Source organism: Acomys minous (genome assembly GCF_964271855.1).
Source record: "Acomys minous genome assembly, chromosome: 13".
In the NCBI taxonomy this organism is placed as follows: domain Eukaryota; kingdom Metazoa; phylum Chordata; class Mammalia; order Rodentia; family Muridae; genus Acomys; species Acomys minous.
This window is the reverse complement of record NC_140495.1, coordinates 53,656,817-53,800,995: the sequence shown is the minus strand read 5'-3', so window position 1 is coordinate 53,800,995 and position 144,179 is coordinate 53,656,817. Positions and strand designations below refer to the sequence as shown.

The following is a 144,179-nucleotide window of genomic DNA, read 5'->3' as shown; positions in this document are numbered from 1 at the left end:
TATCATCTCAAAAGGAGAATATCCTTAGAAGGGGCGAAAGGTGTTGACCCTAGGCTACACCATAGAGGAGCCACAGAGAGAGGCAAAGCAGCCCGGCATGCCTGAAAGCACGAGGTTTGATAAACAAATGCGTACATACCCCACCCACACCCCTGGAGCTGAAGTTCAAGCCCTAGCGTAGACAATGCAGCTAATATTGCAGTAGTTTTCTCCATGGCATGTGGTGTTTCAGGTAGGGCTCAGGCAAACACTGTTTCCAAAAGGAAATTGAAAACTGGAGAAGAAACTGTATCTATGGCGACTACAGGTAATTAAATTCTCCCAGGGAGAAGGGACACACAATGAGATATTGAGTGCTGCCTAGAGGGGGGTTAGTTTCATGAGGACTTAGGGAGAAGGGGGAGGAGTTGAGGGAGAAAGGGCGCTATTGTGATGTGGTTACAATGTTAGGGGAGTAGGCACTGGGGACTCAGAATGGGAGGGTGGCTTTCTGAGAACTCGTTGGCGCACCTCACAGTGCAGCCTGGTGTTCTGGTTTGGCACCACAGGGTGAGTTCTACAAGCTTCTGAATGAGAAGGCAGTTTGCCTTGCAGCAGGTAACTTCCTGTTCTGAGCCACCTGTCCTGAGCCATTTAAAGTTGATGCTACAGATGCTGTACCTCCTTTTCTCCTCACCCCCTCCCCAACATAGCTACATAGAGTAAAACAGAAGCAGAAGGTGTGAGTCCAGGCACTGGGCTGATCGCTGTGTGATACTGACAGATCCCACTAGCTTCTCAAGTCAGTCCCATATCACTAAATTGGGGTACTGCTGTCTGTTTCACTGACTTCTTGAAGGGGATCAGAGATTCCAGTGAGATCTGGAGTTTAGTAAACTCTGGAATATAGATTCCTTTGTGTGGCCATGAGAAGAAACACAAGAGTCCATGAAGGAAGAATGGGAGTAAGATATGTCTGAACTATGTCTGAGTCCTGTTCTGTGGCACCACAAAACCTCACATAGGCAAGGACAGTGCTTGTCAAGCAGATGTGTGTGAGGTAAACATCCTTTGGGATTTCTACTGCTGTGATAAAACACCATGACCCAAAAGCAACGTGAGGAGGAAAGGATTTATTTCATTTCCACTTCCACATCACAGACCATCACCACAGGAAGGAAGGCTAAGAACTCAAACAAGGCAAGATCCTGGAGCCAGTGCTGATGCAGAGGCCATGGAGGGTGCTGCTTACTGGCTTGCTTCCATGGCTTGCACAGGCTGCTTTTGGATAGAACCCTGGACCACAAGCCCAGGGACAGCATCACCCACAGTTCTCTAGGCCTTTCCATATCAATCATCAATCAAGAAAATGTCCCACAGGATAATCTAGGGGAGACATTTCCTCAACTAAGGTTCCCTCTTCCAAAATAATGTTAGCTTGTGATTGATCTAGATTAAACGGGCCACTGTGTTAAAGGGGGGGGAGGGGTATTCAGTGACCCTGGCTGAAGCCTGGCAAATAAGACATTTAAGAACAATTAAGGCAGGGATAGATGCTGCCGAGGAAGCTGTGAGGGGAAGCTGTGCTATTCTCTGAATGTGGCATGGATTAGTGAGCATTCATAGGGCTGGACAAATGGGTAGGAACTCAAGTGGATGGACAATGGCAGTCTGGCGTATTCTGACTGAACTGACCTAGTAGGCTTCTTGCTAAAGGGTCAGGTGACCAAGTGTTTTGTGGAGGAAGAGGGACATGGAGCCCAGTGAGATGGGAAAGTTGATCAGATATCAGAGTTGTGGGTTTTTGCTAAAGTCACTAAGCAGGGCTCTTTTCCAGAGCAGATACCATATCAAAGTACACAGATAGGTCTAGGAGAAGGTTCATGTTTGACCAAGGAAAGAATCTTTGTCATGTGTGGGCTGCGGAGTCAATGTATCTAGATCTCATCAGAAAATAGGAGAACATGGAAGTCAAGAGCATCAATCTCAACTAGAGATGGACATTTGTCAAAGGATAAGCAACTAACTCATCAACTAATGAGTGAATTAACACTATGTCTCAATTATTTTGGAGGAGAATTTAAAATTTCACATTTAGGCATTTGGGATTATAGATATAAATTTAGAAGTAGATGGAAAAGGTGCTTAGATTGGGGGTCAAAGAAACAAACTTCTCTTTGCCTGAAATTAACCATTGCTTATCATTAGACAAAAGTGATTGGTAATTCTGTCAGTTTTGTACAATTTACGGAGCTGTTATTAGCTGAAAGATAACAATGTTTTTTTAAGGTAAAATGCTAAAGCAACAATGATTGAAGATGTTTAGAACTAATCTAGGAAACTGGTACGTGAAGAGCTTTTCAGTGTCCTGTGAATGAAAGCTTTACATCTGTGGAAACTCACGGAAATGGCTTCTGTCCCAGAAACCTGCCTTCTCTGGCCACGTACAGATCAATGAATGCCTGCTGCTCCATTCAAATGCCTCTCATTCAAACTTTTCTTTTATCTTACGTTTTTCAATAGGCTTGACTTCAAAGAATCTCCCTACTGTACTGACACAGCCAGTTTTTAGGAGTGGCATCATTCAGTCACTGGTAACTTGGCCAGTGTTTGGAATACAACCCAGTTTCTTTCCCCATGAATTTTTGTTATGTTTATTTGTAAGCTACCATCAATGTTTAAAAGACCGCCCTAAAAGTCAACTTACAAAGCCTTTCTTTTTCATTGTGTCAGATGTTCATTTTGATGCATGATAAATAATGCTTCGAGGAAGAAATTGTCATGGTATCAGATTTCAATTTTGTAACATAAAGTCGGTGAAATAGTTGACAAATTGCTGTAGCCTTTTGTTGGGTATCAATTTTGTCAGAATTGAGATGAATTTAAACACTCTCTCTTGGGGGTAGGGGAGCTCACTAGGAGTCAGGAAGTTCTAAAGAGTGTCTCTTAAGACTCAGCACGGTGGCACTCGCCTTTAATCCCAGCACTTGGGAGGCAGAGGCAGGGGGATCTTGTGAGTTTGAGGCCAGCTTGTCTTCCCAGATTCACAAGGTCCCTCATTCGCCAAAGCTGTATAAGCCACAAGGGCAGATGAGAAAAGGAAGCTATTGACTTGCTTGTAAGACATGCACAGTGTTCCGGGTTCTGGTCTCACCCATCCTGAGTTAGATTCTCCAGTGATCCTTCTGCCTTTGAGTCATTTCTGCTCCTATTATAAACCCAATAAGTTCATTAGTCCACCAACCTGGACTTAGATGGCCTTTGCTTTGATCTGTTACTGGTTTTCTACGTGCAGTGAATAGATATTTGTTCACCCAACACAAATGGTGCCTGAACAAAGACAAACAGGACCAAAGATGAGTTATGGGGGAGTGGCTGAATGGCCTTTGAAGTGGGTGCTGTGGAAGGACCAGTGGCTGATCTGTGTGGCAATGGGAACGTCCACAGGGAGAACACAATGTGGCTACCTTTCCCTGTGTGGTGTGAGATGGTGTGCCTTCTCGCTGTGGTAGTGATTGTTCCTTGGGATGGGTGACTGGATATGCAACCACCCTTGAGCATCTACTTGGCATGCTTCCTTGGGTCACATGTTCCCTTGGTGAGTGGGATCCACTTCATAAGTGTAACAATGCTCCCTACAACAGCTGATGGACTAAAGAATGTACTATAATCCATGAAAGTAACATGTATGAAGCATGATCATAACCAGGTTATAGTGTCAGTTGCGTAGCTGCTTCTGTGTGTGGTAACTCATTCATCCAAAGCTCTACTGGCTGCTCAGAAAGAACTTGCATTCTTTTGAAAAGCCTGAGAAACAAGGCTAAGCTCGGGGCTATTTGACCTCTGCCCTAGTTCTACCTCAGTTGGCAAAACAAAACACCACCTGCAGCTCCAGGAAACCACCCTGCAAAGCCCCCCAGCCCAAGCCAATCATCCTGCTCACATACCTTAGATACAGCAGCCCAACCAATCAGTTTAAAGGTCAGGTACTCCCCCTGGCTTGTGGTTTTAGCCTTTATAAGTGGTCTGTAACAGCTACTCAGGGTCCTTTGCCTCCCGAGTGCTGAGAGACCCTGACACATCAACAACTGGGACTTCTGGTGTATCAGTAATAAATTTTACCTATACCTCTCAGCTGCTGTGACTTGAGTGGTTTCTCGCGGCAACCCCCTTACCGAATTGGACTCCCAGGGTCCAACATTTTGGGCCAGGGTCCAAAGCTTTCTCTTTCCCTCCCCCTCCTTCTCTCTCCCTCTGTGCCCCACCTTTCTCTCTGGAGACTACATTGCATTTAATTTCCATTTCTTCTTCTCCTCCCTCCAATGCCTTCTATGTCTTACATCCCTTCTTTCTTACAATTAGTGTCTCTCTCTCTCTCTCTCTCTCTCTCTCTCTCTCTCTCTCTATCTGTCTCTCCCTCCCTCCCTCCACTTTTTGGGGTCAATTAGTGTTGTATGTGTGTATGTGTTTAGAGCTGACCACTTAGCCTCTTTGTCTTAGTTCCTTTACTATTTCTGTGATAAAACACCATAACCAAAAGCAACTTATGGAAGAATGAGTGTATTAAGTCTTACAGTTTACAGTCCACTGTGAAGGAAGGTTAAATCAGGAGCTTAAGGCAGACACCTGGAGGCAGGAACTAAAGCAAAGGCCACAAGAAATAATGTTTACTAGTTTGCTTCCCGTGGCTTGCTTGGTTTGCTTTTCTGTATACCCTAGGACAACCTGCATGGATAACACAGTGCACTGTGAGCTAGGCCCTGCCACATTATCATCAACCAAGAAAATGCACTACAGACTTACCTGCAGGCAATCTGATGGAGACATTTTCTCAAGTGAGATTCACTCTTTCCAGACATGTCTAAATTTTTGTCAAGTTGACAAAATAAACAAAAACAAACAAGCAAACAAACCAGGAGACATTATTTGGAAAGGGAAGTAGAAGAAAGAAAAGATGGGATTGAGCCACTTTTAATGGCTGGAATGGGGCTCAAGGTAAAGAAAACACAATACAACTCCAGTCTAGTTAAGGAGCACTCCCATTTCAAGGTCCAAAAAGTCGGCACCACAGGAAGAGCAGATAACAGAGCAAGTTAAAGCTGATAAAAGAGAACCTCAGGTCTGACCTTTAACAAAGAGGAACAATCTATGGTTCAACTTGCACACGGGGACCTTAAAATGCCTTCATGTTAGAGACCATGGTAGTCAGGGAGTGTTCTCTCAAATGCTTAAGATAGAAAAAAGCTTTTAAGGAAGCAATAAAAGTTCCCACGGCAGCCTTGCTCACAGGGCTGTGGGGCTCGGGGCAGATGATGTCAGTCTGAGGAAGTGGGGAAACTGAGTAAGAGAACCCCTCATCCTTCCTTCAGATGAAATCTGCGTCATCTGAGGTATCAACATGAAGGAGATAAGTGCATTGCACACTGGCTCACAGGAGCGATCAGGGACACTCGGCTACTACCAGCATGGTCACCTGACTATGAGGGACTGGAAGACTAGTGAGGAAGGACAGGTGTCACAACTCAACAGGGCCCTGAGATGGTAGGGTTTTAGTGGCTTTGCTGATCCCCTTCTTAGGGCACAATCTGTAGACATAAGAGGAGCTGCTTGGTGAGTCTAAGTAACATAGACTAATGTGTACATTGAGTTTGTAAAATACAAACGAATTCAGGAAGTGGTATTTTTTTTCTTTGACTCTGACAACAATAAAAGAAACATAAATGGAGCTAAATTCTGTTTGGAGAACTAAAACAATTCTGGTATCAACTAGTTCATCTTAGTCCCATCTCCTGGCTCCCCGCTCTTCCCTGTGGGGCTCAGCATCTTAAACCCCACCTCATCCTTCTGCCTGCACAGTTTTTCTCTAAAGATGCTCATAACCATATGGTATGGTGCCCATTTGTTTTCTTTCAGATACTGTGAGAATTACACTCTGCCATGTAACCAAATATAAAATGCAGAAAACAGATCTTAGTACATTGCCGGTCTTTCTAGACACTCTGTCAACCAGTTGGTTTCTGAAGCAGATACTTGTTGATTTAGCAGAAGACAACCCCTATACACTCTTTGCTATGCTCACCCTGTGGAATGTTCTGCCTATCATGTCCTAGCTGAGCTGTTCACAGTCAGATACAACCAGTTATTGGAGACTAGGTCATAGCCAAAACCACTTTGGTATGGTTTGGAGATATAACATGCACAAGAATTCTCCTTTGCTGTCCCAGACCCTTCAAGAGCACATTTGCCGAGAGACTCATGTATCCATGAAGTCTACTGGGAGAGCATATCTGAGGATAGATGCTCTGTCTGTGGGATAGCAGGGAGAGAAATCAGACCACACTGCAGGATTTATACCTATAAAACGGCATAGGGAAGAGAGAAGTGGGTAGAAAGAACCCCAGACTGTGCCTCAATCCTGAGGAAGTCTTCATCAAGCATAATCTAACAGTAAGAGGGACTAACTTCTTCAATTAGCTTCTTTGGCTTAGAGTAGCCCTCAGGAAGCATAATCCAGTGTGTTACCACAGGACGGCCATGATGCTTATCAGCAGGTGCACTGAGTGAGCTGTTTCCCTGAACCACAGCCCCTCCATAATAGCCAACGGCAACATCCAAGGGACACTATGCTGTCATCAGTTTTGGAGAATAAAAAATGCACATTGTTACCTTCTGAGGTACTCAACATTTATACAATTCTTGTTCCAAAGCAGCTAGCAGCCATAGTTCAGTATTCCTCCACTGGAACATCATTGAATCTTATGTAACTCAAGTTTGTTCTTAACCTGAACACTGACTGACAGGTAGGGATAGTCAGTGTCATTACAACAGAAAGAAAAATATTTGAAAGTAAAATAATGGCAGGTGCAAAATATTTGCATTGGGTGTAGTAGAAACAAGAGCCAATGGCTTGTCTGTCCTTGGCTCTTGGATTTGTTTATTTAGGCTACAACAAACAGGATCACAAGTGACTGGTTCAGCCTATACACTACATCTTCTTAGTATATGAGATAAGCAAAAAAGTCTATGTCTCTAAGGAGGCCCTATAACAGAGCTGATGACCGCTCTTTCTTCTAGATGTAAGGTAAATAAGTCTGTTAGCTCCAGCATATGCTATTATCTCGCTACAAAATGCAATATTTAAAAAATTGTATCTCTCAATGACATAAAGGATATGGCTTCCAGAAGGATGTGAAGGAAGAGGTGTCAATCCCCATCCAGAAGCAGTACCAAAGGCATGACAGAGATGGGGCCTCCCAGCTTTCAGGAGAGCAGTGAGAACACAGACATAGGCCTCAATATCAGCTTCTGTCCTCTGGGAAATAGGCTTAGAAAAAAAAACCTGAAGATAGCTTAATAGAAAAAGTCACTGAGTTGGATAGAGCAGGATTTGTAATATTTAATGCGACCTACTCTCAGTTCACCAAGCTTCATTTCTGGAGGATTCTGTGGCTTGATCTGTCTTCGTGGAAGACTCCTGTTCACAGAATGATTTTCTTTTCTCCTGTGTTGCAGAGATGATGCTGAGGAAAGTCCATTCATAGTGTGCTGGTCAGGAACAGTCTGCAGGTACTGCTTAGTATCACAGCCTCCTGGGGTGTTTGCTTGGTTGAAACAAACAAGAGCTGGTCCAAAATTTAAGAGATCTGAGAAACGAGATACTAATAAAGTTTTTTAGAAGCAATTTCTGGAGCTTTAGGAGGCTTTGCCCCGGTGACAGAGAGGGCCACAGCCATCTTTGGCTATCTTTAAAACCCCTTACTATCAGAAAGTAGCAGTCACGATAGGCTTATAAAGGGACCACTGGATGCATACGCTATTAGACAACAGCGGTCACGATAGGCTTATACATGGACCACTGGAAGTGTCTGCTATTGGACGCAGATCACCATGGGAAGGTGTGCTGACTGAAAGCATTTAAGACAATGGTTCTCCATCTGTGGAAGTTCACACATCAGATATCCTGCATATTGCATATCACATATTTACATTATGGTTTATAGCAACAGCAAAATTACAGTTATACAGTAGCAATAGAAATAATTTTTATAGGCGGGGGTCATTACAACATTGAAGGACTATATTAAAGGGTCACAGCATAGGAAGGTTGGGAACCACTGATTTAAGGAAATCTTTTGTCACTCATTACCTGGCCCCAGATTCGTCAGTGTCTACACAGGACAGCAAACAGAGACAATATCAGATAAGTCCCAGTAAGCCATTTAGGCTAACCAATATTTTTTATAAGCAAAAATGAAGATGGCACCAAAAAATGTCTTTGGAAGTGTTAGGCTGATTTTTATAATCATCATGTGGGCTTTCATTAAAATAGTTATTATGCTTGCAAAGAATACAGAAATACAGCTCTTTTGAGGGGGAGAAATCTACCTCTGAAGGGGCCCTCATGATTGGCTTACTAGGTAAGGACTTTAAATATGCTTCATATGCCTAAACCTGATAGTTATAGCTATATGATAATGGAGAAGAGATAACCTCTAAAGGATTAAGGAAATCAGATAAAAATTCTGGGATTAAAATTGTAATAACTGAAATGAAAAAAAAACCATCAGATCAACTCAACAACAATTTCAGTTTTAGAAGAAATAATTAACAGATAAAATTCTAGATTCTACACAATCTGGGTCACATAAAATAATGAGTGAAGGAAAATGAGAACCCACAGAAAGCAAGGAAGCTTTCAAGGATACAAATCAATAACCATATAAACAAACAAACAAAGCAAAAAGTAAAGAAACAGGCTGACTAGATGATTGCTCAGAATTTCCACATTTCATTGGCAGACATTAATCTTTGAACACATCAAATGAGATCGAAGAATGCATGCAGGGACATATCTCTAAAAATCTGCATTTGATGGCATCACAACAAAGTCTATTTTAAAAAAAGAGGGAATTTCAAAGGTAGCAAGAAAAAAGTGATTCATTTTGTATATTGGTATCCCAATAAAATCAACAATTTTTTTTTCTGCAGAAACCACAGAGTAAGATTTGGATGATATACAGAATATTCTAAAAGAAAACTGTGCACAGAAAACTCTATGTCAATCAAACTACCATTCAAAACTGAAGGACCCACCAGGCCCAGCACTGTGTATCAGTAATTCATACACTTGGAAAGTTGAGGCAGAGAGATTTTTAAATTTGAGAATAGACTGGCCAGTGAGAGACTGCTCTTTATTATAGAAAGATAAGTTGAATAATTTCTTCTAGTTTCTCCTTCTATCTTATTTCAATATGATATTTTCATTTTTAAAGTGACCAAATCAAGGACATCAGAGTTCATGTCAGAGGCAGTCCCCTCCCCAAATGGAGAATGAGATGTCCATTGCCTATATCTGAACAGGGGGTCTAAGCTCACTACATGCATTGTCCTTGGTTGGTGCATCAGTTTGGGCAGGCACCCCTGGGTCCAGATCCACCAGCCTTGTGTGGTTCCTGAACCCTCCAGATCCTTCCATGCCCCCACTCTTCCATACAATTCTCAGCTCTCCCCTAGAGTCCCACTGAGTCCCAGCATCTGTCCTGATTCCCCACTGGATGAAGTCTATCAGAGGACATCTATGTTGGCCTAATATCCACTTATAAGAGAGTACATACCATGTGTGTCTGGGTGACCTCACTCAGGATGACCTTTTCTAGTTCCATCCGTTTGCCTGCAAATTTCAAGATTTCCTTGGTTTTTAATAGCTGAGTAGTATTCCATTGTGTAAATGTACCACCGTTTCTCTATCCATTCTTTGGTGGAGGGACATCTAGGTTGTTTCTGGATTCTAGCTATCATGAATAAAGTAGCTATAAACATAGTTGAACAAATGTCCTTGTTTTATGGTGGAGCATCTTTCGGGTATATGCCCATGGATGTAATAGTTTGGTTTCAAAAGGTCATGATGGGGGTGGAAAAGTTTAAAAATAAAGACACTTGAGCTCTGATCCTGACATAGATGTCCTCTGAGAGGCTCCATCCAGTGGGGTTCAGGACAGAAACTAGGACTGACAGCCTGATTCTGGGCAAAGCACTGTGAGGTATATGGAAGACATGGGGGATGCAAGGATGGAGGAGGGGGGTGTCGGATGTCAGAAACCCCAGAAGGAGACTATCAAGGCTGGCGGATCTGGACCCAGGGGACCTGCACAAACTGATGCATCAACCAAGGGCATTGTAGGCAGAGAATCTAGACCCCCCTGCTTAGATGTAGCTGATTGGACAGCTAACTCTCCATGTGGGGAAAGAGGGAGAGCAGGGGACTGCCTCTGACTAGAACTCTGGTGCCCATTTAATCACTGCCCTGTCGGAACACAGAGGAGAAGGATGCAGGCTATCCAGATGAGAACTGACAGGCTGTGGTCAGATGGGGGGGGGGGGTAGGAGGACCACAACTGTCAGAGGTCTAGGGGAGGAGGATAGGGCAGAAGAGGGAGGCAGGGTGAGAGAGGAAGATAAGAGGGAGGAGATTACAATGGGGATGTAATGTCAATAAATTATATTTAACATATTACATATGTTATAATATATATTATGTAAATATATATTAGACTGGCTTATATACCAATACCCTATCTCAAGAAAAAAAATAATCAAGAGAATTTAGGACATTGTCAAGTTGAAAAAGTAACCCAGAAGAAATATCTGCAGGAAAGGATGCCTAAACAGAAATGCAATGCACATGGAGAAACGTATGTCTGCTTACAAGGACAGCAAATTACTGTTTCTTCTATAGTAGCAGTTGGAGAGCAATGAGCTGGCCAGCCCCCAGGAGTGAGTGCTGCAGACTGGTCTCGTTGGAAGCATGTTAGATGCTCAGCTCTCATCAAAGGCCAGTTTCCATGAAGGAAAGTATGATACTTGCACACAATTCAAGCTTCTGTTTCATGACTTTTAATTTCATGTTTATTTAATGGCTGAGTAATGGCATGGGAATGAGGGCTGATGGATAGGTTATATTTCAAGTGATTACCAAGAGCATCCCAGCTGAGGAGTCTTCGTGAGTACTAATATGAAGCTTGTTCTCCCAGCCCTGTGGGCCCATCTATAGTCCTTTGTCTTCTGTCCAGTTGTCAAACACTCTGCCAGACAACTCATTCAGTGTCCTTTAAGACATCATATATATGAACAAAAAATGGGCACTGGACATGTTTGTAGTGCCGTTGACTTGGTAATGACAAAATTGTGACAGTGAGGTCCATGTCCATCAGCAACCACACCGCTGAACTAGTGCATGTAGACACTGACTGAGTGTGCAAGTCTTATGCTTGTGTTCATCACCTTTTGAATAAGGTTCCATCAGAATCCCAATATGCACAGGACATAGAAGACAGAGTCTCTGCTAGGCAGGCTACATGATTATTATCCCAAACTATGCCTATTCCAATATTCCATACCCTGGTCCTAGGAATCTGTGACTACCCTCCATTTAGAACTGAGCATTCTCCTGTCTCTTATTCTCTGATAACTATCCAGTTGTGGGTACCTGGTCTAAGCATCAGTCTACTGCAAATTCAAGCTTCCCAGATGAGGGTTGAGAGGTAGATTGAACCTATGAATATGACAATAAGTCATAAACTTCTAAGTCAGTTTAAATCTACGTCAATTTACCAGTGCAGTAGTAGTAGTAGGTCCTCCCTTAATGTCTATGATCTATCTAGCCATTGATTCTTGGATCAGTTATGGTTTCAAGTATGAGTTTCATCTTACAGTCTTGGATTTAAATCTAATCAGAAAGTGGTTGGTGACCTGTGTGATGGTCATGCCATTATTACTCCAGGGCACATAACCTGTCAGGCCAGTATTTGTTGTAGCTCAGAGTTCACAGCTGGGTATGGCTGAGGAATACTTTTCTCTCCTCCAGTAGCTCCCATAGCACATTCCAACACTGTGTGACCTAGGAAGTAAGGATGAAGCTTCCACCTCAGAACCAGCTCTTGATTTCTCCATGTTCGATGACCAAAGTACATGGTGGTGTCTTCAGCAATGGGTCTTACCATTCAGTTCTGGAGAGCAAACAAAAGGAAAATTCCTGGAGTCAGACGCTTCCAGAAATTAAATATTTTCTGATTTCCAGTATTTGAACAGGTGTTACCAGGTGATCCTTCACACCATGAAAATTAGAAAGCAAAAATGCTCTTAAGACCCCAAAAGTTTTGAGCATGATCTTGGCGCTCAAAAACATTCAGACTTGGAGCATTTCAAACTTTGAATTTGAGTTAGGGCATGTTCAACACATACTTCAACTCAGGGATCAGAGAATAACATGTTTGCCCTCTAGGTGGTTCCCTGGGGCTTTTACTAATGCTTTCCTAACGCGTGTGTGTGTGTGTGTGTGTGTGTGTGTGTGTTTGGTAAGTAAACAGTTGCAACAACTGCAGTCTTGAAAGAGCATACACAGTATTACAGTATTAATTCAGGCTCTCAGGATGTGAGCCTGAGGCATCTCACTAGGAACAATGAGTAAGAGCTATAAGGAGTATCAAACTATTTAGAAGTAGATGAGAGATATTCTTCAGAGTCCCAAACCCAGGCACAGAATGAGGTACACCCGGTTATCTTTCTCCTGTCAATATATGTCCAAATCTCATAGGAGTCGTTTCTAGGTATCATCAGCTTATTATCCAGCAGTGGTGCAAAGATCAGACTCTACTGGGTTCTGTAGAGAACTACACATCTTCAGTTTGTGGAGACTCATCCTTCCAGGAGTATTGCCTGTTGACACATAGCTCTTTCTTCATAGTTTGCCCTCAGGGGGCAGTAAGGGTTTTTACCAACATCCACTCTTCCTCCGTGGTGTAAAATGGATCCAGGAACACAGCCAGACAAAGACCAAAAGAACAGTGTCTCCTACCACAGTTCAGGACATTTGGGAATTTTTCTGCTTCACAACTCTTTGTGGGGGCGGTTGTGTCTCTATGGCAGCCTGTTACAGTTTAACTTTTCAGAGTGGCTAAACTGCTATCCTCAGAACTCATAAGCAACGCTCTTAACAAATTAACACGGTAATTTTCTGCACACAAACTTCCATATTGGAGATTGTACTCTGGGAAACGTAAGCAAAATTTTATAGAATTTATCAATTAACTCAACATATTAAAATTGACTCTAGTGTTTAACAGCTGCCACTGAACTAGAAAATACTTTCCTATATCTATTCCAGCAAGCAGGAAATACTGATGTAATTTGCCTTTTACTTGAAAGGGACAGACTACACTTCTGCTGTTTTGTTTTAGGCTATCTGAACCAGTTATTTTCTGCAGCGCCCGTGCTGCTAGTCTAGGCTATGGTGATGGTCTGAGGATTGAAAAGACAACACAACCACGGGTCATTTGTGCTAAGAGAATACCGTTTATTAGGAGTAACAGAACTGCTTATAAGGGGAGGAACCAGCAATCTAACAGCACTGTGGAAAGTCCCCAAGAAGGAGCAAACCAAGGCCCAAATAATGAGATTCTAAACAAGGAAAATGAAGGCAACCAGTGGAGCACAATGTTTCAACTGCAGAGAAAAACAAGTAACGTTTCAACTGCAGACAAAAACAAATAATGGTCAGTACCAGTACAGCTGCAGTTAGTTCCCCACAATTTTCCATATATTTGCTGCAAAAATATTGGTTTTTCTGCCATTCTGTATGATACATTAGGCCATACCCATTGGTGGTATGTGTTCTAGTTTTCTTTCTATTACTGTGGTAAACACCCAGACTAAGAGCAATGTGAGCAGAAAATGGCTTGTTTCATTCTACACTTTACAGTGCAGTATGAAGAGAACTCAAGGCAGAGGACTGTGGCTCGCTGTTTATGCTCCTGACACGCATTTCTCCTAGCCCTCCTGTACGTCTTGGGACCCTGTGCTCAGAGATGGCACTTCCTTCCCACAGGGGTGTTGGCCCTCCCACACCCACTGACAGTCAAGAAAATCCTCGTGGATTTGCGTCTAGGCCAATCTCATGGAAGCATTTTCTCAATTGAGTTTCCCTTTTCTCAGAGGACCCTGGTTCATATCAAGAGGACAGAAAAATGAGCCAGCACAAACATACTGATAAGGTTCAGTGGCCAGAAAACAGCAAGGAGCATTGAAGCTTTCACCACCCATGTGTTTAATTGTTTCTATCCCACAAAAAAATGTATCCATGACCTACTATACTTACCAAACTCCCATAGTTTTCTGATAACTGAGCCAGACAACATCCTTTCATGTTTCCCTGTACTTCAGAGACTGTGACACAAGACTGAAATTGTAGATAATTCAAATATAAGATGTATTTGCCAGAAAAATGCAGAAAAGTATAGTGTCTGTCTGTGCTTCTGCACGAGTCTTATGAAGCCAGAGGAGTTGTAGGTAGCAGTGGTCTACAGTGAGGATGCTGTAACTGAACCCGCACCCTCTGCAAGAGCTAACTACTCAGACATCTTCCCAGTCCCTAACACCTATTACTTTCCTAGGTATGTGGCAAGTCCCAGGTTGTTTGGGAGGTGGGCCTCACGGCCACTTAACAAATTAACTAATTAGAGGCCAGGGATGGTTATTCCCTGTTGAACTTCACCAAGCAGATGTATTATCACTTACTATTTGTTGCTATAATAAAACACCATGATCAAAGGCATTTTATAGAAGAAAGAGTTTGAGGTACTATAGTTCCAGTGGGAGGGTCCATTGTGGTGTGGAGGCTTGGTGTCCGGCAGCCTGAGTATAAAGCTGAAAGATCACATGTCCAAGTGGAAACAAAAATGCAACTGCAAGTAAGGTCATATGTTTTGAGAAATGAGCTGTACCCCCACTAAACTCAACAATCTGTCAAGGAAAAGAAGTTCTCGAAGCCCACCCTTAGCTGTGCACTTCCTCCATCAAGGCTGCATCACCTCCCCAGACAGCCATGCTTCATCTGTTTCCCAGATGGAGCTGGATATCATCACATTAAGCTAAACAAGCCAGACCCACAGATCTAAGTATCACAGGTTTCCCATAAAGCTTTGCGATTGTCTTTTTTATGCCTGACTGATACTCCTGTGTGTGTGCACATGTTTTATTAAATCGTCTGTTTCGGGGCACTGTGATTAATTACGTTATTTACCTATCATGAATAGTGCAACAAAAAGTATAGTTGTACAGGTGTCCCTGTCATGCACAATGCTCACTTATTCCTTCACGTATGTGCATAGCATGAGTTTGGCTGGATCGTACAGTAATTCTGTGCTTAGTGTTGGTGGAGCTTCAGTAACGAGTTCTGTAGTGACTAGACTGATTTGGTCCAGTACTAAGAATGTAATAGATCTAACTTCCCAGCATTTGCTCGTTTGGTTGCTTGCTTTTCTAAAATGCACTTGTTACTCTTTGCATATTTCATATATGTGTATACTGCGTTTCAGTCATTTTCAGCCCAAATAATCCCTCTCATCCCCTTACACTCCCACCAAGCCTCCTCTTCCTAACAATTCTCCCTCCTGTGCTCATCGTTTTGTTTTGAGTGTTTGTTTTTTACTGTTGTTCTTTTGTGACCACCTGACTTTAGAGTTGCCTGCATGACAGCAGCCAGGGGCTACTTACTGAAGCTGGACAGCTTAACAGTGGCTACACTATTGAGAAGATGGTTCTTCTGCCCTCGGCTACCATTAACTGACAATAGCTCCTCGGAAAATGTTGGGGTCTCGTCAGGCCATCTCCCATGCAGTGTGGGATGCTGGTGAGCCCAAGCAATGGGAATCCTCTGTAGGGCAGTCGGAGTTGCTGAATTTTCCAGTACAAAGGCCATGCCATCATCATGCCAGCCCTTACACATGCTCCTTCATCCTCTTGATCCTAATTCTTTTTTTTCTCCTTTATTAATTTATTCTTGTTACATCTCAATGATTATCCCATCCCTTGTATCCTCCCATTCTTCCCTCCCTCCCATTTTCCCCTTATTCCCCTCCCCTATGACTGTTCCTGAGGGGGATTTCCTCACCCTGTATATGCTCATAGGGTATCAAGTCTCTTCTTGGTAACCTGCTGTCCTTCCTCTGAGTGCCACCAGGTCTCCCCCTCCAGGGGACATGGTCAAAGGTGAGGCACCAGAGTATGTTAGAAAGTCATATCCCACTCTCCACTCTACTGTGCAGAGTGTTCTGTCCATTGTCTAGATCTGGGTAGGGGTTTAAGGTTTACCGTCTGTATTGTCCTTGGCTGGTGCCTTAGTTTGAGCAGGACCCCTGTGCCCAAATCTGCCTATCATAATGTTCTACTTGTAGGCTTCTAGGACCCTCTGGATCCTTCTACTTTGCCATTCTCCCATGATTCTCTCATCTAGAGTCCCACTAGAATGTCCTCCCCTCTGTCTCAGTTTCCTGGTAAGTGAAGGCTTTCGTGGGACATGCCCCTTGGGCTAATATGCAGATATAAGTGAGTATATACCATTTGAGTCTTTCTGCTTCTGGGTTAACTCACTCATTATGATCATTTCTAGCTCAATCCATTTATCCACAAATTTTGGGAATTCCTTGTTTTTAATAGCTGAATAGTATTCCATAGTGTACATGTACCACAGTTTCTTTATCCATTCTTCTATTGATGGACACTTAGGCTGTTTCCATGTTCTGGCTATTATGAATAAGGCTGCTATGAACATGGTTGAGCAAATTTTCTTGTTGTGTGCTGGAGCATCTTCTGGGTATATTCCAAGGAGTGGAATAGCTGGGTCTTGAGGAAGCCCTATTCCCATTTTTCTGAGATAGCACCAGATAGATTTCCAAAGTGGTTGTACTAGTTTGCATTCCCACCAGCAATGAAGGAGTGTTCCTCTCTCCCCACATCCTCGCCAGCATGTGGTGTCACTTGAATTTTTGATCTTAGCCATTCTGATGGGTGTAAGATGGAATCTCAGAGTTGTTTTGATTTGCATTTCCCTGAATATTAAGGAGGTTGAGCATTTCTTTAAGTGTTTCTCAGCCATTTGATATTCCTCTGTTGAGAATTCTCTGTTTAGTTCCATGCCCCATTTCTCAATTGGGTTATTTGGTTTGTTGGTGTTTAATTTCTTGAGTTCTTTATATATTTTGGATATTAGACCTTTGTCAGATGTAGGGTTGGTGAAGCTCTTTTCCCAGTCTGTAGGCTGTCGCTTTGTTCTCTTGACAGTGTCTCCTGCCTTACAGAAGCTTCTCAGCCTCATGAGGTCCCATTTATTAATTGTTGACATTAATGCCTGGGCTGTTGGTGTTCTGTTCAGGAAGTTGTCTCCTGTGCCAATATGTTCCAGGTTCTTTCCCATTTTTTCCTCTAAGTGACTTAGTGTCTCTGGTTTTATATTGAGGTCTTTAATCCACTTGGATTTGAGTTTTGTACAAGGTGACAAATATGGGTCCAGTTGCATTTTTTTACACATAGACATCCAGTTAGACCAGCACCATTTGTTGAAGATGCTATCCCTTTTCCATCGAATGGATTTGGCTTCTTTGTCGAAAATCAAGTGACCATATGTGTGTGGATTCATATCTGGGTCTTCGATTCAATTCCACTGATCAACCAGCCTGTTGCTGTGCCAGTACCATGCTGTTTTAATTACTATTGCTTTATAGTACAGTTTGAGATCAGGTATGGAGACTCCTCCGGAGCACCTTTTATTGTACAAGACTGTTTTAGCTATTCTGGGTTTTTTGTTTTTCCATATGAAGTTCAGAATTGAACTTTCAATGTCTTTAAAAAATTATGTAGGTATTTTGATAGGGATTGCATTGAATCTGTAGATTGCTTTTGGTAGGATGGCCATTTTTATTATGTTAATTCTCCCGATCCATGAGCAAGGAAGATCCTTTCATTTTCTCATGTCATCTTCAATCTCTTTCTTTAGAATTTTGAAATTTTTTTTAAAACAAGTCCTTCACTTGCTTAGTTAGAGTAACTCCTAAGTACTTTATATTGCTTGTGGCTAATGTGAAGGGTGTAGTTTTCCTAATTTCTTCCTCTGCAAGCTTGTCATTTGTGTATAGGAAGGCTACAGACTTTTTTGAGTTAATTTTGTATCCAGCCAATTTGCTGAAGGTGTTTATCAGCTGTAGGAGTTCTCTGGTGGAATTTTGAGAGTCACTTATGTAGACTATCATATCATCTGCAAATAGGGATAATTTGACTTCCTCCTTTCCCATTTGAAAACCCTTGATCTCCTTTTGTTGTCTTATTGCTCTGGCTAGAACTTCGAGTACTATATTGAAGAGATATGGAGAGAGTCAGCAGCCTTGCCTTGTTCCTGATTTTAGAGGAATTTCCTTGAGTATCTCACCATTTACTTTGATTTTGGCTATTGGCTTCCTATATATAGCCTTTATTATATTGAGGAAAGTGCCTTGTATTCCCGATCTCTCTAAAACTTTAAACATGAATGGGTGTTGGATTTTATCAAATGCTTTCTCTGCATCCAAAGAGATGATCATGTGGTTTTTTATTTTCAGTTTGTTTATGTGGTGGATTACATTGATGGATTTCCGCATATTAAACCATCCCTGCATGCCTGGAATGAAGCCTACTTGGTCATGATGAATGATATCTTTGATGTGCTCTTGTATTCGTTTTGCAAGTATTTTATTTAGTATTTTTGCATTGATGTTCATCAGAGAAATTGGTCTGAAATTCTCTTTCTTTCTTGAGTCTTTGTGAGGTTTAGGTATCAGTGAGACTATGGCCTCATAAAATGAATTTGGTAATGTTCCATCCCTTTCTATCTTTTGGAGTAGCTTGAAGAGTATCAGTATTAGCTCGCCCTTGAAGGTCTGGTAGAATTCTGCACTGAAACCATCTGGCCCTGGGCTTTTTTTGGTTGGGAGACTATCAATGATTACTTCAATTTCTGTAGGGGAAATGGGACTATTTAGCTTGTTTATCTGTTCTTCACTCAACTTTGGCAAGTGAAATTGATCAAGAAAGTCGTCCATTTCCCTTAGATTTTCAAATTTTGTGGCATATATGCCTTCAAAGTAGGATCTTATGATTCTTTGTATTTCTTCAGTGTCTGTTGTTGTCTCACTTTTCATTTCTGATTCTGTTGATTTCAATACTGTCTCTCTGCCTTTTAGTTAGTTTGGCTAATGGTCTGTCTATCTTGTTGACGTTCTCAAAGAATCAGCTCTTGGTTTTGTTGATTCTTTGGACTGTTTTCTTAGTTTCTAATTTGTTAATTTCACCCCTGAGTTTGATTATTTCCAGACGTCTACTCCTTTTGGGTGTTTCTGCTTCTTTTTTTTCTAGGGCTTCCAGTTGTGTCGTTAAGGTGTTTATGTGCGATGCTTCCAATTTCTTTTTAAAGGCACTTAGTGCTATGAATTTTCCTCTTAGCACTGCTTTCAATGTATCCCACAAATTTGGGTATGTTGTTCCTTCATTTTCATTGAATTTCAGAAACTCCTTGATTTCTTTCTTTATTTCTTCCCTTACCCAGGTGTCATTTAGCAGAGAGTTGTTTAGTTTCCACACACGTGTAGGCTTTTTGTTATTTTGGTTGTTGTTGAATTGCAGCCTAAGCCCGTGATGATCTGATAGGATACAAGGTATTATTTCAATCCTCTTGTATCTGTTGAGGCTTTCTTTGTGAACTACGATGTGATCAATTTTGGAGAAGGTTCCATGGGGTGCAGAGAAGAAGGTATATTCTTTCTTGTTTGGGTGAAAGGTTCTATAGATATCTGTTAGATCCATTTGACCCATGGCATTGGTTAATGATGTTATTTCTCGGCTTAGTTTCTGTTTCAATGACTTGTCCTTCAGTGAGAGTGGGGTATTGAAGTCTCCCACTATTATTGTGTGGGGATCGATGTGTGGTTTAAGTCTTCTTAGCAGATCTTTTACAAATGTGGGTGCCCTTGTATTGGGAGCATAGATGTTCAGAATTGTGATGTCATCTTGGTTGACTTTACCTTTGATGAGTATAAAGTGTTCATCCTCATCTCTTTTGATTAATCTTGGTTGAAAGTCTATTTTGTTCGATATTAAAATGGCTACGCCTGCTTGCTTCTTGTGACCATTTGCTTGGAATTTTTTTTCCAACCTTTTATCCTGAGGTAATGCCTATCATTATGGGTGAGATGTGTTTCTTGAATGCAGAAGAAGGTTGGATCCTGTTTATGCACCCATTCAGTTAGTCTGTGTCTTTTTATTGGAGAATTGAGACCATTGATGTTGAGAGATATTAATGACCAGTTACTATTAAGAGTCTTCATTTTGATGTTGGTTCCAGTGCAGCATTTGTGTAGTTGTGTTTTTGCCATGGTATAGTTATCTATTTCCTGAGTAGTTTTGGTTGTAGCTTGACCCTTTGGGATGGAGTTTTCCTTCTAGTACCTTCTGTAAAGCTGGATTCGTGGATAGGTACTGTTTGAATTTGGTTTTGTCATGGAATATTTTGTATTCTCCATCAATGGTTATTGATAGTTTTGCTGGGTAAAGTAGTCTGGCCTGGCATCTGTGGTCTCTTAGGGTTTGCAGGATCTCTGTCCAGGCCCTTCTGGCTTTGATGGTCTCTGCTGAGAAATCGGGTGTAATTCTGATAGGTTTGCCATTAAATGTTATTTGGCCTATTTCCCTTGCAGCTTTTAATATTTTTTCTTTGTTCTGTATGTTTTGTGTTTTGATTATTATGTGACGGGCAGTTTTTCTTTTCTGGTCAATTCTATTTGGTGTTCTGTATGCCTCTTGTATGTTTATAGGCATCTCTTTCTTTAGATTGGGGAAATGTTCTTCTATGATTTTGTTGAGAATAGTTTCTGGGCCTTGGAGTCTGATATCTTCTCTTTCTTCAATGCCTATTATCCTCAGATTTCTTCTTTTCATGGTGTCCTTAATTTCTTGGATGTTTTGTGTCAGGAGTTTTCCAGATTTGGCATTTTCTTTATTGGTTGCTTCAAGATCTGTTATTGTATCTTCTAGACTTGAGATTCGTTCTTCCATCTCTTGGATTCTGTTAGAAAAGCTCAGCACTGTGTCATTCGCCTTCTTCTCTGAGGCCTCACATTCTCGTTTTTCTTCTGTCTGTGTGTTTATCATTGAATCCATTTTTATCTTCATATCTTGAACAGATTTTTTTATTTCTTTCATCTGGTTGTTTACATTTTCCTGAAAATTTTCCAGTTCCACTCTATGTGCTTCTTTTATGTCTCATACCTGCTTGGCTGCATCTTCCTGCATCTGATTTCGAATTTTATTTGTTTCCTCCATTATCATCCTCATTACCAAGGATTTGAGGTCATTTTCTTGTGTTTCTGTTGTATTTGAGTTCTCTGGGTTGTTTTCTTTGGGATAGCTGGGAACTGGAGACGCCATGTTGTTTTGGGGGTTTTTGCGTATGCTTTTACGCTGTCCTTTAGACATCTTGCCGTCTCTGTTTTTGTTGGGTAACTTCCAGAGTTGGGTGGAGGGAGTCTGATGATAGATTCACTTGTTTTCTCATGATTTCTGTAGGCTGGAAGCCCTGATACTTCACTGGTGTGGATGGCAGGAGGTTAGCCCTGTAGTTTTGGGCTCTCACAGCCAGTGATCCTCAGCTCCCCTTTGCTGTGGGTCCTGCAATCGTTCTGGGTCTCTGAATGAGCGTTGGATCAGGCCAAGGTATCTACAACCTTTTGGGTCCCCTGCCAAGTCCAGCCAGGGATACTGGGCCCGAACCACCACGCATCGAGCTCAGCTATTTTCTCAGGGCCTGAACCGTCTGCCATAGCAGGAGAACTGCAACTGCACTGAGCAAGCACCTAGGGTGGAAGTGAGCGCTCCACCCATCCTGTGTCACAGCAGGGAAACTGCGACTGTGCTGAGCAAGCACCTAGGGTGGAAGTGAGCGGTCCGCCCAGCTTGCGTCACAGCAGGGAAACTGCGGCTGCGCTGAGCTGAATCCTAGGGTGGAAGTGAGCACTCCGCCCAGCCTGGGTCACAGCAGGGGAGCTGTGCCTCAGGCAGAATTGCTTGCTGAGCTGAGCCAGCTTCTCCACAGCACAGCTCACTGAGCAAACCCAGGACTCTGGGGCTGAACTGTCTGCTGAGTCCAGTTTGGGTCTCAAGGCACCACGCGACCCAAATCCTGTCCAGAGTCCCCTCTCCCGCAGCAACTCCCACTGTCCACCACACCAATCGCCTCCACTAGAAGGCTCTGAGCTGCAAACCTCAGCCACCTCCGCTGGTGCCGCTGGAGCCGCTGGTGCCGCTGGTGCCACTGGTGCCGCTGGTGGCACTGCTGTCTCTGCTGCTGCTGCTCTGATCTGAGAAAGTCCGAGCTCCTCCCGTGTGCCGGGGCAAGCAGGTCTTCCGCACCCTGGTCCCTCCGAACCTTGGAGCACTTCTGCTGCCGTGGTGTGGGGACCTTGGTGTTCCTGGCTCAGAAATCTGTGCAATTCCCTGAATTGTTCACTGGAGCTTTCAAACACGGTCCATACTGCTCACCGCCATCTTGGATCCTCCTTGATCCTAATTCTTACTACAGTGTTTCCTGGGGCTTGTGGAGTGATACGGATGTCTTATTTAGGCTGAGTAATTAATGGTCACTTGTTCTCAGCCCTTTGTCCAGTTGTAAGTCTCAGCTTTAACCACTGTCCAGGACAAGGAGAAGCTTCTTTGAATAAGGCAGAGCACAGCACTGACATAAGGGCATGGATATAAATATTTAGAGACACTTTGATACCATCCATACACCAAAATACAGCTTCTCCCTGGGCCCTATGTCCACCAGAGCCATAGGCTTTTGATCAGGTTTACAGAACCAAGCACTGACTCTGTCCTTTAGAGCAGGCTCAAGTCCAGTTAGAAAGAAATTGCTTGACTCCATAATAATCACGCCAGTATTTCTCAAACGGCACACACTGTCTGGAAGGTTGGTATTATAGCTTGCAATGTTCACAGCATGTACATTTTGTGGAAAGCCATACTGACTTTGATGAAATGAAATTTTACTTTTTTGTTTGTTTGAGACAGGGTTTCTCTGTGTAGCCTTGGCTGTCCTGGATTCACTTTGTAAACCAGGCTGGCCTTGAAATCACAGTGATCTAACTGCCTCTGTTTCTCTGAATGCTGAGCCTAAAGGCTTGTGCCACCACGCCCATCTATGATTTTTTCTTTTTTCTTTTTTCTTTTTTTAAATTTCCCTTATGAATAAACAAGTTGGACACTGGTTACTTTTAAATGTCAACTTGCCCAAATCCAGAGTTACCTGAGAAGAGGGCCTGTACTGAGGAATCGTCTGTATCCGGTTGGCCAATGGCCATGTCTGTGGGATGTTATCTGGATTGTTAATCGGCATGGGATGACCCAGTCTAATGTGGGCAGCACCATCCCATGGGCTGGGCCCTGAGCACTAAAGGACTGAGGAAGCAAGAATCTACACACTTAGTCAATGTCTACTCTAGACTGTGGATGGGATGCTTAGGTGCCTGTCTTGACTTCCCCCAGTGAACCGTCACCTAGAAATATCAGCCAAATTAACACTGTCTCCGAGAGGACCTTGGTCAGGGTATTTTATCACAACAACAGAAATGAAACTTTGAGCAAAGGATGCCTCTGTGAATTGGTCGGACATTTTTACTTCATCTGTGAGAACCATCTATTCATTTCATTCATGCATTTTGTTGGTTAGATTACTTCTTCACTCTCTGTTTGGTTTTTCATTTCTTCATATATTCCGGATGTATCTCCTGTCAGGTAACTAGCTAGTAAAGGCATTCTCCTGTTACCTTAAGTCCCTTCTCACTACGGAAATAGCTTCTGTTTCTGTGCCTTTTAATTTCACCCCATCTGTCAGTTTCCATCTGATTCCCTGAGTTACTGAGTCTGGAGAGCCCTTGACTACACCTGTGTTTTGTTTGTTTGTTTGTTTGTTTGTTTGTTTAGGTAAAAAGGATTTATTTTGGCTCATATCTAAGGACACAATCCTCCATGCTGGAGAATTCTGGCAGTAGGAACTTGAGGCAGTTGTTCACATTAAATGTTATGCTTGTGTTTTGACGTGCATCTGTTTGCCTCTAAAAGTTTCAATGTTTTGCATCCTACATTAAGATCTTTGATTCACTTTGATAAATTTTGTCCAATATGAGAGGCAGAAAGACAAAGATCACTTGCTTATAAAATAAAGAAAATTGATAAAATAGAAAAAGAAGAAAAGGGATAAAAAAGAGGAAACTATGTTATTTAATAAAATGGAGTAGAAAAAAATCTTTAAAAGGTCACAAACTTGAGGAATTTTTTTCACTGATCCATGGCATTGGGACCTCTTCAGCAAGGTGGAAGAGTTGTGATCACAGCTAAAGCTTGCAGCTCTTCTAATTGGTGTTATAGGTGGATTGAGCATTGAGACAGTCAACGCTATGTTGTCACAATGGAGACTAGACTTACTATACAACAGCTGTTCTCAACCTTCTAAAGGCTGCGACCCTTTAATACTGTTCCTTGTGTTGTGACGAACCCCGGCAATACCGTTATTCTTGTTTCTACTACACAACTGTAATTGTGCTCCTGTTGAATATTTCTGGTCTTAGGTGTGAATAGGGGTCGCAGCCCACAGGTTGAGAGCCACTGCTATAGAGGCTTCTTTGCAGGACCACAGCTGGCCTTTGAGCTTTATTTCCTGTGGGCTGAGAAGGTTGCTACTCACTTCAGAAGCACCGAGCCTGTGTACCCAAGAGCAGCAAATGTCAAAGCTAAGAGGTATGCCTTAAACTCATTGGAGGGGCAGCTAAAGCAAATAGAATTCCTAGCTTTGCACTACAAAAAGAGACCTAAATGAGATAGACATACTGCCCAATGGTCTTGGCACCTTTAGATCCAGCCCAACTGGGAACCATCCAGCAGAGGGAGGAAGCTAAGGGTGCAGAGACACCCACTGGTCATGGCCTTGAAACTCTAAGTTCCCACAGAACTCATGGGCAACATAGCACCCTCCACTCAATGGAGAGCGAGGCACTCATCGCCACCTCCTCCCCAGTCTAAGCTTCCCACTGCCAGGACATCTCTGCCGGCGTCCACCTGCCTTTTGCTTTCTCTGTGCTTGCCTCACTTTGCTGTCTCCACACCTAGGAACCACAGCACGTTACCCCTGGGCTGGCTGATCTGCGGCCCTTGTTTTGCCATCCCCAGAGTGTCTCTGTCGGGAACAGTAGGCCCTCTCTCAACATAGCACCTGGCTTTACCATTCTGAGAATGAAAAGTAACAAACGGAATTGTTTGTTCTCTGATACTGGCCTGTACCTAAGGCAGTGGTGGCTTTCTCCTGGTGCCACATCTAGTGTATGCTGTCACCAGGGCTGTCTGGGTGTCCAGGATTGTGGGTTAGAGATGCCCTTCCTCTGAACAGCCTGGACTAGACTGGTCCTTTTTTCTGAGTGAGATTGTACTTTTTCCACGTGTTTTAGCTGCTCTGCTACCTCTTTCTTGCTTTACAATCTTCTTCTCTTCCTTTTCTCATCCTATACTCACTCGCTGACTCTTCTCTCCCCCCCCCCCACCCGATACTCCCTTGAGCACATTTCTTAACTCTTGTCTACACTGGAGATCCCAAAGTTCCTTGATATTAAGAAAATAAGTTTCAAATTTTCTTCCCCCCAAAAGAGAGTCAAGGAAATACAAAGAAAACTAAACCTCTGGTGCAGATATTTTCCATGTAACTAGTCTTACAATAATCACTTGTGAGTCCAAGACTTCCTGGTAACATCCTCTGATTAATACTGCATTGAAAAGTAACCCCACATATATTGAACACCATCATTCACTCAATGAATAGACACCTTTTAGTAGCTGGAAGATTTTAAACAAATATGCAAATATCTGAGAGATCCAAGCAATGGCATGACTATCTTTGAAACAAGCGGTCTGCCCAGGATTGCTCCTTTATGTATCCAAATGATTTGACATTCCCAACAGGCATAAGCAATTGCCCTGAAATCCCAATTCAAGGTAAGTATCCTAGCAAGTGAAATAGCCTTATGATTTTTAAGGATGATTTTTGTTTTATCATTTGCCTGTGCACAAGATGTGTGCATGGTTCCTGTGGGAACCAGAAGAGGGCTGCATATCCCCTGAAGCTGGAGTTATAGATGTGATGAACCACAGTTTGGGTTCTGAGGATCAATTTCTCCATCCAACTCTGGAGTCCTCTGGAAGAGCATAGAGTAGTTGAAGTTGCTGAGCCATCTCTCCAGCTCCAGACCCCTAGTTTTTAAGTCAGTACTTGAGTAGGTTAGTAGCAATGGGAATTTTAGAAAGTGTTACCTTTACTAATGTTTGACAGGTCAAAAATTCAAGAGCATTTTTGAACTGAGAAGATTTCAACATACATATTAATCTATGTAAATCAGTTTGACATGTTAAGAGAAGTTTCTCTCTCCATGAATTATGAATGTTCATCTACTTAGGAAGGTTTACTGTTTCATTTTGCTTTTGTAAGCCAGAGTCACTATGTAGCTCAGGCTGGCCTCAAATTCACAATCCTGCTGATTTTGCCTCTCAAGTCTAGGACACATGTGCTACCATACCCAGTAACTAGTTTGCAACTTTACCATAGATAGTACAAAGTGACTCACATGAAGTAGAAAGAGAATACTCTGGGTATGCACTTGGGACTCTCCTGAGGCTAGCAGTATTTGGCACATGGCTGTGGATCTCAGAAAGACTGGACTACTTCTTTCCCTCCACAGGGCCCTGTGCTGTCAGTGTGTGGCAGATGCAAGCTTTCAGTGCACTGTGTGAGACCTTCAACACCTTGAAAGTGGGCTTTGTGTTGGATGACTTTGCCTAATGCTTGCAGGTGCTCTGGGTATGTTCAATATAAGCGAAGCTGAGCTATGACACTTACATATTCACTTTCCTTTCAATTGCATGATATTTTTATGCACATGAACATGTGTTTATTGAGATGCAACCTCATTATAAGTCAAGAATCATCGATGGACAAAACAATTAAAATGATTCTTAAGAATGACTAATAACCTGTGCTAGAATTATGTGCTTTTTAAAAAGCTGAGCTGAAAACTGTATAGGATGAACAGGGTGTTGGAAGGCGTGTCTTTAGTCAGTGTTTCTGACTTTTTAAAGGTATAGCACACTTCTCTATGCATAGTTTTCTCGTATACTAGCTAGCCCTGTGAGAGACATATATTTAAGGTGAGCCAATCCCATGCTAAGTTTTTTTGTTGATGTGACCTTCTGTTTGACTCCTTCAAATCCTCCTAGACTGTGCCTTCAGGCCTGGTTAGGGTCACACTGGAATTTGGACAGAATATTTCGTGACAGATGTCTGAAGACCAGGAAGAGAACTGGAGCTGGCTGAGTGCTGGCAGCCGCAGGCTCAGAGAGAGCCAGGGCAGCCTTTTGGAACACCAAGCCATTTTCAAAAGGCAAGTGACCCCTGTCTCCAACTTGAAGAACAGCAGCTATAAACCTAAGCACATGCTGCACCCTTCTACCTGAGGGATCCGGGCCAGTGTTTGGCCTTGTTATCATCCGCGATATGGAATTGGGGCTCAGGGCGTGTTTGTCTCGGAAAGCCGGTATGACTAGTGTTTCTGAGATTAACTTTTGCCAGTCCGTGCTCTTGGGTTTTGTCTTTCCCTGAGGGCAAATTCCCTGGCACCGCGCTCCACTCCTGTTCCACGTGGTGCTTTAGCTGGCACAAGTACTGAGGTTGAAATAGGAGATTGGCTTTATGGGTGAGGTTCCTGTTTGTTCAAAGCCACCTCCTATCTTTCCCCTCTGAAGCCACCAAAGAAAACTCTGGAAATCCCGAAGTGACCCTTAATTAGCTCAGAGAAGGAGGAGGTACAGAGCAGCAAAAAATAGAATGCCTTGTTTGGATTTCTTCTTTTGTAGAGCAAGTGTAGTGTCATCCAAGCAGAAAGGCTCTTGGGCAAATCAGCTTGCTGAGCTTCATCCAGTGGACTGAGTATTGAGCAAGGGGTTTCTCTAGGTCTACTCGCTAGTCTTTCCAGGCACGCGGTCATCAGCTTCAAGTGTTGCTTTCCTTGCTTTTGGAGTGTGGGGTCTAGTAGCAGAGCCGGGTCTGGGGAAACTATAGAAGAATTGATGTTGTCTGATGTGATCCAACCGTCACTCCTCTGTATGGCCCTCCCTAGACCCCTCTGAACCTTGCTCTATCAAAAACGTGTTCTTAGCGAAGGTCAGAATAAGCATTTGGCTCCCTAGAGGCTTTTTTCAAGTACTCTCATTGCATTTGAACACTGTTTTAAAAAATGTTTTTCAGCCATCAAAGTACTGGAAACAGCTCTTAGGTGGGAGGGAGACTTTCCCGCCATCTAGAGGGGAGCCTTCCTAAAAGGAAACGGGAAACGTGTGCAGATCAGTATACAGATATAAACCAAAACAGAGACTAGCCAGAACTGGTATTTTAGCTGAACTTGAACTGAAAGGGAACAAAGATTTTGAGCCCAAGCAGTTGAAGTGAAAACTGAGGAGGAACTCGGCACACAGTCAACCTGCAAGAGTGATTCAAAGAGCTATGACACGTGGGCTTGTGGGTTTCCACACACAGATTGAGGCTGCCCCTTTCCCTGGAGGGCTTTCGTAGAATTCTTCTTGTTCAACTGGAAAAGTAGAAGGGATTGAAGGCTATCCTTTGCACATGGAGATACACTAAATATTTTCTCAGTAGCAAAGTGTTCTACTTTCCTTCTGTTGCTATGACGAACATCATGGCCAAAAATAATTTAGGGGAAAAAAGGGTTTATTTTGGCTTATACTTCCAAGTCACACTCCAACATTGAGGGCATTCAGGACAGGAACTCAAGGCTGTATCCTGAACTAGAAACCATGGAGGATCGATGACTGTGGCTAGATCTCTGGCTGGTCCCAGCATTGCAGTCATCCAGTCTCTTGAACAGCCCATGCCCACTCACCCAAGGACAGTAAATCTCATGGTGAGCTGGCATCTCCCCCTAAGATAACTATCAAGGCAGCCCCTCATAAATGTCTATACGTCAGTCTAATCTGGAAAATCCCTCAATTGGGGCCCCCATCCCTAGTCAGGCGATGCTAGTTTGATCAAGTTGAGAACTGAGACTGAGATGCCTGGCTAACCACATGTAAAGCAAGCCATGCCGGCTTGTCTCCTCAGGACACTCAGCCCTCGCTGTGCATCAGTCTCAGCTGGAGGGATGTTGTTACGGTTTTTGCACTTTGGTGTTTTCCCTCTTGTTCCCTCCACATAAACCAACAGGTGTGGCCCGAGGCCCTGGGAACCACATTTTGGGAAACAAGCACACTACCTGCTACAAGTTAACCAAGTTTTACTCCAACCCAATCCTCACTTAACACCACAAGCTCTTGTTCACAGGCTCCCCCTCTTTGTCAGCCTCCCCTGTCGTGAGCACCTCTGGAGCTTCTCCACTTCTTCCCAGCAACTATGGTTACAAGAGAGTGACATGAGTAGCCAGGACCAGAGAGGTATGAGGAGGGTGGACCAGTGGGTTCTAGCTCACAGGGGAGGAAGCGTTCCTGTGCTTGGACAGTAGTGTGGTGACACACAGCATAATGTACTGGACACTTCACAAAGCCAGGATTTGGGAAGCTTTTTTTTTCCTTTTGTTTTCTCCAACAAATAAATAATAGCCCGAGAGGCAGATATTTTATCTTGACTTAAATCCTACATGATATACACATACATCCAAACTCCACACCGTTCGTTTATATGTATAATTTTAGTTTTATGAACTAGTTATAACAAGCTGCCAATGAACAATCCTAAATGTTTACATGATTTACTTGCTAGTAATAAGTTATCTGTGTTTAATCTGTAATTTGTTGGGTCAAGTAGCTTTTCTAGTTTCCTAAAGGTATCTGGATCCGTGACGTGAACAGCCATGTTTTGTTAGGTTTTGTGGCAAGTTAAGGCTGGGCTGTTTTGAACTCTGTTTCCAGGTGCCTTCGGAGTTAGAGACTGGCACTTCATTTTCCCACCATAGCACCCAGCTTTACTGGTCTGTACTGTGGCCTTATCTCCAGGGACTTTTAACTTGGGTAATGCACAGATTCCACCCTGTTCATTCCTCATAGGAAACCTTCACTCCCATCACACTTTCTTTCTGAGGTACACTTTTCATAAAGTGAGATAAACACATCCGTGTGACGTATGGATATATAAGGTATACACGGGTTGGTTGGTTTATAGCTATAAAAAGTACATGTTTCCCACAAGATCAGCATATTCCTAGAATGATCAGTGCTTCCATTGGGCATCCAGGGAACAGGGTCCACGGGAGCACATAACACGCATGATATCCCAGAAGAACTTAGTAAACACTAGGGCACAAGCCAAGGTGTCTTCATTAAACAAAATGGCTTAATTTGAATGGGGGGACAGGATGGGACTTCATTTTAAATCTCAAAGTCTAGGTAGAGAACATGAGGCAGAAAGTCCAGCAAAGGGAAAGCTGACGTTAACACACCTTCTCACCACAGTGTCCGTTTTCTGTGCTCTTGCTCTTTTTCCTTTTTGTAGCTTCTCTCTGCAGGGACTTGAGATGCTGCCATGGCTGTCTCTCCCCCAACCCTTCTGTATCATGAAGTTGTCAGTGTCATTACATCCAGTAAAACTCCAGGGGCACTGCTCTTCTGTGTTAATTCTCTGCAAAGCACATACATCAGTCTAACAGTTACTTTTTTTCTGATTTGTGCTTTGTACCCATGAACAACACAATGTAGTTACGCGACACCAAAGTGCATGGCTGGAAGTGTGTGGTCAGTGAAGCTGCTGAGCAGACACTGGCTAGCTTGAGTGAGTGTAAGTGCCAGCTCTGGGATGTCACAGCTCGCACACTGCTAGCCTCTTCCTTTCATCGGGCCTTGAGTTACTCGTTTTCAGTCCTTCAACTTATGAGTACTGTTTCAGAGGTAAATTTCAAATTACTAAAATAATGGTTTTAACATGCAAAATATGACCATAATAATGTGTGTAAGGATATTTGCACTATGTATAATTTGTCATATGTGTTTAACTATATCTGAGTATAATTTCACTGATGGCTAAGTAAATGTATACCCTTTCCCTGCTTTCACCCACACCTGTAATGAGTAGCAAGGCTGTGCCAGATGGTGACTGCCCTGCCACAATCGGTGCTTTTTATCGATTGTAAACCAAGGCGTGGAGGCTGAGGCAGTTTCTATTCTGGACCAAACCTCGGGGAGGGAGGTCATTTATCTCAGTGGAACCCATGGCTAATCAAGCTGCCCTCCTCTCTGTTTGCTTCGTTAATCACTGGAAGAAGTTAGCTACTGAAAAAGTAGCTTCAGCCCTGTTGGCGTTAAACCCACTCTTGTTCTCATGACCCGTGGATAATCACTGGCAGTGTTCTAAAGGCTGGAAGCCTGAAACTGCTCCATTTCCTTAAGAGGAATCCCCAGTGTGCTCTATATTCAGCCCATGTAATTTGTTTCAAAACCAAATGAAGCTTCCGTGTGTCAAGCAGTTTCCCTGAACCGTTCATAAAACTCCTTGTTCAGAGCTGGGATGCAAGTGACAATCACAGCTGGAGGACGTCGCGGAGCAACGCGCCTTGCTCACGGCTGCAGAGTTGCTCGGTGGGAGAGTCAAAGGATGTCAAAGCTACCCATCGCCCCTCTCCTGCCCCACAGTGGTGGTTTCATTGGTTTGAGACAGGCATTTCAACCTGTCCACAAACATGGCAGAGAAACACCACTGATGCTCTGGGGACGATAATAGTTGGGGTTTGACTATTGATGGCTATTCATAAAGATTAATAACATGCTAGTTTATTTCTCAAAAATATGATTAATGGTGATTGTTCTTCTATGTGAGTCACTGGGGAAAAAAATCCCTGTGATGTATGTGTTTAGTGTACGGAGTCTGGATGGGGTGATGATGGCTTTGGCAATGGCTCCACCTGTACTTTTTGTTTAAGTATGTTTAGCCCTCCCTTCCTTTCTTCTTCCTCCTCTTTGCGGAGCTGGCCAGACTGCCTCCCTTATGTACCTCTTTCTCCTTGCTGCCTGGTAGTGGTGTTCTGCGCCATGCAATACATGGTGGTTGACGGACAGAGCACTTGGTTCCATTGTTTGTCTGGCTGAGTAGGTTGTCACTAGTAATAGTGCCACAGTGACCCCTGTTGATGAAACCAGGAAGTGCAGTGTGCAGACTGCTTTTAATGACTGATGTTCTCATTGAAATATGAGCTCTGGCCAACCGAGGGCTCAGTAGGAAAGGACATCAAAGGTAGGTCAGCGCTTGGAAAGGAGAGGGAACAGAAGGGCACCTCTGGTCTGCCTGTGTGAGAACACAGCTCAGCATGTTTTCTCATCTGAGGTTTTTTTTTCTGTGACCCTAATCAGTTCCCAGGCATCAATTCATGACTTTAAATGATTTTACTCTTTTGCTGTTATTCAGAGAATTCAACATTTTGTCTTGCACATTGATCTGAATTGTGATAGTTAGTACACTCTATATCTTGGTTACGTATTCTGTGTGTATACATTTTTCAGGTGTATGCTCTTGTGCATGGTGTGTGTGTGTGTGTGTGTGTGTGTGTGTGTGTGTGTGCATACCTGTCCTTATGAGTTTGGGTCCAGGGCTTGGTGTGAGGTGTTCTCTCCCACTGAGCCTGCAGTGCACCCACCAGGGCTCCTAATTGCTTCTCCCTCTCTAGTACCAGGATTACAGGAATGCAGCCAGACGTTTTTGCGTGGGTCTTGGAGGATCTGAGCTCAGTTCTTTTTTTTTTAATTTTTTATTAATTTATTCTTATTACATCTCAATGGTTATCCCATCCCTTGTATCCTCCCATTCTTCCTTCCCTCCCATTTTCCCCTTATTCCCCTCCCCTATGACTGTTCCTGAGGGGGATTTCCTTACCCTGTATATGCTCATAGGGTATCAAGTCTCTTCTTGGTAACCTGCTGTCCTTCCTCTGAGTGCCACCAGGTCTCCCCCTCCAGGGGACATGGTCAAAGGTGAGGCACCAGAGTTCGTGAGAAAGTAATATCCCACTCTCCACTCTACTGTGGAGAATGTTCTGGCCCTTGGCTAGATCTGGGTAGGGGTTTAAAGTTTACGGCCTGTATTGTCCTTGGCTGGTGCCTTAGTTTGAGCCTAAATCTGCCTATCATAATGTTCTACTTGTAGGTTTTTAGGACCCTCTGGATCCTTCTACTTTGCCATTCTCCCATGCTTCTCTCATCTAGAGTCCCAATAGGATGTCCTCCCCTCTGTCTCAGTTTCCTGGTAAGTGAAGGCTTTTGTGGGACATGCCCCTTGGGCTAATATGCAGATATAAGTGAGTATATACCATTTGAGTCTTTCTGCTTCTGGGTTAACTCACTCATTATGATCATTTCTAGCTCAATCCATTTATCCACAAATTTTGGGAATTCCTTGTTTTTAATAGCTGAATAGTATTCCATAGTGTATATGTACCACAGTTTCTTTATCCATTCTTCTATTGAGGGACACTTAGGCTGTTTCCATGTTCTGGCTATTATGAATAAGGCTGCTATGAACATGGTTGAGCAAATTTTCTTGTTGTGTGCTGGAGCATCTTCTGGGTATATTCCAAGGAGTGGAATAGCTGGGTCTTTTAATTTCACATCAAGCAACTAATCAACCAAGCCATCTCCTCAGCTCTTTACATGTGAACAGAAAAGGGACTATGATACTTCAGATTTCTAAGCTATTCTTATTACCTTTTAATCACTTAAAAAAAAAAAAAACTAGTTGTGGACTGATGGATGGAGCCACCAGTGGGGTTCCCATCCCTCAGTGTAAGCTTAGGAGAAATGAAGACGACACCTTAGATTATGCATTTAAAGTAAACCCTGATGCCCGGTGTGGCTGAAAAGCTGAGAACCGTGAGATGCCTCAAACTCTACATTCTGCCTTCAGCCTTTGCCCCAACTGAACTGGTTAACTTTCTGCACAATTAACTCGATTTCCAGGCTGCACTGCACATAAAATATCCCACATGGACCATGCTCCTGTTTCCCTGTCAAACAAGGAAGTACAAAATTGTTTATCTGCAAACTGATAACGCTTAAAGGAGAAGGGGAAAAAAACAGGAGATGAGCTGCTTATTTGCTATGGATGTCATACCAATACTAATGTTATCTACACAAAATGAGGATGATCTTAGAGGTGGCGATACAGTGAGTAGGAAGAGATGCATTGGGAAGTGGCAGCTGAAGTACTAACACATACTTTCCTCTGAGTGGGTGAAAAATGAAAACACACTAGCCTTCTCTTCCTGGTCCCTGGGGGGCTTCGTCTGTGGGAACACTGTCAGACTGTGCCTTGGTCCTCTGAGGAGCAGGACTCAGACGCAGAGCAGCATTGCAGATGGAGCAGATGGAATTCAAAACAACTGCTTCCATGTCAACTTACTAAGCTATTTTGTAAGGCTGCAGGCTTTGTCTATTTATTTTTCTCACACACCTTCTCCGCGAAACTTTTAAAGAGTGCTAAAAATGACACAGAACCAGAGAAGATAACAACAACAAAGCAGAAGCGGCAGGAGACGGGAAGCCAGAGGAAATCGGAGCTGCGGGGAGGTAAAGCATGCACACAGCACAGCATCCATGTGCACTCTCGCCTCATGCGCCTCACCTGTGGCTCTAAGCCAAGATGTAAGTAATCTGGCCAAGCTCTGCACAGACTACTGCAAAGCAGACAGAGCCGACTGCAAGTGAAACCACCATTGTGGAGAACCAAGGCTGTCCTGAGGAGGTGCCCAGTTAAAAGCGAGTCTCAGCTCAACAGCTCAAAAAAGGACTCGTACTTACTCTGACCACACTTCCTCAGTTGTCTGATTCAGGTATCTGGGCTCCCATGTTTGGGTTTGCTAAGCCTGGGGGCCTGAGGAATGGACTGTGTAGAGTGACAGCCACCCAACCTGCACGTGACTGCAGTTCTGATGGAAGTGTGGGGCGCTGTGAAAGGACAGCTGTGAACAAAGATTCAGCCTAGCATTTTCAATACTTACAGTCCAAAGCCAAACGAAAAACTTCAGGCAATCCATGAATACATGCCCCGAAGGAGAGTTAAGACCTAGAGATATTGCTGATCATAGTTTATAAACTGACTGCACTGGCAGGTCTTGCCAATCACCTACACACTAGCTGGGAAACAATGGTGCTTTCCCTTGATCACTTGTTCTGTTTTCAAGGTGTAATAAATGGTTGGTAACAGACATAGTTAAATATCTTAAAACAGAATTTCTAGGGACTGATGGATAGCTCAGTGAAAAAAGTGCTCACTACACAAACCCGAGGACCTGAGCTCAGACGTCCAGTACTGGTATAAGACACACACATGCACGCGTGTGCGTGCACACACACACACACACACACACACACACACACACACACACACACACACACGACACAGTGCAGACCTCCAGTACTGGTATAAGACATACACACACACACTCACACATACACACACACACACACACACACACACACACACACACACACACACACACGAGCATATGCACACAAGTAAATATAAGAAAATGACGTTCAGCTATCCTGTTTGACTACTTAGCACCACCCCCCCCAGTAACATTCTGAAACTGCCATTCCTCTCGATGTCTGTCCCCTCAAATACCAAAATCTGAGGAACAGGGAAGAGGAGGAGGAGGAGGCTGAGTTTCAAGTTGGGCAGTGTTTCCTTATGGTTAACTGTTGACATGAAAATAATGTATTACCTTCATTAGTTTAAATTATTAACTTTCCAATGAGATAATTAGCTGCTTGAACACATAGCCAAGATGGGGACAAAATTTTCTCTTTCTTCAATTCAACATTTTTGCTCTGCAGGGCTGCAGATTGGAGCCAGGTGCTCGCCCCATGATCCCATGTGTAATGAGTTCGCACTCCATCACTGAGCTACAAACCCAACCCTCAATAAATATTCTCCAAGATAACTCTTGAAATATGATTTTTTGAACTTTGCATCTGTAATAATATAATTAATTTTCAATGTATTCGAATTCAAAATTAATACTGATTTGGCATTTAAAAATTTATAGGATTCACAAAACAAAAACCCACACATGAAATTCTTAGCGTATAAGTCATGACCACAATTTATCTGGCAATGTTTCTATTGGGAAACGCTTCGTTTGTTTTTGTCATCTTTTGCACACACAGTACTGTTCATCTTCCTTGCGAATCTGTTGGAAAGGAGGGTAATAGTTATAGGTAGATCCTGGAAGGTCAGTTATAGGCTCACGGAGAGTCTTCAGGGCTGTAGGTGCTGGCTGAGAAAGTCTTGATGTGTAACCTCAGCTGACCTGGAACTCTCCCCCTCTTCCCTCAGCTGCTCCAGGTCCATTTTAAGCTTAAAAGAAATTACCAGTGTGTCTCTTGAATAAATTGTATCTTTTTTATGTCAAATCATGGGGTGGAGATGTACTGTCCAGTACCATTAACGACAATATTTACTATGTCTATTTTAATATCTGCGCATTTGGGGAAAAACAAGCAAACAAAAATTATATATCTGTCTTATATGAACCTGGAGCTGACCAAGTAGGAAGGAGGTGTGTGCTGCGATGCATCGGTCCTTTGCTCAGCGTCTTCTCCAAGGGCACATCTGCTGTTCCTGAGTAGCTCCACAAGCTGTGTCTTACCTTGTGGCATTTTGATCCTCCTGTGGACTGTGGTCTTTGAGAGTGGTCCAAGAAGAGGCCTTGGGTTGGGGTCACAGCTGTAGCATTAGCAGATACTGCACAGGGCTGCAAAGCTCAGTGACCAGTGTGGTTAGGGGTGTAAACAGTTAGTGTTCTTAATCTATTAACTTCTCATGTGTTCAGCCAGGACTGTTTGAAAAAGTGAATTTCTTCCTTCTGTCTGCAACCATGGCTACTTTACAGTTAAACAGAGGGTCAGTATGAAACACCTGTCAACAGTGAGACATTATCAGCAATGAGTTCCTCTATCGTATGAAGGCAATATGACAACCAAGTGTGCAGGTTCCTTGCAGTCAGCTGGGCCAGGAAGAGCTGAACGCAGCATGGAGTTAGGTGGAGACATCCTGGGGCTCTCATTATCATTATATGCCTGTCTGAAAGTCAGTTAGGAAGGAGTTGTGTCCAATATAGCCATCCTCTGATCAGTTCCTTCTCCCAGGGCCCACTTGCTACTCCTGAGTGTCTCCATTGAGTGTCATGGGAAAGAGGTTCAGTTCAAAGCAGTACACCAGCAGATTAGCCAAGGTATGTCCTTTACCTGGTGTGCATGAGGTATGTCCTTTACCTGGTGTGCATGAGGTATGTCCTTTACCTGGTGTGCATGAGGCACAAGAGAGCCATCAGAAATATGCAGTCAGTCAGGTCCTAGATTCAGACTGACGATGTAGCTTTCTTACACTTTCCTCATGATCAAAACCAGAATTACAAGGAAGGGAAGCCTGTGCTGCCAAAGTGAGGGACCTGTGCAGAGTCGCTTGACCAATGGCTCAGGTGCAAAGAGAGGTGACAAATGGGGAAATGGAGGTAACAGAGGAAAGTGATGTTCATAAGCGCAGTTTCACAGAGTTTAGGATAGAAACAGAATGACTAATCCTCCCTCCTGCAGTACCTCACTGAGTGACTTACCTCCTACTACTCAGTTAAAGTTTCCACTTTGTCTTAAGATGATTAGGTATTTATGGATGAATTAAAATTTTAATATCTCCTTTGAGACGTTGGGAGTGCAGCTAACTGGTCAAGGCCTTGGCTGGTGTGAATGAAGCTTGATCCCACCAGTACAACAGCAAAAACCAAAGCTCCTCAGAGTATTTGCTACATGGTAGATGTTCTTATATGATTTAGAGCTGCAACAGTGACCAAGAGAGGCAGGGTTTGTGCACTGAAGACATGGACACAGACAACTAAAGAGAAAAAGTCAATCCAATGAGGTGCTATATGAGTCCTGGGGAAACTCGTAGTGAAAAGGAAGATTTTGTGAGAAAATGTCAGTTTGGTGTGAGCTAAGAGAGCAGATGAATGTGCATTGAAAAGATAGAAAAGAAGAAATACAAGAAATATTATATGTTTCAAAAGTAAATATAAATCTTTTAAAACTTAAAATTAAATTAAAAGAATGTTGATATTTTAGGTTCTGTTTACCATATTAAGGTAATATACTTTTCTTTCTAACTGTTTTAAAAATATTCCATATGGTTTTCTATGGTGGCTGCATTATTTTATGTAACAATCATTGACAACAATCACCATTTTTTCATGTCTTGGTGAGCATGTCCTGCAATGTTTGTCTTGTCTCTAAATGCTAATTCTATGAGTATGCGCTGACATTGTGGTTTAGATTTGCCCTACTCTGGCCATTGGTGGTCTTAAACATCTTCCCAGAAACTTTTTGAACACTTATGTGTCTTGGGAGAAATCTAATCTCTCATGCACATGGAGAGATTTTTTTATAGAAGCTGGGGAGAGAAGGAAGTGGGGGGATGAAGGGTGCCCCAAGGAGAGAGACAGAGAGAGAGAGAGAGAGAGAGAGAGAGAGAGAGAGAGAGAGAGAGAGAGACAGAAGAAGAAGAAGAAGAAGAAGAAGAAGAAGAAGAAGAAGAAGAAGAAGAAGGAGAGTAAGGGAGCCATTTATGGCGGGGGTTTTCTTTTTATATCGTGGGCCCCTGGCATACACCTGGTGGTGGGCTGTGATGACATCAGAGGTTGCTAAGCAACCTAGAGGCAGATATGCTAACACAAGATAAAGAGCAAAATACTAAATTGTAGGGATTCAGACTTCCCTGCTGCAACAGAGAGACTATGAATTTTGAAGAAAATAAGTGCTTAATCTTGGGTGTAGATGACAATTCTTGGCCTCATTTTATTTTTCCCTTGAAGAAGGAAGGTGCTGCCACATATGGAAAGATAAAGTTTGCCTGAATAAAACAAAAACTGAGAGAAAAGGAAAACTAAGTTGTTTTCTTGGCTGCCCTCATGTTTATGTCTCTCAAGTCTTCCCTGCTGCACTCCTGTCATAATTTGAGCTCATGGGCAGAACATGATGACACTGCTGGAACCAAGGGATCACACTGGTCACCCACAGCCCTGCTGGACAGAGAAGGATCTGAGAACCACATGTTTACGTTGCTGCAATCCAACCCTTTACTCCAAATTGGAAACTGTCAGATTCTAGGTACCTTTGATGGCTTTCTGCTTGCTCCCAGGTACTTCAGTAAAAACACTAAATAGGTAATAGATAGTTTCTTTGTATTCCCCATATCCAAATACTTGGGAACATCCCCCACCCTACCCCATCCCAGACCCAACAAAGACAACTATTCGCCCGTTCACTTTATTTCCAAAATATTTACGAAGATCAACATTTTATGTTACGTTATTACATCTAACCAGACGTCTACCTTTAAATGGGCCATTGTCTCATGCATGACCTTTTGGGTCAAGACACAAGCCCAAAGGCAGTAGTCTCCAACTTCTCAGAGTGGGAATTTATCTCAGGAGGAGAAAACACCACGGTGCCATGGAGAGCAGAAGATGACATTGGATTCTCAAATTATGAAGACAAGGACAAGGGTGTGAGCAGCAAGCCATAGGCTGTTGAAATGGCTATGAATTCAATCCCAGGCACCCGGGGAAGAATGTGGGTCGGCTTGTGGAGAGACTTGCCTAATTCCATAAAACATTTATAGACATAAGCTCTTGTTTTCTTGTTACAACCTAAGAGAAGAACTGGTTTTACGGCTTTGTTTGATGTCAGCAGCTGAAGAAACTGGTTCTTATGTAGCAAGGGTTGCACTGTACTGCAGGCAGGTCTTTCAAAGGTAAGTAAGCTCATACCCTCATACTGGAGCAGGATGTCCGCAAAGCTTTTGAGCCAAAATATTCCATCTTTCTTGGCTGTCTTCAAGGTCAACGTGACTATGCGTAAGTCAGGCAGTAAACCGCATCAGTCACTTACAAGGGTTTAAAGGTAGCCACAGGATTTATTCTTGTGAGCACAACCTGACACCCATTGTAAAGATAAGTGGAGGCCTCTTTCCATTGCTTTCGTGCTTTTCAAGCCAGCTGAGAATAGGGTGAAACTGGGGGATTAGACTGAGTTTAGATTACAAAGAAAAGTAAGCACGCCTCCTTGTTCAGGTGAGGGAAGGTCATGGCAATGCAAATATTTAGGTCACTAAGAGAAGTAGACAGGAATATATGTATGTGTGTGTGTGTGTGTGTGTGTGTGTGTGTGTGTGTGTGTGAGTGTGTGTATGTGTGTGTGTGTGTGTGTATTGGGTGGAATTATTAAATTCATTCATGGCTTCAAAGTGAATGTATGAGAGAGAAGAGAGAGAGAGACAGACAGACAGACAGACAGCGACAGCGACAGAGACAGAGAGAAGTGATCCATAAGACAGAAGGAAGAGGAAGAGGAAACAAGAGAACAAAGATGGCTGAGGAGGAAGGAGGGGACAGACGGAAGCAAACATTGTACCACAGGAAACAATGCTAAAGCCAATGGCAGTGTCCCCTGGCTAGCCAAGGGATCATCTGAATTTCCTTTCCCTCTTTTGCAAAAATGTGAATAAGAAGGGTTAGGAATATACCTCAGTACCTCAGTGGTATGATGCCTGTGGATCCCTGTGTTCAGGCCCCCTAATGGCTAAACACACACACACACACACACACACACACACACACACACACACACACACACACACGTACACGCGCACCATGAGAGAGAGGGGGGTGGGAGACTTGACAAAGAATTTATACTGACATACATGTGACTGAGGGAACTTAAACAAAATCAGACCCCCTTAGTAATGAGACTTACTGAGTGCATTGACAGCACACTAAAAAGCCAGCAGAGAGCGAGCTGGTTCACTAGTTATTTAAGGGGGAAAAAAGAATTAAAAAAAATCCCACTCATCTTACTTCATGTATGTGTCAACAGACCGGTAATTAATTGCTTAAGGACTAGCAAGGAGCACTGTCAGGTGACTGAGAAACAGGGCTCCGTGCTGGGATTGCTGGCCTGGTTTCATTGCTTCCATACTGTTCACTGTGGAGATTGATATCGCAGCTGACCTTTGCGGCTGGGGCTTCTTCTCTGGAACTGAGCTGGATCTCCTCTCAGGCTTAGTCACCGCAGCTTGCTTATTGCAGCTGCTTTCTGTAAAAGGGCCTGCAGGGGCGTGGCTGCCTCTGACTGAAGGACAGCAGGTGCTGGTGTCAATAAATGCTCTGCTTGGCTCCCCTGCTGGGAAGGCAGGCCTTCCCTGAGAGCAGGAGAGCCCTCTCTTTCTGCCTCTCTGTCTCTCTGTCTCTCTGTCTCTGTCTCTGTCTCTGTCTCTGTCTCTCTCTCTCTCTCTCTCTCTCTCTCTCTCTCTCTCTCTCTCTCTCTCTCTGTGTGTGTGTGTGTGTGTGTGTGTGTGTGTAATGCTTCTAGCCTAGATTTGATGTCAGCTTCTGAAAGAACTGGCACATTCATGGAAAATGGCCACTGATCTTTCAGAGCTCGGACTTTTCTGAAATAGTGAGGATAGACCAGGCTATTACCATAGTCCTTGGCTTCAGAAAATAATAAATCATTTGAAAGTTCTGGTTTCCTTTGCTACTTCCTCCTGCATCTCATTCACTCTGATTAAAGTTAACTGCATCGGTCCCTTCATACCTGTGGGGAACCATCAGGACCAGCTCCATGGGTACCAGAACCCACTGATGCTCAGTTTTCATTCCTACATAACCCATGCACACCGTCCTGCACAGCACACATTGCACCTAGATTATCTGTAATATAAAGTGTAATGGCCATGCCGTGTAAACAGCTGCACTATGCTATGTAAGGATGGAAGACCATGTTCAGCACAGAAGCAAGGATTTCGAAGGACTGCAACTGGTCAAGTCACCAGATGTGATGCAGAAGTTGAAGCAGAGTTGAAGCATCTCCTAGTGGCGAGTCACGACTGTAGTCCTTGGATGTCCCACCAACATCCGTCATTATGCATTTTCCATACACTGTTTTCATTTAGATCTCACATCCAGATGAAAAACCTTTTATTTGGTGCCAAATAATGACTTGTAAATGTTTAAGGTATGTTAATGGGTTTAAATCATCAAAACACAAGTGTCATTTTAGGGAACCAGGAAGTAGATTCTTCCCTTGTATTTGACATGGATTTTTGAAACGGTCTCTATGTTTTAGGACCCCGTTCCCATAGAAACTGGAATGGAAATGATTAGGGATATATATGTGTGCTACACATGAGTGTATACTACAAGTCAACTGTCTCCAGGATAGGAAGCCCCATACTTTTTCCACGGTCCCTTTTCCTATTCCAGTCATGTGTCTGAGTCTGTTCTCTGCAAGGGGCGGGACTGAAGACTGCTTGTCAGAAGAGACATTTGTGGCTGCCTTTCCCTCATTGGTTCTACTGTTTGTAGTGTGTAGACCAGCAAGGCCCCTGTGAGTGCCACCACTTTTTATTTCAGTGGTTTGTCTGGCTCCATCTCAGGTCTGGGTCACCTGGCTCACAGCAGGCTTATAGTTTTAGAGGGTATCACAGCAGGAAGCAGACAACTAAGAGCTTTACATCCTGATCTGCAGGCAACAGAGAGAGAGAGAGAGAGAGAGAGAGAGAGAGAGAGAGAGAGAGAGAGAGAGAGAGAGAGAGAAGAGACTGGGCTTTTGAAACCTCAAAGCCCACCCACAGTGACACACTTTCTCCAAAAAGGTCACACCTCCTCCAATATGGCCACATCCCCTAATCCTTCCTAAACAGTTTACCAACTGGATACTAAGCATGAAAATAAAGGATTCTATATGGGCCATTCACATTCAAACCAACACATTCCACTCCCTGGTGTGATGCAATGTGCTACTAAACAAAACCATCTGGGAAAACAGTGTCTCCAGCTCAGTGATGTCACAGGTGGCCCTTTGATAGCTCTTGGGGTGTGTTGCTAAGAAAGTGTTGTTGGAAGCTCTTTCTGCTGATTTAACTTAAAGGACTGCACAGAATTCCTAGTACATTGAGCTAAGTCAACTCTTTTAGAACTGAAATTATATTCTGTGCTTGAGTGTGTGTGTGTGTGCATGTGTGTGTGTGTGTGTGTCTGTGTGTGTGTGTGTCTGTGTGTGTATGAACATGTTGTATGTCAGTGTGTTGTATGTTGCTTGTGTGTATGGTCATGAATGTGAATGTGCAGGTATGCCTACTCATGTGTGCATATGAAGAGACCAGAACAGAATATCAGATGTCTTTACCTTTAGGCCTATTGCCATGAGCCAGTGTTGGTGTTGGGGGTTCATCTGGTGCTATGTATTCTAATGCTAATTACTTACTCCAAGATCTGGTTGCCACCCAGACAAGTACATCTTCACATACACAGCTCTTTGCTGTGTAAACCTTCCTCTACCTAATTTGAAGTCAGTTGCTTAATTAAGTTGCTGAAACCTGTAACTAGGCAGAAGAGAAGTGGGAGGAGCTTAGGTTCTGGGGCTTGGGGTCGATGAGGACCATGAATGGGGAGAGAGGGGGAGGAGGGGAAGCTGGAGAAAAGGAACTCTCCATGGGGCAGAATGGACCATGAGCACGTGGTCATGAGGGCTGGCCTAATGGAACAGAGGCAGCCTAGGCCAGAACAATTATGGCAGTTACTTGGGGTGTATAGTTGGGAAATAGCAAAATAGCTTAGAGGGTTGATACCTGCCCACTTACTGTGCTTTAAGGCTCTTAAAAAACCCCAAAGGTCTCTGACTTGATTGTTTTGGAAATAGCTGGGATAGAGAAGCCCTCTAGAGTCTAATATCCAGTTCCACAACAAGCCAGGAACTCTCTGGACACAGGGAGAATGTCCTCTTGGGACCAGTCTGTCTTTGCCTTTCAAGGCTGCGCTTGTAGGCACCTGAAGCTATGCCTGGATTTTTACTTAGGTGCTGCAATTCAAACTCAAGTCTTCACGCTGGCACAAGTGTTCCTACCACTGTACCACCTATCCCTTAAAGTTACCCATAGAGTCAGAAGAAAAGGGCACATTAAATATACGGATGGGCGAGTGCTCAGGACAACTCTTTCCTCTACTTTTTATATCCTTCTGATAACTTCTCTAAGTGGCTATGAGAATTATCAGTGTTGTAAGTGTGAAGTCCTAAGTCTGGATCTTCCAAACCCATGCAAAGCCAGCTATGGCAGCATGCATTTGTAATCCCATCACATATGCCAGGCTAGCTGGACCACAAGCTTCTGGGGATGCTCCTGTGCCTACTGCCCATCTTTCCATAGGAGCTGTGTGACTACTGATGTCTGCCCCTCGGGAGAGCTTCATTGATTTATGTAAAAATGTGCTTGACCATTGACCTCAGGTTTTTATTTTAATACTAGGTTTTTATTATCTTCAAATAAATTTTTTGTTATCAATCAGCTTGACATATGTGGTTAATGGTAATAGCTAAGAAAATAAACTTCACCATTTCACATAGTCCACTTGTTGTGAATGTATGTCAGTAGATGAGTTGATTTCACAAGTTAATTATCTTAAACCCATGTAGCATTTCCCTATAAAGCAAAGGAACCATTAATATCAATTCATGAATAAATACATTTGAATGTTAAACGCCCATTTTTTTATTTTTTTATTTATTTTTCTCTTAAATATTACATCCTGACTGTAATTTCTCCTCCTTCGTCTCCCAGTCCCTCCATCCCCTGTCCCCCAGATCCACTTACCCTTCATTTCCCTTCAGAAGATATCAGGTTTCCCAGGGATAGCAAGAAACATGGCTGGATGAGGCAGGGGCTGTCTCTGAAAGAGCCCATTATTGAATCCTCATTTTGTCCATCTTCAAGCCTCCAAGTGGATCACACTATCTATACTAGCACTCAGGGTTGGCTGAACCTCTTAGGAGATGCTAGCTACCCAGGCACGGGCCTACTTTCTCCTTATCTGGGTTAGATTTCACAGTCCACATCCATTCCACTCCTCTCCTCAAGCAATCACCTGTTTTGCTTTTCCCTGTATGCCTGTGGAAACCACAAAGGCCAAATGTGATCACTCTTCACTCTGTGATGGTCCTGTGTAAATGACTATAGATTCAGAAAACACAGTTAATAGACTGGGTCTTTTAACAATACAGTTATGGTCCTCAAGTGCCATTTAATTCTATTTTGACTCAAGTAGTATATTAGTCAGGATTCTCTAGAGTAACAATTTCTACAATGAATATTTTCTTCTCTTCTCTTCTCTTCTCTTCTCTTCTCTCTTCTCTTTTCTCTCCTCTCCTTCTCCTCCTTCCCTCCTCCTCCCACTTCCCTTCCTTCTCCCTCTTTCTGTGATTCATTAGAATGACTTACAAGCTGCAGTCTGCCTTATGCAACAATGGCTGGATGTCAACAGAAAGTCGAAAAATCCAGTAGTTATTCAGCCCGTGAGGCTGGGTGTCTTGGTTAGTTCAGTGTACTCCAGAATCCTCATGAAGTAGGCTCCAATGCCAATGAAGAAATGGATGTGTTAGTGGAGTGTGAGCAAGAAGGCAAGGAGTAAAAGCTTCCTTCTCCCATGTCCTTATGTAGTCTTCCAGCAGAAGAAGGTCCAGAGCAGAGGTGGATTCTACCAGCTCAAATGACCTGGATTAAAGGTGTGCTTCCTACCTCAAGATATGTATTAAAGCCATATCTTTTCCAAGCTCAAAAGATCTTGATTAAATGTGTGTCTGCCAGCCTCAAAGATGCAGATTGGAAGTGGATCTTCCTACTTCAAATTGAACAAAAATCCCTCACAGATGTGCTCCCACCCCATTTTTGGGTTTTAGTTAATTCCAGATGTAGTCAAGGTGACAACAAAAAACAGCCATCACAACCTATTTCCTAAGTTGTTTTCTTTGAAAAGCTATCTCTCACGTTTATCTTTCTGCTCAACTCTTAAATGTCCCTTTCCTTCGTTTCACTCTTTCTGAATATGAGACACAAGGATGCAATTACTTTATCAATATCTCATCACCACGCTGCCACCATCTGCTGCCAGTCTCCATCTGTGACCTTTGTACATCACTTGATTAAATTGCTTCCTGTCAAACATGGCCCCTCTGATAGCTCATTCCATGGATACCACCTCTCTCATCTAACAGAACATCTCAGCCTCAATATCTGTGTTCCATTTTTATGCCATTATTTCTTCTCATTTGACTGGGTCATTTCCATCATTATGAAAACATGCTATTATGTCACAAACTCCCAAGTTTTCTTTTTCTTCTTTAACTCAACATTTCCATTCAGCTCCTGTCTGACTTTCCCCGCTTCCCTACAAAGTCTCTTTCTGGTACCCACTATACCCACTGGCCTCTTATACCCACTATTCTCTTAAGACATTTTCCCAAAATTTCACATCTACTACTCTATTAATATTACGCTACTCAAAGCTTTCAACTTGGCCTGCTTTTAAGTCAAAGGCCATGTGTCCATGATGCCCAACTCTTGGTAGGGTTTAACAGTCATGCATTCTCCTGTGTATGGGATATTCCTTTTATGTGGCTTCTAAAGTGTAGATTATCTAGAGTCCTTTCTATTTGTCCCATGGTCCCTCTCACTCTTTCATTGGTTCTTTATCGGGTGCTTGACCTCCAAACACTTCCAGGCTATGTGACACAATCCTTTCATCTCTTTAGCCTCATACTGTACTCATCCCATCAGCAACCTAGTTCCTTCATACACACAAGGTTGTTAGGTAACTATCAAAAGCTAATATACCTCCCTCATTAATGTATAGTTGAGGCTTGGAAAAGTCTGCTAAGCTGGGGAATATTTCGATTGCTAGTCTAACCTTTGCCAGTGGAATACAAGCAAAAGAGACTCGTGCTCTCAAAATTCCTCCTGTTTGCCATTTAATTTTCCTCTATATCAGCCAGGCTAGGCCTCTCTGGTGGTGTGAGTGAGAGTTCCCCTCTCCCATGAGCTTATACATTTGGGTGCTTAGTTCTTATTTGGTAAAATTCTAAGGGAGGATTGAGAGGTGTGGCCTTGTTGCAAGAAATGTGACTCTAAAGTTTCAAAAGCCCATCTCAGGCCCAGTCTCTCTCTTTCTCTTTCTGCCCATTGCCTGTGAATCAAGGATATAAAGCCCTCAGCTACCACTCCAGAGTGATGCCTGTCCACTTTCTGCCATGATACTTGTGGACTAATCCTCTAAAACTTTAAGAAAACTTCAAATTAAAAGAAAATTTAACAGAGTCACCTTGGCCATTGTGTCTCTTCATAGCAGTAGAATAGCAACCAAGACAGAATTTGATGATTGTTGTGGCTGGACTGGCCATGCTCCTCCTTGGTAGAGTGTGAACTGTGGGACTTTGGATTAGGAAATTTTTTGGATATTTAGTGGATCATCCTAGTAGAAGCTGAGAAGACTAGTGGACTATTGCAGGTGCAGGCCAAGTCCTTTCAGAGGAAAGGATATTATTGGCTGGCCTACAGACCATTCTTACCATATATTGGCAAAGAATGTCAATGCTTTTTGCCCTTGTCCTGAAATTTTGCTGGAGGATAAATTGAAAAGTTCTGGATTAATGTTGTTGGCAGAGGAGACTTCAAGACAACCTGGTATTGAGTTTGTTGTGCGACTGTAAGTATTAACTCTTATGCAGACCTACCATGAAAAAAAGCAAGCAGGAAAAATGAAAAACAAAATGAGTTAAAAGGGAATATCAGGAAATGTAATGTTGGAGCCAAGTTCTGTGCTCAAGGACATCAAAAGTTTAAAGAAAGGCCTGATGCAAAGTAAAGCAAAGAGAGTAATAACCTCAGGGCAAGACTCTATCCCAGACAATCCAGCAACCTGGGAAAGAAAAGAAAACGGCCTGAGGGGTCTACCAGGACTAACAAACAACAGAATGTTTATGCAAATGCAATTCCAGGAGGAGGCCTGGTTCCAGGCAAACTTGGCAGCTTCCATTCTAGTTTAGAGCCAAGAATAATACAGGAATAAAGGAGTTGTAGGAGCTTCCTCCACTGTTAAGGAAAGTCGCTGAAGCCAAAAGTGAGGCAAGGGAGACCCTGCCAGGGCGGCCAGAGAGGATACTGTATGACATGAAGCTACGGTGCTGAAGCCTGGGCTTAACTGGAGACGCCAAGATGTTGGAGATGCCTGAGCCATGGGTCCCCTGCCAAGGGGAACATCAGATAGAAGGTAGGAGCCCAGGAGAAGGAAGTGTGTTGCTGTCAGCAAAGCTGGAAGGAAAGAGCCATCTAATAAACCTTTTGTATCACACATGAAGCTGGGAAATTTTGGAATTTGCCCTGCTCATTTTTAGACATACATTTGTCCAGAATTTCCTCGCTTCTTCCTTTGTGGAGTGATAACATGTACCCTGTGACACTGTATAACGTATATTCTGTGATGCTGTATAACATGTACCCTGTGACACTGTATAACGTGTACCCTGTGACGCTGTATAATGTGTACTCTGTGACGCTGTATAACGTGTACCCTTTGATGCTGTACAACGTGTTTCCTGTGACACTGTATAATGCTGTATGTTGTGAGTATGTGATCTCCTCCATTTTCAGGGCTTACAGTTAAGAGATTGCCTTCAGTCTCAGAAGAGACTTTGAACTTTAAAAATAAATTACTTATTATAATTTATTCACATTGCAGGCTGATTGTTATTCCTTGGCTTGTATCTTCCTGTTCCTGTTCCTTTCGCACCCTCCCTCTCTTCCATCCTATTCCCCTCCCCTAGACCTCTGACTGACCAGAGGGGAGGCCTCCTCCCTCACCATCTGACCACAGCCTATCAGGTCTCATCCAGATAGCCTGCATTCCCTTCTTCTGTGTGCACCCTGCAAAGGGGCAGTGATCACATGGCAGGCACCAGAGTTCATGTCAGAGGCAGAACCTGCTCCAGCTCCCCCACCCCGCCCGTCCCACATGAAGAATGAGCTGTCCACTGACTACATCTGAACAGGGGGCCTAGGTTCTCTGCAAGCAATGCCCACCTTACACCCATCAGAATGGCTAAGATAAAGAACTCAAGTGACAGCACATGCTGGTGAGGATGTGGGAGTGCAAACTTGTACAACCACTTTGGAAATCAATCTGGTGCTTTCTCAAAAAATTGGGAATAGAGGAACCACAAGACTCAGCTAAACCACTCCTGGGCATATCCCTGAAAGATTCTCCACCAAACAAGGACATTTGCTCAACTATGTTCATAGCATCTTTATTCGTCATAGCCAGAATCTGGAAACAGATGTTTGTCAACCAAAGAATGAATAAAGGAACTGTGGTACATTTACACAATGGAATACTATTCAGCTAACAAAAACAAGGAAACCTTGAAATTTGCAGACAAATGGATGGAATTAGATAAGATCATCCTCAGTGAGGTAACCCAGACCCAGAAAGACATGCATAGTATATACTTATAAGTGGATATTAGCCCAACATAGATGTCGTCTGAGAGACTCCATCTAGTGGGGAATTAGGACAGATACTGGGACTCTTAGCCAGACTCTGGGCAAAGCGCTGTGAGTTGTATGGAAGAGTGTGTGGGGGGGGAATGGAAGGAACCCAAGGGGTCAAGAGCTCCATAGGGAGACCATCAAGCTTGGTAGATCTGGACCCAGGGGGTCCTGCACAAACTAATGCGCCAACCAGAGTCTTTAAACTTTTAAACAGCGCTGAGATGGAAGAACTATGGTGACTTTTGACGTTGGAATGAACGCATTTGCATTATGATATGGCTACAAGATTCTGGGGACCAGGGAGTGGAATGTGCTGGTTCGAATGAGAATGGCCCACATAGAGTCCTTTATTTTCATGCTTAGTACCCAGTTGGTAAACTGTTTAGGAAGGATTAGGGGATGTGGCCATATTGGAGGAGGTGTGACCTTTTTGGAGAAAGTGTGTCACTGTGAGTGGGCTTTAAGGTTTCAAAAGCCCAGCCTCTCCTCTTCTCTCCCTCCCTCCCTCCCTCTCTCTCTCTCTCTCTCTCTCTCTCTCTTTCTCTCTCTCTCTCTCTCTCTCTCTCTCTCTCTCTCTCTCTCTCTTTCTCTCTGCCTGTTGCCTGCAGATCAGGATGTAAAGCTCTTAGTTGTCTGCTTCTTGCTATGATACCCTCTAAAACTATAAGCAAGCTCCTAATTAATTGCTTTTTGTTATGAGAGTTGTGTTGGTCATGGTTCCTTTTCACAGCAATAGAACAGTAACTAAGACAGCCCTGAATTATGATGTAAATCACAACCTGTCTTTACCAGTGTGGATTAGACTTTTAAATGATGAGAAATTCTACTTATTAAAGCCTAACTCCCAGTTGGTCACTTAGAGCTTAGGTTCTTCTGTAATCACAGTGGTATTTCATCTGTAATTAATACAGCAATCCATTGGTTGGTGATGTGGGACCTGGCATGCCCATCCTGAGATTCACACAGACTCCAAAGCTCATTACTTAATTTTCTTTGATACTTCTCCTTAGAGGTAGCAAACATCTAGACTTACATAAAAGACATTATATCTTGTACTTTAACACCTCCAAAATTCCTAGTATCTAAACAAAGTGCAGCCTTCTTTTTTCATCAGATTAAAGGGCAAGTTCACTCTTCAGTGAATGAGAGCAAGATTAACTTACAATCAACATGTAAGATGCATTTCTTGGAGGCTGGAGAGAGGCTCACTGGTTCAATCCATCAACTGCTCATTGAAAGGACCAGAGTTTGGATCCCAGAAACCACATCAGGTGATGCACACTCACCTGTAACTCCAGCTCAGAGATCCAATGCTCTCTCTGGCCTCCACAGCCATGCCCCTACACATATATACATGTGATAAAAATAAATATGTTAAAATTCTTATTAAAAAGATAAGATTCAGGACTGGAGAGATGGCTCAGAGGCTAAGAGCACTGGCTTTTCTTCCAAAGGTCCTGAGTTCAATTCCCAGCAACCACATGGTGGCTCATGACCATCTATGATGAGATCTGGTTCCCTCTTCTGGAGTGCAGGCACACATACAAGCAGAACACTGTATAAACAATACATAAATCAATCTAAATTTTCCACCAGGCATATTGGTACATACCATTAATCCCACCACTCAGGAGGCAGAGGCAGGCTGATCATTGTGAATTTTATGCCAGCCTGGTTTACAAAGTGAGTCTAGGGCAGCCAGGGCTATATAGAGAAACCCTGTCTCAAACTAATAAACAACAAATAAAAAACAACAATAAAAGATAAGATTTTTTTTGTTTTTGCACTCTGCATCTGACCTTTCTAGTCGCAATATGAAACTGTCTTCAAAATACAAGCAGAGTTAAAGTATCTCCCAAATTTAACCACTTCTTTGGTCCTCATTGTTGCCACATTCTGTCACTGATGCCATTTCCTGCCTGCATTGCACAAGTCTATAAGGACATGTCCAGTTAGTTCTTGTTGCTTTAAGCCCCCCCCCCCCGCCCCACTAAGTTCAAGAGTAGGCAAAATGCATTTAGAATAGAAGCCATTCAAGCAAAGGTCTGTTCAACTTTCTGAGTGTTTCCTTTGCTGTCAATGCACAACCCTGCTAGGGCCTCCATGGTCATTTGCGCTGAGGTCTCTGTATCTTCCCCATTTCCCAAGATCTTTGATGCTGTGTGTGTGCGTGTGTGTGTGTGTGTGTGTGTGTGTGTGTGTGTGTGTGTGTTCTATCACTTTCTCATTCTATTTGCTGCCATGGCTTTGTGTGTACAATCTACAAGAGTAGAATGGGACCTGCTTCTTGGCTACCAGATGTTGGGGTTGAGTAACTTAGCTTTTCTGAGTCTCAACTTTCCTATTTCCTAAAGCCCTGGAAATAATGCTTATCACGTGGGACCATTGGTGTCACAGGTAGCTCTTAAGTGTCCTGTCAAAGGTCCATATTCTAAAAGTTGGTCCCCAATCTGGTGCTCTTGGGGGTAATTAAATCTTTCTGATGTGGAGTCTGGTGGGGGGCACATTGCAAGTGTGCCTTTGGTGAGAATACTGGAGCTTTGGCATATTCTTCATTCCTTCTTTGTTTCTCAGCCTCCAGCAGGCAAATTGTTTTTATGTACTCCCACCAAGCTATGCTCCTGTGCTATACCAGTGCTTTCCCCAAAAGAAGTAGACTGAAATCTCTGAAACTATGAGCCCAAACAAATCTTACCTACTTATAAATTAATAACAGGAAGCTCAACATTCATGTCATCTTCATCTCCATCTCCACCCTCATCACCACTACCACCACCACCATCATCATCATCATCATCTTTGGCCTTCAACGGGTAGTCCCCTGTCTCAGCCTCCCATGGCTGCAATTACAGCCTACATCACCAAGTCTGGCTCCAAAGACTGATATGCTTTAAATTTTATAGTCTCTATATTCTTTACTCTGTATCTCTAGGATTGCGTTTGCAAGTGTCTTTTGTTTTTGTTTTTGTTTTTGTTGCTATAGTGCAATGCCTCAGACTTGAATTGTTAAAGAACACGTTATTACTCTTGCTGCTTCTAAATATGGCAGAAAGCAACAGTGTGAGACAGAGCAAGCGTTCCAGGAAGAGCTCCCCTTTCACAGAGCCCACTCCTGAGGTAAGCCGCTGACGTCTTATTCTATGACCTGAACAGCCTCTTAGCAGCAATTCAGCCTTCTTGATCTAATCGCCTGCCCTATGTCCCGCTTCTCAGAACTGCTAATCTGAATACGGAGTCTCCAAGTCATGAACTTCTGAGAGACGTGAAACACAGCAGTAGGTCTGATCATGTTTTTGGATGTGATATCAGTCGATTAAGTTCTAGACCAGCTGGCAAGGTACACATTTGTAAAGATGCGCTTTGTTTTCCACTACTGTCTCAGAAACTTGTTTCTCATGAGCCCTTGAAATTTCCTCGTTGGACCAAAGACAGAGTCTTTTAGTTGCAGGTCTCAGGCAGGCAAGGAGAGACTGGATATTTGGTGAGTTGAGGAGCAATGTGCCTTTGTGTGATCTGATGGCAGGATACAGTCTGAAGATCCCATGGGTTGTCTTTTTGCCCTCTGACTGTCTTACATCTCAGAGTGCATATGGTGCACGGGGAGTTAGGGAACATGAAGCACCCTTCCTCTCACAGGGAACCTCACAGGACGCATGGTGGGCCTGCGTGTCCCTTTCACACAGATGTCTTATATTAGAGTCTGTGGCTTTAAAACCCCTTTATAAAGGAAAACATCTTTCTGCAAGCCACTCATGTTATGTAGGATGAGCAGAGCACAGAACAACATCTCAGAACCTCAATGTCCTCTTGGATTATTTGCACAGAGCTTGAGAATTCAGTCTCGAGAGGATCGTTTTTATTTGTGAATTCAAGTCTGCAGAAGGCAATTCCTCAATAAGAAATCATTTCTCTGTTGAGTGAAAGACAAACCTTTGGTCAAAAAGAAAGGAATGCCCAAGGTGACCACCAGAGGATTTCTGAAGAAGCACCTCACTTTCTTACTGTACTGTGCCTGAGTACCAAATTTCTCCAGATATCACAATTTCTGTTCATTATAGACCTTGCATCTTTGAATATGAAATTAATCATTGATGTGTGTATGCTATTAAAAAGTCTATTCACCTTAAAAAAATAAAATAAAATAAAACTAAAAAGGAGAGAGAGAGAGGAATGCACTTAATTTTATTCACTTCTAATCAGAAGTAGAAAACTGACCTACTGTCAAGACTCACCGTGAAAGCACAAGCATTCTAAACAGCATGTTACATTCATTCAAATATCCCTAAATACGGGGGCTGGGAGGTGGAGGGATCCTAAATCTCAACACTTCTGGTTCTGGGTATTTTGGAATGCAGACCCTGAGCCAACTCTGTCTAATATAGAGACAGTCTGAGGTTCCTGGCCATTCATCTAGCCAGGCTGGTTTACTAGACCTGCAGTAGGCACTAACCTGTGGGGAGAGTGCTGGCGCCCTGCTGTGGCACCAGGGAGCCACTGCCACGCACAGGAAGTTCACTGCCCCTTCACCTGAGAGGCAGTCATAACATACTCAGACTTCTGGAATCCTTGCAAAAAGAGATTTGCATACCTTATAGGTTATGGAACCCTAGGCTGTTTCTTCACATGCAAGATTCTCGCCCCCACCCCCACCCCCCGACTCTTCTCTCCCTTACCACAAGCTCTGAATGGCTGTTAACCTAGCATCCTTCTGAGGATGCTGAAGTGGAGGCTGGAGTCCAAAGCTGAGGTTTTTGTTGTTGTTGTTGGTGGTTTGGTGGCATCATTGTCCAGTGATGGCTCCAATATCAACATTTTTATTTTTTATGGACATGTTCTTTCACAATGATTTAGGATTATTTTCCTATCTATTTTTTCTTGCATTTAGAAAGGGTGCTGAATACTTTGCCATTCTTCGTCTTAAAATAGTCCCGGGACCCTGGCCTGCTTGAAGACTTCAACTCAGGAGCAATTCCTGTCAAAGGCCTCTGCTGACTGCACTGATATTCTAACAGACCAGTATGTGTGAAGAGCAGATGGAGGCAGAGTTCATGGAGAAAATCGTAAGCACTTTGGCGTTACTCGAGGGATCTCAGATCTGTAATTATAATTTCTGCAAAGACGTAGAGTGCAGTTGGATGCCACAGCATCTTAGCCAGGAAGGATGGAGACGTGAAGCCCTGAGTTTGAACCAGAGAACACTAGGTAGAAAGGAGTCCCTTTGAGGCAGACAGACCTTGTGTCTGTCCTGCGCCTGAGGGAGCCACCCCGAGAAAGGACTAAAGCCTGGTGGCTTCTTGTCAGATCATACTTGTATCGATCCAACATGTGCTTGGCATTTCTCATGTTCTTCACACTGTGCTTGGAGCCAAGAGCAAATTGCGTCAAACAGACGAAGCACTCGTCAGCACCTTTACAGAGCTGTGTAGTGTGGGGGAAAGTACAATGCTTACTTGCTGAGAAGGTACACGAGCTATCTAAGGGCATTAGGGCAGGTGTTAGGTGAGACTCCGTGGAGTCTCTCACTTACGTGTGAGCTGAGTCCTCCAAAACGACTCAACAATGTGTAAGGAAAATGATGAGGAAAAGCTCCTTTGTCCCAGAGGAACAGAGTGGGCAAAGGTCCTGCAGTAGCAGTGAGCAGGACCATTCACAGAGCATGGGGGTTGGAGAAGAGCAATGTGGGGTGAAACACTGGTCAACCTGGGTAAATCACTGTGGGATTTGGGTCTTTTAAAATGGTACTAAGAATGGCCTGAACAGGTTTGAATTAGTAAAGATAATATCTGACTGTTTTGTTTGTTTGTTTGTTTATTCCACAACTGTAAGCAGGGGTCTCAGGGGCTGAGCTCCTCCAGAGGACCCTTTGTAGAAATGGCCAAGTCATTGGTAACATAGGTGCCGAGCTAATTTTCCTCACTGTGGCAAACACCATAGCAAGAAGAGGATAAAGGATAAAAGATTTGTTTTAAGTCTCAATGAAGAACACTCAGCCCATGCTTATTTGATGCCATTGCTTTGTGGCCTGTGGCAAAGGAGCAGGGTGCATGACAGAGAAAACTGCATACCTTGTGGTAGCCATTAAGTAGCAGAGAGATGTGCCAGGGTCCCCAAATGCCCTTCAAGGTCTTGCCCTCAATGACCTAACTTCCTACCCTTAGGACCCACCTCTTAAGGGTCCACAGCCTCATAATATCACTCTACTTAGTGACTATGATTTTAGTCTATAGAACCTTGAGATAGATTTAAGATATAAACAGAACAGGGTTCATGTAACTCTTTCTTAGTTGCTTCTGGTAAAAGATGAAAATGTACGTGTGTGTGTGTGTGTGTGTGTGTGTGTGTGTGTGTCTGTGCATCTGTGTGTATATGTGTACCTGCACACACGTGTGCCTGCACATGTGCATGCTTGTGTGTGTGTGTGTGTGTGTAGGCACACATGGTGCATGTTTGAAGTTCATAGGACAATCACTGGTGTATTCGGCAGGATTTCACGCCTGGGAGCACCTGGGAATCCTCCTGTCTCAGCTCCTCTTTCTCCAGAGGAATACCGGCTCACAGGTATACAATACAGTACCCAGCTCCACTGAATGTGTGCTTGCCCCCTGTGACACTACAATGCCTAGGAATAACTGTATGATTGCATACTTTCCCTCCTATGACATCACAATGCCTAGGAATAACTGTGACATTACTACACTGCAGAACTTAGCTGCTTGGCTTACTTTCTGCAGAACTTCATTATATTAAAAGTTATATTTTTAAACAACCTTTAAAATATTCTTTATTGTCCTACTTGATCAATAACCTGGAATTGGTAGGGTGGGGTGGAACCAGCCTTGGCCAGGTCAGGCCTGTGTATGGATTCCTTCTAGATCTTTAATGAAAAGTTGGTTCTAGTATTGATGCGTGTGCAGTTTGTCACCCATTAAATAGATACAATGTCTCCCTTCCGGCTTTGGTATTTGTGATAACCAAAACTTCAAGTGGAAATACTTGCTCAGCGCCTCCTACAGAGATACACAAAATTCAGGAAGGAAGGAAGGTAGGAAGGAAGGAAGGAAGGAAGAAAAGCACACGACTTTGCAAGTCCTTTCTAAGAAAGGTGGGGTGGGGTGGGGAACAGGACATCATGGTCAAACAAATGCCGGGCAGTGAGGGAAAGGAGCTGAGCTCTGGATGTTTCAGTGAATTGTTACAAGGAAACAGAAATATCTTCACAACCAGTTCCACTTCACATCTGAAAAACTGATAGTTGAGAACGCATCAACAGAAGGATTCTGTGTCCATTTTGTGTCAGCCCTGAGAATCATTCCTTTCGGCTTGGACTGGTCCCTGCCTTTCCAAGGTTCAAAGTTCCCTGCTTGCTTCTCCTCAGGTGGCCTCGGCTGACTGACATCTCACAGATTCTGTTAGAACTTTGAAACAAACCGTCTCCTTGTGTTAGAACGAGGGGTGTGCGAGAGCAGGAGCCATATGGAAAACAGGATTTTATTTATACTTTTAGGGGAAATCGCGTGGGTTAACTGAGAGGCAATGGTTTGCCTTCCTTTCAGTTTCTCACCGTAAGGACACCGGTACAGTGGGATAGCAGGCTGGGTACCTGGCAAGGCCCCTGCGGAAGATTGGGCTCAGGAGATGGGCCAGTTGGCGCTAGAAGAATCCTGCTTTTCCAAACCGCAGCCGGTCCTGTAATTAGCCAAACAAGTCCATCTAAGCTAGGCAAATCACTGGTTTTCCACAAAATAGTTATGTTTCTGATGCCCTTGGACAGATTCACCTCGAACCCTAAAAACAGAGTCCCCCGCGCACCACACACCCGACACTCAAAGCTGGGGGGTGGGGGGAGAAAAATTGAGTCCTCACTGTTAAGAATGAGTGGAGAAGTGGAAAGACAAGGGTTCCGGGGGAGCGTGGGAACGCCGAGTTCTCAACTGGGAGTTTCGGTGCGCAGAGAACAGGCTGTGTTCAAAGTGCTTTTCTCCTAAGGGGTGCGAACCGCAGCTCTTCTCCTCTTTCCAAGGACTCGAACGGCTTGCCTCCGTGAGTCAGTCTCTGCAGCACCGGTAAAGGCTCCTAGGTTCCGCCGCGCCCGGCGTCGCCTCCCTGCCTGAGCCCGCGGCGCCTCCTCGCGTGCCAGCGCTCCGGGGTGTCTCCTTGCAGGAGCCTGTGGGGGGAGGGGGCAGGGCGCGACGCGTGGGTCGCGTCGGTCCCAGCCCTGATGGACGGGCCGACGCTGCCTCCGGGGCGGGGACAGCTCAGGCCACCGTGCGCACCGCGCACCTATTGCACCTACAACTCGTGGACTCCCGGGGATAGTGGGTCTTGTATTCCGGTGCCATCTAGAGAGCAGCGCGACCCTCGCCCCCGCGTCGATCGCTGGCTGCGGCAGGTGTGCGTAACACCGGGTCCCTGCGTCCTCCCTTCCTGCCGACTGGGCGCCGCGCCCGCCCCGCCCCCGTCCCCGCCCGCCCTCGGGCCGCCCGGGGCAGGGCCTGCAGCTGCCAGGCATGGGAGGACCGCCGGCAGCGGACGGCGGCTGAACGCGGCGGCCAAGGGACCACGCAGTGGCCTCCTGTCGCTGCGCGCTCCCTTCCCTAGCTCTGCGCGGTTCACAGGCAGGACTGAGCTCGCTGGCTGCAGGACCTGGCCCGGTGGCGGAGGTGGCGTGGTACTCTTGCTGTCCCGTTGAGTTAGTAGCGCTGTCCCTGCGCGATGCGCTGAGGGCACCCAGATCCTTACACTGGCGGCGTCCACGGCTGCGCTCTAAGTCGCCGACCCCATGGGCCCCTCAGGCACCGGCACCGCGGGCAGCATGCGGGCGCCACTGTCTTGTCTGCTGCTGCTGCTTCTGCAGGTGGCAGTGCCGGCGAGCGCGCTGGCTGAGACCCTGCTGGACGCGACCAGGGCTAGGGGTGCCAGCTCGAACCCGCCAAGCCCCGCCAGCGTGGTGGCCCCAGGAACGACGCCGTTCGAGGAAAGTCGGTTGCCTGTGTTCACCCTGGATTACCCCCACGTGCAAATCCCTTTCGAGATCACTTTGTGGATCCTACTGGCCTCGTTGGCCAAGATTGGTAAGCGAACTGCCGCCGTGGGTGGGGGCTGGGTTTCTGGTGGGGGTGACCTGCCAAGTAGGCAAGTAGTTGGTCCCAGATAGTGGCCACCTCCTCCTGTACCAGGGCAGCCTTGGGCAGATAGATTAGTTTCTGTGGGTTGAAAGATCCCCTGTTTTTAATCCTACACTGGCCTTGGAGAGCCTGGGGAAGACTGACCAGTATAGGGACTCACTGCTGATGTCTGCTTTGCAGGTCAAGTTTGACAGCTCTGTGCCAAAGTTGAGGGAGACGGACAGGTTGCGTTGTGGAGAGGAGAAAAGTAGAGAAGAGAGGGGAAGTGGAAACCAGCATTAGGCAGGATGTTGGATGGGGAAAGTGCCTTGGCCTGACACAGACCCTTCCCAGGTCTCTGACTGAGGACGCATAGACTGGGACCATGGACACCTGAGTTCACACAGCTGCGATGTGGAGTGCCCATTCCTTCTCTCTGGGCCTGTCACTTTCTAGAAAGCTTTTTCTTTAGCAGTAACTGAAGCCAGTGAGAACAGGTATTCGCAAGTAACTAACCCACTTGCTCTACCATCCCCAATTCTTAAACTGAAATAAAAAAACTCAGTACCTGTTTTCTCATTTGCTAACCTGCCCACACCGTCGTAGGTCTCGAGACCTCACAGTTTCACTCTGTATTAAGGTATATTAACTATTGCTGTACCGTTAGTGTCCCCTATGCTTTATGCATTCCCCTTTGGGATGCAGGGTTTCACACATCCTTGCCATTCTAGGGAAATTTACTGATGAGGGGTGTGGGGGGTGTGGGGGGCGGGGGGGAGAAGAGGTACCAGTGATCACAACACAGGAAGTGCTCCAAGGCAGAGGCGTCCCGCAGAGGCAGTGTGGATACACGCAGGGGTCACATCCTTGCCAGACCCACACAGACTGTTTTTAAGGATGACAAGTCTGCTCAGTGGGAGCTGCTCACAAGAAACATCATTCTCTAGTGTGACGGAAAAAGGGGTGGTCCAGGTGGCGGAGATGGTTTGTAGGAGTGCAGAACTTCCAAGTTAAACCTGAAGTTGACTCCTGAGGTTAGATTAAATCCATCAGCCTATGATGGTAGCTGGCAAAGGTGTCCTGAACTACATAATGACTTCGCAGTCAAGAATTGCTGGCTCTGGCATGTCTTGCCAGCTGAGTGTTTTAATTCCATCTGAGCAATGGTATAAGGACCACAGACTTCCTTATCAAGCAAAGAGCCACGTAAACTCATGGCCTCTAATAATAGCCTGAGATGCTATCTCTTCACATACTCCTCACAGCATCCCTGTGCTGTGCATGTGTGAATACTCTAAAGCTGGGAAGTTCACACTGTGAAAGACAAAGTTGGACCCACCAACTGCAGACAGGGAGATTGGCTCTGGGCTGCTGCCCTGCCTGAGTCAGGGCCTCTAGAGGGGGTGCCTGTGGGTGCCCTCTTCCATTACTGCTTTTCTCTTCTATAACACCCTCTTCTGGTCTCACTCCTGATTGTTTTAATCAGATTAATTACACTAATAACAGCCGCTAGTGGGCACTTAAATTCATTATCCCTCATTTCCATGGCTTTCTTCCTGGGGAGATATGACGGCCCTGCTCTGGGGAGGAGGAAGCTGAGATGTGAGGAAAACTTTGCGGGTGGGTGAAGAGACAAGACCCAGGCAGGAGGGCTGGAGTGAGGGTTAGATGAGGCTGGATTTGTTCTTTCTTCTTACTGGTGAGGCAGGTGTGCTAGTGGTGGCAGTGGCCACCATGAAGGCCTGGACGAAGCTGCAGTCGCTACACTGTTGCTGGCACATCATTTGCTCTCCCACTGTCTTCACTGCCTCTGCTTCTTGCCTTCTGTCATAACCCCGGAAGCACTTCTTCTCTTGGGTGGCCTTTTGGCTCTCTCTCACCCTAGCTGTGGTATTCCATTCATCTTGATGGACGCACCATCATCTTAATTGTCTGGTATTTGGTTAAGAAGTGTCCATGCTTGTGTGAGTCAAAGTTCGCAGGCACTTTTATGTGTCTGTTAACCATGTCCTTAACCCAGTATACTGAATTGCCCCCGCCCTCTTCTATTTCACAGGCTGCTATTTTGGCCCTCACAGAGCTGGGTTTGACCATGGTCATTCTAGATTGGGCGTGTATTCTCCCAGGCCATCTGCCTTCCCTGGATTCTGTATTTCTCTGGCCACTGAGGCAGGGCAGAGGTGAAGGCACAGTGTTCTTGTCTCCTCTTCAGAGAGAGGTCCCAGAGGCCAGGTGCCAACTCCCTGATGTAAGGGAAGGAAATAGAGCTCAGGGCAGAAAGTGGAGATTTCACTTTAGAAATGCTCTTGGTCCAAGTCTCTTTTCCTCCTGATTTATAACCTGGCCTCTACCACTTGGCTATTTGGCTGCTTCTGGAGGGATGTGCAGATACCCAGATACACCCAAGGCTCTCTCCCAGATACTCTCCAGCCTTTCTCCAGCATCCCCACAGACCCTTCACTTTGAATAAGATTGCCCCGGAACTGCAGAATGCATTCACAGGCCAGGAAAATAAGTTCTGAGAGAGAAACTGTGCAACCTCCTGATACATATGTACATTTTGTGTATTTAATCAAGTTCATGCACTTACCTACCAGCAAAACCAACAGATCGGTGCAGACTCAGACTAGAAAAGCGTTGCCTTTGTGTCTTCCCAGCTTCACAGTTTGTTCCAGTGTCACTTTTAACTGCATTTGCTGTCATTGGGTTACATAGACTTTGAATCTGGTTAACATCAGTGGGTGATGTTTTTTATTTATTTGAAGGGTTGTTTTTTTTTTTTAATAGTAAGTTTGTTAGAAAATTAAAGAGGCTTTTTAAAAAGTTTTTTTTTGTGTGTGTGTGTTTGAAACCTTTTGTTTGGTGTGTGTATTGCAGGGTGGTTAGTGTACATAGACAGCTTAAGTTGTACACACGTTGGGAAGATGGTGAGTTCAACACACGTGGGGAGGATGTGAGCTTCTGAGGTGGCACAAGTGCTAACTCATAGAACCAGGGGTTTCTGTTTGGGGCCATTTTAATGGAAGTACCTGGTGTGCCAGAACCTGCCTGCTGCAGAGAACAGGGAGAAATGCTACCAGAGGTTCATTTAAACAAAGATGGACAGGTTGCACCCAGTATCATTTGCAGGGGGGCGGGGGTTGAACCCTGGTGGTGAACTTAGAACCACTATCTACACTGCACTGCTTTGGGTCGTGGAAGTACTCTTAGAAATCAGAAAGCACATTTGGTTGTTCTGTAAAAAGCATAACTCAACTTATCTTCTCATTCTTTTATCTGGTTATTGGGGGGAAATCAACTCCTAACTGTTTGGCTAGAGATGTCGTTCTGGGATTATAACATTTCCTGAACGTTTGATGTTAGCAGGGATGAGATGGAACTATATGAAACAGTTTATCTGAATGAGGAAAGGAGTGTAGCGACTTTAGCCCGCCTTGCCTTTCCTTAGGTCCCCGTGTATGTACGTTGGAATCTCACTGTGCATGAGTTTCTGGAAATTCACTGAGTTTTATTTGTGTCCCGTAACCCACATACTTAGCCTGCTGCATCTTGTATGCAAGGATAGAGTTCCAAGCTGACAGTAAAGGAAATGTGGAGGAAGAAGCTGCGCAGGTTCTTGGTTGCTTTACAGCTGTCTGCTTTGCTTTCTTTCTGACCTGGACTATTGAGGGTTGGGCTTGCTCTGAGTGAATATGGCTGTGTATTCATTCTGTTTCTTCTCTAGGTTTGGGGACAGAGCACTGGGTCACACTTGTAAACTAACTAAACTCTCTTCTTTGTTCCAGGCTTCCTGTATGCCCCTTCACAGCTTTGGGGCCTTGCAGGGCTTGCCTTGTTTGCTTTTCCTACCTGAGTGTCACTAGTTAGTACACAGCAGTTTTTGCTCCTCTCCATCTTGCTGTCTGGAAAATGAGCTGTTTATTATTATTATTGTTATTACTGTTGTTATGAAGCAGCAAACATTTGGCCCATAAAAGTGTCTGTTCTGGGCTTCGGGGTACCTTAAATTTAAAACATGAGGCTCAAAAGGTGTGTATCTTCTTGAATTACAGATATTTTTATCTCTGAAAAAAAAAAGTCTCCTTGCATTTGCCATATGCTTTGTATAGTTTGTTTGAAGCTGATGTACCATGTGGGTGAGGGGCATGGAATGAAGTTCGTGGTCTTTGCGTCTCATGGTGTGCACACTGTGTACCTGCTGGCATGTGCTCTGACCCAATAAAGCCAACAAACAGTTCATATTCTTTTCTCTTCAAAACACACTCTGTGATCCGGGTTGCCCAGACATCTTTGGCCTGAAAAGGAAAGCAGTAGCTCTCTCATTACTCTCTAAAAACTAACTCAGGCATCATAAAGAATGACGTCAGGACCTTACATCCACAAGGTGTTTGTTTTTAAAATAGCAGAGTTTTGCTGTTTTGTTTTGTTTTCCAATTGAAAATCAACTTTAACAAGGATAATTTCATTTACTATTAGTGAGGTACTTAGTCCTTGTAGATTTTTCATGTGCTTTGAAGGCCCCAAACACGAACACACACACACACACACACACACACACACACATACACACACACACACAAATACACACACATACACACACACACACACACACACACACACACACGTTTTCTTTGTAGGGTTATAAAAATGTACTCTACAGATAAGTAGATAAATTTCGGATGATGATTCAATTATTTTAATATTTGTAGTCATAGTGCTGTTTGGTTTATCTGTCTACTTTTGAGTCAGTGTTGGTCCTTTATGTTTTTATGTCATTTGAACTTTTACATTTGAAAAGAGCATTTTTAAGAGAATGTGAAGGTCTCCTTCTGCGTCCCTGTGGTCCTTTTATCCCTAGTAGTTTTATTTTTGTCTTTCTTCATCTCGATCAAAGTTATTGTTTTCTATTGTATTTTTAAAAATCATTCTTGCTTATTTGTTTCTAGCTTTACATTTTTTGTTCATACTTTTGTTGATTTCTTACTCCTTTTTTTCATCGGCTTACTTATTTAGTCATTGAACTGAAAGCTCAGATCATTGATTGTTGAGTTTGTTTTTCAGTAGTATGCCAGCTTTCGCCTCACAGGGGTGACTAATTCCCCCAAACCACTAATAACGGGAAACACAATTACTGTTGTTTTAAATATGCATCAAATACATACATTTTGCGACCATCTGAGCTCCAAAATTATCATGTAGTTGTGCTAAAATGATCCAATAAAATGGGCAAAATAAGTTCCGTATTTTACTCAGTTATTGGAATTCCTAAACAGCCCATTTTGTTTTTATCATTCTTTCTAAAATATGGGTTTTCTTGTGCTCATTAAATTCAAAGCTGAGACGTGTACTTTTAAGACTTAAGTCACAAGCAGGATCTAGGATACTTCAAGTTTCTTCGGATGGATTAATCTCCATTACAAATAAAAACATAATACAGTGAATAGCAAAGATGGAGGATTCCAGGAAAACGATGCGAATGGAGTAGCCCTCCAGATAAGTCACGTGACATTGTTATTGCCGCTAAGCCGGAAACCACGGGCACTCAAAGAGGAGTTGGTACAGATTGTCAACCCACCTTGATGGACTGTATCACAGCATGCTTAGCCTGCAGCATCAAAGCGATAGCTTACAGCGTAGAAGAGCATGAGTAAATATGCCTCTCCCTGTCAGTTGCCGTCATTCCCTCACATGGTGGCAATGCACACTAAGAGAGCTGCGCCTTTTGGTCCTATTTCCGGTCCGCTGCCTTGTTTGAAATGCTGACTTCCATGGTCATTCATCTTCCCACAGTTAAATTCATAAACACATTGATGCCGTTTCTCCACCAAGATTTCTTTTTATTTTTATTAGATTTATGAATTTTAGTTTCTGCATGAGTGCATTGTCTGCATGTATATGTGTGTACCATGTAAGTGCATGTGCCTTGGAAGTCAGAAGAGGCCGTTGAATCTCCTGAAACAGGGGTTAAAAGTGGTTGCTGGTCCCTGTGTGCGGGCTGGCAATCAAACCCAGGTTGCCCTCAAGAAAAGCAAGCACCGAGGCATCTCTCCAGCCCTGATACTGTGTCTTATTTTGATTTTTAAAATTTATACAACATTGATTGCATTTTGATCAGGAAAGTACGCTGATGATTTTGTGACAATCTCAATTGTTATGTTCTGTGCGGACTAATGTGGGGCGATTTTAACGTCAGCGAAGACTTCAAGACGAGCCTTGGTCTTTAGCCTTGTCCAAACTATTTTTCTTGGTGGGATGGGCTTTATCCAGGGCCTCATACATTCTAGACAAATGCTCTGACACTGGGTTATGTCCCAGCCCTTAAAATGTCACTATTTTGATTATATTCTGCAGTGAAAATTAAACTGGGTTTTGAGTTATTTAGAAGATTTATTTGAGTTATTTTATTTAGGATTATTTTAATTAGAAGATATGATAGCACTGCTTTCTGCCCCCCCCCCCCGTTTTTTTTTCTTTAATGCTCCCTCTCCCTGAGGCCTTTGGAATTAATTTGACTTTTCACACTGTTTGCTTTTCAACCTATTTGTTTGCTTGTTTGTTTGTTTTGGGCTTCAGGTTACGTCTGATATTTGGCTGTTGTCTCAGAGTGTCTAGTAGGATTTATGTGATTTTTCTTCCATAGAACTTATTACATGCCTTTTTCTTAATTGTTTCACTTCTCTTTTCCTTTCCCTGTCACTGATTTTTTAAAAAAATTTTATCCAATCTTTTTGTTTCCAATGTACCCTACTGCCCACAGAATGCTTCTAATTTGCAGTTAGCCAAAGTCTCTACACTTCTAATCTTAATTGCGGTATCATTTCAACATTTTCGTACTTTTCCAGGTCTGGCTGCTCTATGTAGTTGTATTTTTCATATCAGTCACCTACTTTTCTTTACTCCCGTAATTACTTGTTTATATTCATTTTGTAGTCCCCACCAGCGTACATTTCCCCCTAACTTTGGGGTGTAAGTTCTTCCGTTAGCACGTCCCCCAACTTTCCATTTTGGACATTCCGGTCTTATTCTGGCTGTAGATTTTTACCATGAGCCTTGCCTCACTAAGGGATGTTTGCTTGGTTGAGTCTGTTGACCTTATAACTTGTTCCTACAAAACGGTTCTTAGCGTTTTCTTTGAGTGATGGGATTTAGTATTTGTGTCACAACTTGGCTTCCCTGTGTGAATTAAGTGCCCTGTGGTGCAGACCCGGAATTCTCTCTCCTCTCCATCACAGGTGAGTTCCTTCCTGGCCCAGAGCCACAGAAAATTAGCCAGTTTCCTTTTCTTTTTCCCTGGCTGCGGGCATCTATTTTCTTCTGCTGCTATTTATTTATATATAACAAAGTAGTTCTTTGAGAGTCAGGAATTTATGCAAGAGCCCTCCTCTACCAGTCTGAAGTCTTATTACCTATTCTCACGTCGGTGTTAAAATATCAGGTCCCAGCAGAGAGGGCACGCACGCAGCCTGTCTGAGAAAGTCCGCTGGCTCACCATGGCCTAAACGCCCACTGACATTTCTTGCTTTGATATCTTTCCTTGTTTCTGATCTCCTAGACACTATGTTCTGTGTTGTCCCAGGTCACTAGGCATCGATGTTATAATTTGTACTGAGAGGAGGATTTATCTACATCGATAATGTTTAATACTATGCTGATAGTTTGCACGAGGCTTTAAAAAGAGATACTTTTAAAAAATGTAACTAGCTGATTCACGTGTGTGTGTGTGTGTGTGTGTGTGTGTGTGTGTGTGTGTGTGTGATGACAAGGCACTTAATGTGAAGCTCAGAGGATGGCTATGTGAACGCTCTTCTTTCCATCCACCTTTACCAGGGTGCCAAACAGACTATTGGATTTGCATCCTCAGCTGCAAGTGCCTTCACAGAAAGATTTTCACACATGCTGCTTAAAGTTTACGGCTAGTGTATGATGGCTTCTCACTTGTAAGAAGGAACAATTATACCTCCCTCGTTTTAAAAAAAAATGGGCCATAAAGTGTGACTATATTGATTTTGTTTTATTATCTATATTTTCTTGCTTGTTCTCAGGTGTGGAGGAGGTACTGGAGGAAAATATACCCCGAAGCACCTTAGAATTAGCGCGACCCAGTTCTGTGTTCCAACCTGGGTCTTAGATCTCTGTTGAGTCTTCACTTGCTCCGGTTCTCCGTTTGATTCATCTGTGTTGGGCTGCATCTCTGTCCCATTGACTTTACTATGCCTGTATGACGATGGGGAGGAGATTGTGGACGACAAAGCTTTCGCCTTCAGCAGAGCAGAAGAAGCTGAAGCCGAGAGTACTGTGTGTTTATTATCTGAAAGTGATGTGTGGACATGGGAGGGTTGTCATTGTGAGTGATGCCGGCTCAATTGCAGGTTACTCAGTTGTAATTAAGCCTTTTTAAAGTAATGAATCATAATGGAGGCACTTCCTGCAATCATTCCTGACATTGTCCAGCACCCTTTGTGGGCTTTCTCATCTTGATGTATAAAGTTCATCCCTTGTTTGAAGATGTCTTTATCTTCTTCCACCTCTCTACTCACACCACAGACAGACACAGTAATTCTCTTAAAGCTGTCCACGTGACTGTGACTGACTCACACTTGATATTATTTCTTCATGTGGCCATATAAAAGCTTACATGGAAAAGAGAAAATTAAGGAAACAAAGCAATTGTTTTTAGAAACTTACACTGAACGCCTAGGGGGGTGTGCTTTGTTGGTAGTATGTGTTTGTTGCTGTCTAGCCATTAATAAGGACCTACCTGGCTTTGATCTCTGGAGAAAAGCATTTTAGAGATGCACAATGGTTTTCTTTAGCTGTTGTTGCTTTTGTTTTTGTTTTTGTTTTGAGTCAGGCCATTCTTGACTTCTATAAAACAAAGAGCTCTCAATTCTCCTGCCTCTGCCTCCAGAGTGCTGGGATGACAGTCATGTGCTACCACACCCTGACAAGATTGACTTACGCATGCAAGTTCCCCAGGCAACCACAGGACAGTGAAACAGCTCTGCTTCCATATTTCTGGGTCTCAGTCACTGATAATTCTGCTCTTTGCAATCCCTGAACTTGTTTCCCAGGATCCTCAGGCTGGAAAGCTGAATGCTGTAATGAGACCCGCCTTGTTTTCTCTTGCCCCATCGCAGAGAAGAAATGGGTGAGGCTCTCATAGTTCCCTCAGAAGACAGCACTAGCTGAGAAGGACACAGCATTAGTCCTGCCAGCCATCTGCCCACATGTTGACTTAATTCTCATAGCAATGCAAAAATGTCACCCCAAGTCTCAAAACACAGACAAAACCGTGAGGTTCAGGGAGCTTAACTACACTGTCCCTGACAACCCAGCTGGCAAGTGCTTGACTCAGGACCATAGCGAGCTCTCCATCCTTCATCTCTGGGTGGGGTTACCTCACCACTTCCTGTAATAAAAAGCATATTGAATTACAGGTAGGCCTCTGTGTCTGTGGGGCCTGCTTCTGTGCGTTCGAGCAGTAAATGATCAGAAATGTTAGAGAAATGCTGGCTCTATACCAAAGCCTTGAATGTGGATGCCTTTCTCTTGTTATTATCACACTATAGTATAGCTGTTTAAGCTGCTTTCACATTGTGCTTGCGTTATGAGTCACCTAGGGATATGTCTTAAAGTGTACAGGAGGATGTGCCTAGTGCTATGCAAATACTGTATCAATGAGTATAAGAAACTTGAGCACTTCTAGCCTTTGCTGCTGGAGAGGGATTCTAGAACCAATGTCCTGGAACTGCAAGGGCCAGCTGTGTCATATGTTCACCTGGGGTCTTCAGAGTGCCTGGGTAGACCTGCCCTGCCCATCATTTCCTTGGAGACAAGAGCTGTCCTTGAATCTCATCTTGACCCTTGTTATCTCTTTGACTAGGTTAGACTGCCATTGTACAATCAGACTGCAGTGGTAATTCCACCTGCATCCTTCACGGGGTGATTGTGAGGACCGACAGAAATGATACACAGAAGCAGTGTGGGGACCAGAGTCTCTAGTAATACAGTTCCCTAGCAACCCTCTAAGTTGGGTGGGAGATAGAAAGAGCAAGGAGGCAGAACTCATTAGCAACACCAAAGATGGACCGAGAGTCTAGACTTTCAGAATCATGTGTGTGTGTGTGTGTGTGTGTGTGTATGAGAGTGAGTGTGAGTGTATGTGTGTGGCATGTGCCTTTATGTGGTATGTGTGTGTGTGTGTGTGTGTATGAGAGTGCATGTGAGTGTATGTGTGTGGCGTATGCCTGTATGTGTGTTGTGTGTGTTGTGTGTGTGTGTGTGACTGACGTGGCGAATGCAGAATGTTTGTGCTTTGAGATACAGTAATCCTCCCCACCTGTGGTCTCTTTCCTATAGCTCCATTCACCTGTGGTCATGCATGGCCAGGGATGAATAATTTCATTACTTTCAATGCTCTTACTCCTTTCAAGAGATAATAATCAGGGTTGGAGAGATGGTTCCACAGTCCAGAGTACTTCCTGCTCTTACAGAGGACCAGAGTCTTGTCCGAAACATCCATGCCAGGGGGCCTCACAAGCACCTGTAAGTACGTCCCCTCAGGTGCCAACACTCACATGCACATCCCCAGGCCCACACACATAATTAATAATAAAATCTTAAGAATGTTCAGGAGAGAATAACTGCGCCAGCCTAATTATTACAGTAAATTACTGTAGCTATTATATTTTTGGTAGCATTTGTTATTAAACTTGTGTCTAACTTATGCACTCAAGTTTGTCATCAGTGTGAATGTGCATGCAAAACATAATTCTTGTATAGTGTTTCATATTATGTCTGATTTCAGATATTTACTGAGGGTGTTGGAATATTTCCCCATGGTTAAGGGGGGTGATGATGACTCGATTTAATGTGTTAAGGAGTCATAGGTCACAAAAATGTGAACTATTATAATAGACATTCATATGTGAAAAATTCTGAATATACTTTTTTTGTTGCATGCATGCAGCCTGAATGGCAGATGGCCACATACCTAACCACATACAAGTGGCAAGCATTAAAAGACATGGTGTTTCTGAAGAAAAAGACTGTGTCTCTTTGCCTTACTGTCTGGAACTGTATCTGATAGACATTAACAGTTCAATAAATAATTATTACGCACCGGAATAATAATTAGAAAACCTTTTTGTTTCTCCACACTCACTAACATTACACAGTAATTAGGGTAACAAAATACCCTGTATGACACCTGTGGTTTAAATTTATTGTCCTGGCACATGTATTATTTATTTGCCCTTTCACTCTCAAATGTCTTGGCCTTTCCATTGTTTATTGTGTGTGTGTGGCCTGTGCATGCATGCATGTATGTGTGTATGTGTGTGTGTGTGCCTGTGTGTGTGTGTCGTATGTGCGTGTGGTGTGTGCGTGTGGTGTGTACATGTGGCATGTGTGTGTGTGCGTGTGCGTGCTTATTATTCCTGAACATGCTTGAGTGGTCATTTACTCTGCTGCCCAGAATCCCAGCTGTGCCACGCACTAGCTGTGAGCCTGAGGTCACAGGGTTACTTCTTCACCTTCCAAGTGGGATGCTCATAATGATAGCTTCTTCAGTCAGCTGCCATTACAATAGAGTCACCGTGCTTCGAGCTTGCTTACTTAAAGCCCTCAGACACGTGGCTGGCCCCAGGAGAACAGAGAATCTTGTCGTTTGTTCCTCCTCAAATTGTCTGCTTATTTAGATGTGCCGGCCGCCTGCTGCTGGTGTTATGGGTAGGCGTCTATCCAAATCATACACAGTTCAGTTTCCAACGTTACATAAGAGAGAGTAAAGTAAAGCCTCTGTCTGCTTCTGCTTAGTTTGCCATGGAGAAGAAAGGCAGCGCACACCCGTTGTCCTCACTCGTTCCTCCCTGGAAACTGAAGTCCTAGCAGCCAGGCATAACAGGTGGAGGCCGAGCCAGGCTCTGCATGTGGGGGCTCTCACAGGCAAGGTGTGCCCCTCCTTGTGCGAGAAGCTATCACTATGACGCTGCTCTGGCACTTCCCTGGCATCCCAGGGCTGTCAGGAGTATCCATACTAAGGCACTTAAGCACAGGCACTGGAAATATACCATATGTGTGTTCTATATGTGTAATTATTTAAGAATTTAAAATATTTCATGTGTGTGTGTGTGTTTGTGTGTGTGTGTGTGTGTGTGTGTGTGTACTTTGACCATTCCATCTCCCACTGTTCTCTCTCATCCTTTCCACACTCCTGCAGAACTCTGTTTTGCCTCCTAGGGTGTGTGCTGCACTGCAAACAATTAGGGACGCACAGATGTGCGTGCATGGAGGACCGTTTCCTTAGGGAGAACAACTTATCAGTACCACGAATAATGTGACTTGCCCCCTTGCACTTGCACCATTAGCTGCCTTTAGGGCCTCAGGGAGGGGTGGGGCCTCGTGCGCCTCTTCCTAGGCACGGTAGAACATTAATGATCCCATAGATGCTGGGAATATTGGAGGTGGAAAGGTTTAGTTTTAGACTTTTGATACAGGGTCTTGCATCCTAGGATGGCACAGAACTCATGGTGTTTCTTCTGCCTCTGCCTTCCAATAGATAGGGTAGCTGATGTACACTAATGAGTTCAACTATCTTCTTTTCCATCTGATTTTCCCTCCTGGCTTCATGGTTGGCAAGAGTGCATCCTCAATGTCAACCCTGGGGCTGCGTCCTCAGTAGGCTGGGACCCAGCTTTCAGAGCTCCGTTTCACACAGCCTGGAAGATGATGCTCACAGCCGCTCAAGGGACTCACGGTTTTGCAAGACATCAGAAAACATCCTGTCTGTGTGAAAGAGCTCTGGCCCCAGGGGTCTGCACTCTTCTGTTCAGGCCTAACATCTGGTCAGCCTTTGGCACCCTTTAATTGCCCATATCTGTGAGAGTGAGCTACAGCAAGCTGCCTCCACAGAGGCTCCGCACACAGGCCTGTTGTTTCGGTCTGGTTACAATGTGTACACTAAAAGCCAGACTTCCTTTCTTGTTCAGTTATTTCACAACTGCAATCTACTGTGTTCCTCTGCAGTCTCTTATCTTGTCTCCTGTCCCTGCTGATATTAATTCATGTGCAAACGCCCTAAGGCAATGGCTCGAAGCCTCCTAACGCTGTAATCCTTTAAGATAGTTCATTTCTTGGTGACCCCCCCCCCCCCGCCCCAACCATAAAAGTATTTCATTGCTACTTCATAGCTGCAATTTTGCTACTGTTACAGAGCATAATGTCAATATCTGATCTGCTTGGCATCTGCAGAAAGGGTCATGCAACCTCAAAGGGGTCGCGGCCCACAGGTTGTGAACCACGGCCGTAAGGCCATTCATGAGTGTTGATCAGTTTGATAGACATTTGGCTGGTGAAATGGGTCATCCCTGTACTTAATGACATCACTTCCTCTGCAGCGATGACACATGATGCTTCAGGCTTCGGTTTTGAGGCTATCTACCAGACCACAACAGTGCCAAGATCTCAGGGCACACATGCAAAGTTGGCAAAGTTCCAGCTTTCCATTTGCCTATCAAATGAATCAACAGGTTTGGCTATTAATTCAATGAAGAATTATAACTGTGATGGCAGTGGCTCCTCCATGAGGCCTGGCGATGCTTCTGCCCATCCTGGTAATCGTGGGAGCCCCTGTGGCCTGCAGCTGCTGGCAATCGGGAGGCGCTTGGGTGTACAGACCACAACTCAGGTAATCAGAAACAGGGAGGAGAAAAACTCAATGAAAGAGTATGATTGCAGGTAGTTTATAAAACAAAAGAATTTCCTCAATGGAGTACTTTCTTTAAAAAACTTTTTCCTGCATCTTAATTCCTTTTCTGCTACTGTGAAGAGATACCATGAGGAAGGCAAATTATATAGCAATTCATTGGAGGCTTGCTAACAGTTTCAGAGGGTAATTCATGACCATCATGTGGTGGTGGGGTATAGGCTATAGTTGCAAATGGACAGACATGGCTGCAGGTAGACAGACACACATGGCTTCAGGTGGGTAGAAATGTCTGCAGGTGGACAGACATGGCTGCAGGTGGGTAGAAATGTCTGTAGGTGGACAGACATAGCTTCAGGTGGACAGACATGGCTGCAGGTGGACAGACATGGCTGCAGGTGGACAGGCATGGCTGCAGGTGGACAGGCATGGCTGCAGGTGGACAGACATGGCTGCAGGTGGACAGGCATGGCTGCAGGTGGACAGACATGGCTGCAGGTGGACAGGCATGGCTGCAGGTGGACAGGCATGGCTGCAGGTGGACAGGCATGGCTGCAGGTGGATAGTAATGTCAGCAGGTGGACAGACATGGCTGCAGGGGGACAGACATGGCTGCAGGTACACAGCCATGGCTACAGGTTGACAGACAGACACTGACAGACAGATGTGGCTGTGGAGCAGTGCTGAGAGGTTCCATGTTGTGATAACAACCACTGGTCAGAGCTGGAATGACACAGGCATATCAAACTCTAAAGTCCACCACTCAGTTATGTACCTTCTGTAACAAGGCTGCCACACCTCCTAATCCTTCCCGAACAGTTCCACCAACTGAGGTCCAAGCATTCAGACATAGGGTCTCTGGGGCCATTCTTACTGAAGCCACCACCTTCCACTCCCTGGCCCCCACAGACCTGCCAGAGTACAAATATCTCCCCTGCCCTGGAAATAAGTGGTGACTGCTGTGGAGTGCTTGCAACTGCTTAATTGAAAAGCGAAATAAGATGGCAGTTACTAGCCACCGTGGAGTCCTTTCCTATACTTCCGTCTGCTTATTTTAAGCAACCGGTCACTTGGCTTCGCAGCCAGCCTCCTGATGGGATAAAATTCAACCATAAAATCAAGTTCCCACCCAAGGTGGTTGCGAGGGTGGGGTGGCCTCCTTGGAAAAGCTCGTATAACTTGTAAGGACAGCAGGGTACAAATAACGAAACCCAGCTCAGCATCAATCATTTACTAACACATGGGCTGAAGGGAAGGCAAATCCTAGGGTTTAGCCTCTACCCCGGGGCAATAGAGTGAGAATTACTTTGAACCGTTGGCCTGCCTAGAGGGTGTTAAATTCAGCTTAAAGCACACCCAAGTCCGCATCACTATCACTCCAATGCTGAGCTCCTTCTCTTGGCAAAACTGTGCTGACGGCCTATTCAGAAAGAGTAACCGGAACTTAAGGACACCTGGCCTTTACAATTCCACCTCCATGATGCCTCTGCACTGCAAAGTGTCACCTGGCAAGAGTTCCATCAGGTCAAACGGTCTCTATGAAGTTCCTTCGTTAAATGGTATTTTTTAAAGTGTGTGGAGTCTGGGCGGGGAAGCAAAATACACTGTGGGCCGCCTAGAACACCAGGAGAAACTTAGAGACTATGAAAATGTCTCCGCCGTTTTCCCCACAAGTTGAGTGACCTCTCCTCAGACTTCTCCCATGAAACACGAGACCAGTACTTTCTGAGTAAGAACACTTATCTGGCGTGTCCAAGGGCAGCATCTGTGTTAACAGCAGCGGTCTCATTTCCCACCTGGCTATATTAGGAATTCCCCTGGCACCTGGATTGCTTTTCTCCTCTTGAAGAGATGCACATTTCACACCCAGATAGGACTTGTACAGAAAATCTTGCAAACTGTCCAGGGTCATTGCTGCTGTTTCCTTATTTCCTGGAGCAGACTTAGAGCGTGACACCACTCAGGTGGTTTTAATTATTAGGCTTTCTTAGTGGTGGTGTCTCTCTTGTATTTTTCCCCCTGAACTGTGCTCCTAGAGAATTGTGCCTAGCTATTGGTATGCTAGCCGAAGCAGTGCTCTTCTCATGAATGCTGAGGTGGAAAATACTCACCATCTTCTAAAGCAGAGAGTGACCCTAACCTCTTTCCTCACCCTGGCTTAGTATTTTAATTTGAGATGATGCCCATCAGCAGGAAGTGGCCACTCTGTGCGGGAGCATCATTGGTTGGCATTTATATGAAGCTCAGAGCTATTAATTATGTTAAACAAAAGTGGGTCCCTTGGTTGACAGAGAAGCCATGTGTCCCTTTGTTTATAGATTTCTGTGTTACCCCTCTGTCCTTCTTTAGGAAGCTCCACTTGTTCTTAGGTTGAAAAGCAAAGAATGAACAGAGTTGAGCAAATGTCCTTGTACGGTGGAGCATCTTTCAGATATATGCCCAGGAGTGGTATAGCTGGATCTTTAGGTAGCCCTATTGCCAATTTTCTGGGAAAGCACCAGAATAATTTCCAAAGTGGTTTTACAAGTTTGCATTCCAGAATCTGGAAACAACCTAGACGTCCCTCAACCAAAGAATGGGTAAAGAAACTGTGATACGTTTACACAGTGGAATAGTATCCAGCAATCAAAAAGAAGGAAAGCTTGAAATTTGCAGGCAAATGGATAGAACTGGAAACAATCATCCTGAGTGAGGTAACCCAGACCCAGAAAGACACACATACTCACTTATACATGGATATTAGGCCACCATAGATGGCCTCTGAGAGACTCCACCCAGCGGGGGATTATGACAGATGCTGAGACTCGAAACTGGACTCTGGGCAAATAGTTGTATGGAAGAGCTGGGGAATGGAAGGAGGGGAGGGGTGTCATCAGAAGCTCCATAAGGAGACTATCAAGGCTGGTGGATCTGGACCCAGGGGGGCTGCACAAACTGATGCGCCAACCAAGGACATTGCAAGAAGAGGACCTAGATGCCCTGTTCAAATGTAGCTGATGGACAGCTCATTCTCCACATGGGAAAGCGGGACAGGAAAGCAGGGGACTGCCTCTGACTAGAACTCTGGTGCCTATTTGACCACTGCCCCTTGGTGGAGTGGCCCTGTGGGAACACAGAGGAGGGGGATGCAGGCTGTCCAGATGAGACTCATAGGCTTTGGTCACATGGATGGGAGGAGGACTCCACCTGTCAGAGGTCTAGGGGAGGGGAATAGGTCGGAGAAGGGGGGGAGGGTGGGCGCAGGAAGATAAGAGTGAGGGGATTACAACTGGGATGTAATGTCAATAACTTCTAATTAAAAAAAAAAGCTTAAAGCTGGGGGTGGTGGTCCACACCTTTAATCCCAGCACTCTCGAGGCAGAGGCAGGCAGGTCACTGTGAGTTCAAGGCCAGCTTGATCTACAAAGCAAGTCCAGGACAGCCAAGGCTACTCAGAGAAACACTGTCTGGAAAGACCAAAAACCGAAACCAAAACAAAACAAAACAAAAAAACCAAACCAAACCAACCAAACAAACAAAAACAGATTTAAAAGAAAGAACGAAAGAAAGAAAGAAAGAAGGAAAAGTCAGAAGTGAGGGCTTGCACAGAGATGTTTGTTAAATGTTCCTTTACTTGCTTTCCTAAGGGCTGTAACTGAATTCTTGACAAGAGCAACAATGAGGGAAAGACATCTGCTGGCCTGTTGTTTGGGCAGGGGGATACTCTATGATGGCAGACGAGGCAAAGCAGGGAGGTGGAGGTGGCTGGTCACGTGCCAGGAAGACTGGATTGTGAACACTGGTACTCAGCTAGCTTACTGCTTTTCATCCTTCTTATTCATTTTTAGCTCAGGTTCTTAGCCCCTGAGATATTGCCATTTACATTCAGGGTGGGTTGTTCCCCTTTGAGTGACACCTCTCTGGAAACACCCTTCATAGACATGCTGGAGGTGTGTCCCCTAGGCCATTCTAGATCTAGCCAATGGAGACTAAATGTCAAATGTCTACACTTTCCCAGCTTCACACACAAACCCATCACTTCAAATTGTAATACTCCCTTCCCCACAGTCCCTAAAGTCTCGTGTTTATCTTATAATAAAAAAATGTATTTACTCTACCTTTAAAGGCTCCCATAATCTTTAATAGTCACAGCCCTGTCCCAACCCAGGGTCTGTAAGATAGTCTTGCCTGAAACTCAAGACAATCTCTTAACTGTAAGCCCCTATGGAATTAAAAAACATACTTCCAGTATGCAATGGCATGGGGCATAGTTTGGGCCATGGTTTGAAGGTCAGGCCAGGAAGAAGGAAGGCATGATGGCAAGATGGCTGGCCATATAATACGCACAGGAAGCAAAGAGAGGGGAATGCTGGTACTAAATCTGCTTCCCCCCTTCTCCCCTTTTAATATTCTAGGACCCTAGCCCATGGGATAGTGTCACCCACATTCAGCATAGATCTTGCCTCCTGAGATAACCTTCTCAAGGACTCACAGGCATATCCAGAATGTTTCCTAGGTGATTTTTAAAGCCAGTCAAATTGATAATAAAGATTACCCACAGTCCCCGCTCTCGTGCACTCTCACTTCACTGAGATTGTCTTAGAGGGCTATACCATGCCAGTATGTCATGAGAGACGGGCCACAGCAATGGAGCTGCTTTGTGTAGGCTCAGCATCCTTAGCACATAGGAGAGCGTCACCTGGGACTTCTGACTCGGAACTGACTTGAGCAGTGGGAGCCTGGCGAGATGCTGGCCCTGGGCGCACCTGTAGGAGCCTGGCGAGACGCTGGCCCTGGGCGCACCTGTAGGAGCCTGGCGAGACGCTGGCCCTGGGCGCACCTGTAGGAGCCTGGCGAGACGCTGGCCCTGGGCGCACCTGTAGGAGCCTGGCGAGACGCTGGCCCTGGGCGCACCTGTAGGAGCCTGGCGAGACGCTGGCCCTGGGCGCACCTGTAGGAGCCTGGCGAGATGCTGGCCCTGGGCGCACCTGTAGGAGCCTGGCGAGACGCTGGCCCTGGGCGCACCTGTAGGAGCCTGGAGAGATGCTGGCCCTGGGCGCACCTGTAGGAGCCTGGAGAGATGCTGGCCCTGGGCGCTCCTGCTTAAGTTTACTGTGCATCAGTAGAAGGGCTTCTCCTCAGACTCCCTCCTCTGTTACTACTCAAAGCACAGTATTTCCAAAACACCTCTGTGTGAGAACAAAATAGTTCCCCTCTTATTAGACGGTAAAAGTACTATGTTTTCAATTTTTGTTCATATCAAATTTCTGAAAGCAACATCTTTGCTATTAGCACTGAATGCAGGAAATTCCATGAAACACATGAGCCAGAAAAGTGTAAGGCTTTATAAATTCTTTCTCTGTCTCTCCTTGTCCTTTCCTCCCTCACTCCCTCTATGAGTGTGCAAGTGCACATACTTATGTTTATATGTTCTATATTCAACAATTTTTTATTCTGTGAAGAGAATTACCAAGTTTCAGTTTAAAACACTAAATATAAAAGTTCTATTGATAGATATTGGAAGAATCTGCTGAGATTTTTTTTCTGACCCATTCTGATCAATGACTTAATACATTGGATCCAACTGCTTGTAAATGAAAATAACCTGCTAAGATTTGGTCTAATGTTTTTTTCTAGTTGCCTTGTGTGTAAATAATAGTCTGAGATTGAAGAAAGGATTGAATATAGCAAATAATTCGACAAGGGCATGAGTCAAACTCTGATTCCAGCCCTGACTCTGTGATCAGATTGGGATTCCTCTGCGTCTCATGGAGCGGGGACTGCCAGTTCATAGGCGTGAACTCTGGCACCTCTGTGCTGTGCCCTGGCCCTGCAGTGGCCTTGTCACCTGAGAGAGACCAATAGGCTACAGCTACACACCTGAGTGTGGGTGAAGGCACCCTAGGGCTTGTACAGCCGGACCTCCACTTAGGTGTTCAAGGAGCTGAGTTTGAAAGTATCTGATAAGTCGTGGACTCTCAGAGACTAAGGTTCAGCCCCATAGCTGTGCTTGAAGTGAAAATTAGGACTCTACAAAGACTGTCACACTCATAGCAGCCTCTGATGCTTGGTTTTCTCCAACTGTAGTTTACACAGGTTTCAGCCAGCAAGTACTTCTTCAGTGTCTCTTTGTTTTCTTCTGGATGGGAGAGGGAAGACATAGAAGCAGTTGGTCTGTAGAATCAACTAAACCCTAACCTCAGCTCTCAATGGTTGACATCTTGCCAAAGTTAGCGTGGGGTATGGCAGAAGAAGGATCCATCCAGTTCTGCTGATTTTTAAAAGAAAGATGCATTGGAAATTTTCAATAAGAAATCTTTTCATTTCTAAAGATGTGCTCTATTTTGGAACCACTCCATAGACTAAGTAAGTTGGGCTTGCAGTCCACCGTGGCATGTTAGTCTATCAACTAGCTGAAGATTTGTCCGGTAACACGAAATTTTGTATCTATTACAGATGCTCACTTTATGTTGCATTAGTTCCTAATAAGTTTGTGTTAAATTGAAGCTATCATGAATAGAAAACACAATTAATAAACCTAATCTGCGGAATAGCATAGCTTAAGAACATAGCAACCAGAGCAGTGGTCCTCAGCCTTCCTATAGCAACCAGAGCAGTGGTCCTCAGCCTTCCTATAGCAACCAGAGCAGTGGTCCTCAGGTTAGCAACCAGAGCAGTGGTCCTCAGCCTTCCTATAACAACCAGAGCAGTGGTCCTCAGCCTTCCTATAACAACCAGAGCAGTGGTCCTCGGACTTCCCATAGCAACCAGAGCAGTGGTCCTCAGCCTTCCTATAACAACCAGAGCAGTGGTCCTCAGCCTTCCTATAACAACCAGAGCAGTGGTCCTTGGCCTTCCCATAGCAACCAGAGCAGTGGTCCTCAGCCTTCCCATAGCAACCAGAGCAGTGGTCCTCGGCCTTCCTATAGCAACCAGAGCAGTGGTCCTCAGCCTTACTATAGCAACCAGAGCAGTGGTCCTCGGCCTTCCCATAGCAACCATAGCAGTGGTCCTCGGCCTTCCTATAACAACCAGAGCAGTGGTCCTCGGCCTTCCTATAACAACCAGAGCAGTGGTCCTCGGCCTTCCTATAACAACCAGAGCAGTGGTCCTCAGCCTTCCTATAGCAACCAGAGCAGTGGTCCTCAGCCTTCCCATAGCAACCAGAGCAGTGGTCCTCAGCCTTCCTATAACAACCAGAGCAGTGGTCCTCAGCCTTCCTATAACAACCAGAGCAGTGGTCCTCAGCCTTCCCATAGCAACCAGAGCAGTGGTCCTCAGCCTTCCTATAGCAACCAGAGCAGTGGTCCTCGGCCTTCCCATAACAACCAGAGCAGTGGTCCTCAGCCTTCCTATAGCAACCAGAGCAGTGGTCCTCAGCCTTCCTATAACAACCAGAGCAGTGGTCCTCGGACTTCCCATAGCAACCAGAGCAGTGGTCCTTGGCCTTCCCATAGCAACCAGAGCAGTGGTCCTCGGCCTTCCCTTAACAACCAGAGCAGTGGTCCTCAGCCTTCCTATAGCAACCAGAGCAGTGGTCCTCAGCCTTCCTATAGCAACCAGAGCAGTGGTCCTCGGCCTTCCTATAGCAACCAGAGCAGTGGTCCTCAGCCTTCCTATAGCAACCAGAGCAGTGGTCCTCGGCCTTCCCATAGCAACCAGAGCAGTGGTCCTCAGCCTTCCTATAGCAACCAGAGCAGTGGTCCTCAGCCTTCCTATAGCAACCAGAGCAGTGGTCCTCGGCCTTCCCATAGCAACCAGAGCAGTGGTCCTCATCCTTCCTATAGCAACCAGAGCAGTGGTCCTCAGCCTTCCTATAGCAACCAGAGCAGTGGTCCTCAGCCTTCCTATAGCAACCAGAGCAGTGGTCCTCGGCCTTCCCTTAACAACCAGAGCAGTGGTCCTCAGCCTTCCTATAGCAACCAGAGCAGTGGTCCTCAGCCTTCCTATAGCAACCAGAGCAGTGGTCCTCGGCCTTCCTATAGCAACCAGAGCAGTGGTCCTCATCCTTCCTATAGCAACCAGAGCAGTGGTCCTCAGCCTTCCTATAGCAACCAGAGCAGTGGTCCTCAGCCTTCCTATAGCAACCAGAGCAGTGGTCCTCGGCCTTCCCTTAACAACCAGAGCAGTGGCCCTCGGCCTTCCTATAGCAACCAGAGCAGTGGTCCTCAGCCTTCCCATAGCAACCAGAGCAGTGGTCCTCGGCCTTCCTATAACAACCAGAGCAGTGGTCCTCAGCCTTCCTATAACAACCAGAGCAGTGGTCCTCAGCCTTCCCTTAACAACCAGAGCAGTGGTCCTCGGCCTTCCCATAGCAACCAGAGCAGTGGTCCTCAGCCTTCCTATAGCAACCAGAGCAGTGGTCCTCAGCCTTCCTATAGCAACCAGAGCAGTGGTCCTCGGCCTTCCTATAACAACCAGAGCAGTGGTCCTCAGCCTTCCTATAGCAACCAGAGCAGTGGTCCTCGGACTTCCCATAGCAACCAGAGCAGTGGTCCTCAGCCTTCCTATAGCAACCAGAGCAGTGGTCCTCGGCCTTCCTATAGCAACCAGAGCAGTGGTCCTCAGCCTTCCTATAGCAACCAGAGCAGTGGTCCTCAGCCTTCCTATAGCAACCAGAGCAGTGGTCCTCAGCCTTCCTATAGCAACCAGAGCAGTGGTCCTCGGCCTTCCCATAGCAACCAGAGCAGTGGTCCTCAGCCTTCCTATAGCAACCAGAGCAGTGGTCCTCAGCCTTCCTATAGCAACCAGAGCAGTGGTCCTCGGCCTTCCCATAGCAACCAGAGCAGTGGTCCTCATCCTTCCTATAGCAACCAGAGCAGTGGTCCTCAGCCTTCCTATAGCAACCAGAGCAGTGGTCCTCAGCCTTCCCATAGCAACCAGAGCAGTGGTCCTCGGCCTTCCCTTAACAACCAGAGCAGTGGTCCTCGGCCTTCCCATAGCAACCAGAGCAGTGGTCCTCGGCCTTCCTATAGCAACCAGAGCAGTGGTCCTCAGCCTTCCCATAGCAACCAGAGCAGTGGTCCTCGGCCTTCCTATAACAACCAGAGCAGTGGTCCTCAGCCTTCCTATAACAACCAGAGCAGTGGTCCTCAGCCTTCCCTTAACAACCAGAGCAGTGGTCCTCGGCCTTCCCATAGCAACCAGAGCAGTGGTCCTCAGCCTTCCTATAGCAACCAGAGCAGTGGTCCTCAGCCTTCCTATAGCAACCAGAGCAGTGGTCCTCGGCCTTCCCATAACAACCAGAGCAGTGGTCCTCTGCCTTCCTATAACAACCAGAGCAGTGGTCCTCAGCCTTCCTATAACAACCAGAGCAGTGGTCCTCGGCCTTCCCATAGCTACCAGAGCAGTGGTCCTCAGCCTTCCTATAGCAACCAGAGCAGTGGTCCTCAGCCTTCCTATAACAACCAGAGCAGAGGTCCTCGGTCTTCCCATAGCAACCAGAGCAGTGGTCCTCGGCCTTCCCATAACAACCAGAGCAGAGGTCCTCGGCCTTCCTAAGGCTGTGACCCTTTAATACAGTTCCTCATGTGGTGACCCCCAACCATAACATTACTTTTTCTCTCCTTCATAATTGTAATTTTGATACTGCTATGAATTCTAATGTGAATATTTTTAGAGATAGAGGTTTGCCAAAGACATCACTACACACACGTTGAGAACTTCTAAACTGGAGTTTTGGTTGTTTCCCTTTGTGACAATATAGCTGAATGGGAGCTGAATATCTGTGGATCACATGAGAAACCTTGGCCATGTAGCTCAGAAAAAGATCAGTACTGAAAACCTGGTGTCTATTGAGTTTGTAGTCTCTCATAGCCTCATGAAGTATAAAACAGGCAAGCAAACAAACACACAAACAAGCATCCAGCACACAAGGACCTCATCGATCTCTGACTTTGTGCCTGGTTCTCTTCTATGGTGGGGGGTCGTTAGTGACTCAAGATGAGTTGGAATCTATTTGCAGCCAAGTTAAAATGGATGAAAATTAGTGCATTTTCCAGCATGCAATTAAAAGGATAAATGCACACAGAGGCTTTGGGTTCCCACTGAGCAAGCTTTCTAACTCTGAGCCACATCTCTGCCGGCAGTGGTCCATTGACTAGATGAACAAGGTCCTTACTGTCACTAAAAAGGCCACTTTCCCTTAGCCAGGCATAAAGAGCAATGAACTTAGGCACTTTATATTGCAATTTTCCTTGTGTTCTTTTTCATCGTGCATTTTTAATAAACTTGAAGAGAGATACAATGAGCATGTGTGGGGGACATGAAGGTACCACGGCAGCATATTAAAATCATCCACTCAAACCTTTTCCCTCTTATTTCACATTTTGCACTGAGTATTTTTACAAATTATGTTTTCCTTTGAATTGCCAACAATTCTTGTGGTTTTTACTTTCCTTACTTAATAGCCCACGCACCACACATTTCAAAATGGATTCCAAACTCAACTTATGTCAACAGATCTGTCAGAATTAAATTTGTGGGGTTTAGCACACAGCGCCAATGCCTACCAGCAAAAACCCATCTAAGCAAAGTATCCTCTTTCTACCTGTTTGCTTAGTAGTGTTTATACAGTTCAATCGATATTACTTTTGCTTTTATATCATCACTTTATAACAATGGGAAGGAAAGATAAAAATGAAAATGGAGCTTATTTTCTTCACAATGATGGTGACAGTGTCAGTAGTGATGTCTTTTCTATGTTTCACAGCACTCGAGGTTTGTACTTTCTTACCTTTTCTTGGGCAGGGCCTGGGGTTGATGTGCACTAATGTAATCAATGTTCTCCCCCCTGGCTTTACTGAGTGGGAGGGTGCGTTGCCACGCAGGGGAAAAGAAAAGCCCACACCGCTCCTTTCTGATGTCCTGTTACCTGCCAGGTCGGGTGTTCCTAGCGCACTTGTGAGGGTATAATATAGATGGCCCACCCTTGTTGGGGTAACACACTTTCTTCTGTAGTGTTTGGCTGGAGTAGAGCAGTTATTATTTGGATTTCTTTCTTGCTAGGTGGATTCTTTCTGAGTCTCTTGTCCAGATAAAGCAGATCATTGTTAGGTCTTTGATTGTTTCTATTCGCTGGAATTTCCTGGCTGCTGCCTTCTTTAGTTCAAGTGTAAAGGTTTTAGAAGGAAAAAAATGATGCCAAAGAACCCCAGACTAACAAACAGGAGGCTAGAGCGATGGCTCTGTGGTTAAGAGCGCTGCTTGCTCTACAGAGAACCCAGGTTTGGTTCCCAGCTCCCACATGGCAGCTTGTAACCTTGGCAACCCAAGTCTTGGGCCGTCCTCAAAGTCTGCTTCCGGTCTCTAAGGGCACTGCGCACGCATGCTGCTCAGACATGCACGAAGGCAAAACACCCAGACAAGTAGAATATTTTTTAAAACAAAGGTTCCAAAGCAACAGTCAGTGCTCTGCTGCTGTTCAGACCTGCGAGCTGGAGCCACTGTTCTTGTTCTTAATCATTTCTGCCTGTTTGCTTCATGTTTAATGCCTGAAATTTTTAGGTGCGACAAATAAGAACAGAGAAATACATCCTGTCTGATAGGGATAGAAATCTGTTCATATTTGTTTAATATTAATTTCCCCATCTCCCACCCACTTACCCATTAGTCCCCTCTACTCCCTTGACAGGATTGTACAACCTCTTGGCTTCTTTGTGCTATATTGTCATCCCCAATGCTCATGCCCAAGAACACACACCGTTTCACAAAAAATAAATCTGATAGTGTTTTAAATAAGTGTATAGTTTTGTGTTGGGGTAAATTCATAGTTACCCTTGTGCTGAGGGCCGTATGATAGACATTTCTGAAATAATTGTTTTTTATTATAAGTACAATATTTGACTTCGTGTATCTATAAAGACCAGAACTCACAAATGAAAGAAAACCTGCAACCTTTGTTTTCCTGAGACTAGCTTTTAATTCACTTATTATTACTCCAGTTGTGTTCATTTTTTTTTTTTTACAAAACAGTATAATTTTGTTCTTTCTTATGGGTGAAAAAGTCCTAATGTGAGTATAAATTACATATTTTCTGGTTTTTGTTTTTTTTTTTAATGGTTTTTTTGAGACAGAGTTTCTCTGTGTAGCCTTGACTGTCCTGGACTCACTTTGTAGACCAGGCTGGCCTTGAACTCACAGCGATCCACCTGCCTCTGCCTCCCGAGTGCTGGGATTAAAGGCGTGGGCCACCACGCCCAGCTTTCCATTCTTCTGTTCTTAGCCTCATTTTAAAAGGCATTTTTGTGCCTTTTTTATCATTATCTGAATCTACAGTTTCTTCTAATGAGTCACTAAAGGTGAAATAAAATCACATTGTAGAGTGTGAGACAGCCCTTTGGTTGTTTGTGGATTTTTGCTGTTGTTGTTGTTGTTTTTTCTTTCTGATATTTTCAAACAAGAACTGGAGAAGCCAGAAGCCAGGAAGTTTAGTGTTTTGAGTTCTTTGTATACTCCAGCTCTGCACCCTCTGCTAGAGGCTGTCTCATCACTGGGGCATCTGTCTACTGTTGGCTGTTTCTTGAGCAACTGAAGTCCCAATCAGAAAGTGCTTGCTCACACCTGTGGGCTGATGTGTCGCACCCCCTTCTCCGCTCTCCTTTCCCCCTCTGCCCCTCTCCTTAGCAGTTTCAGAGTATCAGAGCCTACACTAAGGTCTTTGATCCATTTCATGTTCATGTTCATAACGGGTGAGAGAGCAGGCCCTACCTGTATTGCTCAATGCACAAATGTTCAGTTTCACCAGCATCAGTTGTTAAGGATGCTTCTTTTTCTTCATTGTATACTTTAAGCATTCTTGTCAAAAACGATGGGATTGTAGCTGCATCTTATTTTCTATTTTACTGATCTACATGTGTGTTTAGGTGTTGGTGCAAAGACATAAACATCCCCTACCTTAATATTCTTTATTTTTTTCACCAGTGACAATATTCTGCCTCTTGAATTATGATTACCTGAGAGTTTTGTTGTTTGTTGTGTTGAGATCAATCTCATGTAGGCTAGGCTAGCCCTGAGACTCTATGTAGCTGACGTTGGCATAGAAACCCTGACCTTCCTGCCTCCTCTGCCCGAGGGCTGTGATTACAGGTGTGCACCACTACACTCCACCCAGAGTCTTTATCTTTTTACAGCTGAACTATAAAAGACACTTCTGTGTGTATTTTGGTGGTGTCTTGTTATCTTCATGATTCTGTGACACTGTCAGGTCATGCTGTGTGTCCTCACTGGCCTTTGGCCTCTGCCTTTATGAGACAGTCCTATATCTCTATGCTGTATTATCTGGGTTTACAGTTTCATTCTATGAGTCATTCACGGTGCAATAAAATCCTATAGTAGTGTGTATGGCACTGATTCAGAGCAAGTGTGGCATCACATCTTTAGGAAGTCATGGCTCTTCCATAGTGTTCTATGGGCATTGCCTGCCATTTCTTCTGGGTAAATAGCTAAGCAGAGTGCTGTTGTTCAATAACAGCCTGATGGGTACTTTCTGTCTCTCCTCCTGTTGTTCTCTATCTCAGTAATAACCCACTCAATAGCCAGCTGATTGAACTAAGACGTTGGGTTTCTCTTTGCCCACCACCTGTCTCAGTACCCTCCAGGCCAGCACCATATTGTGTTGGAGCGACAGTATCCAAACTCACTCATCTGACCCCCCTCTAGTACTCACCTCCCTCTTAATGAGGGACACTTCCTAATTGCTCAAAAACATGCTAATAGTAGCCAAAACGACCCTTTACAACCATGAGTCCAGTCATGTGTGTCTTTGCTCACGAGCCTTCTAGGCCTCCACAGTATTCTCAGAACAGATCCAAAATCTTCTTCTGGCCACAGAATTGACATGTTCTGGCATTTTCTTCTTTATTATTTCTTCTGTGCTCACCTTCACTCTCTGAGTTCCTGCTAGACTGGGTTTGCTTGACTAGAAGGTTCCCAGCCCAAAGTCTCTGTCCTTGTTTTTTACATTCATGTTTTGGAAAGTACTTGTAGCATATTTTTACTCCTTCACTTTACTGGGAATTCTGTCTTTCCCTGACCACACAGATATGAAGTATTGATCACAAGGACTCCCTTATCTTTTTCTTCTTTCCTCTATGTGCTCATACTCACTTGCTTTTGTGTATTCACTTAACTTTTGTTTCTTACCCTTGGATGGCCACTATTCCCCTCATGCCAGATGTAAAGGGTCCCAATAAATGTAGGTTGGATAAAACAAAAATAATTTAATGGGGTATTGATTTCTGCTTGGTCCAGTATTTATTCCTATCACACACAATATCACAGTAAATATCCTCAGTGCAATATTCTGTGACTTTTCAGTCATATGAACACAGTATCTGAAGATATAGAGATCTTTATTATCTAAGAATTCCTTTTCATCACTGAGCAGTCATTCTGTCATTAGCCCATCTCCCATGAGATTGGGCACAGGTCTGCTTACAGTCTGGGTTATGCTAAAACATTTTGGTCTTACATTCGCAATAACTTTTCTCTTTACACTGATGATTAGTTATATCCATTTGTGTTACCTTTTGGGAACTTTTGGGTTTTTTTGCTTCTAAATTCCAATATCTGGTTTCTTGGAACGGTTTTCTGTTTCTCCATGTATGAAGACAAGGTGAGGCCAAGCTTCCTTCACTAGTTTCCACTTGCCATCATGGTAGAGAGGTGGATCAACAGTTGTTTCCTGTATCCTGTGCAGTGTGGGTCCTTGTTGTTTGGTTGCAGCCCCACTGCCCTCCAAACCAGTCACAACACACTCTTCTGGGCACAGTCTTCCCTAAAGACTTCTGCCTTCCTTTTTGCTTCATTACTATATGGATAAAAAAAAATCCTCATTGAATTTTAGTGCCACCATCACTCATGGTGAGTGTCCTCACATGACCTCCCTTTTACTCCTGCTTCGCTAGTACTTCTTGTATCTCCTATATTATGGCATTGGTCATAGTCTTTCTTCCATCATAAATTGTTATTGGCCACATCTTATCTAGTGAACTAGAGATATGTGCACTGAATACAAGGTCCATTTGTGATCTAATTCACCCAGTCCTCATCCACAACAGGAGTAAGTGTCTAACTCTTGTCTTTGTGCCTTTCTGAGGTTCACCCTGGGTGGAGACTCCATTAACTTTCCCTTTCCTGTAAGTGATCATGTCATCTGGAAAAAGCAAATAGCATCTGAGTTCTACTCTAGATGGTTTCAGCAATGTTTGATGTTTCACTTATATTTTCAAAGTTTGCAATAATTTTATTAATGATGAGCGTCTTGTGAACCAGATATGTGGAACATTCAATGAAAAGAAAGCTTGTGTAGAGGTATATTATTTTTAATGGGGTTAATTCGTCTTTCAGCCTTAGCTTATGACTAAATGCTATGACAAGTCTACACTCCTGGTAGTAAAATTTTAAATATGTCAGCCAATTCTTCTTTATTTATTGAATTCTAGGTATTTTGTATACAATTTGTTTTTAATATCTTACCTATTGAATTAGTAGTTGAGTTGCTATGATTTACTTTCAGAAATATATTCTACTCAGGTTTTGCTTCAATTGTATTATAAGAATGTATTGCACTATGTGATTAAAATCATGCTACTATTTTCTGTTTGTTATGTCTGGCTAGTTGCTTCCTGCACTTCTGTTTTTGGAGGTATGTATTTAGTTGCCATGTGAGTGGAAATACTTTAAAATTAAACATGCTGTAGGTTTAGATGTCCTTGTGTATTCCTTTCCACACCTAAACACTAGCTTCCATAGCATGTTCTCCATGCTCTTCTTTTTACCTCCAGTCAGGAAGGCCTGACTTACTTTGACCATTACTTATTTTAACGATAACCAGCCCTAGGACCAAGTTCTGGGTCAGGCAGCCACCATCACTGCACCGTGCCTCCTTGGTGCCCACATGTGATTGTCCTGTGCTTAACCCAAGCTTTGCAAATATTTCTTGATCCAATAGATGCTATTATATATGTCTTCAGTCCCTTTAAAATGTGGAATGAAAATAAAATGAAAATAGATCATTTGCATCTGCCTTTAGTTCATGCTAACGCATCTCCTCTGAGAGTCTTAGCTGCTCCCTTCTGTTTCCCTTCCTTGAGCTGATCACAACTCCTGTGAGTGTATGTGCATGCGTGCATTTGTGTGCGTGTGTGCTTGCGTGTGTGTGTGTGCGTGTGTGTGTGTGTGTGTGTGTGTGTGTGTGTGTGTGTGTGTGTGTGTATCCTCTCTACCCATCTTAGGCTGGTTACAACTGTGTGGTTTGCCTGTTTGGTTTTTATTGTGTGGTTGCTTTAAGATTATTTTCTATGGCTTTTCTCTGATTCTGAGTTGACATTGTTGCTCTTTACAGGATCCGGCTATCTGGAAGCTTCCTGTATTTTTTTCTGTCTTTGCCCTCTTCTTAGAATTTGATGAACAGGTTATTGTAGCTACAGTGAGAAGATATAGTAATTTAATCTCAGTGATTTGATTTTAATGCATATGTTTAGTTTTTAAGCTCACTTTATTTCTAGACTTGTATGTAGAGAGAAATTAAATTTATGTCACTCTTGGGGCGGAGTATTTTACATTGTATTTTTATGTGAGTCTCCTGTTCTCCCACTGTCACAATAAAAATAAAACATAAAAATGTAAAGCACTGTTGCTTTAGTTTTATGTGCTGCAATAAAAACTGAATGAAAAGAAATACAATACCCTTCAAACAATAAACCGAAGTGACCAGGAACTGCAGCTAGCCAGCACTGGGTATGTGAGCACACAGTGACAGCACTGGGCATGTGAGCACACAGAGGCAGCACTGGGCATGTGAGCACACAGAGGCAGCACTGGGCATGTGAGCACACAGAGGCAGCACTGGGCATGTGAGCACACAGAGGCAGCACTGGGCATGTGAGCACACAGAGGCAGCACTGGGTATGTGAGCACACAGAGGCAGCACTGGGCATGTGAGCACACAGAGGCAGCACTGGGCATGTGAGCACACAGAGGCAGCACTGGGCATGTGAGCACACAGAGGCAGCACTGGGCATGTGAGCACACAGAGGCAGCCCTCGGCATGTGAGCACACAGAGGCAGCACTGGGTATGTGAGCACACAGAGGCAGCACTGGGCATGTGAGCACACAGAGGCAGCACAGGGTATGTGAGCACACAGAGGCAGCACAGGGTATGTGAGCACACAGAGGCAGCACTGGGCATGTGAACACACAGAGGCAGCACTGGGCATGTGAGCACACAGAGGCAGCCCTGGGCATGTGAACACACAGAGGCAGCACTGGGCATGTGAGCACACAGAGGCAGCACTGGGCATGTGAGCACACAGAGGCAGCACTGGGCATGTGAGCACACAGAGGCAGCACTGGGCATGTGAGCACACAGAGGCAGCACTGGGCATGTGAGCACACAGAGGCAGCCCTGGGCATGTGAGCACACAGAGGCAGCACTGGGTATACGAGCACAGAGGCCTGGAGCTCTAGTGTGACCCATGGTTTAGCTGTGTGTGGCCTGGGATCTGGGAATAATTTCTGAATGCTAAAACTAAATCTAAATAAAAACATGGTGGCATGAAGAACTGTATTGGGTCCTCGTTTCAATGTTCACGAATGAAGCTTCATCGAAACCCAGCCACTGGTCTTCGCTTTGCTGTTACCAACAGTTCGCTGCTTCATTTGCTCTGTAAAGACAAGCTAAAATAAGGCCTGCAAGCCAAAGGTATTTACTATCAGGTGCTATGCTGAAAATCTTGGCCACTCTCTGAACTACACAGTATTATCTTTGTAGTAGTTCATGTCAGCCTCATAAAAATCATCAAAATTTCATTTGGTTTCTGTTCCCAGTGGCTAGTACATGTCTTACTGCTAGACGGACGTGACGTCCAAGCACAGCTACTTCTGCCTACTAAAGCTAATTTCACCTTCACAAAATACCCAGAGAGCAAAACACACACATTTGCAAAGGGTGATTTTTTTTCCCCTTGTGAATAATGATATTTGAGAAGCTGATTTTAAAAAACAATAAAAACGATCCATTTTGCTGATCAGTTGATTCCAGGTGCTTACTAAAGCATAGACATGGGAACACAGAGTCTTATCTACAAGAGTGTCACAGTGTGCCCTTCACGCCTCTGCTCATGTTCCCTGAAGGACACCGAGCTGAGGACTCTGGTGACTGCCCTTCACTTAATCCCTTCCTGGTCATGGAACAACTGGGCAGATTCAGTAGCTACTGTCCTATTTCAGGAACGGGTCACTCAGATCCATTTTGACAGAGATAGGGATTTAGAAATAAGGAGAAAAATTATATATATGCTCTATTGACTCACAAATGTTCGCGTTTGATGCTGTTCAGTCCTGGTTTCACCCTTTGGTTGGTTTTCCTCCCTCCTCCTTGGTCCTTTGTCCTATTGGTGTGCTGTTCTGATTGCTCCCTTCATTTACTTTGCTTGGTTCTGTTTGCTTCTCCATCGCTGTCTCCTATTGGCTAAGGTCTTGGTCAAACCTGGCACACTTGCGGGAACTCGTCAAGTGTTACCATCTGGATACTTGGATTCCATTTCTTCCCCTTGTCCTTTCTTCAGCCCGTGTGTCATTTCCCACCCTCCCCTCAGAGGCCTTAGAAGGTGCACTCCACACTGACAGAACTGCATTCCTGCCTGGGAGAGAGTTCTAGATCCCAGAGACTGTGTTAGTGAAGAGAAGAGAAACATCAGGAACAGGAGTGGGTGTCTCTGCAAACAGGCCTCCTCTGGCTCTCCTCTGCCTCCAGGCATCATTATGTTTGTCTGCATATCATTACAAGTGTTTTCTCGGGCTTCTTCGCATCATGTGAAGGAGGCAGCTAAAATACAGGACACTGGTGATGTTGCAGGGACGGTGCCATGCTGTGCAGTCAATAATCTGGTTACCGTTGAGGATGTTCACCTGGGACATTTGTATTCCACCACCTCACGGATGAGTAAGTGGAGCCTGGCTGTACTAGTCAGCCAACCGTAGTCACAGGCAGAGAGCGGGACAGCTGCATTCCAAGCCGGCACAGTAGTCCACCAAGGCAACTTTGGAAGCCCAAGGCTCAGCTTAGGACTGAGTTCCAAGAGGGAACGGATGTTTGTTGGCCCCTGGGTAACGCAGGAGGCTGTTGTTGATGTGTTCTTATCATACAGGAGACATTGGCTGTGAAAGGAGGCAGCATGAGGGGAGATGGGGTTTTGGAATATTTTTTATTCTGTTTGATAGTGAGGTCAGTGGGCCACAGGCCATGGTCAGAGGACAGCTGCACCCACTGGCTACATTAATTCCCTTGATTACTGCAGCCTGTGGAGTTGTAGTAATAAAACAACCAACAATAGATGATTTGAATACTCCACATACAGATGTTCACTTTACTGTGTAGAATTACTATTTTATATTCCTCTAAATTCTATTACTTCAGCTCATGAAGTGTTTCATGCTGTGGTTTTGGTCCTGTTTGTAAGAGAGTTTTGTTTATTAAAACAACCATGATTATGGGCCTCTGGGAATAAGTATTCTGTCACCCTCATACACTTATCCTAAAATTTTGACACCTTTCTGTCTTAGATCAGTCTAAAGTATTAGATCACCCTATGGTGTTTCTGCAATAATACCTTAGACTTGGCAGTGTCTTTAAAAAAAAAAGACATTTATTTTCTCATGTTTTGAATTCTGGGAGCGTAAAGCTAAGGTGTCCAGCTTTGGCCTCTAGTGATGGTCTCTCAGCTGCACTCCCACACATGGGGGCAGAAGGACAAGGGAGGAAGGATGGAATCTCCTGAGCACGGCAGGACGCTACTTCTTTAGCTGACAGAGTAAACACTGAGACCTGCAAATTTCCCATCTCCAAAAGGCTTCCTGTCTTAGCCTTTCTACACATGAAGTGGCACAATGAAGGGTAAACGGAAGAGAACCTTATTCATATGGGGAGAACAACTTGACCAAGGTAGAGGGTGACTATGTGGGTGATAATCCAAACCAAGAAAAAGAAGAAGGAGAAGATGAGGAAGAAGAGGAAGGAGGAGGAGGAGGAGGGGGAGGAGGAGGAGGAGGAGGAGGGGGAGGAGCTCTGAGCTCCTGAAGATAAAGCAAACAGTGTTCTTTATCAATAGCAGAGAAAGCATCAGGGAAGTGATCTCAAAGATGACGTGCAACCCAACCACCTTGGTGAGATCCTAGATGGCTTTGAGCCTTGGTTGTCACTTCAATTTTTTTTGTCACTTCAATTTTTAAAGGTATAGAAATAATTGCCTTGTCTTCCTACTGGGGTTTTGGTGGGATGGAGTGAAATGTTACATCTGAAGATGCTCTGAACAGAATTAAATTGTTTTAAGTATAAATTTTCATTGTTTGGGGCCGGGGAGAAAGCACTTCGTAAAAAAGTGCTTGCTGAGCCTGGGGTAGTGGTGCATGCCTATAATCCCAGCACTCAAGGAAGCAGAGGCAGGCAGATCTCTATGAGTTTGAGGCTATCTTGGTCTACAAAGTGAGTTCAGGACAGCCATGGATACACAGAGAAACCCTGTCTTGAAAAATAAAAACAAAAACAAAACAAAAAAAACCAAAAAAAAAAAAAAAAGCAAGAGAGCAAGAAAGAAAGAAGGAAGGAAGGAAGGAAGGAAGGAAGGAAGGAAAGAGAAAGAAATTGCTTGTTGTCCCAACATGAGAACTGAGACAGAACCCAGGGAAAAAAGCTGGGTGCATTGGCTTGGACTTATAATCTCAGGGCCGGAGAAGCTGATGGGTCTCCAGGAAGCACTGATTGAATTAACTAGTTCTTGCTGGTTAGAGACCCTGTCTCAAGCAAACATCCTAAAATAACAACAAAAACTGACAAACAAAATAAGTGTGAACAGCTGATCCCAAGGAATACCACCAGAGGTGTTATTCTCTGGCCTCCAGAAGGACGTCCCTGGAAAGGGAGGCCGACAGCCATTTCCTTCCCCAGGTGTGCCTCCACCATAGAGAACACCGGAGCACAAGGCTGTGGTACGGAAAAGAGAGGGGAATGCTGATTGAACAAACACTAGCCAATGTGTGCACTGGCATTCCGACAAGCAGGTGCACCTGCACACACAGGGACACACACACACACACACACACACACACACACACACACACACATCACATCACATTGTTTTATTCCATTTCCATAGTTGCACTATTTAAAAAAAACTTAATAAAGGTACAGGACCCCAGCATGATGCCTTGTAAACAACCGACATCAATAGCACTTGATTTCTGGCTTAAAATCTAGCTTGTGCCTCAACAGTATTTTCTGCACATATGTGCATAAGTGATGTAACTTGTTTCAAGTGGCTGATTCTGCAATATGGAGGCCAGGTAGAGTGATCTTGGAGATTTTGAAGTTACACCTATCGTTTCTGTGGGAACTAAAACCCCTTCTCTTCGACTCCCGCACAACCCAGTCTCTGTGTTTCTCCTCAACAGGCTTCCACCTCTACCACAAGCTGCCCACGATTGTGCCCGAGAGTTGCCTTCTCATCATGGTTGGACTTCTGCTGGGCGGGATTATCTTCGGCGTTGATGAGAAGTCTCCCCCGGCGATGAAGACAGACGTGTTTTTCCTGTATCTCCTGCCACCCATCGTTCTGGATGCTGGCTACTTCATGCCCACCCGCCCCTTCTTTGAGAACTTTGGCACCATTTTCTGGTATGCAGTGGTAGGCACGCTGTGGAATTCCATTGGCATCGGTGTGTCCTTGTTCGGCATCTGCCAGATCGAGGCGTTTGGCCTCAGCGACATCACACTGCTCCAGAACCTGCTTTTCGGCAGCTTGATCTCAGCCGTGGACCCCGTGGCCGTGCTGGCTGTCTTCGAGAACATTCATGTCAACGAACAGCTCTATATCCTGGTCTTTGGCGAGTCTCTGCTCAACGACGCCGTCACAGTGGTGAGTAAAGTGGCCGGAGCATCACTGAGCGTGTGGGAACCTCCCACCCCTTACATCTTAGCAGGCTCTCCAAGGTTGTAGAATTCAGTTTCTCCTGCTGTGTGTTAATGACATGCTGTGATGCCAAGGGTAAGGAAGTGGTTCTCCCACAAGCAATGGAGCAGAAGAGTCTATAGCGGACATCAGATGACTTTCCGCTAAATCAAATCATTTCTGATATTCTCCATTTACACACAACGTCAGGCACACAGGGCGAGGGCCCAGTCCCCACAGACCGCCTCTTACTCACCTTCAAATGGGGTGATTGCAGACCCCAGGTCACTTGACTTGTAATTTTGACCAATGGGCTCTATAATCGATTTCCTATACTTTGTTTTTGCTGGAGCAGCTTACAAAGCTCATATACGTTTGTGTAATATATCAACATTGTAAATGCTGCAGATGAGGGGGGGTGTATCAGGCAAGACTGAGAAAGGGTATGAAGCTTCCATATCCCCTCCGACACACCAAAGCCCCACACGCCCAGCCATCTGCCCTCCAACACACCAAAGCGCCACATGCCCAGCCGTCCAGATGCCCTCAGAACCTGTCTCTTTGGGTTCCTTTCACACAGGCATAATTGATTACGTCTTTGGCCATAGGTTATCAATTTCACCTTCCATCCTTTCCCTTCCACGAGGGGGAAGTCTCAAGTGTGAACCCTGCCTTGATCTTTTCGTGGGCCAGGAGCCCAGCTTGCGCAGTCTGCCAGCCACCAGCCCAGCAGCAGCATACATGGGCACTTGCCACTGAAAAGAGCCTAAGGACTTTAGCAGCTGGCTGTCTGGGGAGGGATGGGGAAACCAAGTGCAGACTTCACAGTGTCAGAACCCTCGCTTGGATTAATGATCTTACATTGTGATCTTGACACTTTTCATAAACATTTTAACTAACTACCTATATTTACTTATTAGGGCATAATCAGATCTTTGCTTTCATCCTACACTGAGCCCCACAAAGGAGCAGCTGGCACCTTCATAAAATACAGAGCATAAACATAAGCTTGAGGAACATAAACATGATTGTGGCCATTGTATCTCTGATGGCTTGCCACTGTGATTTTAAAAAAATTAATCGTCTTTGATAATAACTTAAAATCTAGATCCCCATGAGAAATGATCACACACACACACACACACACACACACACACACACACACCACACATACACCACACACATCACATACACACACAACATACATACACCACACACTACACATACACCGTATACACACACACACCACACATACATCACACACACACACACACATACACACACACACACACACACACACACACACACACACACACACACACACACCTTGTGAAGTGATCTTTACTAGGAAACATTCTCTCTCAGAATGGTTTGTTTGTTGTTGATGGTTGTAGAGAAATCTTTGTCACATGCTCACTTTCTGCTTCTATTAAACCAGCATACCCGTGGCCCTCATCCTGTTCCCATAGGCTAATTTTTTAAAATATAAAGCACTAATTATCTTAGTTCTCTCTTAATTGCCACACACAGAGTCAAAAGCTGTTCCCTATAGCATAATTTACTTCTACCTTGCCCTCTGACCTGAGGCAATGAGTGCAGTGGTGAGGAAGATCTTCCCACGATAGAGGGACGGATCTCCAGAGAGCTCGCCCTTCCGGAATTGGTAAATTCAGCTACTCTACACTAGTAAGGGTGACAGGGATGCAGCCATTAACTCCCAGAACAGTTCTCTCATGCTCAGCTCCTCAGATGTCCTGTGAAGGAGGTATCACCACTTTGTAGAAGAAACTGAGGTGAGCAGATTAAAGTGCGCTCAGTTCACTCAGCTTTCAGTACTGTCCCCACTAGCTCTGACTCTTCAAATGTCTTTCTTGACTCATTTGATAGTGGCATGGAAACATGTATGGTTCTCTGTTAGGTACATACATACATACATACTTATATGCATACATATTTATACATGTATATTTACTGGAAGTGTGTTCATTAACTCTAGGTGGACATTATTATGGAGAAAATAATTCAATAGTTAACAAGTCACATAATTTTAGAATAGCTTCTAAGATTGAGAACAAGTTGACTTACTCAGATAACCAAACTCAAATTATACATTCTATTGTTTATTAACAGTGATTTGTCATTAACTCTCAATATTAATATTTAACTAGGAAACTGCCATCACAGTAAAGACATTTTATAACTCATTCTAATTTCCTCAGGCTTCAGGTTTTCCACTGGGTCTTGTATTTACATGCAAATTTTACCCTTGTTAGAGGAGATTGTGGACCTGTGAGTGTGGTCCTTATAAGGAAATAAGAACACCTTTCTGTATCCCAGAAAGTCAGGTTGGTTTCAGAATGCCAAGCATTTATATGGCCTTCCTGCCACCCAGAGAAAGCTTCATCCAGTTAGCCCAGTGGTCTACTCTGGGTTTTTCTAGAATCAGATGTCAGGAAGGGATCTGGCTAACTCATTACTCAAAGTGTGCAAATGGGTGGGGGACCCAGAGGCACAGCCACAGCTCTTAAGGGGGCACAGCCACAAGATGTCGTGTGGATGGAGACGGCTGGTTGGCCCAGGGGCTGCAAGAGAGGGACAGAGAAAACACATGGCTGTGTGTATTTGTGGAAGCTCCTGTCTGTGGCAGAATTGTAAATCAGGACAACTTGGCTTTCTGTGGAAGACCATGCCTCAGCTTACAACCTCCAAACACACTCGCAGGATAGCAGAATAGTCTCCAGGCTTGCCTACCTGAAGGTGCCAAGGAACAAACTCCCTGATAGTTCCCTCACAGAATCGGGTAGCTATCCCACTGGACGAATGGTAGGAACAACTGGAGGAATGGTGCAAAAACAATAGAGTTGTCTGTCTTCTACCCAGAGTCCTTCGAAGGACAGGGGTGCGGGCAACTTACAGAAGATCCTTTGGCCCAGTCCCAGTGTCACTAGGGAAAGTTTCAGAACTCATGGAATATGAAACGGTGTGAAAATGTGGGTCATGATGCTTATAGCCAAATACAGAGCATCACCAGAAATCCAAGATTGAGAGACATCGTTAAATCAGAGCCAGGCTCCATCAACTAACCCCTTCTTGTATTATGAAAAACTCATCTAGAAAGAATAAAAGGAAGAAATCCTAGCAGAAAACTATTTCAAAGCATAAGCAATAATCTAAAAGCTACAGACCAATTGTCAAAGGCTAAGGTAAATTAGAACCAAGTGGAGGAAGGACACACAATTGAAAAGTTAAAATTGGTTTTTACTAGTATTTGCATGTTAACCTTTTATGATTTTTATGAAAATATTTCAAATCCAAAAACTGTCCAAATTACTAGATATCAGAGACATCCTACTGTTTCCGTGACTATGATGGTCTGAGACAGATTGACTTACTTTCACATGGAAATGTATAGCATCATGCCTAGACCCTAGTGCAGCCATTGAACGCTGTATCTGATTTTCTAAGAAAAGACAAAGAGCTTCCTTGAGTGTTTCCTAGTTACCTACCTGGAGCTAGCTAGGCCTGGTGAAGGACAGCTGACTTTGAAGACAGAAGTTAGCCATGTATCATGGTGGTAAGCTACTGTGGGCTGTGGGATAAAATTTCACACAGGGAAGGTAAACAGTGAACACTGAATGCTCAATCTAGACTTTACAAATCACAGAATTATCTGAAAGTCGTGATTTATATGTCATAATAAAGTGAGCTGCATGCTATTTTTCTGGAATAAACAACTGTATTTGTATAATTTGCATTATACATCCTCACTGAATAAGTGCACATTTTAAATCTGAATTCAAATTATTTAATTCATAATTTGCACACATGAATATATGTAAGTAATCATAACAAATAGACCTTATCATATGACAGGCTGGAGTGCAGTCAGCTATCACATTGGCCTATTAGTAATTTATTACAGAGGTATCACTGAATTTTTCTTTCTTTCTTTCCTTTTTTTTTTTTTTTTTGAGATAGAGTTTCTCTGTGTAGCTTTGGCCGTCTTGGACTTGCTTGTAGACCAGGCTGTCCTTGAACTTACAGAGATCCCTCTACAACCCCTCCCCCCAACACCCACCAAGTGCTAGGATTACAGGTGTGCACCACTACTCCTGTCAGAATTTTGATTTTTTAAAAATACATGTCAACTTCTAGCCAACAGCTAAGATACTTCTGTCTCCCAAACACACCATTATTTACATGTATACGATACTCATATGTACCCATACGTAAATTAAAAATCTACATCTCTTTTCTGTATAGATTACCTCAGATAAAATTAAAGCATTTAGCTGAAGTGAACTATCTATGTGGTTACAACTACTTACATAAAGCAAGTTGGCGCTAATAAAGGCTTTGTGCGCATAGATGATGCTTCTGCCTCTCTGTTCCCTCCAACATGGCGTTGGTATCTTGGCAGTAAACTGGTTAAACTGGACTTTTGCCCATTGCCCCAAAGTAAATCATTCAGATTCACCCCTTTCAATATTTAGAGCACTATTTGAAGCATAATACTCATTTGATAAATTGGATGGTTTGAGTGGCTGGCAAAAATATTCTAGAATAGACTGTGAGACTCTGCTGATAATGGTTATTTATGCACATGCACCTTCAGGCCCTGATGCAGGCTTGTCAGTGTACTGGGTTGAGGAAGCATGGGTGAGGAACAGACTTGCTCCCGCTGGGAAGACTTTTATACCTTGCTGGGGGAAACATGCTACTCAATGGATAGGCAGCCAGTACAAAATGGCAAAGTGCCCTGTGGTTTGGTGTCCACCCGTGAATTGCAGGTCAGATGTAAGGACACTTCCTGAATGCTGTGGGAACTCCCGGAAAAGCCATTGGGAAGAATGGCAGCTTCGGGAATGCTTCCTTGGAAGACAGTTCCAGGGCTCGGAACTTGTCTTCTTAAAGGAAAATAACTGGCAGTAAAGAAAAGCATAGGCATGAATGGGGATCTATGGTGTATTTGGTAGAATAGTGGGGAAATTCTGACCCTGCCCAGGGTGTTGTGGAAAGCAGTCAATTAGGGAAGGAGGGAGGGAAGGCCTCCCCAAAGTCAGGGAAGCAAAGACTTTGAATCTTGGGAATAGAAAATGCCAAGTCCGGGGGCTGGAGAGATGGCTCAGAGGTTAAGAGCACTGTCTACTCTTCCAAAGGTCCTGAGTTCAATTCCCAGAAACCACACGGTGGCTCACAACCATCTATAATGTGATCTGGTGCCCTCTTCTGGCGTGCAGGTGTACATGCAGGCAGAGCACTGTATACATAATAAATAAATAAATATTTAAAAAAAAAAAAAGAAAAAAGAAAATGCAAAGTCCAAATGGGGAGATAGACATAGGGAGATGTGGACTCCTCTGGTGCCGGCTGGAGGCAGGCAGAGTACACAAGGAAAACGTGGCTCTGGTGCAGGCTGAGGCAGGCAGGGTAGAGCTGGCAGAGTCTTAAGTAAAACTGAAGGGAGGCTGTGTATGCAAACGCTGAACTGGTTCACCTCCGAACACTCTGGAAAGCCACTTTCTCTGAAACACTGGTCATGCAGCACCTCTTCAATCCTGTCAGGCCACAGTGGTGGCTCAGAGCTGCCTCTGTACCCAGATTGTGCAGCAAACTCGTGAGTGGAAGCAGCAGTTGGTGCGTCCACTAGGCAGTGCAAAAGACAGATGTCATAACAAAGTGCTGGTTGACCCCAGGGAGCTTGTAACCAAGAGGGAGGACAGATGTTTATGGCAAGCCTACAAGGTGGTAAACATTGTAGATGACTGAGGGGTGGCGGTGGTGCGCATGGGCTAGGCCAGGTCTGCTTATCAGGGGACAGCTGACTCGGGAGCCCATGCTGAACCTTGGACACCTTATCCAGGCCAGGAAACCTGTGTTCCAAGTTCGCCCCCAACTGACATTTTATGTCATTTGACCTTTGAAGTTTTTGATTACCTTTGACTTTGTCAGAAGCCAAATGAAGGTGCATCCCAGCCCGTGTCCCCAATGCCCTTGTAAGTTGGCTTTCAAAAGTTCTGAATGGTAAATCCCACAGTGAAGACACTACAGGAAACTCGTTTGAGTTGAACTTGACTCTTGAAGTCTTTTTTTTTTAATTGACTCTTGAAGTCTTAATTAAACCAAGACCACTAAAGCAAACAAGCAAGGAAACAGGAGTGGTCCCATTACTTTAGAGGTATAAAGTATGTGTGAAAGCTACAACGCGTGTATATCACACATGCACATCCATATATGAGCTCTTCACTTTAAGAACATCCTTGGGACTTTACATTTCCGCGGGCATGCTGCATACATGAGTAGAACAAGCAGATGGGAGGAGAAGTGATGGTTACTCTCCGGGTAGGAGGACCCCTTCATCGGGGTGCCTGCACTGAGGGGTGCACCCCCTCCCTGTTAAGACTCTGTGATAGGACCTTATAAGGTGAGTGTATTTTCACAGCAGGCTGACAACATTTCTCAATGACACTTGGATTCTGAACAATGACAATATGAGCAGGGTGTGGTGCACAAGTATTTCAAAATAGCCTTCCAGGTAGTTGCTGAAAAAAAAAATAACATTCTAGGAATAATTTGGGTGATAACTTTGTAATAGTCTCTTCTTTATTTCTCAAAAAAATTTATCTGACAAGACACCAAGACACCTTTTTGCCAAAGATTTTATTTAAAGCCACGATATTATTTTTGTGCAAATAACTACACAACAACTTTCTTCTGGCCTAGAACACATCTCCTTAGAAGATTTTCTCTGTGCCCAGGGTAATCATAGGGAGAGGTAGGAGGAATATTTCTATTCTTTCTTTCTTATGTGTATGCATGTGTGGATGTACATATGTATACGGTGTGTGTGCCTGTGGAGGCCAAAGGTTAACGTTGAGAGTCTTCCTCCTTCATTTTATACCTTATCACTGAGGCAGGATCTTGAAGCTGGACCCAGAGTTCGATAATGCCATCTGACATCTGAGATCCCCTGTCTCTGCCCTGAGATAACAAGCAGGCCTCCATGCCGACTCAGAATTTGCAAAGGTGCTGGGAATTCAAACATTGCTCCTATGGTTGTGTGACAAGCCCTTTAAACACCGACGTGTCTCCAGCCCTGGAGGGATCTACAGTGTGCTTTCTCATCCCCTCCCCAGGTCCTGTACAACTTGTTCAAGTCCTTCTGCCAGATGAAAACCATCCAGACCGTCGATGTGTTTGCGGGCATCGCTAACTTCTTCGTGGTGGGGATTGGCGGGGTGCTCATCGGCATCCTCCTGGGATTTGTAGCAGCATTCACCACCCGCTTCACACACAACATCCGGGTCATCGAGCCGCTCTTTGTCTTCCTGTACAGCTACCTGTCCTACATCTCAGCTGAGATGTTCCACCTCTCCGGCATCATGGCGTAAGTGTCGCTGCTAACAGCCCTTTATTTGCTCGCGCTTCATTGAACCTGCACTTTCCAAGATAGTAAAGTTGACTGCGTTTTGTAAAAGACTAGATTTTTTTTCTTATCCCGAGAACAACTAGAATTTGATTTCTTTATAACCTTTTGTTGCACTGAAATGAAAGAATTTATTTCCCAAGCTTATGCTTATGCGATCTGGAGCTGACACGAAAAGGTGTTAAAATTAACACCTGAGTTTCCTGTGAAAGACAATGAACCTGATTGCCGCAGTGGGTCAGATACCAGCATTGTGTGAGCCTGGTCCATATGCTTTACATGGGAGCCTGAAAAATCCTGCAATAAGGTTACACCACATAGAGTGAACGTGGCGTTCTAGAGCTGCTCACGTGTGCCTACTTGAATAGTCTCGCTCACGGTTGGCTTCAGATAGACTATTTTAAATAGAGAACTTGAGTGTTTTGATGCCAAGTTTGAATTATTTTGAAATAAGCAAATAATCGTTTATATAAACTAATACATGTATTATAACTATAATATACTATATTATATAACATATATTTATATTTAAATGATAAATAAGCAATAATTACTGTTTCATTAACTAGCTAACTTGCTCACTCAGAGGAAGGTTTTTTAAAAACTTGTACATCTACGAACTGCTGATGGATAGTGTTTGGACCACCTGGTCTTCAGGCTGTTATGCTGAGGGAAGGTAGTCAATGGAGACTTTCTCCCCAAACAAACCTATAATATGATGGCTGTATTCTACCCGGGGCCAGTGAGGAACGCCTTAGCAGTGAGGGAATGGAGGAACGCCTACCTTGGTTTTGCTTTGACATTCAGTTGTCCCTGTAAGTTACAGTCTGTGTGTGGGGAATCTATTTAGAGTCTGCTCTGTAATGTAGGCCTCACTCTTTCTGCAGTTTTTCTCTCCTGACCTGAGGTAGGTGGTTCGTTGATTAAAGAGCGTCTAGGTTCGTGCCCCTTGGCAGCACTTTCATTTCAGAAGCAGATGGAATCTGTGGTGCAAAGAGGCAAAGGGAAGTGGAACACACTCTCATAAAAGGTGCGAGTTAAAGGCTGGGTGGTTTTCCCTTTCAAAGAGAACCTAAATAAAGCAACGTATTAATCCAGTTTGACCCAGTAATGAGACATTCCTCGTTGCTATTCATATCACGGTGTGACTTCCAATGTCACCAGTGTTCTGTAAGAAGCATCATTGAAAATGTGTGATCAGCTAGTGACAAGGTCTGTAACCGAGCGGGGGCTGGGCCTGGTGTCTAGTTTCTCAACAGGGTTGCTCTAGAAACAGGTTTATAGGAACCTTGGGTTTCAGAATCTCCCTGGGCTGTGTAAATATATCATGTCTAGAAAACCCATAGTAGCCATCAAAAATTAGTCATGTTGTGCAGTACTCAAGAGTGGAGATAGAGCTCCCTGAAGGCATGGAGTGGTCCAGAAGCTGAATGAAGGAGGAAGTGGGTGTGGCAGCAATGTCAGGGATGCCTGGAGAAAACTGGCCTAATCGTTCTCAAATCACCACCAACTGGAGACCAAGTATCAAAATGCCCCAAACACATGAAGGGCATCTCACTCAAACCAACACATCTACATTGTATCAAAAGTAATAAAAGAACTACTAAGTAAGCGATTCCCAGGGATTAAAATCACCCCACACAGCCATTACTCTCTGAAAGCAGACGAGAGGGCATATTTACACCAAAGCTCTATGTTCTACTGTGGCGTGGTGGGCTTGCGGCTCGGATCCTGAGTGGGTGTGGTGCTTCCGTAGGGTACGTTTGCAAGCACCCTCTCCTTGATGCTCATTGTATGAACTTCCAGGCGGTAGTTCTGTTACCTTGGGATGTTGTTCAGGCATAGAGCATGCCCGTGTCACGAGAAGTTTGCATCCACACTTTTCTTATGGGACTAATGAATGCTTCTGCACTTAAATTGCACTGAGCCTTGAAACTATTCTCATGCTTCCTGTTACTTAGACTCTTAACATTAAAAACAAAACAAATCTTAATGTCAATGGAAGTAAATATGCTGAGGGTGCTGGACTTGCTGACTTGGTTTGCTGAGGAGGGGGTGTCACCCCTGGAATGCAAGTAGGCAGGACAGTAGCCAGCTGCCCTCAGATTCTACACTCCTCCCTAAGGACTGTTTTCTCCTCCTCTTCCTCCTCCTCCTTCTCTTCTTCTTCTTCTTCTTCTTCTTCTTCTTCTTCTTCTTCTTCTTCTTCTTCTTCTTCTTCACACATATAAGACTCAGTCCTCTTCTGCCTTCCATCCTGCCTGCCTCTCTCCCTATTGCCCTTGTGGGCTCTGGCTTTTGGTCCAGGAGCTTGGCCTTAGCTGAACTCTTAAAAAGCTTGTCTTGGAATGAGCAAGTGCTTAACACAAGAGTCTGGTTGGAAAGATGCTTCCTCTGTAGAACAGAAGACTTGGAAAAGCTAGACTTTCAAGGTGGAAAGCAGAGTTTGTGAACTGATGTTAATGGAATACCAGAAGCAAGTGTCCTCCGGGCCTTCAGGAAGCTTGCTCTTGCTGTTTGCTCTCATGAGACTGTAGTGTGATAGGTCACTCGTGACAACTATATTAAATAATATGGTATCCTGTCTTCTGACTTCCACTGTGCATTCTTAGAGTCAGATTTGGATTTCCGTTATGGTCTTGCCTAATGCTTTGGCACTTTGTTGAATATGAAAGGAGAATTTTTGCCTATATTCTGACTTATATTTTCAGGTGGGATTTAGATGTGTGATGTGGTGTGTGTGTGTGTGTGTGTGTGTGTGTGTGTGTGTGTGTGTGATGTATCTTTGTCCAGGTGGTACAGAGTTCGTTTTCCATGGCACTAGCCCCAAAGTTGCCAGGGAGGTTTTCATACTGATGCCTATCAACAGTTCTGGACACTTTTGTTATCAAAGCATCACTGAAGTGGACAGAGAGGCCCTTCTCAGGGGCTCTGATGCGATGACACTCTCCTAAATCCAAATCCATCTAAAAAATGAGCTTCCATGGACACTTGTGATCTCCCTTTGCATACCAGGCTCTGGGGCTCAGCTTGTACCTCACACAAACCCCTGGGGTCTGATAAACAACGCGTTATGCTGAAGACAGTTGCAGCCCACAGGGAAAGGATGGCTCCCCATCCCCCACCCTACCACGGACAGGCTCCAGAGACGAGATTTGACATTCCGTGGTTTCTTTGCTTTTAATGGGTTAATAACTCCACGGTGTTTCCCCTCCGAGGGATTGTTTCTAACTATTTTCTGTGTACTGTCCCAATTAGTGCACCTGCTTTATTGCAGAGAGTGTGGGAGGTGGCAATGCTTCTAGTATCCTCTAATGATGTGTGCACTGAGGCCCGGACTTGGCTGCAGGCTGTCTCGGTGAGTAGTTGGAGCTGCCCTCTGGCACTGCAGAGGCTGAGCCAGCCCAGGCCATGTTAAGACAAATGGGGACGTGTGACAAAACATGAAAAAGAAAGACAAGGGAATTTCTAGGATGCAGGTGTCTCTGGAATGTTCACTTCAGAACTGAAGTCTACGTTCTGGTTCAGCCTATGGCCCTCATCAGGAAAGTAAAATTAAGTATTTCAATTTTCTGGGAACTTTTAGGGAAAAGAAAAAAAAACAAAGAAACAAACAAAAAGCTTATTATATTTTATTATCTTTTTTCCAAGTTTGCTTCAATAATAGGGTAAGAAATTTTTAAAGAAAGATTTTTTAACTTAATTTTATTTTATTGATTTTTGAGACAGAGAAGGTTTCTCTGTGTAGCTTTGGCTGTCCTAGACTCACTTTGTAGACCAGGCTGGTCTCAAAATCACAAGGATCTACCTGCCTCTGCCTCTCGAGTGCTGGGATTAAAGGCATGCAACATGCCCAGTGTGAAAGGGAGAATTTAAAATGAGAGAGTTCAGAGTTATGTAAGCAAATTGGGAATTTATTGACATTTATTTCTGTGTTTTCAGTTGTTTACTTAGAGTCAGTTGCTAAATGCCAGCATTTTCATGGTGTTAGTTTTTCCTTCTAGCATGTCTAGTGTGGTGGCCACCACCCTCGTGTGGCTTTTGAGCACCTGAAATGCAGATAGCCAGAATTAAGTAGTGCACTAGGAGGAAAACAAATGTCAAATGTTTAGTATCAGCAGGAAAAAAAAACAATTATAGAATACTTCATTAGTGACATTTATATTAATTGGATGTTAAAACCACAACAGTGGGGCTATGAAAACCAGCATCACCAGTTTGTATGTCTGTGTGCAAAATGGAGCGATATCTTGGAATATGGAAACTCAGTTGAAGCCTCTATCATGAGCAAGCCAAGGGAAGCCAGCCGGTATTCAGCATCTCTCCCTGGTCTCTGCTTCAGTCTGAAGCCTCTGGGTAGGGGTTAGACAGCTTCAGAGCACCGTCAGGACTGGAGCTCTTTTTGGGGGGAAGCCTGTGAGTCCTGTAAGGATAAGCAGAACCAACCAGAGCCTGTAGATTCGCTAGCAGCTACTTTTGTAAACTAAGCTTGTAAAGTCATGTAACTTTTGATATTAAAAATACATTGTGTTGCCTCATATTCTTACATGTGAAAAACATTGTCAAAGACATTATTTTCAGCTGTTTATGGACACGGAGTACATGTCTCTTATCCCAGGACTTGGTGGGTAAGGCAGAAGGACCACCATGAGTTAGAGGCCAGCCTGGGCTACAGAGTTGAGATCCTGTCTCAAAAGCCAAAAACAAAGAAAGGACATTCTTCTCATCTCAACTGACTTTAAAGATGGATTGGAAAATACCTATTAGTGGGGCCCACTGTTGACTGTAACTTCTGCTTCTGCAGGCAGATCACACTAGTGAGATGATGGCTTTAACATCCCAATACAAGTTAGTTTTCTAGAGCGCATCAGTGGGATAAAGAAAATAAACAATAAAAAACTGTGCTTGGCTGACTTAAGGAAGTCAGTACATTGCATTCCCATGGCGACATTGGTCTAGAATGGCAGAACACCATTTTCCTGCCACAACCTGGCTACACTGCTGGCCTCCATCAGTGGTGACACAAGGGCAGATTTAGGGTGCGAGTGGGACCCTACAGATTTAGGGTCCTTCTCTGTAGAGAAGGAAATGTAGTGATGTCTGCCTGCTGCTCAGTTAAAAGGTCCAGACATTTCAGCTTGTCTTCAACATGTCTTTAAGAACAGAGACAGCTGTGTAAGTACATGGTGCTGCTGCCACCAGTTTTGGATGGTTTCTTTACTGTCGTTTACATCCCTTTAAAGGAAAGATGTGCGATGTCACAGCTGACTTATGTCTCAAGAATACTCAATTAAAGAAATTTACATTACTTTCTACTAATGTTTTGTCCATACTGCAAAACAAGATAGCAAATCATAAGTCAACTGTATTGATTTATTGCAAAGAAATATTTATCTTTTCTTCCCAAAACTTAATTAAAAATATCTTGATAACGAAGAGACAGCCACTCTAACTAGAACTTCCTAGAATAATGTTTGACTTTAACTCGGTATTGATCACTTGACACCAAGCATCAACTTAAGTCACAGAGGAATGCAAAGGGTCTATGGTTTCGTTGTATGACCCTAGACAACTGAGAGCAAGGTATTCAAATACGAGGGTGTCATGTTTGGAATCCCTAAATGATTCCCTAAAACCCATAGCTGAAGGCTTTGTTGCCAGCCTAGGAGAGGTGGTAAGGCCTTTGGTAGGGGAGGCCTAGTGGAAGAAAATTGCCTAGGGCGTGTTCCTGAGGGTGGTGCCATAAAGCAGCTTCTCTGAGGCATGCTGATCCACTTCCCCACAGGCCCAAAGCAAGAGGCGCAAGTACCCGTGGCCTGATTCTTTGGGCCCAAATAAACCTCTTATCCTTTTCGGTTCTTAATTTCATGTTTCTATTGATAGACACCCATCAACATAGAGAGTCAAGGTCTGCTCTTCCAGGGACCTGTTGGGCACCTGAAGGCGATTACCTCACCTTGATTTAAAAGACATTAATTTTCTTCTCCTCCGTCCTCTGCACAGGGAGGGCATGCCTGGGTGATTCTGAGGTTAGATGGTGTTTCATGATGAGCAGCCAAGTGAAGCTTCCCTTCGTGCCAGAGTATTCCTTTAGACCTCTTTCTTTCCCTGCCACTCTCGCTCTGCCAGAACCAAAGCTCAGAGTTTTCAGTGTTCCCAAGAGATCTGGCCTAGGGGCCGGGCCGAGCCTGCCTTCCGGCGTGCCCTCACATTTGATCCCTAGCTATTTGAGGTAACTTGAGTCATCTGGTGCCTTGTAGCCAGGTGCCCAGTTCCAATAGGATAGCTGTGTGAATAAGAGTAGAAACAAACCGTAAGAAGTGAGGGCTGCTGGGTTATGTGAATAAGTTAATTCTAGGCAAGGACAAGTATGGATCATTGTGGACTTGACACCAAAGACTCCATCATTCACCAAACCATCCATGTGAGGTAAAGTAAGGTTTACATGGAAGTTGGGTTTTATCTATCTGTAGCTCAGTTGCTTGGAGAGTGAAGGAGATCAGATCCAACCAGCCAGGTCCTGTTAGGGAAACATTGCAAAGGAAGGGCAGTGACTGGCCCAGTGATTTGGAGAAGTGATTGAATCAAATTTGTCTACAGACCAACCTAGAAGAAGGTGATGGTTTTACAACTGGCTTGGGCTAAGACAGTGACCTAGTCTATACTGACTACATGTTTTCAGGGAAAACAAATCACCTTTTTAAAAAATAGGATAGAAAGGATGATGCCATTTGGTGAGATCTCATTGATAAAAAGAAGAACATTTTTGAGAGGATAGAGATGCCTAACAAAGGCCCTTAGGGTGAGATGCTGTGGGGTCTCCAGGGAACTGAACTCTGAGGAGAGAGGAGCTGCTTCTCACCTCTACCGTGCAGGTATCTGAGACCCATTCTATGATTTACCCACAGAACAGATGCACTGTGTTAGTCCGTGTAGTGAGTGAAGCAGCCAGTGCTCTCGCATCTCCTTTACACCCCTGCTTTGCATGTAAGTGACAGTATAACTCTACTATGGGGTAAAAGCCAAAAGTCATAGCTCTGAGTTGGCTAGCTGCTCTCAGGGCTAAGAAAGGCCTCTCAGGAGGATGTGCAGTTGGCAGCAGCAGGAAATGCCTGGTTGAAGACTGGGGAAGGAAGAGTAGCTGGAAACCACAACCAAAACACAGTAGCCCTTAAATCCCGTGTTAACCTTTGAGTCCACCTTCCAGTAAAAGGTTAAATAATTCATCTCCTGTCCCATCTGTTTCCCTGTCCTGAGCCCTCTGACTGTGTCCCACTTACTTTCTTAAAATGTTGGTGCATTTAGAAACCACTTAGAAGGAGTATCGCGTGCGAACATCCTGGTTCTCTAGGATGAAGCCAGGTGTTTGTATCAAGGATTCCCATTACTTACATAGTTTGCAGACACACTGGTCTAACACACAGGCCTCAGCCACGAGCGACTCCAGAAAGCAGCCACTTGAGCTCACATTCCCACGACACACGAGCAACCTTGAAAATACTTGCTGCATAACAATGGTGCTAGGGTGCTGTGTGGCTGGTTCCACACCCAGTGCCACGTGTGATCACTTTTCACCAAGCCCACGTGAAGGGATCCACTTTGATTTCCATGCTAAGACCAGAGAAAATCTTGTGGGTTCCTTTAAATCTTTCCCACACCCTTTACCTAGAGCCACTCACCTTCCTGGTCCTGTGAGTCCATGCACTTCATTACATTTTGGACAATGACTTATGGTCCTTTGTGTGATCCCACTGCAAAAACATCACGTCCGCATCAGATGTCAGTAAGTGATATGTAAGCATTAGTTGCATTAAAAGCATTTATTATAAAAGGCAGAATACAAAATGAAGTGGGGAGTCTATGGAAAGGAGTAACCCACCATCTATAGTAGCTGAGAGTATTTATTTCATTTGTTCACATTTTAAAGAAGAGCATTCCAGTTTTATGCTTGAGTCTTCCTCTGAAAACAATCTTACTTGCATTTTATAATGTGTCAAACTCACTTTCTCTTGGTCGTTGGGTTTCCCGGAAGAGACAGCTCACTCTATAGCAAAGCCAGGCTCTGGAATGATGAATTACTTCACATGAGTGAATTCTTTTTCTGAGGACATACGCTGTGCCCAGAGGCACCACACGACCTGCACTTCATCAATACAGGGAAAGCTACTGAGCAGGCCTTCACCACTCCAAGGCTTGACTCTGAGCATGCCTTCATGTTGGCAGAGTTTTCATAAAAAGTATGTATTTTGTGTTATTCCTGTAGTTGTATTTGCATGTTTTAGTACTGCATGCGGATTTGTAGAGGGAGCAAATGAACTGTGCGATGGCCTAACAGGCAGAACACTCCAAAGCAGCTCCAATTCTAGGAAGAATCTCCCAATGTTTAGGTCAAAATTGAAATCAGAAAATTTGACCACTCTATTTTTTAAAGGTATTTATTCCCAAAACCTATAAATAACAGGAGTGCCCTCTATAAAGATACACAGAAATATGTTTATACACAAGGCATGTCTGTGCACATCTGTACAGAAATGACACACATGTTATCTTTATAGCATATATACATGTATATGTACATATGCAACATGTGTACATGTACATATATATGCAAATATACATGTACATACACATTATTTTTACATGCAGAGATCTGCCTCCACCCCTGCTTTCAACACTGATGCGTGGTCTCTTTGCTTTTAATGACCATGGCCGTCTAGACCAAGCACCTGAGCTTGGTAGCAACTCAGGTACAGAGCCAAGCTTAGCAGAGATTGATACAAGCCTATGCTCCCTCAAAGCAACACACTGATAGAAGGAAAACATAGTCTATGGAAGGCTAGCTTCATGGGATGCTATAATGGAGTCATGGCCTCCTACAGAAGAAGGTGATCACTGCAAGAATTTTCTATTCGCAGTGACTGTTTAAGTAGAAAACCTGCCTTGCCCTTGGAGCCCTTATTGAGGTAATATCAGCTAGTGTGAGTCTTGCCTATGCTATATTTTAAGTAATACCAGGATAAAGAAAACCTCAATTGCTGGTAAGTGCAGACCCCACTAATTACAGTGATTTTACTTTCCATCTCTAAATTGGTGATAATCGCCACACATTTATGTTAAAGCGAGGCAAGATAATGACAAAGCAGATGACTGACCTCTGTGTGGTCTCACACAGCGAAACCTGACACCTGTCAAAACATGCCCATGTGTTGGTGTGTTACACAGGCCAGGTGCTGGAATGGGTTTTGAAAATGAAATGACAAGCTATCGAAGGAAACAAATTATCTGCATCACTTTGGCTTGTGCCCTTCCAAATCTGTCCTCTGCACACGTGACCCTCCTCCAGCGTTTTTTTTCCCCCTAGTGTATAATTTGGTTCATATCAAAGTACCATTCCTGTTAAGAGTGTATCCATGTAGTAACTGAGTCAGGGTGCATTAATGATATGGCTGACACGTACAAAGCAGGGGCATTTTTCTTGTTCCTGATGGACTTAGGAGACACACATAGAGACAGAGATGATGGTGACTGGGCATAGTTACATTCAAAGATAGAAATCTCATTGTCTCATCCTGGCCAGACTCCTGATTGTCATGTGTAACTGTCACTTTCTGACCCCTGCCTTCTGTGACCTTTTAATGGTGTCCATCCACTCTCTTCTGGCTACGAGAATATTCTAGCAGTTTCCTGAGCATGCCAACCAAGTTTTTCAAATGTCCATGCATGCTCACCTGCTTCTCTTAAGTTACACTGGTCTGTCTGTCTGGAGTTGCCCTTATGAACTCTACCATCTGAATATCAGAAATGTTTGTAAAGGGTAACGGCCTCCATGTTGAATGGGTGAGGGTGATGGCCACTTACATGGTGCTTACATTGTATTAGGCAACATAAGTCATCCAGATATCGCTATAATGTACAAGGCAGTGTGCTTAGATTGTCTTCAGATACTGCCATTTTATGTTAGGAATTCAAGCATCATATTTTATTATCTTCAGAGGGTCTTCGAAATGCACCACTGTTGGCCTGGAAGGAAGGCTGCATTTTCCTTCTGTTTTTCTTTCTTGACGGCCTCTTACTAGTGAAAAAGTTGCACAGTTGGACCCTCCTCTGTAGTATAACTAACAATTTCCTTTCCCAAAGTTTTAACACATTCTTTCTTTTGATTTAGTATTATTTATCCTCAGAGAATTTCCTTTTTAAAAAATTTATTATAAGTTATTCAGATTACATCCCAGTTGTTATCTCATCACTTGTATCTTCCCATTCCCACCCTCTTTCCCTTTTCTACCCTATTCCCCTCCCCTAGACCTCTGACAGAAGGGGACCTCCTCTCCCACCATATGACCGCAGCCCATGAGGTGTCATCTGGAGAGCCTGCTTCTTCTTCCTCTGTGTGCCACTGAGCCTCCCCACCAAGGGGAAGTGACCAAATTAGGGGCACCAGAATTCATGTCAGAGTCAGTCCCTGCTCTCCCCACAACTGTGGAGAATGAGATGTCCATTGGATATATCTGAACAGGGGGTCTAGGTTTACTGCCTGCATTGTCCTTGGTTCATGCATCAGCTTGTGCAGCCCCCCTCCCTGTGTCCAGATCTGCCCGCCTTGATGGTCTCCTTGTGGGGTCCCTGAACCTTCTGGGTCCTTCCATCCCCACACTCTTCCATACGCCTCTCACCTGGAGTCCAGCAGTGAGTCCCAGCACCTGTCCCAATCCCCTGCTGAATGTTTACATGTGTACACGGTGTGTTCTCATCATAGCCACCCTCACGTCCCTCTTCCAATTCCTTTTGAAGGCCCCAACACCACATACTTCTCCCACTTTCACATCCTCTTCTTTAAAAATGATAACCCAGACTCCAAGTAGTGTGGGCTACATGCCACTGGTGGTAGGTGGGGCAGCCTCCCAGGGAGGAGCTCTCTGAGGAAAGCTGACTCTCTCTCCCGCATAAGCCATCACGTTCTCATGAGCTGCCCCGACTCCATGCTAGAGTAGCAACTGGCTTCATCTCTTGTGCAGGCAGCCACAGCTTCCGTCAGGCCCTGAGTGCAATGCCATCAGGTCTAGAGGACGCTGCCAATGCATCCTTTCTGCTCACATGGCTGGCACCCGCAGCGCTGTGTGGCAAAGACTCCCTTAAGATCACTCAAAAGCTCCTTAGACTAGGAGCTTCTGGAGGCGGAATCTGTGCCATACTTACCATCATCTTCATAGACCTCAGCACAGAATATCTCAGCAGTAGATGCTCAGAGAAATTTGGTTGACAAAAGTTCCTATTAATAATCGTATTGCCCACTATAAGAAATTAGACAGCTAGATATGCATGGGACAAGGGATGTCAGTGAAAAGAGCCAGAGAATCACGTCACACTGGAAATATTGAAGGCAAATATGCTTGAATGATAGGAGAGTTAAGAAATTCAGCTAGAGCTTCCTAAATATAAGGAAGTCTGCTTAAGCTGTTATTTCTTAGTGTGGACATTGTCACACTAAACCCAGGGACACACACTCAAGTCAGATGCTTCCACGAAGCTAAGGAGAGCTGGGCACTGGTCTATCCCTCTCACTAGCTTTGTATGTGTGCTGTGATTATTCAAGTAAAGCGAAGGGAAAACAGATTTGCTGGGTGGTTAAAAACTGCCCGTTCTGTAAGGTAACCAGCCACAAGAGACTGGGGATGTTTTATCTTTCTCTATTTGCATGGTGCCATTTCACTTGGACCTCCCCAGGAGACTAGCTCCTTTGCTGTTCTATGTCCTTGTAAAGTTGCTGTTTGTGGCACGGTTTGATCTGCACTCACACCAGAACAGTAAAATGTTTACGGTGTGGAAACACCATCCAGCCTTTGCTTGAGTGGCTGTGGGCATCAAGTTCACATGGTAGGCCAGAATGACAGTATTTGGAAACTACACCAACCCCTTTCATGCATTAGCACTGTGGATGAACAGGGACTTCCCCAATAAGGTGCTCCTGGGTACCAGGATTGTGGTAGTCATCCAGTGTGTTCCTCCTAATGATATGATGCTGGGAGTCAACCTGCTCCATTACAGGCAGGGTCTGGCCAGCATGGACGTCTCTGCTGGTCAGGCAAGTGACGGAACATAACAGAAAAGAATCCACTTGCTATCCCTACGTCAAGGACACACTTTCAGTCATATCTGAATGACTGTTAGTTGCTTCCTTTCATGAACCACATATTAATTTTTGCCTTCGCGATTTGTTTATTGCTTAAGTTATAAGGTGGCCATCACTCAGGAGGAGTGGGTAGCCCGTTTACACGGGCAAGTTTTTCAAATGATGGGTGAAGACTCTGAAAGGCTGAGAGGAGAAGGGTTGAGTCTGGACTGGAGAACCCCGGCGCTTTAGCTTGATAGCAGATGGTGTTCCCTTTAAGGATGGAAGTAACTGAGGCAGACAGGCATTCGCCTTCATTAGTCTCCATATCCCCCTCTACATCTAAGCATGTTCTTGATCTTGAAGCATCCTGCCCATGGGATCAGACTATTTTAAGAAGTGATATGGCCATTATAAATTACATCCAATTTTTTATTTCCTACATTGAGGACAAGCCCACTTGTTCCTCTTGCCAAGCCTGTCTCCCCCACAAAAAGGCTGAAATCCAGACAATTTATAATTTTAGTGTAGCTTTTTTTTTTAACCTCATTGCTTTGTACTAGGTAATCTTAATTTCTAAAAAATTTGATTTTAAAAATTCAAGTTATCTGAGCCTGGTGATGTAGGCCTGTAAATACAGCAACCTAGAGGCTGAAGCAGGGGGATTTCAAGTCCAAGGTTGGTGTTAGAGAACACTCAAGTGCAGCTTACGTACCTCAGTGAGACTTTGTCTGGAAATTACAAGTGATGCAAACCCTGCAAACGATGCTCATTGGTGAGTGTTTGCCGAGCATGTACTAAAGCTTGAGATTCAATCCCCAGGGACTCCGGGCCATATTAAACCAAAGCATGAAGCAAATAAATTTGGATTTCTAAGATGGTATTAACCAGGAGTAGCCAAAGACTTATACATCCTAACTTATAGGCCTTGCTAATAACTTACATCATAGGACAAATGGGATATTGTAAATGAAATTTAATTAGGTCCTTGAGAAGTAGAGGTTGCAATGAAGAGTCACACGGGCTTGGTGCAATCACAAGGACCCTTATGAGAGGGAGCTAGTCACTATCAGAACCAGGGGGGATGTTAGAGGCAGAGTGACGGGGCCACAAGCCAGAGAGTGCAAGTGGCCTTGAGAAGTTAGAGCACACAGGGGAGAGACTCTCTCTGGAAGCTGCCAGAAGGAAGCCCGATCGACATCCTGATGTTTAGCCCAGTTGAAATTATTTTTGATTTTGACTTATCAAGTAAGATCAAATGGACCTGGAAGCACTAGTTTCTTACAGTAGACATAGGGGACCAATACAGATAGATAGCCTTATTCTTGGGGGGGGGCGCGGAGCAGAGCTTGACAGGATGTGGAAGCCTTCTCTCCCACAAGACCATGGGGTCTCAGTGAACACTCCCAGGAGTGACTTCCTGGATGAGCACTTGGGCACTACCATTTACTCACTGTGAAACCTTGAGTCCACCTTTGTTCTCCCGTTTACGAAAGTGAGGGTGATAATAGAACTTGCCTCATAAACATGTTATGAGGATCAGCTGACACAACACATACAGGGCATTTACTCAGTCCCCGGCTCCTAGGAAAGGCTCGCCAAACACAAACCTGTATTGTTTAAGCCCTCAGCTATGCAGAGGCTTTGCCATACTTGTGGCTGCCCAGTTTTATTAGCTCACTGAAAAGGCCACCCTTTCTTCTGGAAACCACATAAATTATATGTTCTTCATACATATAAATCTAAAAGAAACACTTTCTTGTTCTGGTGATGGTAACACTGTGTCTAAAATTCAGGGCCCTTGCAGAAGTGTAGTATTTGTTTTGTTTTTGTTTCTTCATTTAAAAACAATATAAGAACAATCAATTGTGTGAGGAACTAGTCAAGGACACAAGCTTGTGGTTACCTGCTGGCTCAGATCTCAGAGCATCTAAGCTTCACATTAGTCAACTGTCCCGTGTCATAGGAGGAAGCGCTCTTTACAGACAAATGTCTTGGGTTAATGAAGACCATTGCACAGGCAGTGCATGCAGTGGTGCTGTGGCTCTGGGGCTGAACCAGGTACACTACGCCTGGCAATTGCTTTATGGCTCAGTTATCACTCCGTGTAAGCTGTGGCCGCTCTTTAGAGTCCCATCCTTCTGTTTTCCCTTTAGCTCACTCTGATAATGAAGTCCTTTGGCACTAAACGAGGCCCATACCTCTTCATACAGGACGTGTGTGTGTGTGTGTGTGTGTGTGTGTGTGTGTGTGTGTGTGTGTGCACGCGTGCGTGCTCTCAGCTGCGTTATCACACTTCAATTCCATTTCTTTGGCTTGCACTTGGGTTGGCTGGGGGTGATATCCTGGGAGAATATGAATTTGTGTGTCCACAAAGCAGACAGTATTTAAGACCATGGCGTGCTTTGCAGGTGATGGGCAGTCAAGGTATGAGGTGTGTGCCAGATGGAGTGAGGGAAGGGTGTGAAACTTGTGCTCCAGTGAGAGAAATGCACGAGGAATGTGGGTGCCCACCTTGCCAGTGTGTGTCTGATATGCTCTTTCTCCAAGAATTGCAAAGATGTCACATCAAAGCAGCCACCATGAGAGTGGTAGCAAAGGGCTCGGGGGGCCCCAAAGTCGAGAGGCAAATGCTAGAGAAAAGAAACACAAACTTCTTTTACTTGGAAATTCGTGGGGCCTACTTTGAGTTTGATAGAGGTGGGCCCAACAGACTAACTGAAATGACATCCAGAACTCAGGCGTTGTGATAAGGAAATGCCTAAGAGATGCTCATGAGGAATAATTGAGAATGGCTGGTACCCAGTTATGTGGAGAGGGATACAGGGAGGAAGAGTGGCAGGGGAGAAGCCCAGTGCAACCTGAGAGAGTCCAGGACTTTGTTTTGTAGTTCAAGGTTTTTAGCTAATCTAGGAATATAGTATTTATAGGTGGGAGAGTTGCATTTATGGGATGATAGGGGGTCTCAAATTATTTTGGACTTTAAAAACTTGGTATGCTCAAAGGAAGGTTGAAGGTGATGCTGACCATGGGTTGCTAAGAGAATGTGGATGTAGAACTAGTGAGCTAAAGGCACTAGAAATCTGGATAGGACAGGGTACTCTAAATCATGGGTATTAATGACGACCTCCAGAGAAGACGAGTGTTTTAAAGTTTACATGCACATCCTGTTCACTAACGAAATCAAGAAGTTAGAGGGATTACTTAGGGTTCCCAACAAGCAGAAGGCAGGGTGACTGTTTCCCGCTCAGTGGCTAACTCTGCTGATGTGACCAGGGTTGAGGCTATGTTTCAACAGAGGCCGTGTTTCCCTTCAGGATCACGGCGTGTGCCATGACGATGAATAAGTACGTGGAAGAGAACGTGTCTCAGAAATCCTACACGACCATCAAGTACTTCATGAAGATGCTGAGCAGCGTCAGCGAGACCTTGATCTTCATCTTCATGGGCGTGTCCACCGTTGGGAAGAACCATGAGTGGAACTGGGCTTTCGTCTGCTTCACCCTGGCCTTCTGTCTGATCTGGAGAGCACTGGGTAATGAACAGTCCTCAGTTCAGTGACCAGTCGGTGACACTGACCCGGCAGGACCTGTAGCTCCTTTTCTTACCTTTTTGTTTTCCTCCCCATCTCCTCCCTGCTCTTCTTTTTTTCCTTTCCTATTCTTTTCCCAGTGCTTTCTCCTTTTTTCTCCAATCTTGTTCTTTTTTCATTCTCATTTTATTTTATCTCTCCCCCTTTTCTTCATGGTTACATATCTTTTCCAGACTTTTACTGTAGATAAAAATTAGTTTCTCTTTCTCTCTCTAATTGTGTCTTTAAGTATGTTATCCTAGCACAATAAGAGCAAGGACTCAAGAGTCCCCATCATTTGTAGGATATGGGGCAGGCTTGGTGGACCTCCTGGGTCACAAAAACTCAGAATCTGAGGTCCACCCCTGTCCATATTAACACAGTCTGCTTTCTCTGGGTCTCTCTTTGTCCACAGGTGTCTTTGTCCTGACTCAGGTGATTAATTGGTTTCGAACCATTCCGCTGACCTTCAAGGACCAGTTCATCATTGCCTACGGAGGCCTCCGAGGTGCCATCTGTTTTGCACTGGTGTTTCTCCTCCCTGCCACTGTGTTCCCCAGAAAGAAGCTGTTCATCACGGCTGCCATTGTTGTTATATTCTTCACTGTCTTCATCCTGGTGAGTGTAGCTCTTTCTTCTAGAAAAGTCTCTCCCTGCATCAGGAGTTGTGTACTTCTTGGTTACCCAAAGGAATGCTGTGTGTGGATGCGAAGCGGCCTAGGTGTATTGATGCCTTGGGAATCACCCAAGCAAGGAACAGGATATTTCCTACCAGGGTTCGTGTGTTGGATCATGTGGGACATTACAAGAGTCCAATTTGGTCACTTGGCCCCCACAGAGGAAAAATTATTTAAGGAAACTCGGCTCAGGGAATAGCATTTACTACTGGAAACTGATGAACCACACAGCTAATCCCTGCCATTTGCCTTGCTCGCTGACCCAGTGAATGCACTTGTTAAGTGCTGGGGCTGAGCCATGACCTTCCAGCAGCCATTTGACACGAGTTGGCTGCAGGAAGAGCTTACCTCGGAGCAGGGAAATGGTGAGTCCAGCATCCTGTGAGGAAGCAGCAAGTGGCTTAGTCAATATGCCAGCTCTCAGCTTGTATTTTGCAACTATTTATTTAGCAAACATGCGTTTGTCTTCTGCTTTGTGACAGGCACTGCTTTCAGAATATAGGACTATATTCTTGTCTTTTCAGAACTTCCATTCTTGTCAGAGGTTAGGAGAGAAACCTAATAGTAAAGTAAATAATAAAAGGGTGAGATACTTTACGATGAGTGAGGAATTAGGAACGGAGAGCGTGACATACATAGAGGGTAAGTTGCAAACCTAAATTGGTTTTTACATATGGGAAAGGTGAGGGATATGACATTTGAGCAAAAGCCTGTGGGAGATGGAGGCATTAACCAAGCTGAAGAACATTCCAGGCGCACGTGCTGAGGGAGATCTCGTTTCCTGGAAGCACAATGTTCTTGGCCAGAGTATAGGGTGGGCTAGAGTGACAGAGGAAGTGGTGGAAGCTTGTATTAGGTGGGGGCTGTGAAGAGCTTTGCTCTTCTCCAAGGGCAGGGGGCACAACGCAGAGACCAAGGAAGGCTGCGTACAAGCCCTGATGGTGGCCGGAAGGGAGGCAGGATCCCAGGCCACATTTTGACACGAAGCCTGTAGGATCTCTCTGGGTGTGACAGGTGTGTGGAGAAGGAGGAGACTTCATTGATTCCCTGGGCTGGAGCCGCAGGAGCATAGGCAGTGGTGCCCAGTACTGCAGGAGCATAGACAGTGGTGCCCAGTGCCACAGGAGCATAGGCAGTGGTGCCCAGTGCTGCAGGAGCATAGACAGTGGTGCCCAGTGCCGCAGGAGCATAGGCAGTGGTACCCAGTGCCGCAGGAGCATAGGCAGTGGTGCCCAGTGCCGCAGGAGCATAGGCAGTGGTGCCCAGTGCCGCAGGAGCATAGGCAGTGGTACCCAGTGCCGCAGGAGCATAGGCAATGGTGCCCAGTGCCGCAGGAGCATAGACAGTGGTGCCCAGTGCCGCAGGAGCATAGGCAGTGGTGCCCAGTGCCGCAGGAGCATAGGCAGTGCTGCCCAGTGCCGCAGGAGCATAGGCAGTGCTGCCCAGTGCCGCAGGAGCATAGGCAGTGCTGCCCAGTGCCGCAGGAGCATAGGCAGTGGTACCCAGTGCCGCAGGAGCATAGACAGTGGTGCCCAGTGCCGCAGGAGCATAGGCAGTGGTACCCAGTGCCGCAGAAGCATAGGCAGTGGTGCCCAGTGCCGCAAGAGCATAGGCAGTGCTGCCCAGTGCTGCAGGAGCATAGGCAATGGTGCCCAGTGTAAGGAGTAGACTGGACTTGCCTTCAGGGGAGAAGGGGGAGCATGTGCTTGAAGGACACCAGCACTGAAGGTGGGCAGTTCGAGGACAAGCTGGGTGAGCCGGGGGTGTCTGTGAGCCTCACAAGTGATTTCCATGGATTGCGCTGGTGTTAGGAGCTCAGGTTGGGAAAAGAGGCCAGTTCTCGGTGGATGGGATCTGAAGCCATAAGATAGAATGCACTGTCTGGAGAGTGAAATATATCCAGTGAAGAAACAGAAAGGCACCAAAATGGAGCCCTGAGGCTACCTGACCTTAAGGCCTTGGCAGGGAGGGAAGCAGTCATGGCAACTAATGCATGATTTTCATGCTGTCTAGGCATCTGCAAATGCTTCCGAGATTCCTTACCAGTAGTACCAACTCCAGTAGCCTATTAGCTGATTCCTGGCTTACTACTCCTGGTCTTCAGCTAAGGGAAGGTGAGGCCCAGAAACTGTAGTTAGCTCATTTGGAGTTAACTCAGTACCAGATGGGTGTTTACCATGAGATGAGACCCTGCAAGGAAGGCAGGCCTGAGTGCAGTGAGCATTGCAGTGCATGCAGAACCTTCCAGTCAGTTCTCCACAAGACAGCTCAGCTTTGCTTGTGCTCAGTGTGAGGACAGTGGGTTTTGTGGGATTCTGGCCACCGATGCTCAGGAGATGCTGTTAGGTTGAGAAATGACACTTTCCCTTAGCATCTTTGTCATCCACGTGTTTATAATGCCACTTCCCTTCAGTGGTCACCTCAGGGTGGCGAGTGCATCATGTTTGAATGTTGCTATGTTTGCCATCTCATTTCTTCCTCAAAACCACCCTCTGAGATGAAGACCGGCACCACCTCCCAGGTCAGAGAAGAAAATGACTCCAGGGTGAAGTACTGAGCCAGAAGCCAACTGCATTCTCAAAACTACCAAGCATTATATTGCTCAATACCCCTAAATCATGAAAGAAGGTGGTATTTGCTAGGTTGTCGTTATGTTGAGTGATGGCGAGAATTTGGGCAGGGCAAAGCAGTCTGCAGATTCTGTTGCCGTGTTGACATTACACAGCCTGCCTGCACACCCCACTTATGCACCCCAGCTTCCATATAGCCTATTTTGTTGTTCAGTTTCCAGGAAGCATTTTTGTTAAGGTAAGACTCAGGCCCACACATTGGCTTAGGCCTTTGCAGGAACAAGATCATCAGTATCATTGTGTCTCAGTGAGAGCTCTTCTGGGACAAGAGCTCCCGCGGAGCTGTTACGTCCGTCGATAACAATGCTTTTGGGAATCTTCTCAAGCACCCACCTGAGGCTAAGTACAGTGACTTACTTTTGTAAGAAGCTTGTTCTAGAGTAATCAGGAAATATGGCACAGGATATAAGTGAAGGAACAGTGGAGTATAGTCACTATTGCTCTCAAGAGCTCTGGGTGTGCATAGCTATATAGGGCACACATTTAGAGAACCGTCAGTCCAATAGCTCCATCTGCCCCAGTCTCACCATATGTAGGTGACTGACACTTTCCTCTCTGGAGTTAAAAGGTCTACGACATCATTGACAGAGCTTCTCAGTTTCCTGTTGTGTGGATGGCCTATTGTTGATCACATGACACAGTGTAATACTTGCATTTCCATTACAGTTGTACTGTAGCATTAGGACTCATGTTGAGTTGAATCCTTTCCTTAAACTTGTGGGACAACCCATTTTCTCTGTGGACCGTGGGGAGGAATGTTCCCCAGACTCCATCATTTCAGTGTTTACAGAACATTTGCAGACTCCATCATTTCAGTGTTTACAGAACATTTGCTCCTTACACATTTTGGGATAAAATATGATTTGAAGCAATTTTACCACTTGCATTTTCACCTCCACAGTGGCCTTGGGCAGTGGCCTAGAGATGGTCTTGTTCCTGCATAGGCCTAAGCCAGTGTGTGGACCAGAGAGACAGTACAGATGGGTGACGCTGGAGATTGTCCAAGACCATCACCCTAGGTTCTCCGAGCTGCACAGTGCACAGTACCAAGGGGCCGCCTCCTAGAACAGATGCTAGCATCCCTAAGTACCAGACACAAAAATAGAACCACATCACTCTAGTGGGTGCGGAGTGAGGTCACCAGGAGAGAACCTCAGTGCCTAACACAAGTTCTCAAGTGCTGGTAGCACAGTGTGGTTCTTTCCAACAAAACCAGTTATGGTATTTATATAAAATTACTTTAGAAATTATGGGAGTCAGGCTATCCAGAGAAGACCTGTCAGAGGTCTAGGGAAGAAGGCAGCGGAGGGAAAAAGGGTGAGAACAGGAAGATAAAAGTGAGGAGGCTACAACTGGGATGTATTGTGAAAATTATAATAAAATAAATAAAGATAAATTAGCGATATGGGGTGCAGAGCACAAGACTTCAGTAGGGCCAATCAGATCTGTTCTTTTGGCCTTATTCCATGTAAGTTCTATCAGCCTCAATTTACCAAGTTGTAGGATATAGATTGTGGGGTCTCCATCTCAGGTATTGTAGGGGAACATGTTTATACAGTACAGTACCTGACATAGAGTTTTGACCTCATGATTTCATGTGAAATATTAGGCTATGCAATAATAGAAAAGGAAAGTTGAGTGTCATTCAGTATGCTCCAGGTTTGGCAGAAAGCTAGAGTACAGTAGTCATTACTTAGTGATCTCTACAGTCATGCAGAAGACCCTGAAGATTCTATAAATCTGTTCAGCAGCTACCAGGAAATGAGTGAACCACATATAAAAACAGCAGTCCATCAGCTCTCTGTCGCCATCGCACACGGATGATGTAATTTACATCCCTGTGCAGACTGTGATGCAAGCAGGTGGGGACCGACACCAGTCTGATGGGTCAAAGACAGAAGACTGTATTGTTCATGGCAGAAGCAATAGCCAGGACATTGTGTGTGTGTGTTTGTGTCGATTTTCCTTAGCCCGTGGTTCCACGGAAGTGACACACGGCACCCATAAAGCACATATGCATGCGTAATGGTCTGCTTTACAGGAGGCCAACAGAGCATAGGAATTTATTGCTGTCTGTGGAGGGCGATGCTACTTTCTTTCTCAGGATTTCTCATTGCTTGCACCCTCAGGAATGCCCCTGTATGTACAAAGACTCTTTGTGCGTGCAAGAACATTGGGATGAGCAGGGCTCATGGTGCCTTGAGTAATATACATTCGATGATGGTGCCTGCCAAACTGAACTGATGGCTCTCACCGATTATAGAGATCGCAAGGCCCCTACAATGTGCTTTCTGTGGATAAGTGAACTATTATATTTAACTAGCATAACATTACTAACTGGGTAGAATTCCATAGAAATTGGGATATTTAATATAGTCCTGAATAAAATAAATAAAATTATCCATTTTTTTTAAAAGAGGGAAAGTTGTGTGGTGAGCAATTTAGGATGTGACTAGAATGGTGGAAGTTGTTGCCCAGTGCTCTTTTTAAAAAAATTTTATTAATTTATTCAGATTACAACTCAATTGTTATCCCATCACTTGTATCCTCCCATTCCTCGCTCCCTCCTGCTTTCACACTATTTCCCTCCCCTAGGTCTAATACCTAAGACCAAGGGGGACCTCCTCCCCCACTATATGGTCATAGGCTACCAAGTCTCATCTTGGTAGCCTGCTTATTCTTTCTTTGAGTGCCATCAGGCCTCCCCACCCAGGAGAGGTGGTCAAATATGGGGCACCAGAGTTCATGTCATAGTCCCTGCTCTCCACATAACTGTGGAGAATGTCCTGTCCATTGGGTAGATCAGAGTAAGGGTTTGATGTTTACTACTTGTATTATCCTAAGCAAGCAGGGTTAGTTTCGTGATGAACAACAGGGGCTTATAGGGTTTGTAGAGTGGGGAATAATCTCTCTATAGCTACGCAGGGGTTGATGATAAGATAGCATGTCCATGACAGTGACAGGCTTATGTGTATATGTAAATCTTATGAGTACTATGTGTGGTGTGTGTGTGTGTATGCTCATACATATGTATGGAGTAGACTGTACATGCATGCATGTGTGTGTGTGTGTGTGTGTGTGTGTGTGTGTGCCTTTTTGTTCACACTGCTTTATTCTCTTGAACTTCAAACAGGGTTTCTTACCGAACCCAGGACTCCTCTGGTTTTTGTGTAAACATGTGGCCAACAAAGCCAGTAATCCCCCTGCCTCAGCGCCTTGCTGCACAGCGCTGTAGTTACAGATATATGTGGGCATGCCTGACTGTTTACATGGGTTCGGGGGCTCTGAGTTCAGGTCTTTATGCGTGTGTAGCAAGCTCTCTTGCACACTGAACCATCACCCCAGCCACCCAAGGATAGTATTTAATAAATGAAGTCTCCTGCAAGCTTTCTGGGGGAAATCATTGTTAAATCAGCAAGAAAATATAAGAACCCACCTCCCACCTCTTTGTCAGTATTAATTCCACAAATAAGAACTCATTTCCCCCATGTATGGACCAAAATAAGGCTTATGTTAACCTAACAGCTGGTTAGGCTTTTCTCTTCCTTTCTTTCGTTGATGGAGGCAGTGGTGGAGGGAAGCAGGGACAGACATGGTGGGCCTCTCACCGCCCAGTACTTCTCCATGCCTTCGCTCTCAGATGACTCTGAGTCAGACCTCAGTTTGTGCGACTGTGTCTGTTGTGCCACGCTCGAATGGCAGGGGAGAAGTGGTTTGCACTTTGCAGAGATTTTCTAGTATTTTGTTGCAAAACTTGGGATTTAATTTTTAATTTTTTTTTTTAGCCTCCACAGATAGTAACAAGATCTCATTCTTAGAAGTCCTATCAAATTGCATCCGAAGTAACAAAATTAGGAATTGTCCAAAGGGATGAAATAGGTGCTCCATCAGATGTATCGTCTGTCTGTCCTTCCAAACTAAAAGCGTTGACCCCTGGACTGAAACACCCTGATTGGCCAGACAAGTCACGCACACGTGGCACACACTCTACTTCAAAATAGATGATTGAGAAAGGAAAACGGGGGCTGGGGACTAACCAGTGTCTAACAAAGGATGGCTCTCTAGCATAGTCAGACAACGGAAAAGTGTTCTGAGAGATGAGCACATATTTAAGATGTGATTTTAATTACATGCACAGTTTTTAGGTTTTATTAACTGTGAACTTATATATGTTATGATCTTACAAACTTGAGTTGAGCTGGGGGTGCCCACACTTGCTTCTTAGAGCTGGTCGGTGCGATTTGCTTGTTTAGTTCACTGGATTCTGGTCTATGGATCCCCATCAGGGTTTGCAGGCCCTCCCCAGAGCTTACCTAGTGTACTATGGCTGCAAAGGCAGCATAGTCTGTTTTATATACTGAATACATGTTAAAGGAGAATGAACATGTGTCATAGCAGCAGTTAAGCCTTCAGAATATGGTAGAGGTTTTCAATGCTAAGAGTTACACTGACTTTCTTGTTTTCATCTTGAGCGGCTAGCAGATCTATGGGACATGGAGTCATCATCTCTGAAAATCACAGCTGCACTTTTTTTTTTGGAGTGTGTTAACAATTTCAGAATGTGTTGATTGGGAAACTGTTATTAGTTCCTGTGTTATTTCCAAGTGACAGACTGAAATACAAATAGTACACAGAGATGTCTCATATTAAATTTGTTTGAAATCAGTTTTCACTTCAGAAAGTAAAAAATGAACCTTATACTAGAAACATGTTTGTTCTGGATTGATGGAACGAAACTCCTAACCTTCTTCGAAGAGGTGTGCATGTGTGTGTGCATGTGTGTGCGCGCATGTGTGTGTGTGCATGTGTGTGTGTGCATATGTCTGTGTGTGTGCATGTATGGGGTGTGTATGTGTGCACATGTGTATATATGTGTCTGTGCATGTGTGGGGTGTGTATGTGTGTGTATGTGTGTATGTGCATGTGTAGGGTATGTATCTATGTATGTCTATGTGTCTGTGTGTGTGTCTGTATGTGTTGTGTATGCATATGTGGAGTGTGTGTCTCTGTGTGTTGTGTGTGTGGTCTGTGTATAAGTGTTTGTTGGGTGTTTATGTGAGTGTGTATGTGTGTGCATATATGTGTCTTTGTGTATGGTGTGTTTATGTATGTGTGTAGGGTGCATATATGTTTGTTTGTGCATGTGTGTGTGTGTGTGTGTGTATAGTATATAATCAAAATCATTCTTACAGATTAAAAGGCAGTCTAAGAATGATGGCTCACAACTACAATTTGAGCAACTGAGAGGCTGAGGCAAAAGGACTGATATGGTTTCAAGGCCAGCCTGGGCTACCCAGTGAGTTCTAAGCTAGCCTGGGCTTGTTTCTAATCATCCCTGTGATTTTTAAAAAATGTCTAAACATAGATGGAGTGGTGAAGAAGAATCAAATGGCAGACAGTATAGTTTAGCATCATCCCTCCTCCCTTCGAGAAGCCCATGAGCACCACTCCATGCCATGTGCGGACTTCTGTGCTACGTACTCCCCAGCAAGAACCTGGTGCTCCTCCCGCACACCACCTCTCCTGACTCTTTTGCTGTCAATATCACAATTTCTGTGAGTCACAGCTGGTAGATTGTGGTGTATCTGCGAATTCTCCTCTGTTTTCCTTTCTGAAAAAAAATTCTGGGTGTCTTTATTCTTTTAGGTCAATTAAAGAGTGCTCAAGTTCTGTTTCATAGCCTGAGCAATACATTAGTATAGTATGTGGTGTGTAGATGCTAGTTAAGAAAAAATGTCATTGTAATCTAATTATCCTATTTAGAACTTTAAGTGTATTTTTAAATTCTGAGTATTTCTAGTATGCTTCAGGCAAATTTTACAATTCTCTATGTGAGGGTTTAATGCAATTGTCATAAGGTTTTACATACATAAATAAATGCAGATAGAATGTATCCATTGTATGAGTTTAATATGTACATAGTTTCTCTGAGTATATATGCCATATTATATTAGTATACATTAGTTATACAAACACACCCTGTAATCATAATATGATGTAATGTGTAATAAAATAAACATTGCTATTATGTGATATTGTTTATGCTCCTTAAAATAACATATGGGATGGATTGTGTGTGCTGATTTTATACTACTCAGTTTCTTACTATTTAGATATGGAAGGGATTGTCTTAAGTTTTAGAACAAACATACAAACTATCAGTTTGCAACAAACTCTTGTTGCAACACTTCTTGCCTTTTCTCTGTTGGCTCTGGTTGGAGTACAACTTGCAAAGCTGTGCCTGACACTGGAACCGAGTGACCTCTAACATCTGTGTCTCTAATGCAGATGCTCTTAATGTTTCCTTATTGGGTGAGATGTTACTATAGTTTTTCAGAGTTCTTTATTCAGAGTGTGGCCTTTCCTTCATCTGCCCCCTAGTTTGTTTATTCAGCAGCCTATAGTTTTCTCCATTTCTCAAGTTGACTCCCGAGTGTGCCTACCTCGCTCTTGCACGATTTCCCACTGCTGCTCATTGGCTATTCTGGGGTCTCTGCCGGGAGAGGGTGCCAAGGCCTTCAGGGTTCCTGCTGAGTGCCTCCTCTGTTCGAAGCTTCCTTGGCTCTCTCCATGTGTCTGTCTGTCACTCCTCTTCTGCCTGCTTGCAAATGTGTTGGGATAGAGATGACCTTCTTTTAGACCCAAAGTCCTAGAGCCATGGCCCCTCTGTTCTGGTGCCCAAACCCACGGCAGGCTTGCAGAAGCAGCTTGGTGAGCGCTGGCTCAGTAGAGCGCGAAAATGGGAGACATGCTGGAGGGTTTTTACCTGAGTAATACAGCAAGTAGCCAATTCCACTGAACTTCATTGTTTTTTACAGTAACCTTCTAATTTCTCCCATTTTGGGCATCTGTCTTATGTTGGAAATGGTATTCTGAAAATAAGACATCTGTGGAAAAGAGAGATGAGAATAGTAACGTTTTACATTTACTAATTTAACTCTTAGCAACCGTCCAGCTTGCACTGGTGGCCAGCGAGGTGATAAGCTATAGCTGAACTTTTTTTGTCTGAGAAGACTTAATTATTCATGTACCTATGTTCTTTTCTGCAGGGAATAACCATCCGACCGCTGGTGGAGTTTCTTGACGTTAAGAGATCCAACAAGAAGCAGCAAGCTGTCAGTGAGGAGATCCACTGCCGGGTGGGTGCTGGCTGCTGAGCAGCTTAGTTAATATGTAACTCCGCTGCTGAGAGACAGCTGCACCACTGTGCGCTTCAGGAAAGGAAGGGACGAGCAGCCCAAGGGGATGGGGGAGGCATCCAATCCAAGCCTATTGAAGTCCTGAGTCAGCAGAGGGCGAGTAAGGCCTTCAATCTGAACATGTTTTTACCAGCCATTTCTTATAATTGTGAAAATTATGACCAAACTTAGGATGATCAAAGTAGTAAGATATTGCCAAACAAACAACTGAAGATAAGTGATCGACATACTGCTTTCAACAAAACTGGCCTTGGTGTGATGTCAGTCCAGTGAATATGACCAATTGCAGAAAACCTAGATAATTAGCCTATCTTTCTTCTGTTTTAGTTTTTTGATCATGTGAAGACTGGGATTGAAGATGTTTGTGGACACTGGGGTCACAACTTCTGGAGAGACAAGTAAGAATCCTTACAACACCCTGTCAGAGTGGCCCTGGGTCACTCTTGGAAGAGAATATACTAAATTGTGCTGTTCTCCAGGATGGAAATCCTATGTTGTGCCATTGGATTTTTTTTTTTAAGGTTACATAGTGTCACACTCTTGTAATCCCAGAACGCTAGAGGACAAGGCAGGAGGCTCTACAAGAGTTTAAGGGCAACCTAGGCTGTTAGTGACTGTCCCTAGGGCAGAGCCACACTAGCTAGGAGGAGCCTCCATGCTTACCTTGAGGAAAGTTACTTCTTCAGTGTCTGCATGATGGAAGAAAGACCACTAAATGACAAAACATTCTGCAACCCTTAGCCAAGTTCCTCAGAAGCAGTCGAGCAGCTTTCCCATGCAGATTCCATGGCTGGGGCCAACCTTTGTGGCCGTTTCCTCACTGCAGAGGAACCAAGAGTTCCACTCAGTAGGTTAAAGGTCAAGGATTCCATTCCCGTCTGTTCTGACACATCAGGGTGTGGCACATCCCAGACACAGAGATACACAGCACCAGGCAAAATAGTAAACCTGTACAAAAAACATGAGCATGCACTTAGCATCCATGGACCTGAAAAATCACATTTATAGAAGTACACCTGTGCATGTGCGTGCGTGCGTGCACACAAACAGACACGCACACACACAAACACATTTTGTTGTTGTTGTTGTTGTTTTGAGACAGGGTTTCTCTGTGTAGCCCTGGCTGTCCTGGACTCACTTTCTAGAACAGGCTAGTCTTGAACTCACAGAGATCCACCTGCCTCTGCCACCCAGTACTGGGATTAAAGGCAACATGTGCCACCAGTGCCCAGCATGAATTTACTTTTTAAAAATGGCTCTGTGGTGGTCAGATACAATTTAGTACCTGTCTTATGGTTACAAATAAGCTGGGCACCATTGGCTAGACAGAACGATGAGATCAAGAAGTGAGGGGATGTTGGCAGCTGCATTTGAGACAGGGGGCCCAGAACCTATCTCTCACCAGCTAACTGGAGCCCATGGTAGCTCTCCTTTCCTCTGGACACATTTGGTACCATCCATGGTAGTTATCATAAGCAGCCATGCTGGGACGTGCTAATGCTACTGACAGACCCCTTTTCTTACAGAGCGATCTGTGAGCTGGGGCATGTGTCATTGGCTAGGACACACTTCAAGCTGGGACATGAGGTCAGAGGGACGCAGTCAAGACTGTACTGGGATATTTCTTCTCGCTTTTCCTCTCTAACTTACTGAAATTTCACGGTACTACCCAGTCGCTTATATAAACTTACCCGCCTGTTGATCTATGTGTTTAAAATGGCAGAACTTTGAAAGCTTAAGTTTGCTCACACATGTAGTATGGTATTGGGTTACAGAAGATGCGTATGTCACAGACTTGGTCATCAAATTACATAATAGACACAACAAAGGACCAACGAAGCAGTCAAATAGTAAACAGCTCTCTTTCTCTCTCTCTCTCTCTCCCTCTCTCTCTCTCTCTCTCTCTCTCTCTCTCTGTGTGTGTGTGTGTGTGTGTGTGTGTGTGTGTGTGTGTGTGTGTTTGCCTATGTGTGATTGGAAAATGAGGGGGAGAAAGAGGGGCAGACAGAGTGCTTAAGGAATGCAGTGGGTTACAAACACAAAACTTAAAGCACTGGATGTTAGAATGTCCCTTGAACTTAGCCTTATTTCATAAATCAAGGAGAGATGCTTTTGTACAGGCTGAACACCCAGTTAGCCACCTGGGTGCACCATGTAAGAAAGCAGACTAAAGCTGCTCTGTCAAACTCTAGATAAATCGCCATTTCTCTTAGGAAGCCTTTCTTTTTCTTTTTTTTCTGGAGGTGGGATTAAAGCCAGCCCACACTGCCTGCCTTGCTCTCTCTCCAACCCTGTGGTACAGTCTAGAAGTTTCCTCACATGGATGAGCCCTTTAACAAACCCAGAAAGCCAACTTTTTCTTCTCTTTCGCTGTTGCTTTATCTTCTCCCTCTGGACTCAATCCCGTCTCCTTCCTGTAGCCTCCCAGTAGTCTCTCAGCGATGAGTGAGTCAGAGACATAACACAGACGAGCAGGCTTCCTTTCAAAAGTGAAGATCTCATTGCTTGTTCCTCCCACTCCTGTGAATCCAAGTACGGAGAATACAGACATGTGAAGGCAGACTCTAGGTCAGTAGCCCCTGGACACTATTAGGGACAAGAGATGATGCCTTATTTGGCTTTCTGCTGCTGTGACAAAGACCTGAACCCACAGCAGCTTGTGAAAGAAAGGACCAATTTGTCTTACATCTTGCGGTGGACTCTGAGGGGGAAGTCAGGTGGGAACAGAGACCTGGGAGGGCCATTGCTTCCCAGCTTGCTCTTCATGGCTAGCTCAGCCTGCTTTTCCATACGACATGCCCCAAGATGGCACAGCCCACAGCTGACTGTCCTCTCCTGTATCAACCATGAATCAAGAGAGGGCCAACCTTGCAAAAACACTCTCTCAATTGAGGTTCCTGCTTTCTAGTTTGTGTCAGATTGAAAAAAAAAAAAAAACAACCTAACCAGCACAAGAGGCTGGGAGTGAGTTTGTGGTCCTTTTGTGATCTCAGGTGATAGACAGAGGAAATCATGTGTCAGGCAGCTCATGTCCCTGAGGTCCATGAATGCCTTGCAGAAAGACCTCTCAAGAAAGCCCAAGCTGGACTGTGGGCATTAACAAGAGGACAGTTAACTTGCCTGTCTTGTGTCTTGGAGCAAATGTTGTTTTCCTGTGATGTTTTAGTCAGCAACAAATAGCTTAAGTTTTAATTAATCCATTTTAATTTCATTTCTATGTTCAATTACCACACAAACTACAAGGCAATTTTTTTGACTGTCATATATACTGCACAATCACCAGCAAAGTGGACATGGGAGACTGGGTGCTGCCAGAAGCTATTTTCCCATACATCCTGCACAGGCCCTCTCCAGTCTGTGCAGAACCATTGACACTGCTATAAAGATTGTCCACAGAGATGTTATGGCCGCCTATCTCTCCCTTTGCTCCAAAGCAGTGGTGTTACAGAGTCCCATTGGCCCTGGAAGAGAATTCTTGAGACGCTTGCTTTGATCACTTGAGAACAGAATGAAAGGTGACACAGTGGGGACATTGCTCAGGCCCAGCAACCAGGAGCCTAAGGATGTGAAAGAGAACACCCGTACGGAGCCTGGCAGAGGAACGGAACGGGGAATAAAGCAATCAGAAAGCACGCCCTCCCCGTGCAGGAGAGCGCAGCCGCCACTCCCATCCGTGTCCGCTCTCCACTCTGTTTATCTCCAGCAAAAAATCTAAAACAATAACAGTCACATGAGAAGCGCTAGAGACTTTGTATTCCTGTTGAGAATCCTGGCTCAGGGAGCCTCACACAAAATTCAAAATAAACATCGGAAAGAGTAGGCCCAGCCTCCCCGTAGCAGTGGGTCACTAGCACAGCGTATTCTGGGTGGCTCTTTAATTATACAGAACCCTTAAGCATTCAGAACAAAGGACCAGTGCCAAGAACGTGGGTTAGCATTGTTTTGCTCACGGCACAGGTGTGCCAGTAAAGTTCTTTGGGTCGGTGGTGAATCAACGTTATATACGTATTTATTTCTTGACAAGTATTTATTGCGTGTTGTTTTACTTATATGCTGGCATGTGGTGTTGCATAACAAGCCATCCACAAGGCCAGCTGATCAAAATAGCAGTCATTCATTATTAAACTGTGCGAGTCTAGAAGTTCCAGGTAGGCTGGACTGGGCTGGGCTAATCTGGGCTGGGCTTGTTCTTGCTGCTGCAGGCAGGATGGGAGTCAGCCAGAGCTGGGCTCCTATGGTGGAAGGAAAATAATGAATTTGCTCCCATGCTGATCACCTTGGTTCATACCACTTCATAGATACGAGGGTGTAGATACACACCATCTGGGATTCAGCCTCTGTGATCATGATGTCATGTTAAGCCTCTTCCGTCGCGATGTCAGGAGATTAGTCACCAAAATGAGTAACGTTGTTGATCTCGGTGACCAGGTAAAAGGCAAAGGTTATCTAGACTATGACAGAAAGCCGTTGCTGGGTTTTGGCAGATGCGGCTACGGAAAGGCACTGGGGCCAAGTGATGCGTCCATACTACACAAGCTCACACTGTGCCTGGCTTATCTCTCCGCGTTAGTGATGCAGGGGTGGGGGGCAAATCCGTGGGGTGCTGGTGTTTTCATTTGATTGCTAGGTGATGGACTACAAGATGAAAGGGGAAACACCATATCATGCTACGAAATGATAGCCGCCGTGTAGAAAATACAGCTGAGCAGTGGGAGAGGAGCTGGGGTGCAAAGGACTGCACAGCCAGCACAGGGGGGAAGGAGATGCGCCCGGGAGCTCAGCAAGCAGGGGTTCCTCTGAGACAACTGCCTGCTGCCTGCTGCTGAGAGACATAAGGGCTCTGAACGAAAGCATTCCCAGTAGGTGGGACAGTGACTATAAAGACCCTCAGAGTACAGAGGGCGAGGGTCAGAGGTAGGAAGGAGCCCACACAGGCAGCTCTGCACTGAGGGGCAGGCTCAAACTCCACCACAAGAGTGCGGCGCCATACCATAACTCAGATAGCATTCCCACCAGAGACTCTGGTTTCTGTGCTGAGACTACACACTACAGGCATAGGGACACCTAGTAGGTGCCCATATCCGTTTTAGAGTCCAGATTAAAAAAAAAAAAAAAAAAGAAACCAGTGGCATCTGGGACCACAATGACAGCACTAGAGGTGGTGAGAAGTGACCACACTTTTGTATGCATTTTGATGGTGGAACTTAGATTGCCAATGGAGTAGTATGGAATATTAGTTGACCAGGGCTAGTTTAAACAGCAGTCATGGGTTGTCTCAATTTTATGAGGAATATAAAGTCAAACACAGGTTGTTGGCAGGAGCTATTCACCTGGAGGGCACTAAGGAAAGGAAATATTGCTTTTTGCATGCAGGGGCTGGGCTCTCGTGACTGCTCACACTGTGTCTCTTTTGTGCCCGTGTCTAACCAGTGTGCCAGTCACACTGAAGAGAGAGAGCCCACCATCATCTCAACTTAATCATGTTTGTGAAAACCGTATCTCTCAATATGGTCTTAGTCTGATGCTCTAGAAATTAGGAATTTAACATAGAAGTTTTTGTCGGGACACCACAGCCTGTTACATAGAATATAGAAGAGAAAGGTTATGCAAGGAGCCAAAGAGTTTGACCTGATAGGGGTTGGCGAGGCCTGGAAGATCGGCTCACTTTGAACACTCCAAGTTTGGACTCTTGTTAATTACATCACACATGCCTGCGTTTATATGCCCACAGAAAAGCATATATAAAAACATGCATATGGTAAGACGAGCTCAGTATTGCTAGGGTTTTACTTAGTACCTTTAGTATCCAGTGAAGTATTTGTTAATTTAGATTCTGACTTCTTATTTATAGGTTTAAGAAATTTGACGACAAATACCTTCGGAAGCTTCTGATTCGGGAAAACCAGCCCAAGTCTAGCATCGTGTCCTTATATAAAAAGCTTGAGATAAAACATGCCATTGAGATGGCGGAGACGGGGATGATAAGCACGGTCCCCTCGTTTGCATCGCTCAAGTGAGTATCACTTTGCAGGGTGAAGCTAATATCAACAAGGATGCTTTGGTATGGGGTTGAAACCCGTGCCAGTGCTAATATTATTAGAATAGTAGTATTGTTGGTGTAAGGCCTAGGGTGGTGGCTGAAGAACTCACAACAGAGTGGAGTTCTGGGTAAAGGTCAGAGCTCTGCGTGTGTAATACGAGTTTTATGTTATCCTTGTGCTGTGTTATACTAGGAATGGCGAGTCCCAAAGTAGTGTCATACTTGGGGTCTCTGTGCCTTTGTCAAATTAGCTTGGGAAAGTTTACTACTGGTTGAAAGTGAGTTAAGCTTCTCTCAGCCTTGTCAAATGGAATGTTCTCAAGGTGTGTTGTTAGATTTGCTAGATGGTTATACACAGAATGTAGCTGTCTCCTTATTGACTGTTCACAGTAGTGCACTTAGCCTTGGGGAACACAGACACGGCCCCTGATGCAGTGATTCCCAACCCTGGCTGAAATCTGGAAACACCTGGGGAAGATTAAAGACCCTAGAGGCCCGTGTCACTCCACAAGAACTCAACACAGATTCCCTGGTGATGAGGCTTAATAAAATAGAGCTGCTTAAATTTCCATTGCAAGGGGCAATCAGCATTGCTTTCTGCTAGGAATAATAAGTAGATAACACTGTGAGTAATTTTTTCAAAACTGATCACATGGGAAGCTGGCTGTGGTGACATACCCCCACAGTCACGGTGTACTGAGGTCAAGGTGTCAGGAGGGTCGGCTCCAGGACAACCTGGGTGACAACATGTGACATGGGGAGGTGGGGAAAAAGTGATATAATGAATGACTCCAGACCTCATGCACAGTTAAGCTTACCAGGAATGATTTTATCATGGAAATAAGTCCTACAAACTTAATTATTCTAAAACCGAGTATTTTAAAATATTTAGAATGTTTGAAAATATTGAGCAATCCCTAACTGCACTTTTTAAAAACCAAAGTCTTACTCTGGAGTAATGATGTTATAACACTAAAGAAGTAATTAATGATTCTGAAATGTTTCATAAGATAAAATACATTTCCCCCTGAATTTTTACAGTGATTGCCGTGAAGAAAAAATAAGGAAGCTTACACCAGTCGAAATGGATGAAATTAGAGAGATATTATCAAGGAATCTCTATCAGATCCGTCAGCGGGTAGGAAAAATTTATGTATCAAAACACTTGCTTGATTATGGCTAAAAACCTGCTCTCCAGCTGGCACCATAAGTAGATTGCTCCATAGATACCAGTCCTTGTGAACATCGAAGGCAGCACCCCATCCTGGAGACTCCCTAAGTTCTCCCAAACACCTTAGCAGAAGCATCAGAGGCCCAGGGGTTCTGATGCATAGGGAGGCGTGGGCTGAGCAGGGAGGAAGAATCCAGCTAGTGGCTTTTATGTATGAAGGTACTTGTAGGTCAGTTGTTAAGGGCGTGCCCTGGTCTTCTAGGGGGCCTGAGCTCTATTTCCAGCACCCATGCAGGGTGGCATGCCATCACCTGTAACTCCAGCTCCAGTGGGATCCAGTGCTTCTTGGACATCTGCACACATGTGCACACTCCCCACATAGACACACACATACACGCATACACACACACACACACATACACACACACACACACACACACACACACACGATAATAAAATACAACCTTTCAAAAGTCTTATAGGTTGTTAGACTGTAAATTGATCAATTCATAAAGTACTAAAGTTTCTTTGTATCTTCTGAGCCACTTCTTTCATTGTATTTCCAATGTTAACACCCTACTATGAATGCACAAGTGATATGGTAATAACACGCCAATGATTCCAGAGTCTTATCATTTGCCAAGAATCATTTAGCACACTGCTTGTCTTCACTCCTCTGCGCTCCTCAAAGTGCAAGGCATGACTGTTGTCTCCGTCTCACAGATAAAGAAGCTGAGGCAGTCCCAGCTTGGCTGGGACTATAGCTTCCTGTTTGAAATTTAACAGGGCAACAGTTGTTGTTTCTAGGGTAATCCGGGGGCTCTGCTGCCTAGCTCCACTTCCTCCAACATGGTCTGATCCATGGACTCACTTCAGACTCCCATACTCTGCCAGCCCCATTCTAGACCCGATAACACATGGGGCTTACGCAGGGCTGACTGAGCGATTGCTCCTGTGGTTCTATTAGACTCAGATGTCCAACTACATGGTGAACTTCTTGAGACACAAGCAGGACATAATGTGACGTCACCTTTTCACTGGCCTGAAGGACCTAATGTACTTCAGGACATGGGTTGCTTTCAAGACGTTCATGCCAAATTCTATCAGGAAATGAGCTTAATTACTAAATGTCCTGCATGAGGGGAAAGATCTGCATAGTCCCTGTTTATAGATGATGGTAGCTTGTGGTGACATCTCACCATGGGAGCCCTGAGATCGGTCAGGAGGATGTGCTGCCACCAAGTGTCAGCATGACTCATGTTTATGACCACAGTCTCTACTCGGTAGAGATTGTGTTTGAAAATGATTTTTGTTTTACTGTTAATCGCAAACAAAGCAGAGAAGGCCTTTGTGAATTAAATTGCTTTTCTAATTTACAAAGCCAACACTTTTCAATAAAGAAAAAAAACATACTCACTGGCTTATAAATTAATTAACTCTTTGAAAATCTGAGTGTTAACTTTGAGATTCTAGATCGTCATTTGGGTTTCGTCCCACAGAGGAGGCGACCTCACTGATGTAAACCCAACAAAAAGTCAAGCTTTAAGTTGAGGAGAACTGACTGATTGGTCATTTGGTAACAACGTCCCACGTGCATTGTCATTTCAGACCTTGTCATATAACAGACACAACCTGACGGCGGACACGAGTGAGAGGCAAGCCAAGGAGATCCTGATCCGCAGGCGGCACAGCCTCCGGGAGAGCCTCCGGAAGGACAACAGCTCGAATCGCGAGCGCAGGGTAACTGCTGCCTTAAGACTCCCAAGTCTCCCAAGGGCAGAGCCCTGAGCTGTTCCGCTGACCAGCTGGAAGGGAGACTCTCTGACTGTGCTGGTTGAATAGCTGCTGAGAGCCAATCCCCAGATATCCTGGGGTGGAATAGATAGTAACATCATTGTACCGCATGGAGCGCTATGCTGGAAAGGTTTACTACTACGAAGGAGAGGCTTAAGGCCAGCCTGGGCAATTAGTAAGACATACCTTAAGAACAAAAGACAAATAACAGCTCATTCCTTTAATAGTACTCTTTTTTTTTTTTTTTTTTGCTTTTGTTTTATTCAAAATCTTACATAACCCAGGCTGGTCGTGAACTCATTGTATAGCCAAGGATGCCTTCGAACTCCTGATTCTCTTAGTTCTGCCTCCCATGTGCTGGGTCTATAGGCTTACATCACTCTACTCACTTTATATTCTTGCCAGTCTTACTTATATGGAATTCACTGGAGAATAAAATGAATGGATTCCTATGCCTAAGAGTCTTATGCCAGTGGAGAAAAAAAAAATTCCAGCAATAAAATATACATTATGTTATACTTGACTACAGTAAGCACTTTGGAGAAAATATATGTGTTTGGGGGCTAGAGAGGTGTCTCAATAGTTAAGAGCACTAGCTACTGTGTTTAGTTCTAAGCACCCACATGGTAGCTCACAACTCTCTGTAATCCAGCTCCAAGTGATCTGACACCCTCACACAGACACCCATGCAGGCAAAACACCAATTCCCATGAAGTAAACCATATATATAACATATATGTATGCATATGTAATAGAAATGTGTATATATATATGTTTTAAAAGCCAAAGAAGGATGTTAATAGACATAATTAAATCACAGTTTTAATCAGAGTGGCTTGGCAAATGTAGACCCTGATACAGTGGCATGTGCACGCTGCTGGGATGTCTTCTGCAGACGTGCTGTTGAATAATTCCTGGTGAGAACACCACGCATGAGGAGAACGTCACAGTCTCTCAGTGACGTTATCTTCTGAGAACACTGTTGCATAGTCCATTGGCCTTTGACAGTCATGTAGCCTACGACTACATTTGGGATATCAACAACAGGTACCAGGATACAAACTGCTGAAGGCAGGCAGGTCTCACCTTCTCTGTAGAGCTACTGGAAGGCCTGAGTGCTTGTGGATGTGAGCATTCACAGTGCAGTCCAGCTAGGCAGGGGCTGGTGTCTCAGCGGATGAGACTCACTATTGACAATGACACTCAGTCATTGACTGATATGACGTGGCAGGCTTTTATTTTCTAGAAAATTCTATGTTGGATCCTCAGAGATGTGTGAACAGGAGAAAGCCTTTCTATGTATAATAAGCAGCAGTGGCCATTACAAATTAGCTCTGGAAACTAAAGATCAATATTCAAAATATAAGTAACTTGATTTTGTAATACTTTGCTATTCTGCCATTTTAGGACATATTGAAATAAATGAAACTGAAATGGTCGCATTTTAGTGTAGCTCCTTCCTCAAGTAGTCTGCATCTTTCTGATGAACTTCCATAGGCAAGGGGGTCAGTTTCCTCTAAGGGCCAGTTGCTTCCACACCTCATTAATGGCGCTCCCATAGTCTCTTCCTTCTGTATTGATTGTGATTCGTTGGGTTTGGAAGGCATTGGGTTGTTGAAGCATGCTAGTTACAGGGTCTAGAAAAGTATCGACTTTAGGATGAACAACTAAAAGTATATTTAAAATTCTAGTGTTGTCATAAAACGGTGTGTGTAACACAGTAGGTGGCACTTTTGTTACCGGAACAATGTTTTCTACTTCTTTTACAGGCTTCCTCTTCAACCTCTCGGTATTTATCCTTACCTAAAAATACAAAGCTGCCAGAGAAGCTGCAGAAAAAGAAGAAGATTGCAAATGCAGGTAATTACCTGGAACAGAAACGCTTTCTGATCTGCTAGCTGATGCTTATAAAGTAAACCGTCCTGGCTTCTCCACTAAGGATGAGTGAGCTCAGTCACTTGTGACCGCCCCCCCACCCCCCAAGGAACAGCAGGCTCCATTTTATTAGCATTGTGACCTTGGTTAATGGAGCTCTATTCATATTACAAATAATCCAATCACTCGTTTTTCTTTCTTTACTTTTTGTTTTGTTTTTATTTTTTACTCTTTTTTCATAATAATCCTTTAATATAGCAAAAGCAAATTCATTACACCAGAAGATGTATAAATATATACATTTGTACAGTAATTCTAATTTGGACTATAGATTTTTACTTCCTTGTTTGATAGTAATCTCATGTGTACACACACACACACACACACACACACACACACACACACACATACACACAAGTTCTTTTCTGTAAAACCCAGAACCACATTAGGATTCCATTCTGCTAAAATATGGGATGTAACAATTCAAACCCCCTTTGCTTGTTTATTGAATTCACCAAGAAGAGGACAGTCTAAAGGTTGTTTGTGGCAGTGGCAAGAGGGATAAGAAACCCAAAGCAAGAGAAACGGAAGGCAGAGCAGTGACTAGTCACAAATGTCTCCCTACATTCGATGCTACAGATGCAGCAAGTAGGCAAGGGGTGGGTTCTCGAAGTGTTCTTCCTATGAATTCCATCCCCCAGAGCCGGCTCTAATGTCTAACCATCCTTCCCTTGCCTTAGGAAGTGTATACTGATGCTTTGGTACTTCTGTGGGCATGTAAAGTGCAAAGCTGCATGCGAAATTCCAGGTGAAGGGAAGAATCTAAGCAGCAGGAAGTTGTGAGATTGTTTGCCAGTGTTAGAGGCAGAAACTGAGCCCCTGTGAAAGGATGGGGGAGGGGCAGCCGCAGAGGAGACAGAGCTTCTCAAATTGAATTCCAGCCCCAATACTTATTTGCTAATCTCTGTTGGAGCTACAACCTCTCTGTAAAAGTAGGATTATGAGGTGGAGTCGGTGGGGAAATGTGTTTACCAGTTAAAAGTTACCTGTTTCAAAATTAGCACGGACACACTTTTGTGACACAGATATTCCAAGCTACTCAGCTGGAGTACGGCGAGCCTCCTGGCTGGCCTCTTCCCCGAGTCCCCTAGGAGTGGTGCAACTCGCTGGGTGTTTGATGTGGGTCGTCCTGTCTCTCTGTTCTGCTCCACTTGCCCACACTGCCTTTTTGTTCTGTGACAGGTGGCAATAGCAGCGACTCGGACACAGATGCAGGAACCACCGTGCTCAATTTGCAGCCCCGGGCCAGGCGCTTCTTGCCAGATCAGTTCTCAAAGAAACCCCCGCAGGCTTACAAAATGGAGTGGGAGAACGAGGTGGATGTGGGCTCTGCACGAGTGCTGCCCAGTACCCCTCCAGCGCCCCGCAGTAAAGAGGGGGGCACGCAGACACCGGGGGTACTGAGGCAGCCTCTGCTCTCCAAAGACCAACGGTTTGGCCGGGGCAGGGAAGACAGTTTGACTGAAGACGTTCCACCTAAGCCCCCACCGAGACTGGTGCGTCGAGCGTCAGAACCCGGGAACAGGAAAGGGCGCTTCGGCAGCGAGAAGCCATGACGTAAAGCCAAGGCAGTTTCGGATGAATGGGCTAGCATGGTTGTGGCTTGTTACTCAGACTTGATCGGCTATGGAATCCATTTAAAGGCCTCTATCTAGAAGCATCCTTTGGGTGGTAGAGCCAAGCCACTGATTTATGGGAGGAATATTTATCTATCCCAAGAAGAGGAAGGAAGTCCCACAAAATGGCTTTCGGGACCTTTGGCTAGTAAATATGTTCTTTGCAAGCCTGAAAGAAAAAAAAAAGTGTGCCTTTATTGAACTTGAATGACAGAACTTGAAAATTTTAACACACCTTTGTTGGTGAAAAATTTAATATATGCCTCAGTTTTTATTTATGAAAAATGTGTTTATCTGTAGAGATCATTTTTTAAGGGAATAGCACTACACGTGGTGAGAACATCTTTTCAAGGGGGTGATGGTCAGCGCCTAGACGTGGGTCCTAACATTCCCGATCCCACCTTTCCCATCCTGAGCTGATGGACCACTTGGTGAGGTAGAACATCGTCCATAGCAGAGGAATGCGTAGGCAGATGCAACGTCATTGGCTCTCAGGAGTGTGGGCCGGAAGTCCCTGTACAACTCTGAAACAATGAGGGACAGACTGCTTTTAGTCCGTTCCTGTGTTTCCCATGGCTTTGGAGTAACGTGTAACACCCCCACCCCAGTTTTTTTCTAGGAACAGAAAGATATGGGCAAGATCAGCTCATAGCGTTTATAGACTTGATGGCAGCTCCCGAGAAGCCCCATCTGTGAGGACCTCTTGTGGTCAGTGGGGGAACAGAGCAGCAACTACTGACCGCTTGGGGTTTTTTTTATTAGGTGATGCTGGGGGAAAGCGGAGGCGGTTACTTTCATAGGCATCCATGTTCACCGTCTTTAATAAAATTGTCCTGTGGTACACTCAGAACTCCAAGCTGGGAAGGGTGGAAGCTTACACAAACCGTCTTCCAACGTGGAAGGGAAGGGGGAGCCGTCAAGTTTGGCCTTTGATGAGGAAGCACTTTGGAGAAAAACCCTACTTTTTGCACTAGTCTATAATTTGTTACCTCTTCGTCTTTGATAATGTAGTGACTCAAATTTTGTCGTTAAACATTAAATCCTATTCTCTGGAGTACTTTTTTAGGAATGTGGCAGAAAGGAACAGTGGGACACAATCATTAAAGATTCATATAAAAATCAAAGTCTTTTAAGCTGTACATTCTTTGCCTTGTCATGTGTTTTCTGAATAATTGTCCTTTAAGATATGCCTGGGTTTACATTTTAAATGAAGCCACTGCTGTAGTTTCTACTGGATCCTTTCAGCCACAGGAAAGGATACAAAGCAGCTTGGGGGCGGGGTCCTCCATTGCTTTTCTGTGGCTGCTATAAAGCTGTCCATTGACCTAGAAGATGCTTACAAAGGAAAGGGCTTCTTTCGCCTTATGCTTCCGGGTCACAGTCCATCATGGAAGGCAGTCAGTGCGGGGACTGAAGCAGAGACTATGAGGAAGGTTACTGCTTGCTTTCGGCTCATGCTTACCTTGCTTCCTTATACAGCCGAGGCTCGCCTACGAGGGGTCACAGAGGGCTATGTCCTCCCACAGCGATCATCACCAATAGCGATCTTTCCAGACATGCTGGCCACAGGCAGTCTGCTCAAGGCAACTCTTCAGCTGAGAGCCCCTCCCCAGGTTACCTGTGGTCGTCATTACAGGTTGACAGCCCAAATTAACCAGGACAGACGATAAGAGTGTGTAGAAGTGAGACCAAAAAAGCCCTGCCTCCCGCTCTCCCCCGTCATTAATGTGGCTTTTCGTGTGCTCCCATCTTGAGTTCTGCTAGACCATCACGTGATAAGGGGAATTACGTACAGTGGCAAGCCCACATGGACCCACGGGACACATAAAAAGTGCAACTGGAAAGCTACACGTTTAAAACTCTGTGCCAAGGAGGAGAGTCTCTATTTTAAATGACCACGTTTTTATAATCCATGTATTCCTTCTGAAAAGAAATAAAAACCTTTATAGGTTTTACTATAGAAATAGAATTCATAAAATGCTATGATGTTTATTTTCCAAAACACATAATCACTGTGAAAAGTAAATAATTTATTGGCTACTGGCAATGGAGGCGGAAGTCGAACATAACCTTCAAATAGTACTGGTTTTCTATATTAATAAATATCATAAGGAATACTATATTTCTGGAACCTAAGGAAGAAACATTAAGTAGGGTGCTGTGACACTTCAGGCTAAGTAGGCCAAATTCAGCATTCACTACAGAAAACATCACATAAAATAGTTGTGATGTTGTATAAATTTCAGAAAAGGAACACCTAAGTAGTTTTATCTTAATTATCAATAGTTTAAGTTTTAACTTGTTTGCTGACGAAGTCAATAAAATATATTTGATGCTAGGCTTTTCTTGGTACTTCCTTCTTTTTATGACTACTTGATTCTGGCAGAAATTTGGCAAACGTTTTCACCATAGAAAAGGGTATACAGAAATGAAACTCTTCAAGAGCAGGTAACACTTTAAATTTCTAAAGTGTAGAACCCGCCTCTCTGCCCTTGGAAAATGACTCCCTTTGTCCAAATGTCACCTGACCCAGTCAAAGTTCCCTAATGCCTGGAGAATTTTGAGTGTTTTCCTGTCCATTGTTAAAAAATTGGATTTGAGCTGCCTAGGCGTGATCAGGAGTTTGGTTCCTTCAGGGAGGGAAACTTAGCATCAGAATAGAAAACCTTCGAAACCGCATCTTCTGTGTACATGCCTCCAAATGTCAGAGATGGAATTTCATTCATTCATTTCTGTTTCATGGGGGTGTTCATTTGTATGAAAAGGGTCGCCAAGACTTTATCATGTCTTAGCACAGTTTGCATTAGTTTGCGTTAAAACTGTCATTTCATCGCCAAGTACAAGCACAGCAGCAATAGTGCCAGTCCAAATTGCACACTGTACTTTATCCTTTAAAGGGTGACTAAAACTATTGCTTTGTCTAGATGAAATGATTACTGACACTATGTGCTGAGCCCTAAACACCACTAACATGCAGATTCTGGGACACCTTGGGGACATGAAAACCTGCAGAGGCTCAGGCCTCTAAAACAAAACACGGCAGTGTTTACACGGAATGCAAGCATGTCCCCCACATACCTAGTCATCTTGAGGTGACCCATGATACTTCAAATGCACATACACTGTCACCTGTGCCCTGCTGTGTTTAGTGGAAAGTGACAGGGTAAACAAGTTTATATATGCTCAGCAGAGATGCAAGTTGCTTTGTTTTTGTTTGTGCTTTGGTTGGGTTATTTTGGTTTTTTTTTTTTTTTTTTTTTGAGACAAGGTTTCCCTGTGTAGCCCTGACTATACTGGAACTCACTCTGTAGACCAGGCTGGCCTCAACCTCAGAGACCCACCTGCCTCTGCCTCCGGAGTGCTGGGATTACAGATGTGCACCACCAACACCTGGCTTGGCCTACTTATTTTTTTAACATCTTCTATAGCAAGTGGGTTGGACAGACAGGAGGCACTGGGATATGAGAGGTGGAGGGTACATGGCCCCTACCTTGCTGCAAAGAAAAATCTTAAGGCCCAAAGTGGTGGCCTGGGTTTCTCTTTTATTTTCTCTACTTCTTGATTTCTTTCTTTCTTCCTTTTTTTTTGTTTTTTTTTTTTGTTTGTTTTTGTTTTTGTTTTTGTTTTTCGAGACAGGGTTTCTCTGTGTAGCCTTGGCCATCCTGGACTCACTTTGTAGACCTGGCTGGCCTTGAACTCACAGTGATCCACCTGCCTCTGCCTCCCGAGTGCTGGGATTCAAGGCGTGCGCCACCACGCCTGGCTTACTTCTTGTTTTCTTATACTTGGTTTATTTGTTGGGGATTTTATACACATATATAATAAAACATGATTACATACACCTCTTATTTTTCCTCTTCAATTCCATATCCTCCTCAAAAAAATACCCAATTCCTGCAACTCTTCTTTATTTTTGATAGCCTCGTGGCCCAA

General features: G+C 44.4%; 2 protein-coding genes across 2 annotated transcripts; one reads left to right on the top strand and one right to left on the bottom strand.

Moving 5' to 3' along the window:
• Positions 1-56,812: 56,812 nt before the first annotated feature.
• LOC311581426 (uncharacterized protein) lies at positions 56,813-58,124 on the bottom strand. The gene is made up of 2 exons (XM_084753633.1): positions 57,206-58,124; positions 56,813-57,028 (listed from the first exon to the last, which is right to left on the bottom strand). Exon 1 carries the CDS (start codon positions 57,849-57,851, stop codon positions 57,324-57,326), a length of 528 nt encoding a protein of 175 aa, XP_084609759.1. The 5' UTR covers positions 57,852-58,124; the 3' UTR covers positions 56,813-57,028; positions 57,206-57,323.
• SLC9A2 (solute carrier family 9 member A2) lies at positions 57,201-141,370 on the top strand. Its single transcript, XM_084753625.1, has 12 exons — positions 57,201-58,413; positions 93,582-94,045; positions 101,215-101,465; positions 116,931-117,148; positions 117,600-117,802; positions 127,541-127,630; positions 128,018-128,088; positions 133,542-133,703; positions 134,772-134,868; positions 136,510-136,641; positions 138,465-138,555; positions 139,813-141,370. Exons 1-12 carry the CDS (start codon positions 58,122-58,124, stop codon positions 140,184-140,186), a joined length of 2,445 nt encoding a protein of 814 aa, XP_084609751.1. The 5' UTR covers positions 57,201-58,121; the 3' UTR covers positions 140,187-141,370.
• Positions 141,371-144,179: the final 2,809 nt, after the last annotated feature.

What these genes read in the sequence shown, in the direction of transcription:
- SLC9A2 (XM_084753625.1), top strand. Translation starts at nt 58,122, where the DNA reads ATGGGCCCCTCAGGCACCGGCACCGCGGGCAGCATGCGGGCGCCACTG. An exon ending in GTGAGGAGATCCACTGCCGG is followed by an intron (nt 127,631 to 128,017) that starts GTGGGTGCTGGC and finishes CTTCTGTTTTAG; the next exon opens with TTTTTTGATCATGTGAAGAC. An exon ending in GAAGAAGATTGCAAATGCAG is followed by an intron (nt 138,556 to 139,812) that starts GTAATTACCTGG and finishes GTTCTGTGACAG; the next exon opens with GTGGCAATAGCAGCGACTCG.
- LOC311581426 (XM_084753633.1), bottom strand. Translation starts at nt 57,851, where the DNA reads ATGCCTGGCAGCTGCAGGCCCTGCCCCGGGCGGCCCGAGGGCGGGCGG.